The 144179-nt window shown below is 34.3% G+C and overlaps 11 protein-coding genes, 1 long non-coding RNA gene and 3 pseudogenes across 15 annotated transcripts; 8 read left to right on the top strand and 7 right to left on the bottom strand.

Moving 5' to 3' along the window:
* Nucleotides 1-5874: 5874 nt before the first annotated feature.
* LOC106388144 (fasciclin-like arabinogalactan protein 16) lies at nt 5875-8266 on the top strand. Its single transcript, XM_048752500.1, has 2 exons — nt 5875-7296; nt 7919-8266. Exons 1-2 carry the CDS (start codon nt 6015-6017, stop codon nt 7975-7977), a joined length of 1341 nt encoding a protein of 446 aa, XP_048608457.1. The 5' UTR covers nt 5875-6014; the 3' UTR covers nt 7978-8266.
* A 3404-nt stretch (nt 8267-11670) lies between these two features.
* LOC106388142 (protein WVD2-like 4) lies at nt 11671-14587 on the bottom strand. 4 transcript variants are annotated; one of them, XM_013828144.3, is made up of 10 exons: nt 14464-14587; nt 13749-14004; nt 13395-13682; nt 13237-13283; nt 13065-13148; nt 12888-12956; nt 12698-12788; nt 12531-12602; nt 12327-12434; nt 11671-12236 (listed from the first exon to the last, which is right to left on the bottom strand). In XM_013828144.3, exons 2-10 carry the CDS (start codon nt 13896-13898, stop codon nt 11904-11906), a joined length of 1242 nt encoding a protein of 413 aa, XP_013683598.1. In that variant the 5' UTR covers nt 13899-14004; nt 14464-14587; the 3' UTR covers nt 11671-11903. The 4 variants fall into 4 exon arrangements, with proteins under 4 accessions (XP_013683598.1, XP_013683596.1, XP_013683597.1 ...); XM_013828142.3 differs by having other exon boundaries at nt 14349-14508; XM_013828143.3 differs by having other exon boundaries at nt 14381-14472.
* A 12200-nt stretch (nt 14588-26787) lies between these two features.
* On the top strand, nt 26788-30223 carry LOC106398867 (annotated as a pseudogene).
* Nucleotides 30224-30672: 449 nt separating this feature from the next.
* LOC106398866 lies at nt 30673-32197 on the top strand. The gene is made up of 3 exons (XM_013839370.1): nt 30673-30820; nt 30890-32101; nt 32184-32197. Exons 1-3 carry the CDS (start codon nt 30673-30675, stop codon nt 32195-32197), a joined length of 1374 nt encoding a protein of 457 aa, XP_013694824.1.
* Nucleotides 32198-36451: 4254 nt separating this feature from the next.
* Nucleotides 36452-39171, top strand: LOC106398865 (F-box protein At2g14710-like). Its single transcript, XM_022700729.2, has one exon. It carries the CDS (start codon nt 36476-36478, stop codon nt 37580-37582), a length of 1107 nt encoding a protein of 368 aa, XP_022556450.1. The 5' UTR covers nt 36452-36475; the 3' UTR covers nt 37583-39171.
* A 3772-nt stretch (nt 39172-42943) lies between these two features.
* On the bottom strand, nt 42944-44160 carry LOC106383926 (annotated as a pseudogene).
* A 4567-nt stretch (nt 44161-48727) lies between these two features.
* On the top strand, nt 48728-50212 carry LOC106387816 (annotated as a pseudogene).
* Nucleotides 50213-50361: 149 nt separating this feature from the next.
* LOC106385416 (fra a 1-associated protein) lies at nt 50362-51250 on the bottom strand. The gene is made up of 2 exons (XM_013825336.3): nt 50973-51250; nt 50362-50825 (listed from the first exon to the last, which is right to left on the bottom strand). Exons 1-2 carry the CDS (start codon nt 51179-51181, stop codon nt 50468-50470), a joined length of 567 nt encoding a protein of 188 aa, XP_013680790.1. The 5' UTR covers nt 51182-51250; the 3' UTR covers nt 50362-50467.
* A 1625-nt stretch (nt 51251-52875) lies between these two features.
* Nucleotides 52876-54064, bottom strand: LOC106385564 (RING-H2 finger protein ATL70-like). The gene has a single exon (XM_013825474.3). The coding sequence runs from the start codon at nt 53668-53670 to the stop codon at nt 53146-53148; it is 525 nt and encodes a 174-aa protein (XP_013680928.2). The 5' UTR covers nt 53671-54064; the 3' UTR covers nt 52876-53145.
* A 6297-nt stretch (nt 54065-60361) lies between these two features.
* Nucleotides 60362-62887, bottom strand: LOC106386624 (RING-H2 finger protein ATL70). Its single transcript, XM_048752502.1, has one exon. The coding sequence runs from the start codon at nt 61601-61603 to the stop codon at nt 61106-61108; it is 498 nt and encodes a 165-aa protein (XP_048608459.1). The 5' UTR covers nt 61604-62887; the 3' UTR covers nt 60362-61105.
* Nucleotides 62888-64769: 1882 nt separating this feature from the next.
* LOC106388140 (DExH-box ATP-dependent RNA helicase DExH1) lies at nt 64770-69452 on the top strand. The gene is made up of 15 exons (XM_013828139.3): nt 64770-65108; nt 65432-65577; nt 65670-65769; nt 65835-66053; nt 66137-66232; nt 66318-66593; nt 66679-66882; nt 66964-67122; nt 67189-67281; nt 67367-67581; nt 67653-67812; nt 67888-68354; nt 68434-68620; nt 68682-69050; nt 69133-69452. Exons 1-15 carry the CDS (start codon nt 64824-64826, stop codon nt 69262-69264), a joined length of 3108 nt encoding a protein of 1035 aa, XP_013683593.3. The 5' UTR covers nt 64770-64823; the 3' UTR covers nt 69265-69452.
* Nucleotides 69453-82605: 13153 nt separating this feature from the next.
* On the bottom strand, nt 82606-84189 carry LOC106388139 (E3 ubiquitin-protein ligase PUB23). The gene has a single exon (XM_013828138.3). The coding sequence runs from the start codon at nt 84016-84018 to the stop codon at nt 82792-82794; it is 1227 nt and encodes a 408-aa protein (XP_013683592.1). The 5' UTR covers nt 84019-84189; the 3' UTR covers nt 82606-82791.
* Nucleotides 84190-101863: 17674 nt separating this feature from the next.
* LOC106388137 (BEL1-like homeodomain protein 1) lies at nt 101864-105870 on the bottom strand. The gene is made up of 6 exons (XM_013828137.3): nt 105604-105870; nt 105468-105516; nt 104307-105177; nt 103343-103731; nt 103200-103260; nt 101864-102929 (listed from the first exon to the last, which is right to left on the bottom strand). The coding sequence occupies exons 3-6, from the start codon at nt 105108-105110 to the stop codon at nt 102162-102164; spliced, it is 2022 nt and encodes a 673-aa protein (XP_013683591.1). The 5' UTR covers nt 105111-105177; nt 105468-105516; nt 105604-105870; the 3' UTR covers nt 101864-102161.
* Nucleotides 105871-129551: 23681 nt separating this feature from the next.
* Nucleotides 129552-131509, top strand: LOC106385638. The gene is made up of 3 exons (XR_001277235.3): nt 129552-130859; nt 130960-131043; nt 131127-131509. It is a non-coding gene; the product is annotated as an uncharacterized LOC106385638 (long non-coding RNA).
* A 4522-nt stretch (nt 131510-136031) lies between these two features.
* LOC106385412 (NDR1/HIN1-like protein 10) lies at nt 136032-136811 on the top strand. Its single transcript, XM_013825335.3, has one exon. It carries the CDS (start codon nt 136069-136071, stop codon nt 136750-136752), a length of 684 nt encoding a protein of 227 aa, XP_013680789.1. The 5' UTR covers nt 136032-136068; the 3' UTR covers nt 136753-136811.
* Nucleotides 136812-144179: the final 7368 nt, after the last annotated feature.

A 144179-nucleotide genomic window follows, 5' to 3' on the forward strand; every position in this document is an offset into this window, starting at 1 on the left:
AAATCGTTACTCTTCAACTTTAAACCATAGTCTTACGTATCCGGTATCCATCCCCTTATTTTATATCTATCTCACAAAATTTCTGCATATTCATTTCTTTTCAAGTAGATCTGTCTGAAAATGTTATTTCATAATCACGACATATTTTTGCAGTAAATCTTAAGCATGTAATTATAATAATACTGATGTTGTATGCCCTGCATTGGTTTGAAGTCTTGCAAACAAAGGTTCTTATTATAAAAATGACACAATGTTAGATCGAAAGCTTAAATCGATCCATTTCCACGAGAGACATCTTATCTTCCTTCACTGGTTTAAGTAATAAAAACATTTTCACGCTATTTGTGGCTAATGATACTAGAAAGTCGTTTAGATAGTTTTTTTTTTAAAAGTCCATCTTCAAACATTTAGCCGGTAGCGCTCAAAGTGAATTATGACATTTACAATCCAACTTCATAAAACCCATTCAGAGAGTAATGCTAATTCATTTGGTCATTATATATTTATATCATACTAATTTATTCCAACAATTAAAAGAAAAGTATATCAGCATATATTTTTGAGATGTCGGTCCGCGGAAAAACAATTAAATAATTTACCCATATATCACTACAGCAGCAAATGAGCTTTTTCATAATAAATTGAGAAAATCTGATCTATAAAATTTTTAAACGAATCCTTACTAATAAAAGGGACCTTTTGAGGCTCCACAAAACGTCCACATCAGTGAAAAAAAATTCTCCCGAAAGATGACACGTGGCATTATTATTTAAAAAATAGAAAATAAATAATAAGTAAATTTTCAATATAAGGAAAAATAAATAATAAGTAAATAAACAATATAAGAATAGAAACATTGCATTAAAGGCTCCACAGAACGTCCACATCAGCGAAAAAAAATTCTCCCGAAAGATGACACGTGACATTATTATTTAAAAAATAGAAAATAAATAATAAGTAAATTTGCAATATAAAGAAAAATAAATAATAAGTAAATAAAAATATAAGAAATAGAAACATTGCATTAAACAATAATAAGTAAATATACAATATAAGGAAAATAAATAATAAGTAAATATATAATTAAGAAATAAAAAAACTAAATTAAACATATATCTGAAAAATGTATAGTATAATAAATAATAACTAAATACACAATATAAGAAATAAAAATATTATATTAAATATTACTAATAAAATGGACCTTTTGAGGCTCCACAGAACGTCCACATCAACAAAAAAAACTTCTCCCGAAAGATGACACGTGGCATTATTATTTAAAAAATAGAAAATAAATAATAAATAAATTTGCAGTATAAGGAAAAATAAATAATAAGTAAATAAACAATATAAGAAATAGAAACATTGCATTAAACAATAATAAGTAAATATACAATATAAGGAAAATAAATAATAAGTAAATATATAATTAAGAAATAAAAAAACTAAATTAAACATATATCTTAAAAATGTATACTATAATAAATAATAACTAAATACACAATATAAAAATAATACATTAGATATAGTATATCAGAAATAAACATAAAATAAAATAAAAAATGATAAGCAAATATAGTATATAAGAAATAAAAATAATACATTAGATATATATCGTAATATTATCATTAATATAAAAGCAAGAAATTTAGAATAAATAAATATACAAAATAATAAAAGATAAACAATAAGTAAATATACAATATAAAAAATGGAAAAACATAAATTAAACATATATCTGAAAAATGTATAGTCAAATAAATAATAAGTAAATATACAATATAAAAATAGTACATTAAACATTAATTATAATATTACAATAAGTAAATATAAAAATAAGAAAAATAAAGAATAAGTAAATATACAATATAAGAAATACAAAAAAAACACTAAACATCTATCTCAAAAGTATACAATAAAATAAATAATAAGTATATGTATAATATAAGTAATAGAAATATTACATTAAACATCTATCGTAATATTACAATTTGATATAAAAGCAAAATAGTTAGATAAGTAAATATATAATAAAAAAGTAAATATACAATATAAGAAATGGAAAAACTACATTAAACTTCTATCTAAAAAATGTATAGTTTTACATTTTTATTATTTCCAGATATTTTATAAGTAAATATACAATATAAGTCAAACAAAGATACAATATAAGAAATATAAATATTACTTCAAACCTCTATCATAATATTATCATTTGATATAAAAGCAAAAAAATTAAAATAAGTAAATATACGATATAACAAAAAATAAACAATAGGTAAAATACAATTAAGAAATTAAAAACTAAATAAAATATCTCTGTGAAAAAATGTTTAGAAAAATAAATAATAAGTAAATATACAATTTAAAAAAATAGAAATATTATATTAAACATCTATCATAATATTAGAATAAGTAAATATACAATATAATGAAAAATACACAATAAGTAAATATACAATAGTAGAAATAGATACTAATAAAAGAGACATTTTGTGTGTGTGGATAGAGTGTTCACATCAGCGGAAAAAACTTATCCCATGAGACGTGGCATTATTATTTTAAAAAAATAAAATAAATAATAAGTAAATAAACAATATAAGAAATGGAAACAATACATTAAACAATAATAACTAAATATACAATATAAGGAAAAATAAATAATAAGTAAATATACAATATAATAAATAGAAATATTACATTAAACATATATCATAATATTATCATTTGATATAAAAGTAAGAAAATTAGAATAAGTAAATATACAATATATAAAATGGAATAAGTAAATTAAACATATATTTGAAAATGTATAGTTTAATAAATAATAAGTGAATATACAATATAAAAATATTACACTAAACATTTATTATAATATTACAATAAGTAAATATAAAACATAAAAAATAATAAGTAAATATACAATATAAAAAATACATTAAACATCTATCTGAAAAATATATTATAAAAAAATAATAAGTAAATATAAAATATAAGAAATAGAAATATTATACTAAACATCTATCGTAATATTACAATTTTATATAAAAGAAAAACAATTAGATAAGTAAATATACCGTAGAAGAAATAGAAACACTACATTAAACATCTATCAGAAAAATGTATAGTTTTACATTTTTATTATTTCTAAATATTTTATAAATAAATATACAATATAAGTAAAATAAGCATACAATATATGTAAAAGAAACATACAATATAAAAAATATAAATATCACATTAAACCTCTATCATAATACTATTATTTGGTATAAAAGGAAGAAAATTAAAATAAATAAATATACAATATAAAAAAATAAACAATTGGTAAAATACTATTAAGAAATTAAAAACTAAATTAAACATCTCTCTGAAAAAATGATTAGTAAAATGAATAATAAGTAAATATACAATTTATTGTTAATATTCATACTAACTCTTTCTTGATCAAACCATTACACTTAATAACCATTCAAGCGTTTATCCCGAAACACTTCTTTCCTCGCCGAATCAGGTATTGGTTCATGTTGGTTTAGTATTGTTTTTGGTTTATTAACCGGTTTAGGATGGTCCTATTGTAAATATAATTTAAGTTGGTTTAGCATATATTATGCTAAAAATAACTTAAATTAAATAATAGTAATATTATGCTTAAAATATAATTTTAGAGAGTTTTCAAATATTGTTTACAGAATATTATAGGTGATGAATTTAATTTATTAAATTTGTTTATTACTTAAAATTAAGTTTTTTAAAATTTGTTTATTACTTAAAACTAAGTTTTTTAAAAAACATACAGAGTTATAAATATCAATGTTGGATTGGTGAGTATAACATGAAGACAAAAATATAAATATTTCATTTTTAAGATAAGAAATTCAGCTTTTATTCAGTTACTCAATATATAGAATATCTTAAATTATTTTTTTAAAAATATACATAATTTATATATATATATATAGATTATTCTTCCAAACTTAAACTATTATATTATATATGAATAATGTTTTTAAATAAAAATAATTTCTGATTTAAAAAAAAATAAAAACAACAAATGGTTATTTTCAAATAATGGATGTAATTTACATTATACTATCATTTAACAAGTATTAGATACGTTTTGATATATCATATGTTCTATTTCCAGAAAAAAATAAATTGTTAAACATCAATATCATCTAGGTTAAGTATACTAACAGCACAAATTCAAACATCACAAAAATATTTACATAAACATTATAATATAATAATTTAATCAAAAAATACAATTCAAAAAAACAATATTCAAAAGAATAGTTATATACTTAATATTTGAAAATCAGATATTTTTGCTAAAATTGTACTTACCTGGCCAAGGAGATCGACCATCTTTTTACGGATCGATCGATTGTTGAGCATGTGGTAGATCCGAAAATACTCTGCAGTTTAATTAAATATCTAAAACATTTATTCCATCACTCAACAGATAGTTTTGCTAAATATGATAACTAGATAGCCAACAAAATTACAAAAAATATTTAAATAGTAAAAAATATGTTAATTTAACGTGTTAAAATTTAAAAATAAATTTTAATTATGACATGCATCTTAACATTTATATAAATATATATCATGACCTAAATATAAATAATTTAACAACTTAAATTAGAAAAAAATAAAAATCCCGGACGTAGCCCGGATTAATCCCTAGTAATCTACACAGAAATGATTTGTAATATCTAACCACAGGAAACAAGTTTTTACAGTTATGCAGCAGTTGTCAATAGCAAATCGACCGTATGTTAAATATGAAACCCACAAACCAAAAATGCACAGAGAACCCGTATATGAAATCACCAATGGTATAAAAATCTTATACAGAATACAATTAATGCAGATTAGTATTGATTTTTTTACTAAAAAATAATATTCCATCTGTTCATAAATATAAGATGTTTAGGAAAAAACACACATATTAAGAAAATTATTTTTTTGTCTAGAAATTATCATTGAAACTATAAAATAATTATATTCAACCAATTACAAAATAGATTATTAAATATGATTGATTACATAGTTTTTAATAAAGTAAAAGTTGCCTAGAAAGTTGAAAACATCTATATTGGAACATCAAATTTTTTTGGAACATCCTACGTTTAGGAATAGAGTTATTATTGAATTACAACATTGAAGGTAATTAACATGACCAGACATACATTACGACTAAGGGTCTTCCGGCAAATTTTTTTTTTTAAAAAATAATTATTTTAAAATTTATGATAATAATATTTCTAACTAACTCAAATCTTATCATGACAATGCTCTCAGCTAATATTTTTAAAAATCGCCAATGAAAGCTAATGTGTTAGCTCAAGACATCTTTTTACGTTCTATGAGTTAAAAATATTTGAACATAAAAGAGGTGGTACAGATTTTTAGTTTTTACATCTAACGTGTTTTGTGTGTCTCAATACATTCTCAAGAACCTTCGAAAAAGTGCTTGCTACGAAACATGTAATATTTGTACCAATGAAGCTTAATTAGGATCATACTATAAAATTCGAGGTTAACACATCGGGTTATCAGTTTAATTTTGCAAATCATTAGTGACTGACAACTAATTATTGGATTTACAATTGTTTGAGTCGTACGTCTTGAATTGCAAACAAAATAACCGATTTTTTTAAAAGAAGAATACAAAGAGGGAAAGTTTTTACTTTAAAGTGTAGTTCAGATAGTTGACAAAAAAACAGTAAAGTTCAGATACTGTATCGATTCATAAACAGACACGAAAGCTCGAAGACAGAGAGAGACAGTGCTGAGTTGTTGAACAGAACCAAGTAGAAGACTCTGACCAAAGAAGAGGCTTCAAGTTTGTTATAAATCTGAACAAATAGACCCCACTATTTACATTCACCAATATTAAAAAGAAAGAAGAAATTTCACATCAGCATCAGAATCTCTCAATCCCCTTCTTCACAAGCTTCCTTCTTTCTTCACATTGCCGACACTTCATTCCTCTCTTTCCATCGCCGATGGCTTCTTGCTACGGCGTCTCAAAGCTCCTTCTCATTCTCTTAACCACCTCCATTGCCACCGCATTACCCGTCACCAAAGCCGTGTCGGGTCAAATAAACTCCAACTCCGTCCTCGTAGCTCTCCTCGACTCTCACTACACAGAGCTAGCCGAGCTAGTAGAGAAAGCCCTCCTCCTCCAAACCCTCGAAGAAGCAGTTGGTCGACACAACATCACAATCTTTGCACCGCGCAACGACGCCTTGGAACGTAACCTCGACCCTCTCTTCAAATCTTTCTTGCTCGAACCAAGAAACCTCAAATCGTTACAAACACTCTTGATGTTCCACATTCTCCCTCGCCGTGTCTCTTCTCCTCAATGGCCTTCCCTCTCTCATCACCACCGTACTCTCTCCAACGACCATGTTCACCTAACCGTCGACGCTCCCACCCTCCGGTTAAAAGTAGACTCCGCAGATATTATCCGTCCCGATGACGTCATTAGACCCGACGGCATCATCCATGGGATCGAACGTCTCCTCATCCCTCGCTCAGTTCAAGAAGACTTCAACAGCCGCCGTAGCCTCCGGTCAATCTCCGCTGTTTTACCTGAAGGAGCTCCGGAGGTCGACCCAAGAACCAACCGTCTCAAGAAGCCACCGCCTCCCGTCCCCGCCGGAGCCCCACCCGTTCTCCCGATCTACTCCGCCATGTCACCGGGCCCATCTCTAGCTCCGGCTCCAGCTCCCGGACCCGGAGGTCCACGTCACCACTTCAACGGCGAGGCTCAAGTCAAAGACTTCATCCACACTCTCTTGCATTACGGTGGCTACAATGAGATGGCTGACATTCTCGTCAACCTAACCTCCCTAGCCACCGAGATGGGTCGTCTCGTCTCTGAAGGCTACGTTTTAACCGTCTTGGCTCCTAACGACGAAGCCATGGCTAAGCTCACGACGGATCAGTTGAGCGAGCCAGGTGCTCCTGAGCAGATTGTGTATTACCATATCATACCGGAGTATCAGACGGAGGAGAGTATGTACAACGCCGTTAGGAGATTCGGGAAAGTGAAGTATGATTCGTTGAGATTCCCACACAAAGTGTTGGCTCAAGAAGCTGATGGCTCTGTTAAGTTCGGACACGGTGAAGGCTCTGCTTATTTGTTTGATCCTGATATATACACCGACGGTCGGATCTCAGTTCAGGGTATTGATGGAGTTTTGTTTCCGGTGGAGGAGACGCCGGCGACGGAGATAAAACCGGCTGCTCCGGTCTTTAAAAAAGTTGCGAAATCAAGAAGAGGTAAATAAAATTTTCAGTCTTTGACTTTGTTACTTTTCTCTTATAGCAAGTTTTAGATTATGATTTTTTTTTGGTTCATAAATATTTAATTTTGACAGCTAGGCTAGCATTTCATCATTGTTTGTGTCATAGATTGTCAAAAATCTTGTTCTACCACTTGGTGTAGTATGAAACATTAGTTAAATAGATCAGCGGCCATGAGTTTGGTCGTTCGATGAGAGAGTACAAGTAAGTAAACACGTGGGATTTGGAATAAAGCAGAGACGTGTAAGAGTGTGGAGACAGAACTATCTTAACAAATTTTGTTTTTTTTATTCAAAATATTGGCTTCTTTTTATTTATAACTATAACCCACCGACGCACAATCACATTATAATCATTAAATTAAGGAAAAAATGTTTTTTTTTTGTTCTTTCTAAAAGACAAGCTGCGAGACACAATTGGTCGTTAGCGACAGCTTGTGTTTATTTTTACTAAACCTCAAACCAAACTCTTCTGTCTTTCTGTATTTTAGATTTGTTTTTATTTAAAATACTAAACAATTTTTAGTTTGTTTCTAATCAGGTATTCGTTGTACTCAATCATTTACAAAAGTTAATTATGATCTGATATTCTATTGCAGGTAAATTGATGGAGGTAGCTTGTAAAATGATGGGATCACGGTTTACCTCGTGCCAATGATTTTACACGTTATGAACAAAACAAAATAAGCCAGAGCTTTCAAATTCTTGAATCTGTAAACATCTGAAGAACATAATTGAATATGTAAATGATGTGATTTTTGGTTCGTTGCAGTTTTCATGTCCTTTTTGTAATTTTTATATTAAAATATATAAATACATGAACGGTAGATTTTGATAAAGTTTGTTATATGGGGTGCGTGAAAAAGTAGTAGGAGTTAGAGACATCAATGTAATACACGCTATACAAGTATATGGAATAATAAAGGAAGGATCCATTTGTGTGCCTATTTATTCCATTCTGAACTATCAACTATTGATATCATTTTGTATAATACTATAAGATATAAAATGCCTGTCGAATATTTTATTGTGTGACTGGACATGGTAGTTACAATGTACATAATGTAATACTGTTTTTTTCATTCACCTGGTATTAAAGTCAGCCACTTTGTTTATTGTTTATGCAATACCAAACAAAAATATTTTGTCGTCGCCAAAAATAATTATAGAAAAGAAGAATCATTTGATTATAAATGTACCACTTTACTAATAAGGGTTATCACTCACTCTTTGGCATATCGACTATTTATAAGTACCATTAGATTAGTACTACTTGCTTATACAAAGCTATAATAAGAAAAGGAACGTGTCCTTGTGTATAGCAAGATTTCTATCTTTCACAGCTTAGGACACGAATCTTGAATGTTACTATTAAGACGGTGAAGATATTAGGAAGAACTGAAGAAGTGGGGACTGGCCACGAGGGCAGGTGAGCTGTGGGCGTCATGTAATAAAAGTCAGATTCTCTTGTCATTAGCAAATTAATATTACTTCCTAATAAGCTTCTAGAGTCAAAGTCAAACGTTATCATTATTTATCATCTGTTTTAATGTGACTGCATTGTTATGCAATAAGTCTTTTTTTGTGTAAAGGAACAATGCAATAAGTCTGCCTATTAAACATTGCAAGGATTAAAAGACTAAGAGGGCACTTACCATTGTTTAAACATATAATCTTGAATGGTGGTTACTTGTAGTATTTGAAGAATTAAAATCTTAGGAGTGAGTAGTGAGTAGGTCTTATCCGTTTTGAACGTGCCATGTTCGGACTTAACAAACTCCTATTAGTCAAACCAACACTATTAACAACTCCAACGTTAGATATTATATATCAACTTCACAACCTTTACCCATTATCATGCAGAAGCCACTATAGCAACTTATACCCAACGTGATCATCAAAACTAGCTTGGCCAAAAAACCGGAACCGAAGACCCAAACCAGAACCGAACCAAAATATCCAAATCCGGAACCGGACCGAAACCCTCAAATACTCGAGTGATTTCTATATTTCTATATACGAAATAACCAAACCGAACCGAAACCGAATCGAAACCGAATCGAAACCGAATATATATAAAATATTAATTGTATATACAAATAACATAATTATATATATTTATAATTTAAATTTTATATTAAAAGTAACCAAAAATATTTGAAGAAAATTAAATTGTTATAAAATACCCAAACTACGCGAAGATTCTTATAGTATGTGGATATTTTTATTCAAAATATCTAAACTAATCTGAAATATCCGAGATTTTTATCCGAATCATCCTAGTAATTTGATATTTTACCCAAAATACCCCATATTTAATCCGAATTATCCGAAATAACCAAACCAGAACCAAATAAGAACAAAATTTTCGGCTTATTTCCGATTTCTACTTTTATTATCAGAATCGATTCCGAAACAACCTAAACCGAACCCAAACCGAAAACATGTCATGCAGTAAATGGATCTTCTAATCCCTTATCTGAACTACCTGATACTCGAAATACCTAAACCGACACCCAAAATGCCCATGCCTAATCAAAACGATAAGACATTTGTCCGCATCGTTGTGGTCATGTGATAGATGAGACATGAAAATGTGTTACAATACTTTTTATGGGGTTCAAGTTTTCCTCGAAAAAAATCACAGCTATATGAAATATTTGGGATTGAGTTTCAAAACATAGGGTATGAATGGGGACCACGGAACGGCGAGAAATAATGCATTCCCTAACGTTCCTAAAAAATATCACCATTCACAAGGAATAATTTTTTCTTCTCATTTCCTACCATTCTTTTTTTTGTAAAGAAATAAAGAACAAAAATATTTCTTGTTAAATTTGAGAAGGAACAACCATTTCTTTTCATTCCTGCAATTTTATTCTTTTACGTTCCTTTTCTATTTGTTCTTCTTGTTTATAGATTTTATTTTAGTCGAAAAGCATTCTTGGATAGAAAATGTGAAAATCAGTTCACTTTTTATCACTAAAAACTATTTTTCCAGACTAATCGGATTAGCTAATATCTATATTATTAAAAGAGAAGTACCCATTTGAAAATGTTCTTACTTCATTAATTAAACTCCCTTTTTTTTTGCTTCTCTTTTTCAATTGCATTTATGAAATATCCTAAATCGAATAAAACTGCCTAATTTATTACTTGTCTTTTCAGTTACATTAATGAAATATGCTTAAATGAATTTAAACTTCCTATTTTATTGTTTGTCTTTTTCAGTTACCTTAATGAAATATTCTTAAATAAATTTGGACATAATGTCATTTAATCAACCAAAAAAACTCATGAGTTATCCTTACGTGCATAATTTTAATAATGGAGATTTTTAAAAACGTGCATCATTAAAATGTTACCTAAAACATGCAGCACTAATAAATAACATGCATCAATAAAACTAGAATTTGACTCAGACAATTGTACGGATATTATTTTCAGTTGATTAAATTTAAAAAAAAATTATTTATTCAAAAAATATTTAAGAATGACTATGTTTTTAAAAATTATATGGTACTATTTGCTCATAACTCATTTGTCATTTGATAAATTGTTAGAAAGAAAATTTTAGCATAATATAACTCATTTGTCATTTGCTAAATTTATGGTTTTTATTTATATTTTTTATTATTTAATTATAATATTTTCATTTTATATTTGAAAGATAAATGAATTTTATTTCAAACAATATTTTTGTAAATGTATTTTTTAAAAAATAATCAATTAAAATTGTTATTATCATTGAATATCATTATTTTTGACATAATTCGAGTTTTCGTTTACATCAAAACTTATCATATTTTAGGATAATTTTAATTTAAAATGTAATTTTCATATTTTTCAAACAAATTCTAAAAATATTTTTTAAATATTTTGTTATAATTGTTAAAAAAATATTGAGTTGCATTTCAAATAAAAAGGTAAAGATATTAAAAATATTCTAATTAAAATATGTAAAATTTAATATAGTTTTAAGGAAATGGTCAAAATAAAAAAAATTATACATAAAATAATCATGATTTTTGTTAATTGGGCGGATCATTATTTATATGATATCGCATACGAAAGAAAAATTTCTGTTTTTAAAATTATCTAATTAACCCGGCCGCGGATCAGGGTCTAGTGATATATTAAAAAGAAAACATAACACAACCCAAGCCCAAACTAGCTTTTAAGCACAATCTCGCATCTAACCACAAACAAGTTGCAAACGGAGAATACCCGTGAGGAGAAGTGTAGCTCCTGCAGATAAAGATCCCAAAAGCCTCACTTTGATATGTAACATTTGCACAACTCACTACTGTTGTCACTCTTCAAAAATTCACACATTTGCACACTCACTACATTTCCACTCTTCAAAAATCCACGCATATCCCATCCTCAAAATATATTACACTTTGAATCTTTATCTGCAGCAATCTGAGGCTTAGTTTTTCAAAACAGAACTAAAGAAATGGAGTAACTCACAATGTAGACGCAATGCAACAACAACTCTATTCACATTAATGCTTTTGAAAAAGAAGCAGAAGCAGAGGTTAAGAGATCAATGCCAAGTCCCAAATGCTCTCTTTTCTTTCATCAGCCTCCCACTGCAACTTCACTTGCCATAATCTCAGCCTTCACATGTAAGCTGTTGGAGTTTGGTTCCATATCTTCGGGCTTAGCAGCCACGGGAGAAGCCTTCTCTTCCTCTCTTCTTTTCTCCACTTCTTCTTTCTTCCCTTCATTTTTCCTTTCTTTAGCCTTCCATGTCTTTTCCTGAGACTTTGTTATGGGTTTCTTCAAGGTAGATGATGATGATGATGCTAAGTCTTTTGGTTTTGTCACACGAGGACCGGTTTCACCTCCTGTTGCATCACTGCTACTCTTCCTGCGTCCTAGCTTTGGAGATTTAGGACGAGTAGTTGGTATCTGCAACATTTTTTATGCACCACACGTCGATACAAACAACAATTTAGGACAAGTAATGATGATTCACATAGGAAGAGCAAAGAAGCAAACCTTCTTCAATTCAACCTTAGGTGGAGGCTCTTTGTAGAAACTAGGCATAGGACCAGCCTTAAACGTCAAGCTCTTCCTCAACCTTTTGATCTCTTCTTCCTGACTCTCCTACACAACGTACCAATAAGAGTTTCTATCCATTATAGAAGATGTCAGAATCAATAAGAGTTTTACTCTATTATAGAATAGTCTTTTAAGTAAAACCTTTGATTTAGCCTGCAAAGTAGTCTTCTCCACTTCCTTAGCATGGATCTTCTCTTCTAGTTTCATATAGAACTTAAAAAAAAAAGAGACACAAATTAGAGAGGAAACTAAAAGACATGCTGTTGAAAAGGTTGCAAGTATAGAGAAAGTGCATTAGGAGCAGTAACCTCCTTCCGTTTCTCAGCTCGTTCCTCCAACCTGAATGAAAATCCAGAGGCAGACCCAACGCTGCTTCTCCGCCCACGAGGTGTAGCCGTTCTGTTGGACATCAAAACATTATATATATATATATATAGAGAGAGAGAGACATATGTAACTAATGAACATAAGTGAAGAAGATGAAAGAAATTGGCATACGAAGTGGTGGTTGAACGTGTGTCATCATCTTCCTTGCTTGTTATAGGTTTAGATACTTTATCTGCCACCCTGTAGATTCAAAGATGCATACACTTTCACAAACTTCTTTTAATGTAATCCAACATTTTCACATTCCAACGTATATGTGCCAAAATATTATAAACAAAGAGGGCTTACACAGCAGTGGTTAATGGGACCTCCTCATTGTTCTTGTCTGCAACTTCATCTTTAATGGATTTAGAAGCTTCTTCTACCACTAATCTGCATATACATTCAGATGTTCACTTTCGCATAATTTGTTTAGTTGGCTTATATTTATTGGGAAATATGAAAACATTTTTTGACTCACTTGGAAGTAGGGACTGAAGCTGCATCATTAGAAATGGGTTTCACAGGCTAACACATCACATGAAGAAGAAAAAACTCAATAAGTTGAGGACATGAAAGCTTCAAAACAACTAACAAAGATATGTTGCGTTAATTCCTATAAAATGATTCAGTAGTTACCATAGTTTGCTTTTTGATGGGAGCAGATACTAAACTGTTGCGCTTGGCAGAAACACCGTTGTTTGAAGAGAGAGTGGCCTTTGGTTTGGATCCATTTGCAAAGACAGGTTTATGACTAGCCTTTGTTGGTGTTGCATCAATGCTCTTAGCATGAACTCCGAATGAAGAGCTCTGAGAAAGGAACCTCGGGCTACGAGAGAAGGTCCCTGTCTTTTTCTTGACAGCTTTATTATTATTAGCTGTTTTACTCTTCACTGAAGTACCCCCAGCCTCAGCGAGGTCTGCTTCCTGCAGAGAAAAGATTGATGTTAGTACACTAACAAAAAACACGGAGTCTTGTAAGAAAGCTAATACCTTTACAGGAACTTTATCATTGACGTTGTCAGTTGTCTCGGTAGATAAGTCAAGAGTCTCAGGTATGTTCTTGTCCTTGGAACTGTCAACATCAACATTCTCTTCCTCTTTCTTCGAATCCGCAACAACACTCACATCCTCTGACGCCATTCAACCAACAAAGATGATGAATGAGAACTCAGCTCAGATCCATGTCCAAACTAAAGAGGGATTTTTTTATTTTTTTTTTATCTCAAGAAGCCACCCATTGTTCCACCTGGTTAACATAGCAATACTTAGTGTCAACTGTCAACTATCATATTAAAAAAAGAACACTCAAATTACTCATTTCCTTCAATTTGTTTATATGCACTTTTGATAATTTGCTAAATCAAAAAGTACCAAACCCAAGTATAAAACTTGTCTAAGCAGTAAAATCATAACATCACTTCCAGTATTTAAACCAAACTCGCTTAACTATGATCACAAACTATCCTTGTCTTCAGAAAAAGACAAAACCTTTGTTTAAAAAGAAAGCATGTTCCTAGATTAGGACAAACTAAAAAACAAACCCACAAGTCGAAAATCGAAAATTGAAATCAGGGACGAGAACATAAGTACTTCAAAACAAAACCATGAAGCATCAATCATACAAGTTCCTTTAAGACAAAAGTGAAAAGGTCCATATATTATTAGCCTCTTTGGATGATTAAGAAAGGTGTTTATGCTTTTCTACCAAAAGCTTCGTATGGTTGAAAGAGGAAGAAGCGAGTCTTTGTATCTTGTGTGGAATGAACGTCAAAAAGAGAGAAGATTTTAGCCAAAACGATGACCAAATGACCGAAACGCCCCTCATCTTTTGATAGGTCTTTGACCTTTATTAGACTCTTCCCCGAATATTAATTATTCTTTTAAAAAATTGTCATAAGACAGCTAATTTGTATTTTTATAGTATGATGTATGAGACAGGAGTTCGTGGAATGATTAGATTCAAAGGGTGTACTGTATAAGATTTGGAATTGGAATCCGAAAAATAATTTATCCATTATCAATGAAAATGACGTTAATACAATGTCTGTAAATAGTTACTTTTTATGAAATGGTTGAATTTGATGTGTATTAAATAATCAAACGTAAATCTTCAAAAGAATAGTAAATTGTTATCTTGTACAATAATCGGTATAATAATTTTTTTATAATTTATTCAAACAATAAATCAGTTTTTTAAAAAATTCATAATAGTTGTGTGCTCAGTATACGTTGCAATCATAACAAGGTCAAAAATAGTCAACGAGTGAGGAAAGGGTAGAACTGTCAATAGAGAAGAAAAGATGCAAATGATTGAGATTACGCAAAGCACACTGTTGAAGAACGTCGGGGGGGTGTGGGTGTGGGGGGGGGGGAGGAAGAGGGAAAAAAATGGTCTTCGTTAACAGCGAACCACTGCAAACACTAACCCCTCAAGGCCTCGAGACATACCTGTCGCATGCGGTCCCCACTCTTCTGTCCGTTATTGCTGACGTGTCAATACCGTCTCACATGATTGGTTTTCACCATCGGGACCCATCCAACCCCGCCTGAGCTGTCTTGACGAGTTCTCGTTTACCAAAACTACTGTACCACGTAGGTGGTGAGCTGTGATTTCCACGGTCAGATCTTGTGAGACCCATCTTCGAAGATTTTGTTCTCAAAAAGTCTGTTTTTATCATATTTAATATAAAGCATATTTTATTATTGAGAAAACAACTACTAAAACCTTGGACTTTCAAATTATAGCAAAAAAAAAACTTATAATTCATGTTTGAACCATCAACTTTTAAATATTAGTCGTTTTAATTCTCATTTTTGTTGATTCGGCCAATTAGGAAATTTGAATAATCAAATGTTAAAATCGAGTAACATCCATTATATCCAATACAACAAACACTGCTTAAAAATTATTTTGTTTAAGAAAAATCCAAATCGATTTCATTTTCTTCACTCGAAAATTTAATCACCATTTCCCCATATCAATTTCAGAGACAATCTCCGATGAACACATGCAATGGTGGTTTATCAAAATGATGAGAATCATTACATATCGCCGAAGAAACCACAATTGCTTGACTTCATCGAAGATTGTCGCTGAAATCAATTTGAGAAATATGAAATCGAATTGCGGATTAGATTTTTGAGTGAGGAAAATGAAATTGATTTAGGAACTTTCTTAAACAAAATGATTTTTGAAACAACGCTATATTGTGTATAATGGCCATTATTCAAAGTTAACAGTTGACTATTCAAATTTCTAAAATGGATGTGTAAACATAAAATGAGAGTTAAAACAACTTGAAAGTTGAGGAATATTTTGGCTAAAACACGAGTTATAGGTTTTTTTTTCTTTAATTTGAAAGTTCAAGGTTTTAATAATTATTTTCTCTTTATTTACAAATTTATTCAGTTTTTTTATTTGATAATTTTACATATAAAAAATAAAATTTTTTTTAATATCAATAAACATCGTTTATAATCAAATTTTAGCTTTTCAACAGTAAAATACTAGGCCTGGGACGGTTCGGATATCCGGGCAATTTTAAGATATCCGGATCCGGATCCTTATCCGGCGGATCCATAATTTTACTATCTTTATCCGGATCCGGGGTTCTCCGGATATCCTTCTAAAAATTGTAATATCCAGCGGATATTCGGATCCGAATTTGGATCCTTAAAATAAATAAAAAATAATATTAATATATATAAAATATTAAAAATAATTAAAAAATAAAATTTATATAATGTTTTTAATTATTTCTATGTATAATATTAATAAATTTACATAAAATTTATATATACTATATAAAAATGAAAATATATTAAATAAAATTAATTTTTATATATTGATATTAATATTTTTGAAATAGTTATTAATAAAACTTACGGATCCGGATATCCGGACTAAAAAATTAAGATATCCGGATCCGGCTTTGACGGATCCAACATTTTACTATCAGGATCCGGATTCGGCCCCTCTGGATATCCGGATTTTTGGATCGGATCCGGATGAATCAAAGATCGAATCCGGATCTCGGATAAAAGTCCCATGCCTATAAAATACCCAAGTCTAGCTTTAATACTACTGTTCAATTTTTTCTATAGTTTATGATTCACCCAATCAATAAATTATAGTATATCTGTATAAACATTACTTTAAAAAAAAATCTAAACACTATTTGCAGAGTAAAATCATTTACATTGGTATGATATATCTTAAACTAAATATAGAGAAATGAACAATAATATTTTAAATATAAAGTAAAATTGTGTATTTATACTGTTTTAAAAATATATGTTTTATAAAATAAAAAGTGGTAAAATTTTAATATTTTCACTACAAGAAAACATCACTTTAACGAGGGCGGTTTTCCTCGTTATTTCGTCGTAAAAGAGGCTTTACGACGAAATAGCGAGGAAGCGCGTTTGCTCGTTACTCGTCCGTCGTAACACATATTTCCTCGCTAATTCGTCGTAACTTAGCGAGGAATATATTTCGTCGTAAAGACGAAGTAGGGCGATTCGTCGTAAAGACCACGTCAATATTCCACGCAAAGACGTCGCTACAATTCCTCGTAAATACCTCGAAATGAGTTCCTCGTAACCTACACGTAAATACCTTGAAAGAGTTTCCTCGTAAAATACACGTAACAACCACGAAACGATTTCCTCGTAAAATACTCGTAAACTTTTCCTCGTTATTTCCTCGCAAATGTTTCCTCGTAAAATAGTCGTTAATTTTTTCTCGTCATTTCCTCGTAAGGTTTCCACGTAAAGAGGTCGTACATTAGCTACGAATTTACTTCGTTTTTATTATTTTTACAGAATTTAAAAATATAATTAAAAAATAATTAAAATTATTTAATTTAATAATAAATTAAAATTTAAAATAAAAATAAATCAAAATGAAAATATTTTATATATAAATAAGTTTTGAATTTATATAATACAACAACCAAAAAAAAAACTAAGGGTCGTTCATCGCCCGGTAGAATTCATCACTCCTTCTCGTAACATCCGCCTCGTTATGTACGTCGGATGACTCGCCTTGAATGGGATGTTGTTGTCGCATGTTCTTCAACATGGACTCCCATTCCGGATTTGTGGCCGCAATAACGTCCAAGAAACCCTCGACTCCACCCATACGAGATTTTGTCGCGGTCAACTCGTTACGCAGCTGAGCGGACTCTCTACGCAGCTCAGTGACTTCATCATCCCGTCGCTGACCATAAGACGATGTCGCTCTCGGAACATCGTTGACGGAACCAATACCCAACGTCCGTCCCTTTTTTTTAGGGACAACCTTAAAAACAAAAAATAAATATTGTAAGTAAAAATTTAAAGTTAAATTAAATGAATAATAAAAAATTAATTTTTTTGAAAATTTACCTCCTCGTAAATCTTATCCACGTCAAGTGTGGATAAGGTGACGGGTAATCCGTCGGTAGACTGCTGGGTCAGCTGAGTCTGGCGGTCTTCAACCCGAGCAACTACGTCGTTGTAGATTTGCTCGGACTTGCCATCTACAAATACGCCCGCCTTGTTCTTGTGGGTCCTCTCGGAAAGTTCCATAAGAGAAGGGAGATGTCCCGTCTCTTTGGCCTAAAAACAGTTAAAAAAGTTAGAATAAATTAATATATATATTAAAAAAATTATTTAATAAAATATTTAATTACCATTTCCAAACGGACACCGGCGTGGAGTTTTTGGCCCGTAGTGTGAAGCATCGGCCCGTTCCCGTGCTCATCGACCGTGTTACGGGAGTTAGAGCAAGCCTGGGCGATTCTAATGGAATCAGGAAGGCGCCAATAACGGATGAGGCCATCCCACACATCCGTGGTGAGCTCAGCGGGTTTGCCACGCTCATACCCCTTCACGATCCAGTCACCCTTCCAGTTGGAGACCGTGTCCAACAAGCGAACTTTCGCCTTCGCGTTAAACTTCTTCCTCACCCTCTCAGTGATCCCCAAGGCCCAAGTATATTTTTGCTGTTGGAAAAATAAATTAACAATTAGTTTTTTAGAAAGTATATATATAAATCATGAAAAAATTAAAGTATATATAATTAATTAATAGAAACTTACAGCGTAAATTTTGAACCACGTCTTTCTGACGTAGTGAGGCGTCTTACTCCAGTTTGGATGTGGCATGGAGAAGTAACCCTTGATCGTGTCGGTTACGTCCGATGCAAGACATCCGTCAACCCCCCACCTGAAAAATACAAATTTAAAATATAAATTATTTTTTTAATGTTATAAAAGAAATTTAAACGAATTAAAAAAAATTAATGCAACATACCACAAAGTTCCGTCCGGTCGGTCTGGGTCGATGACTGGTAAACCTTCTCTGCCTGGCAGACTGAGAATGTCCTCTACAGTGTACTGCGAGTAAGGAGCACTCGGAGGCACCATCAAATCAGGATGAATATCGGCGGCCATCGGAGGAGGCACATGAGGAGCCGATGGTGCAGTAGAAGAAGTAGACCCAGAGACTCTCTGAGTGTACTGAGTCTCGGGGACAGTCTCCTGGCCCGAAGAACTGGGAGCGGAAGAAGAGGCCGGGTCTAAACGACTACCCGGCTCACCGAAGATCTCTCTGTAATGGGCAGTAAGCCTTCCTTTTCGAACCTGGAAAAAAAATGAAATTTTTAAAATTAACATCAACAATATATTTCCCAACATTATCCACATAATCAACACTAAACAACATAAAATCCGCAAACCTATCTAAATTCCTATACTAACCACCTAATCTATCATAAACTAACCAAATTAGAGAGGAATCAGAGAGGCTAACCATTGCTACGAAATGGAGAGGAAGTAGAGAGGAAGTAGAGAGGAAAGAAAGAGTGAGCGCTCGGGTGTATATATAAGATTACATATCGTCGCAAATTCCTCGTAAGTTTACGACGAAATAGCGAGCAGTTACAAAGGCCCGTCTTTTTTTTACGAGGAAATTGCGAGGAATCACAAAGGCCCGTGTTTTTTTATACGAGGTATTAACGACGATTTACCTTACGAGGAATTAACGAGGCTTGCTTTCCTATAAATATACCCACAACTCTCACTCTCAAACCACACACAAACTCCCAAATCACACCTTATCTCAAATCACAATCCTCAAAAAAATCCTATTCAAATTATAAATATTTGAAAAAAATAGGAAAAGGAGAAGATATTAGAATTCATGTGGGCGAGACTTACGTATTATAATTGCTGGAAGTCTTGCCACATGTTAATCTGGTATTTCTCTCATTTTCCTTTTTTTTCAAGTTTGTACACTACGAGATATTTACGACGATTTGTACTTACGTGGAATTAACGGGTTTATGTATAAATCCGTTTACGTGGTCTTTACGACGATTTCTGCTTACGTGGAATTAACGAGTGTTTTGTTTAAATCATTTTACGTGGTAGTTACGACGATTTCATCCTACGAGGACTTTACGACGATTTGTGCTTACGTGGAATTAACGAGTGTTATGTTTAAATCCCTAGAATCCGAAACCCGAAACCCGAAACCCGAAACCCAAACCCGAAACCCGAAACCCCATACCCGAAACCCCAAACCCCAACCCCCAAACCCGAAACCCGAAACCCAAACCCCCATCTTTAATTTTCTACTTCATATATTCCAAACCCCATATTTAATTTTAAGTTTCGTCGTTATTTTTAACGAGTGTTATGGTTAAATCCCTAGAACCCGAAACCCGAAACCCGAAATCCAAAACCCGAAACCCCAAACCCCGAACACCTAAACCCGAAACCCCAAACCCGAAACCAAAAACCCGAAACCCGAAACCCGAAATCCAAAACCCGGAACCCCAAAACCCGAAACCCCAAACCCCAAACCCGAAACCCGAAACCCGAAACCCGAAACCCGAAACCCCAAACCCCATATTCCTTATTTTCTACTTCATATATTCCAAACCCCATATTTATTTTTAGGTTTCGTCGTTATTTCCTCGTTGTATTACGTTATATTTACGACGATTTCATCCTACGTGGTTTTTACGACGAATTCATCCTACGTGGTATTTACGACGATTTAGTCCTACGTGGAATTAACGAGTCCTTCGTCGTTATTTACTCGTTGGAATACGAGGACTTTACGACGATTTAAGCTTACGTGGAATTAACGAGTGTTATGTTTAAATCCCTAGAATCCAAAACCCGAAACCCGAAACCCCAAACCCCATATTCCTTATTTTCTACTTCATATATTTCAAACCCCATCTTTATTTCCATTCCAAACCACAATTCCCACATTTGCTTATTCATAAAACAAACTCCCACATTACCTTATTCATAAAACAAACCCCACATTATCTTATTCATAAAACAAACTCCCTCATCTTATTCATAAAACAAATACATCAATCGGATACATCGACATTCTCGTCATCACTAGAAACATCATCATTTTCATTAAACTCGTCTTCAACAGCTTCGTCTGTGGCATCATCGGTAAGATCTTCGTACTCGTGATTATGCGGATCAATGAGAAGGATATCATCAATTTCTTGTTCAGGTTCCTCAACTTCATTTATCTGTTCTTCTTGCAATGGTGGTTCTTCTCCACTGATGATTCGTCCTCGAGGTGTAACTTTGATTACTGCTAACCAATTTATACCTGAATCTCTCATCCGAGGGTATGGAAGGAAGCTAACTTGGTCTGCTTGTGAAGCTAAGATGAAAGGCTCGAATTTGTTGTACCTTCGTCCACCGTTGACATCAACTACACCGAATTTGTTAGACCGAACACCTCTGTTGACGACGGGGTCGAACCATTCACATTTGAAGAGGACGCATTTCAGCTTCAGTATCCCTGGAAATTCGACTTCAATAATCTCCGTCAAGATCCCGTAGAAATCTGTTTCCCCTTTCACACATATTCCATAGTTACTGGTCGCCCGTTGTCTACCATAGTCATATGTATGAAAAGTATAGCCTCGTGTGAAATACATCTGTGATGTGGTGACCTTTACAAGTGGAGATTGAATTACTTCGTGTAACCACTTAGGATAATCTGCATCGTCGTCGTCATAATCAACCTGCAAAAATAAAGAGAATGTTAATGAAATACAGATAATGTATGAAAATTTTTTTAGTTAATACCTGATTCCGCAACCACTTAATGAAGTGTTGATCTTTCCTTTTGTCTACGTCACTTGTGGATATACCAGGAAATGTTTCTTCGACTTGAGAAACAAATAGGCTGTAAAATCACATTTTATAGGAATGAATCTCTCGCAATTATACAATTAATTATACTTATATGTGTTTCGAAGTGTCAATATATGTTACCTTTCAAAATAACGAATCAATGGATCTTCGCAATTGAGTAGAATATAGGTGTGTGCACTATGAGCGTCTTGTTCACTCGACCACCAAACCTCTTTAGACTTCCCACCGAGTCGCCCAATCTGGCTAAAGATGTCTGGAACACCAGCAACTGCATATGTTGGCGCAACACCACCATCATCATATCTTCTTGGAGCTCTTCTCCGTGTACGTACTTTTGACGCAAAGTAGTACGATGTGAAGTGAGAAACTTCTTCCGTCAAACTTCCAGCAATTATAGAACCTTCAACTTTGGCGAGGTTCTTTGCTTTTCCCTTCAAATATTTCATGGCTCGCTCATACTGATACATCCATCCGTAATGTACAGGTCCACGAAGCAATGCCTCATATGGGAGGTGGACAGCTAGATGCTCCATGACGTCAAAAAATCCGGGAGGAAATATCTTCTCCAAGTTGCACAATAAGATGGGAATGTTCTCCTGAAGCTGTTCCACAACTTCTTCTTTAAGAGTGCGTGTGCTCAGATCCCTGAAAAATGCTCCAATGCCTTTTATATTCAAAAAAAAATTAAACACATTGTTAGTCATATATTATTTTGTAAATTATTGTGATATAATACACTACGTACCTGCAAGTGCTTCATGTACGTTTGTTGGAAGTAGCTCCGCAAATGCAAAGGGCAGTAGTCGTTGCATAAATACATGACAATCATGACTCTTCATCCCGGAGAACTTTTGACCCTTTTCAACACATCTAGAGAGATTCGAAACATACCCATCGGGGAACTTCACTTCTGATGCCACCCAGTTGAACAACACCGACTTTTTTTCTGAAGATAATCTGAATATCGGAACGGGAACTTGTCCATTGCTTTTAATATGTAACTCGCTTCTTGAGCAAATATCCGGCAAGTCCAACCTCGATTTTATGTTGTCTTTTGTCTTCCCTGGGACATTCAATATTGTATTCATGATGTTCTCAAAGAAATTCTTCTCTATATGCATCACATCGAGGTTGTGGCGCAGAAGAAGATCCTTCCAATATGGCAACTCCCAAAATATACTCTTCTTGTGCCAGTTGTGATGAACACCGTAAGAATCTGGCATATTACGAGGGACATGCCAATTACCACCCCAACGAACTGTTTCGTTAGCTCCGTAGTAGTCGATTTGCGCTTCAATTTGTTCTCCAGTTAGATATGGAGGAGGAGTGTCTCTCACAACCCTTTTGTGCCTAAACAAATTCTTGTTTCTTCGGTAAGGATGGCCAATGGGAAGAAATCGACGGTGACAATCAAACCAACTTGTCTTCCTACCATTCTTCAGTTGAAACGCATCTGTCGTTCCATTACAATATGGACAAGCTAATCTCCCATGTGTAGTCCATCCAGACAACATCCCATAGGCAGGAAAATCACTTATGGTCCACAAAAGCATCGCTCGCATCGTAAAATTCGTCTTCGTTGAACAGTCATACGTCCTCACCCCTGTTGACCACAAATCCTTCAACTCTTTTATCAGTGGTTGTAGGAAAACATCCAGGGACCTTTTTGGATGGTTCGGACCAGGTATTAATATGGTCAAGAATAGTAACTCCCGTTGCATGCACATCTCCGGTGGCAGGTTGTATGGAGTAAGAAAGACTGGCCACAATGAATATTGTCTCCCTGACATTCCGAACGGACTAAATCCATCTGTGCATAATCCGAGATACACATTCCGGATATTGCTAGCGAAATCTGGATGTACTTTGTTGAAATGTTTCCAGGCTCTTGCATCTGATGGATGAGTCATCTCACCATCCGTCTGAGTATGCTCGGCATGCCATCTCATCTTTCCAGCAGTCTGCTCTGATTGATACAATCTTTTCAATCTATCTGTAATTGGTAGGTACCACATCCTTTGGTACGGTACCCTATTACGTCCCCGTCCTTGCGGCTTGAATCGTGGCTTCTTGCAGAATCGACATTCTTCTAGCTTCTCATCATCTCCCCAATAGATCATGCAGTTGTCGATGCAAACATCTATCATCTCCGAAGGCAACCCAAGACTATAAACCAGTTTCTGAATCTCATAATAAGAATCAGCAGACACATTGTCTTCCGGCAAGTACTCTTTAAACAAGTCCGCCCATTCGTTCATGCAACTTTCAGGTAGATTGTGATCAGTTTTAATATTCATCATTCTAGCAGCTAACGACAATTTAGAGAGACCTTCTCTACAACCACTGTAAAGTGGTTGATTCGCCGCGTTTAACATTTCGTAAAACTTTTTTGCATCTATATTAGGTTCTTCATCTTCATCATGAGCTACGAATGCATCAGCTACCATATCATGAACCCTATCATAATCTACCATCTCCTCCTGATGGTAACTATGTTCATTATGCAAATGATGATCAACCGGTTCTTTTTCCTGAAAATTGCTATTACTACTACTTGCTTCATTCTGATCATAATTAAAACCTTCTCCATGTTGAAACCAGATATAGTAATTTGCCGTGAAACCTCTATTTATTAAATGCTTCCAAACATTTTCACGATTTGCCAGTTTCGAATTGTTGCATTTCCGACAAGGACAGAACATCTTACCACTTTCTTGGGCGAGCGGTGTTGAATCTGCTTGATGCATAAATGTCTCCAGACCCGCAAGGTATTCTTTCGTCACTCTCCCGTTAGCATCTCTATGCATATACATCCACTTCCGCAACTCGTAAATAGTCCCGGAGCCAGCCATTTTTTTTCTTTCACGTTTTTTGTTGTTGGTGTGTTTAAAATGATGTTCAAACATCCATATTTATAGGAAAATTCGAATCTGGTAGTTGTAATTTTGCTATGAATTTACGACGAAAATTAATTAGGTGGGCAAAAAAAACGTGTAACACCTATAAAGTTGGTGGATTCAAAAATTTCCTCGCTAAATACACGTAAACTATTACCTCGTAAATACCACGCAAAGTTTACGTCGTATTTACGAGGAAATGGTTTTTCCTCGTAAAATACTCGTAAAATTACATCCACTTTACGACGAAACAGTTTTGTCGTTACGTTACGATGAAATAACGCTGACTTTAGTTTTTCACGTAAATTCGTCGTAAACTCGACGCAAATTTACGAGGATTGTTTTTCCTCGTTAATTTTCGTCGTTAAGCATGTGTTTTCTTGTAGTGTTTGAAAATTACTGATGTACATAAATTAATTTACTAATAGAAATATACTTAGAATATTTTTTAGTATAATAAAAATTAAGGTAATTATTGGATCAAAATCTTTATATATTTTTAGAATATTTTATTTGATAGTAAAACAGAGATAGCCAAAGAAGGTTGTCTTAAATTTACATGGTAGTCATGTATTTTAAAATTAACAACTTTACTTTTTCTTATTAACATATAAATAAAAGAGGAAAACTGATCACGTGTAACAATTGATTGTTTTGTAAAATCTCAATACAATAGAAATATTTATATTTTAGGGTTTTTAGTAATTAAACCCTTCAACTAAAGATTAATCGTAAAAAAAACTTCAACTAAAAATTCTGTGAAATAAACCCTCAACTTTAATTTCGTTAACATATGTTACCATCCGTCTAAAAAACCGTGATGGAGGGTGATATACATTAACGGTTTATAAGTTGAGGGTTTATAATGTTGAAAACTTAGTTGGAGATTTTTTTTACGATTCAAGAATAGTTGAGGGGTTTTATCACTAAAGTCATTAAATGATTTAAAAACTTTATTATCATTTATACATTGTTTTATATTGATATAAGCCTTTAAAACTAATTTATAAATTTTTAATACATTACTTTATAACCGATTTATAAAGCTTCATAAATATTTTAATACTTTTACATATGATTTATGCGGTTTCACAATGAATTTATAAGTTTTTACAATTTCTGCTATTTGTTAGGATAAAATAATCTAACATTCTCCGTGATTCTACTGAAACATAAAGTAATACAATAAATCAAGAATAATATATTAAATATATTATTTTGTTGATAAAAAAAAATATAACGTATTTGTTCATAAATCAATGAGAATATAAATAATCATGCATTATTTTTTTTGGGGGGGGGGGGGATAGGAGGAAAGTATGAGCCGGAGGACGAAAATCATGAAAAAAAAATGCGTCATACTCTAAATAGAAAGATTGACTTTATAAATGAATTATCCTCGACACTACTTAAAACTCAATAGTCAATATAACTTAGACACTTTAAATTATTTGATATTTGACAATGACGATATAAACACACAAATTTTCTTATATCACTATTGTCCCATATCAAACTATTTAATATTTTGAAGTTATATTAAGTTGTAAGTATTACTAAAAATTATTAATTTTGGATGTATAAATTAATTTTATAATAAATTAATGTATTAAAATTTATAAATTAGTTTTAAAGATTTATATCAATATAAAACAATGTATAAATGATAATAAATTTTTAAACTATTTAATGACTTTTAGTGATAAAACCCCTCAACTAAGTTTTTAACATTATAAACCCTCAACTTATAAACCGTTAACGTATGTCACCCTCCGTCACGGTTTTTTAGACGGAGGGTAATATATGTTAATGGAATTAAAGTTGAGAGTTTATTTCATAAGATTTTTAATTGAGAGTTTATTTTACGGTTAATTTTTAGTTGAGGGGTTTAATTACTAAATACTCCTTTTACGAACATTCGGTTGAAACCCTATTTAGGAAAACAGAATGGATCCAACCAAAAAATTAAAGAAGGAGATAGTGGCACATGAGCAGCTTCCATGGGAGTTGATTGAAGAGATACTCTCTCGTCTCTGTCCTGAATCTCTTGTCCGCTTCAGAGTTGTTTGCAAACGATGGAACGCTATCTTGGACGACAAGACGTTCATTTACAACCACAAGGAGACGTTTCGATTCATCGTAACAAATACAACGAGGCCCAAGATTTATTCGGTAAGCGTGGATCCCAAGATAGTTGTGCGTGAGTTAACATTGGATATTCCCGGTTTAATCTCAAAAACCTAAAAAGTTGGTTAACTATTGATATGTGGCATGGATAAAGGAGCAGCAGTTTGTAACCCCTGGTTGAAACGAAGTACATGGATTAGCGAACCTCGCTTTCAATTCCATGGCATATGTCATCTTGATAGTAATGGTAGAAGTGAGGAATGTGTTTACAAGACCATTTGGGGTAAAAATGTCGAGTGGAAGAGCCATGATCTTGCTTCAGGTACGTGGAAAGACATCGAGTCGATGTCCGGTGATACTAGCCAGGAAGAAAAACAATTTAAAACGTTACATTCTCCAAGTGGTGTCTTGTTGAATGGAATTTTGTTTTGGATTGTTTTTTTTCTGACGAGACGGTTCCCTTGTATCACCTAGATACCTTCGATTTTTCAGAGGGAAAGATTCTACAGATTTTTTTATCTACCATGTGTGAGGAGCCATCCTCACGATGCTCTAGTCCTTAGTGTCTTTAAGGGAGATCTTTTCGGTGTTAAAGCAATGCAATGTAACGAAGAAGATTGAGATTTGGGTGACCGAGAACAAAGTTGAGAATGGTGCTGGTGTGCTTTGGATGAGTTTAATGACTTTTTCAATTCCTAACATTCCCTGTTTAGCGCAGACCTTCTTCATTCATCAGCCGAGTTACTTCATTGACAACAATAAAAGACTTGTAGTGTGTTTTTGCGACGAAACTGGCAAGGCTTGGATCTATGTTATGGAGGATAATAAGTCGATCAGCAAAGTCAAAATAGATTCTGTGGTTGATTCTTGGCCTTTGCATTGCACTTATTTTCCCAGCTTGATCCCGGTTCCTCAAGGCCACTAACATGGAACAGAAGTAAAAGTTTAATTGTATTACGTGTGTTTCTTGTTTTTTTTTAAATGTTGAAACTAGTGATTTTGCTCAGTATCCTTTTGGTTTTGATTTATTTTGGAGAAATAACTCCTGTTAGTTTTGTTAGAGCAAAGCTAGTTTAAGAGTTTAACGGGCTCAGTTTTGCACTAGTAGTTTGACTTCGATCCGGAAGTATTGGCTTTCACTTTGTGATCTTATATATTTCAAAACTAATAATATTGCACTTGATAATGAGGCCCCTTTGATAAAATTGCCACACTTGACAACCAAAGTAACACAATCTATATTTCATATAACTAATAACTACATAATATTGAGTAAGTTTTGAAATTGATTACGGTTTCAAAAGGTGAACAAGAAAATAGAGCAACAAGAATGTGAGTTTAGTTTTTAGTACGTTTGACTTTTTGACCCGAAATGTATCATTTTTACAATCTATGAGTTCCTCGCAGTCATCAATCTTGAAAGTGCATCCCATGTAAAAGTGATCACAAGACGAGCCATCTATGTGTAAGAAAAACTATGAAGACAATATTTATTAGATCACCCCATATATACATACTGAGATATTAGAGCATAAGACCATCCGCAACGGTGGTTTTAACACAATCCTTAGTAGCTAATCCTTAACTATTAGGATTATAATAGTAATATTTAGCCGAGAAAAGCTAAGGATAAGTCCTAAGCTAAGGATTAAAATGTGTTGGTCTTTGTTGACGTGGCAGAAGTAATTGGTTCCGACTCGTGTAGGGTTTCGCGAATTCGTTTCATTTGGACGCAACACGAAAAAAAAAAAATCAGAGACGGCGATTAAGGCGATCTTTCTCTCGACCGCTAAGAAGATAAATCGAATGGTTCTCGTCACTAAAGAGGATACTCGACGGTGGTTTTAAATTTATCATGTTTTTAGTTTTTTTTTTCTTACTGATAGTTACTCATCCAAAAATATATATCTAAATTTAACATGTTTTCATTTTTTTTATGAAAGTTAATCATGCAAAAAATAAATTTTTAGTTTTCTTATGTTTTGTTTTTTAATGATAGTTACTAATAGAAAAATAATAATTATCTTTTTTTTTAACTTTTTAAAAATTTATTAATTTTTTATTCTTAAAGATTCCAATGGTGGTAACAGCATTGGAGATGCTCTGAGCATCGATGATACCTTATCAAGTCTCTTATCATTAAAGAATATTAAAAACGCAACAAACGATGTAAGAGAAAGTAGGATAAATAAAATAAAATATACTTAAGGACTCCAATGGACTAAAATTTCATTAGAATCCTTAACTCTTAAAAAAAATAAAATAAATAAAATATACTTAAAGACTCCAATGGTACTAATACCATTGGAGATGCTCTGAGCATAGATGATACCTTATCAAGTCTCTTATCATTAAAGAATATTGAAAACGCAATAAACGATGTAAGAGAAAGTAGGATAGAAGAGAAAAGAGGAGCAAACGTCTCTCTTACCAGAGACTTTCAACAAAACAAAAGCAATTAATTCTAGATGTGTCATATTTTTAGTGGTATAATATTTTTAAGAAATAAAAATTCATTTTGTGAAAATATCAATATAAAAGAGAGAGAGGGACGAAGGTTGAGAATCACGACCGGTGCTGATGCTCTTAGTGTCAACTTACTGGCCTTTACATATAACCATTGATGTCAAAGTTGTCAAGATTTGTGTTGAATCTTTCAAGAACGCTTTTGAGTACTTTTTATGTTACTCTCCCGCTCTTGTCAGTTGTCACTGTCTACAACTGCCAAGCGGTGTATCTGGTGCATTACCTACACCCCTCAATCCCTCATCCATGGATGGCCTCGGAAAAAAACAAGATTAGGTTACATATCTGCTTTACTTTGGAGTTTCATGATTCTGGACTTACATAAGAATTGTTGATCAGTCAGTCTTTGTTTAGGGTTTTCTTTCAAGGATCTTTCTGCTCAAATATTTTGCGCTTACACTTGAGGCCAAGGATCTGATGACAAATCAACTTCACTCTCCAGAACCTCAATGAAGATTTCTGCTTCCGTTGCTTAAATTTATAACACAATAGCATGAAAACACCTCCAAAAATTTAACATATAAAAGTTATGTTATCAAAGTAACAATCTTATCGCCTCTAAAGAACCTGAACCAGAGAGTAGTACTGTAGTAGTAGCCCCAGCACGTAAAAAAAAAATCTGGTGACGTTTTTGTTTTTAAAAAAATGGTAACCTACGCACTCAATAATTTAATTATTTTGAATGACTAAAACTGTAAAATAAAAAGCACATTTTTTTTTTGACAACGAATAAAAAGCACATATATACGTCGTATATTTCAATAATATATCAATATTTTAGCTTAAGAGAAAAAGAAAACTGATCTAACAATCATATATATATATATATATATACAAGCATTATGTTGAACCCTAACTAATTAAAAAAAAAAAAAAAAAAAAGATAAAAAAAAGATAGATTAGGTTAGGAGAAGAAAAAGGAGCGAAATATGAAAGCGAAAAGGTTCCCCTTGCGCCGCTCACCCAAACCCCAGATCTGAAACCCTAGAGACCTCAATAAGCAAATCAAACCCGATTAATGCTTCTCAATAGAGTACAAGTTTTATCTACTGCAACCTTATCTCAACCCGCATAGAAAGAAACTGACTCTTCTGACAACGAGTGAAGATACATTCGTCGTTGTCGATCATTAGGCCGGTGTGGCTTCTGTTTTAGTGGTAGCTGAAAAAAGATTAAAAGATGTTCCGCCCAAGGAAGAAGAAGGAAATCTCTCTGGTGGAGGAACTAAGAGATCTGGAGCTCCTCGAGGAAGGAGACATAGTCGACATCCCAGATGTGGAAAATGACGACTTGATTGAAGAAAACTCACTTAGTGTGGTAGTGAGATGTCTAAACCCGACGGTCCACAAAGTTTGAGGTTTGGTTAAAGCGCTTCCCCCAATCTGGGGTCTGGAAGATAGAACACATGGAAGAGGAGTGGGAGAGAACCGGGCTCAGTTTATCTTCCAATCCGACCGAGATCTCCACCACGTCCTAACAAGAGGACCCTGGTTCGTCAACGGGTGGATAGTAGCTCTAGAACAGTGGACCCCGAGCCCTGGCCCCGAGTATCTCACTAGGATCTTGTTCTGGATCAGAATTAGAGGCTTGCCAGTTCACCTGCTGAAGAAACAAACTGTGGACTACTTGCTTGGTCCCTTGGGGAAAGTCGAGAAGGTGGAGCTTCATGCTAAGAACTCTACTTCAGTGGAATATATCAGAGCGCAGGTTTGGATAAGTACAGAGGAACCGCTTCAATTCCGTCGTACAGCAAGATTCAAATCTGGTGAAGTGGTTCCTACAGAGCTGGAGTATGAGAAGCTATTAAAAGTCTGCTTCCTCTGCAAACGGCTGACTCATGATCAGACGCATTGCCAGTTTGCTGAGCCTGTAGAGAATGTACCCCAGTTGGAGAGCTCACGGAGATTCAATGAAAACAGACGACTACAGAACAGAGGGCCCCAGGGAGACCTGCCAATGAAGAATGCTAAGGGCAAAATGAGCAAGGGAAAGCAGGTAGAGAACAGATCCAGATCGATCTCGAATCACTCTGAGAGCAGATTTGGCAAAGGCAAGGAAAGTAGAGAACAGTACGAGATGGACCTTCCAGAGGCCACATGTAAAGTGTGGAGACCTAAATCAACCAGGGCCAATACATCCTCAGGCACAGGAGGGTCCAAACAAACAAGGAGCACAGAAGAGTCCAACTTTAAGCAAAATAGAGGAGAGAGTCCTGGTGGAGGGAGGAAGAGTGGTGGATCTTCAGGCGCAAGTCATATGACTCCTACGGTTTTTGAAAGACTTGGTGGACACCGTTTGGAGGAGGATAAGGAAACCAAAAAATCTGGAGGATCAGGAGGCTCTAGAACCCCTCTACTCAAAGGAGGCGACCAAGGCGACAAAGGATCGAAAGGAGAGTCTAGCAATGGAAGCCGAGGCTCTGGCTCAGTGTTCGAAAGGCTGGGTATCACAACAGTGAGCCCTCAAGAGATAGATAAGAAGAAAGAAGAAACTCAGCCTTCGAAAAGAAGAAGACTTAGCAGGAGTGATGAGAGAAGCTCGAAAAAGGTAAAGCTCGCTTCGCGCATTGAAGAAAAGTCTCCTTCATCAGTCTTCCAGAGATTGGGAGGTCAGTCGTGTGAGAAGAATCATTCTGCTGCAGTAGCAGCTATAGTTCCAAGTCACTCTATCCGAGGGATAGTACTGACAAGTGGAAGCAATTTGAAAGAAGGGTTGATGTTTGATTCCAACCCTTCGAACACCCCATGAGGATATTGAGTTGGAACTGTCAGGGGGTGGGGAATACCCCGACAGTTCGACATCTACAGGAGATACAAGGTCAGTATCTTCCTGAGATAATATTCCTCAGCGAGACCAAAAACAAAAGGAGATACATGGAGAGTGTGGCGGAAAAGTTAGGGTTCCACGATCTGTACACAGTGGAACCAATAGGTAGAAGTGGGGGACTAGCAGTATTGTGGAGAGACTCTTGCAAAATTGCCATCCAACAAGCGAATAGAAGATTGATTGACATGAAGGTGGAGTGGCAAGATAAGAGTTTCTTTCTGACAGGAGTTTATGGGGATCCAGTAAAGAGCAAAAGAGGTTTGGTCTGGGAACGTTTAATGCGAATTGGTATCAAAAGAGCTGAACCTTGGCTGCTCACTGGAGATTTTAACGAGATGGTGGATCAAGATGAAAAATCAGGAGGCGTAGAAAGAACAGCCGAAGAAGGGAAGGAGTTCAGAGACATGATTCACGCTTGTGGCCTAAGGGAGCTAAAACACTTGGGCTACAAATTGTCTTGGTATGGAGTCAGAAACGAAGAGCTAGTCCAATGCAGATTAGATAGATCCTTGGCGAATTCTGTCTGGTTGGATTGGTTCCCACATGCTTCGGCTCAATATCTGAGGAAGATCTGTTCTGATCATAGTCCAGTTCTAACAAACCTGGAGGGTATCAACTGGAAGAGGAAGACTAGGTTCAGATATGATCAAAGGTGGTGCAAAAGACAAGGCTTCTGTGAGATGGTGAGCAGAGGATGGCAAGAACAGGAGGGAGGAAACCTTAGTTTCATGAGTAGAATCGCCAGATGCCGTAAACAAATCTCTCAGTGGAAACGCTCAGCCAAGCCAAATTCGGCACTCAGAATCAGAGAGATTCAGTATAAGTTGTATATGGCCACAAGACAGACTGGGGATGATCCGGGAGAGATTAGTAGACTGAGAAGTGAGCTCAATGAGGAGTACTTAAACGAGGAAGTATTTTGGTGGCAACAATGTCGACTGAACTGGATCAGAGCAGGAGACAGAAACACCAAATACTTTCATGCGGTCACGAAGAACAGACGAGCGCAGAACAAGATTCACAGTCTGGTGGACGACTTTGAGAAGGAATGGTTTAAAGAAGAGGATATGGGGAGAGTTGCTGAAACATATTTTAAATTGCTATTCGCATCCGAAGATATTGGAGTGGAGCTAGAAGAATGGCAACACATCTCCCCCAAAGTGACAGAGCCTCAGAATGTAGAACTACTGAAAGAGATCACTAAGGAGGAGGTGAGAAAAGCAGTCTTCGACATCAGTCCACATAAGTGCCCTGGACCAGATGGGATGACGGGTCAGTTCTACCAACAGTTCTGGGAGACTGTAGGAGATGATGTTACTGAGACAGTCCAGAATTTCTTCAGGCATGAGTATATTGAGGAAGGACTCAATAACACCAATATCTGTCTTATACCCAAGAAGATAAACTCGAAGAAGCTCATGGAGTTCAGACCGATCAGTCTGTGCAACGTCAGCTTCAAGATTATTTCGAAGATCCTAGCCAAGCGGTTGAAGAAGACTCTAAGCTCGGTAATTTCAGACACCCAAGCGGCGTTCATTGAAGGGAGGTTAATCTCAGATAATATTCTGGTGGCACATGAGCTTCTTCATGCTTTGAGCTCCAGGAACAAATGTGCAAAAGAATTCATTGCTGTAAAGACAGATATCTCCAAGGCATACGACCGGGTGGAATGGTCATTCTTACGCAAGACGATGAGGGCGCTGGGGTATTCAGATAAATGGTGCAATCTCATAATGAAATGTGTAACATCAGTCAGGTACCAGGTCTTAATTAACGGTGCACCATACGGAGAGGTGGTTCCTTCAAGAGGACTGAGGCAGGGAGACCCCCTGTCTCCTTACTTATTTGTGATCTGCACTGAGATCTTGGTACAAATGATGAAAAAGGCTGAAACGGAAAGGAAGTTGACGGGACTCAAAGTTGCACGGGGGCCCCTGCAGTGACTCATCTACTCTATGCTGATGACAGTATGTTCTACTGTAAAGGAACAGACGAGGAGCTTCAGGTGTTGAATGACATTATACAAAGATATAGTCTGGTCTCAGGGCAGAGAGTGAATCTCCAGAAGTCAAGTGTTTCCTTCGGAAAATTAATCCCATCGCAGAGACGAGAAGCAATTAAAGGATTGCTGGGAATTGAGCAGACAGGAGGAGAGGGGATATATCTAGGGCTACCAGAGTTGTTTGGCGGCTCTAAGGTATCAATCCTCAGCTATCTTAAGGAGAGGATGAGTCAAAGAGTTCAAGGATGGCAAACCAGATTTCTATCACCCAGCGGGAAAGAAGTACTTCTCAAAGTAGTCGCAATGGCTCTACCTACTTATACTATGTCCTGCTTCCTGCTCCCCAAGACGGTATGCAGAAAGATCGCATCAATCATGTCAGATTTCTGGTGGAAAAACAAGGAGGATTCTCGAGGTATGCATTGGAAGAGTTGGGATCAGCTAACTAAATCAAAGGATTTGGGAGGGCTTGGTTTTAAGGATATAGAGGCTTTCAATCTTGCCTTATTAGGGAAGCAACTTTGTAGACTGATCACAAACAAATCGAGTCTGCTGGCCCGGATCTACAAAAGCCGGTATTATTCAAAGACATACCCGTTAAATGCTGAGTTGGGATCGAGGCCTTCGTACGCATGGAGAAGCATACACTCGGCTCAGAAATTGATCAAACAGGGAGCGAGATCGATCATTGGCAATGGCAGAAACACAGGGATCTGGACAGAGCAATGGTTGGGAGCCAAACCAGCAAGGGCAGTGAGAGCTATAAACGTCCTAACGGAGCAACAACAACAGACTCTGCCTGTAATCAGTAAGGTGAGCGAGCTACTACAAAATCAAGGGAAAGAGTGGAATTTACAGCTCCTTGATAGTCTCTTCCCCGAGGAGGAACAACAGTGGATCAGACGCATCAGACCTTGCGGAGAGAAGAGTGACGATAAGTATAGATGGGAGTATACAAAAACTGGCCATTACACTGTAAAATCAGGGTACTGGGTGCTGCAAAATATACTGAAAGGAGATGAAGATCGAGCTCAAGTGCTACAACCGAGCCTGGAACCCTTGTTCCAGATGATATGGAAGTTAGAAACAAGCCCAAAGATCAAACGTTTTCTATGGCGTTGCCTCAGTGACTCTCTACCGGTGGCTAAGAGTCTGGCGTATAGACACATATCCAAAGATGCAACCTGTCTTCGATGTGCAGCAGGGTCTGAATCAGTGAATCATGTTCTATTCCAATGTCCCTATGCAAGATTAATTTGGGCTCTGTCTCCAATCCCTGCTCCTCCAGAAGGTATTGCCACTGACTCATTCTACTCTAATATCCATCATGTACTCAGCGCCCAAATGAAGTATCCAAAGGAAGAAATTCCAATGGAGTTAGTGCCTTGGATTTTGTGGAGACTATGGAAGAACAGGAATGAGTTTCAGTTTAAAGGGAGGGATTATGATGCAGTTAGTACTCTAAATAAGGCTAGAGAAGATGCAGAGGATTGGAAGAGAGGTAATGAGGTGGAATTGTAAGAGATTAAGAAAAGTACCCCCACGGGACATTGTCATAAATGGAAACCTCCACCAGCCACATGGGTGAAATGTAACTCCGATGGGTCTTGGAAAAAAGACAGAGACCAAAATGGAGTTGGCTGGGTGAGTAGGGATCAAAATGGCAGGCTGATGTGGGCTGGAGCTAAGGCAATTCAGCATGTGGGATCAGCTATAGAGTGTGAAGCAGAAGCGATTAGATGGGCAGTAGCAACCTTATCTGGCTTTGGGTATAGGAGGGTGATATTTGAATCGGATTCATTGACACTTTGCAGGGTGATCCGAGAAGAAGAAGAAGTTTGGCCTCTCCTATCACCAATTCTGCAGAGTATTACACACATGCTGAAGTCTAATCCAGAATTTAGAGTGGAGTATGGTCCAAGAGAGGGTAATAAGGTGGCTGACAGAATAGCAAAGGAGTCTTCTTCTTCTATGAATCATGTTCCCAAGTTATATTCTGTAATACCTATGTGGTTGAAAGATGTAGTAGAGGCTGATATGCCTATGGAGTTTGTAAACAGTTGGTAAATGTTAAGTTTGAAGTTGAGTTTAAAAAAAAAAAAAAACTAATAAAAAAAGATATTGAAATCAAACATAGAAAAACACACGTCGGAGATGGCGGCGCATGAGGACCAGCTGCCATGGGAGTTAATTGAAGAGATACTCTCCCGTGTCTCTCCAAAATATCTTGTCCCCTTTAGAGTTGTTTGCAAACGATGGAAGGCTATCTTGGACGACAAGACGTTCATCAACAACCACAAGGAGACGTTTCGATTCATCCTAGCAACGAAATCAAAGATTTATTCGGTAAGCATGGATCCCAAGATACTGGTGCGTGAGTTATCGTTGGATATTCCTGGTTTAGAAGCTCAGAAACCTAAAAAGTTGGTTAGTTGCGACGAGTTCTTGATATGTAGCATGGATAAAGGAGCAGCAGTTTGTAACCCGTGGTTGAAACAAACTACATGGATTAGTGAACCTAGCTTTCGCTTCTATGGCATAGGTCATCGTGATAGTAATAATAGAAGTGAGGAAAGTGTTTACAAAACTATTTGGAATTCAACTACCGGGTGGAAAATCCATGACCTTGCCTCAGGTACGTGGATAGACATGGGGTCAGAATCCAGTGATAGTAATCAGGGTAAGAAAGGACCTAAAATGCATTCTACAAGTGGTGTATTTTTGAATGGAACTTTGTTTTGGATTGTTACTTCTGACGAGACAGCTTTCTTGTATTGTATACTCCTCGATTTTCCGACTGAAGGATTCTACCTATATTGTGAGCTACCATTTGGTATGAGCCATGCTCTTGATGCTCTAGTCCTTAGGTTATTTAATGGAGATCGATTTTCGGTGTTAAAGCAGTGCTATGTAACAAAAAAGATTGAGATTTGGGTGACCAAGAACAAGGTTAACGTTGAGGATGGTAGAGATGTGGTTTGGATGAATTTCATGACTTTTTCAATTCCTAACTTTCCCGGTTTAGTGCCGTTCGCCTACCCTCAGCAGCCAAGTTACTTCATCCACAAGAATGAAAGGCTTGTCGTGTGTTTTTGCGATGAATCAGGCAAGGCTTGGATTTATGTTATGGCAGAAAATAAGTTGATCGACAAAGTCAAAATAGAGTCCGTGGTTGATCCTTGGCCTTTGCATTGCACTTATTTTCCCAACTTGGTCTCGGTTCCTCAAGGTCTAAGAGATGAAGTAAAATCAGAAGTTTAATATTATTACGTGTATTTTCTTCTTTGTGTTGTCCTTTGTTTCACCAAGAGATTTGCTCAGTATCCTTTGGTTTTGCTTTTATTTTGGAGAATAACTTATCTAGTTTTTTTCAGAGCAAGTTAGTTAAAGACTTAAGCGTTCGACAGGCTCAAATTAACTTGTGGTCTAGTCATATATTTCAAAATTAATTAACTTCTGGTACTATTGATTATTTCCCCCTTCATAAAATGCAATTCTTTATGATCAAATTAACAAAGAAGTCGGATTATGCTAGCAGCAGTGACATTATCAACATACAGGGTTTTTGAAATAACATCTTTATAGTTATAAAACCTAGTATTTCAAAATTTAACTTTTGTTTTGGAGCAGCTTCATTATTCTTATTCCTAGCTTGAGTCTCAAGGCACAAAGGCAAGATAGCCTAAATGGCTAAATGTATTGAAAGCATCAACACCCTATCCCTTCTACTACAACTTTTATATATATAAAAACGCAGCTTTCATTTTTGGCTCTATAACCTTTTTAACATATAATAAATACAAAAAAGAACCTACACAATTATTTGTCTTTCCACCCATCACAACTTGTGTTCCTCGTCTCCTTGTTCTGTTCTCCCATTCAACTTGTAGCAGCTCTTTGGTAGCTTCCTACAGTCTTACAGTAAAACAAATGTTATATATTATAACTTTGAAATATGGAAAACACTAGAGATCTTATCATTAGTGGATACATTTACAAAGAGGCTACAAGTTAAGAATATGTAAAAATAAGTGAATGCATCACATTTACTTACATTCTTCACCATCAGTTTTGAATACCCTTCATACTTCTTCAGCAGCAACAATGTATTTCACTCCAACTTTATTACACTTTTGCTGATGAATCTAAACGATCACTTGCTTCATCATCTATAGATGTTCTAGTCTTACAATCTCCTATACGAATTCATCATAGTCTAATGTGCCTTCCAAGTGATCAGTCTAAAGTGACCACATGATGATCGATCAGTTTGTAAGAAAAACTATGAAGCTATAATCACTTAATCTACATGTTGAGACATTATTGTCTGCTTACTGGTGTTTGCATAGAGTTGTCAAGATTTGTGTTGAATCTTTCAAGAATGCTTTTGAGTTATTTGTAAGTTACTCGTCCGCTCTTCTTACCGTCTATAATCTTGAAGGTTCTCTAAGCCCGTGAATCTCTTCGTCTAAAAGTCTTTCTACAATCACCTGCGAGGAAAAGCACCAATCGGATATTCTCTCATCAGAACCATAAGTACCCTTAAAGCCATATTCTTGAGCTTGTCTGTTTGTGAAAACTTCTTCAAGCGACTCAACACAGTTGTATCTAGCAGTGTATCTTGTGGACTTCGGACTTCCTTCATCCCTAATCCATGGATGGCCTGTAAGAAATAAAAACCAAGATTAAGAAGGTTCCATGTCTGCTTAGACAATATATTAAAGCTTCATGATTCTAGAGACCTACACAAAGCTTGTCGAGCAGTCAGTCTTTGGTTGGGGGTTTCTTTCAAGCATCTTTCTGATTAATTCCTTTACGCTGTCAGAAACTTGTGGCCAGGGATCTGATGACAAATCAAGCTTATCCTTCAGATACTCATTGAAGATTTCTTTTTCCATCTATACTATTAAAGCAGGATCCTATTGTCCTTTTTACCTTAACATGTCTCTTTCTTTACTAACATTGCATGTTTCATTAAGGGCAATCAAGTAATATTAATAACACATCTATATTGGGTCAATTTTTTTGGATCCAGCCCACATCAGATCTCTCTTGGGTCATTTGGGCCAATTAAGAAATCAGATCCAATTCTCACATTTTTTTTTCCTTCGGACCATTGAGTCCAAGTTCAAATAATTTTTTTTTCAACTATTCTTAATTATTATTTTTTTCTTTTCTTAATATAATTTAAGCATTCATAAAAAAAATTGAATTTTTTCATTGAAAAGTATAAATCTTTTTTAAAAGTATATAATTTTTTTTAAATATTAACCACATAATAAAATTAATTTATCAAAGTTATACCAACTTAATTTATTAAAGAAATAAAGTTTAATTTTTTAAACATAAATAGTCATTTAAAATGAAATACGATAAATAAAGATAAAAAGTTTAAGTCTTTTATAAAATAAAACACAAATATATGAAAATATGACATTTACTAAATATTTGTCAATTGAAAAAATAATAATAATAAACCCGCGCTTTGAAAGCGCGGGTCAAAATCTAGTTTCTGCTTAAATTAGTAACACACATGAGAACACCTTCCAAAAACATATAAAAGTTTTGATAAAGGTACACCTTTATATAACAAATTAGTAATATTACGATCGATGTTTGGATATTGGACTAAAGTTGGCCTTTGGAAATAGGTAGATATTTGGGCAACGTCGAGAAATTAGTGTTAGACATGAATGAATTTGGCTTCTCTACTTTATATAAAAGGAAAATTTAGAATGGGTATTTGACAATGAACTGGGGCAAATGAAGACAATTTTATTTTGGGCTGTAATATTTAAAACGTAATTTTTAATTATTGAAAATAAAATAGATATTTAATTGGCACAATCTGATTAGTTGATTATCCACGCTAATGTAAAACAAAATGTTATGTATATACATACGACAATTTCAAATAATCGACTCAGAATCTTGATACATCAGATATACTTCAAATATAAACGAAACTAATATAAATGGGAAGTCCACATGATAGTAGAAAATTGGTTCAGAAACGAAAAGAGATTATATTTCAAATTCAAAATCACATATAACAGTGAAGCAAAGGAATAAAACACATAAACGAAAGAAAATAAATATTTCAAATTAAAAAAATCAAATAACATTGATAAGCAAAGGAGTAAAGACAAAAGGCTGGTTGGTTCATTCAAAAGCCCATATGTTCTCCTTGCGAACCCTTTCTTCTTCCTCGGGTGTTAGATCATTCTTGACGTTGAAGGTTTCACGAAGTTTATCTATAATTTTACCTTCAATAAGGCCAGCGACTTTTTGAAAAGCAAGATCAATCAAGCTTGGGATGCCAAAGTAATCCGCAGCATTAATGAGATCGAAGAATGTCAACTGATTGACTTTCATTAACTTAGCGTCCAAAGTCCTCACATTCTCTTTGATAGTCTCGTCCAATGAATATTTAGCTTCAACATGTTTCTCGCAATACTCGATCACTTTCCCGATGATTTTTCATGTAACATTTATTTACATAGTGCAATCAATTGGAAAAATTGCAATTTTTTTTTTGGAAACTCTCCTCGATTTGAATGCAACATGTTTGTTAACCACGATTGGTGTACTACGGTTAGAGATAAACAACTAACTTTCGTTGTCATCATTATTTGTTGTTGTGGCCAGAGAGATTTTGTTTGAGTTAATCACCTTGTTGGGTTGTCAGTGATCAGCTATTGGAGTTCCTTCTCTAGATCAGGAAAAATGGTCTTGGATGCTTCAGATATAGTTTCCAAACTGACAGATACAAATGACCGTTTGTACACTAGTGCGTACCAGATCAGTGCATTTTTCTTATCTAAACATCCAATGTGTCAACGTGATGACGAAGATGAATGTCCAGAAGCAATTTTGGTTTGAGACTTTCTAGATACGCCATACATGGTTGAAAGCGGTTGCAGCAAGCAAAGGCTAAGAATTAGATTCATTGTTGTAAATAATAAGGATTTGGAAGAAAACATTGTAAACCTTCATTACACGATACATGATAGAGTTTAATGTAACTAGCACACATTTTAGATGACAAGAATAAACAGTGGAACAAAGTTTAGTTGATTAACATATGGACCTAGACTAGGTGAAAGAACTTCATAAAATTATTTTACCAAACGCTAGCATCTTGAAAAAAAAATGTAGATAAGTTTCCTAATTTCATAAACTAGATCCAAAAACTTATGGAGATTGGCATTGTCGATGACATTTTCCTGTCATCACATTAGAATACATCGTCATAGGCTAAAAAACAAACAACAAAAGAGGCTAAGAAAGATTAAACACAAAAACAAAGAAATAAAAATGATAAATGCTTTTAATTCCAATTGATTAAACTTGAAAGGGCGCATAGTTCTCCATAATTGGCAACATCTTTAGGAGCAATCACCTCATTATAAGAACTTCCAAGTTCTGGATCAACTTAATTAAACTGCACAAGACAAATATGCAAGCTCAAAGGGTCAGATTCTAGATACAATAGGATAAGAAATAGATCTGTAAACACATATATGTACTTTTAGAGCAGCGAGTTTGTAATGTTTGAGCTTCAAATGAGCAAATCCCAATGCACATATTGGAACCGTTGGCAACGCGAATAAAGTCAGAGGTATCTAAAATCTTAACAGTCTTTTCCACAAAGCTAATAACAAGATCATACTGTCTCATCTCCATGCTAACAAAAACCTCGCTCATACATGCACAAAGATTTCACTCTGAGAGGTCTTGAATTTAATTATCATGTTATAGCAATTCAGAGCATCGCTCATGGAACCAAACTCATAAAAGTGATGTCCAAGTTCCTGCCAACGAGCTGCAGGTGGAATCAATAAATATTCAAGCTAATCAACAATAAGACAATCTAGACACACACAAAGAAAATACAACTTATAAAATCTAAGCACCTAATCGAGAAATATCAAAATCCGAACTCAATAAACAACAAATGAAATTAGGTCAAAACTCAATTGCCTAAAGCCAACGGAGATCGCTCTGTAGGGATAGTATCTTCTTTTTAAAATTAATCACTATCAACGGCTTCAATCCAGGCCAAATCTAACATGTAGTCGCTCCCAAGCTTATATTTACATCGTTCGCCCACATCTCTGAACAACAGTACATTATTACCCTTTTTTATCTCATAATAAGGCATCTTAAGGGCTTGAATCTGACAGCTCTCTTGGTCCAAGTGCTTAGCGATGAAGAGAAGTCGAATTATCTTCGTCCGACCTTTATACCTCGCTGCGTAAGCCTCAATGCTAAGCGGTTCACCAGATGTCTTGTCGCTGCACACACCCATCCTGATATCTTTCTTTCTTTTTCTTCTTAATTAGGTTTCATTATTAGTATCACTAAGTTATATATTTCAAAATTAATAATTTTTGGAACTCTTGATTATTATCCCCTTTCATAAAATGTAATATTTTATGACCAAATTAACAAATAAGTCGGATTATGCTTCATCAAATTGTTTTATAGCAGCAGTAACATTATCAACATATAGGGTTTATGAAATAACATCTTTAAAGTAAAGTCTAGTTTTCAAAATTTACTTTTCATTTTGGAGCAGATTCGTTATTCTTATTCCTAGCTTGACTCTCAAGGTACAAAGGCATGAATAGGCTAAACTTATTGAAAGCATTAACATCACCTGAGATTTATAGGTGTCTCCTTATCCCTTCTACTACAACTTTTTTACTATTGGAACTCTTGATTATTATCATCAAAACCACCTAAATAAAAATCAAAACCTTGTTGTATTATGGTACCCTTAAAGCCATCTGGCCAATAATCTGATGGCAAATCAAGCTCACCCTCCAGAGCCTAATTGAAGATTTCTTCTTCCATTACTGCTTAAAGTAGTAACACACATGAGTACACCTTCCAAATATAGAAGCTGTGATCAAAGTAACAATCATACCTCCCCAAAAAGGAGCTGAACCAGACAGTAGCATGTAAACCATCACACTTGCGCTACAAATATCTGCTTCAGTACTGTAATCCTTGTTCAGAACTTCAGGTGCAATGTACTGTGGACTTCCAACCACATCAGTAAAGTTCTCACCTTTGAGACAACAATCTGCATTAAAGAAAACAAAGCAGAGCAGAGAAAAACAAATATGTTTGTGTAAGAAACATACTAGGCTTGACGAACATAGATCATTTACGAATAAAAAGTTTTCAGGTTTAAGATCTCTATGAATCACACCTAGAGAGTGGCAATTAAGTCTGGACCACACCAAGTATGGCCTTAGCCAAATAAGCAGCTTTTCTCTCAGAGTAATATTCTCTCTCCACTATCCTAGCGAAAAGCTCACCTCCTCTGCACAGATCCATCACCATGTGATCAGCTACCGAGTCCTCATAAGCTCCTTTGATGGAGATCACGTTTGGTGATGTTTCATTATCTCAGTCTATCTTCTCACATCTCCCAGTCTTCTTCAGTCTCTAGCTTCCTCTTCGGGATTGACTTACACGCATACTCGATCCATGTTCCTCTCTCTGTACACATAAACGTCAATCCCAAACTGCATGTGACCTAACTTCCTCCCCAAGTTATTCTGCCTGCAATCATGGCTGCTCGCTCGCTTTTTCTTCTCTTCTTCTTCTTCTTCTTCACTCTTGTTTTTTTTTCTTGTTCCAGATGAGCATGGTGATCTGAGTTTGTAACACTTGTATTCGCGAGCAATAGGGATAGTGGTCTCCGTTACAGCGAACCAAGTAGCCCCCAAGACATACCTGTCGTGTGCGGACCCCACTCTTCCGTCTATTATTGCTGACGTGTCATGAAGGTTTTCACATGATTGGTTTTCGTTATCAGGCCCCATCCTCGGCGAGTTCTTGTTTTACCATAAAGACTGTTCCACGTAACTAGTGAGCTATGATTTCCAGTTCCACCGTCAGATCTTGTGGGACCCTTCTTTCGAAGATTTTGATCCCAGATAAGGATCTCTAGTGTTTTCACTTTTAACCCTCTTCTAAAACTTGGAACTCAGATCACCATGCTCACCTTGTACTAATAATTTGATAAAAAATTTAACCTAATTGATATAAAATTGAAGTATAATAAATTCATCATAGTTTCTCCTAAAACATATCAACAACTCAAATTTAAAAGTATCTCAATTTTTAATCCAACCTTTAAAGGCGCCTAATTGCTTTAAATTTGGATGCAAAATTACATACTAAAATTTTCATTTCATTTCATTTTATTATATTTTATATTTTTATATTTTTGATTCATGTTTTTAAGCCACATGTAATATTTTATTTAAATTTGAAGAGAGATGCCAAATTATGTATCAAAAGTTTCATTTTATTTTTTATTATATTCATAAATGTTTTAATTTAATTTTATTTTAAATTTGTGAATAAAATTTAGAAATTTATACTTAAATATCAAATATATTCAGCATATTTTATTATATAAAGCTTGGTTCTTCAAAGTTGCTAATTAACATGATTGCGACATGTGTCAATTAATTTATTAAGATTGTGGCATGTGTCAAAAATATGTTACAATTCTCTTTTATTAGGATTTAAAAAGATTTAGAAAAATAAAATTATTATATTTTTTTTGGTTCTTCAAAGTTGCTAATTAACATGATTGCGACATGTGTTAATTAATTTATTAAGATTGTGGCATGTGTCAAAAATATGTTACAATTCTCATTTATTAGGATTTAAAAAGATTTAGAAAAAAAATTATTATATTTTTTTTGGTTCTTCAAAGTTGTTAATTAACATGATTGCGACATGTGTCAATTAATTTATTAAGATTGTGGCATGTGTCAAAAATATGTTACAATTCTCTTTTATTAGGATTTAAAAAGATTTAGAAAAAGAAAATTATTATTACATTTTTTTGGACACTAGAGAAGGAAAATTATTACAAAAATATAGTTTATTATATAAAGCTTGGTTCTTCAAAGTTGCTAATTAACACGATTGCGACATGTGTCAATAATTTATTAAAATTGTGACATGTGTCAAAAATATGTTACAATTCTCTTTTATTAGGATTTAAAAAGATTTAGAAAAAGAAAATTATTATTACATTTTTTTGGACACTAGAAAAGAAAAATTATTACAAAAATATAGTTTATTATTCTTTTTAGAAGTTAAGAAAATGAAAATTACTATTACATAGCCTTTTACAATTATATTTGTATGGCTCTTTTTATAATATTTTAAAAATATTTGATAGTAAATTAAATTTTTGAAAATTCTATAAACAAAGAATAATTGTAAAAAGCTATTTGAAAGTATTTTTTTTCTTTTTAAAATATTTTGTATATTTTCATCTTTAAAGATACTAAAGAAAGATATTATAAGATAAAATACTAAGTTTTTTTAAAAAAAAATTAAATAAAAACGAATTATAAAAACCTACAAGTACAAGAAATTATTTAATAAAAATCAAATAGAAAAACTAACTATAAAATAAGTGATATTCTTTTTTAAAAAACCTAAGTAAAAAAAATGTGAAAGTACTCTTATTATTTTCATATAAATAACTAACTTTCCTTTTTAACTGATAAATGTATGCTACAAAAATATATACCAAAATAAATATTATTTTCACATCTATATTTAGGTTTAAAGTTCTTCATATTATTTTTTAACAAAATAGTATTGACAATAAAAATATTATCTGAGTATTTTCTTTTAATTTCTCTAAACAACTCAATTTTTTTATCATCCTTTTTACATCTTATTACACTAACACAAGTTTTTTATTATTATTATTATGTTTTTATCGTACATAAGTATGTGTAAATATGAGAAATATATGTTTGTATGTATAAGACATAATATAATTAACTAAAAATAATTTTTTTTATTGAGAAAACGAATTTTGAAAATAGCAACTTTTAAAAATAGTTAATATTTGCTGGAAATAATTCTTTGATAGTATTTTTATTTTCTAAATCCTAGAAAAAATAATTATAAAAGATTATGTAGTTTTAATTTTATTTTCTAACACACTAAAACTGTAAAAAAAATATTTGATAGTTCTTTTTCTTTTAAAAGAAAATTCTAAACAAAAGAGATTTGTATCATATTTTTTAATTTCTAACCATAAGAGAATTGTAAGAAGTTATTTGATAGTATAGAAAATTGATGATGAACATGATACTAAAAATTATTTAATTAAAAATGAAGTGTAAAAATAGTATTAATATAAACCGTAAAAATAATAATTTAAAATTATTTAATAATAACTAGAAATAATTATTTGATAGCAATAAGATTTTTCTGAAATTCAAAACATAAGATAATTGTAAAAGTTTATATGATAATAATTTTCCTTTTCTATAATCCTAAACAAAAATATAAAAAAGTATTTGATAGTTTTTCTTTTTTTAATTTTAAATAAAAACAAGATTTAGAAATTATTTTTTTCCTTTTTAAAAAAGCCTAAAAAAAGTAAACATACATACTTAATAGTATATAAAAAAAAAGATTTTGATAACGAGTATGATGTTAAAGCTATTAAATTAAAAAAAAAAAATCAAAACTTAGGATGTTGTCGTGATTGGTATTTATGTGTTTGGTTATACGAAAATCAAACACATGTTTGATATGCATTAGTTTATAATTCATTTAAATTAAAATGTTATTATGAAAATATATCATTAATAAATAATGAATCAAGAAAATTATTTAACATCAGGTAAGTTTAATAAAACATTAAATTAGTACATAAGAAAGTGTATAATGTTGTCATTGCTTCTTGGCCTTATTTAACTTCTAAATTCCTTTTTATTTCATTATAATTATTATTTTGGGTTGGATCCGGTTTAAATTTTTACGTTTGGATGTTTTTTCTAGCTCTAACAAATATTAACTGAAACTTATGTGTGTAAACGAGTTCTTAACTATAAAATAAATTTCACATAACATATGAAAAAACAATTTTAAAAAAAAAATTAATTTTTTTTATTAAATTAAAATATCAAATAAAGCCTGTTGCAACGCACGGGTCCCAATCTAGTAAATAAATAAACTTGAGTTTATTAGATTTTGAGGCGTACGGTAATGCAATACTATAATTTTAAATAATTTATACTATCTATTTTTATTAAAAAATAATCATTATAAACAATTATGTGATCTAATATAATCATATATGAAATTTATTTATGTTTAAATACTTTATAACAAAATTTGAAAATTTATATAAATAGAGTTATATGAAAGTCAATATAGGAAATTCAAATATTAAATATATTGATCTGATTTTTTGTCAAAATAAATAAATATTTAAATATTGTTTTAATAGTTTTATACATTAAAATTTATATAATAATAATTTGAATATAAATTTCATTTCATTTTTTTAGAAGGTAAAATTTTATAAAAACTTAAAACTGAGTAGTTTTATGTATGTATTTACTTACATTTAATTGTATAGTTATAAAATTACTGTGCATTAATTGATACAATTTTAATTATGATTTAATTTAAGAATATAGTATAATTATTTTAATATAATATATTTATTTAAATATATAAATAATATTATTATTTAAATATATAAATACTATGAAAAATATTTATTACAATTATTTAAACTATTAATTATTCCTAAATTGTGGAGAAACGGACAAACAAAAAATATTTATAAAAAATATATTTTAAAATAATAATAATAATAAATAAGACAAATATTAAATATTTATGTGGATTGTACATGTAATTATCATAATCTCTTCATAACTTTTTATTATTAAATTATATAAGTATTACAAAATTATTTTTAAAAATTATTAGGACTACTGATTAATCCGGAAAATCATGGTTAAGCTGAAAAGTAAGCAAATCCACATCTCAAATAATAATATAGATTAAAATTATTTTTAATTAATTATTTCAAAACATTTGACTAAATGATAATATCTTAAGCATATATTTTTAATTTAAGTATAAACATATTTTCTATATTTACTGTACAAAATCTAATAAAAGTCTTTTTACTCTATATTTTATACAAATAATAAAATTAATTCATAAAGAATAAAATCATATACAAAGAAGACAATAAAATATATACCATGATTTTGAAGTGTGGATCTGAACCTAGTCTATCTTTTTCTAAAACATCCTTCTAGTTTTTTTTTGACGTCCTTCTAGTCTATCTTATTAAAACATAAACAGCATATGAAATTAATTTTTATTTGAGATTTTATTTACAATTTGTGCCATTAAATCTTTATAATTTTAGATATTCATTAATGATATAAAAAAATATCAAATCAACTTCTATTTAATTGATTAAAGTCTTTTTATTAATTCATAATATATTTCTATATGTTTCTCTTTTTTTGTCAACATATTTTTCTCATTTATTCATCAAACTGATTGTTTTGTAAAATCTCAGGAATATAAAGATGTATGTGTATATATATAGTACTATCATTTTGTGAAAACCATAGTGAGGAAAACAGAATGGATTCAATTAAAAATTTAAAGGAGATAGCCGCATACGAGAATCTTCTATGGGAGCTGACTGAAGAGATACTCTCTCGTGTCTCTCCAAAATCTCTTGTGCGCTTCAGAGTTGTTTGCAAACGATGGAAAGCTACTTTGGACGACAAGACTTTCATATACAAGCACAAGGAGACGTTTCGATTCATCCTAACAACAAAATCAAAGATTTATTCTGTAAGCGTGGATCCCAAGATAGTTGTGCGTGAGTTAACATTGGATATTCCCGGTTTAGAATCTCAAAACCCTAAAAAGGTGGTTAACTACGACGAGTTCTTGATATGTAGCATGGATAAAGGAGCAGCAGTTTGTAACCCGTGGTTAAAACAAAGTACATGGATTAGCGAACCTAGCTTTACCTTCTATGGCATAGGTCGTCTTGATAGCAATGGTGGAAGTGAGGAAAGTGTTTACAAAACTATTTGGGGTTCAGATACCGGGTGGAAAATCCATGACCTTGCCTCCAAATGGCGTCTTGTTGAATGGAACTTTGTTTTGGATTATTTTTGCTGATCCCTTGTACATCCTATGTACCTTTCAATTTTCGAGCGAAGAATTCTATGGATATTGTAAGCTACCGAGTGGAATCCATCCTAGCGATGTTCTTGTTATTAACGTCTTTAAAGGAGATCGGTTTTCGGTGTTAAAGCAGTGTCACATAACAAAGAAGATTGAGATTTGGGTGACCAAAAACAAGGTTAACGTTGAGAATGGTAAAGATGTGGTTTGGATGAATTTCATGACTTTTTCAATACCTAACTTTCCCGTTTTGGTACAGACCTCCTACTGGCAGAAGCCGAGTTACTTCATCGACAGCAATGAAAGGGTTGTAGTGTGTTCTTGCGATGGAACTGGCAAGGCTTGGATCTATGTTATGGGGGGAGACAAGTTGATCAGCAAAGTCCACTTAGATTCTGTGGTTGATCCTTGGCCTTTGCATTGCACTTATTTTCCCAGCTTGGTCCCGGTTCCTCGAGGCCAAAGAGATGGAGCAGAATCAGAAGTTTAATTTTATCAAGTGTTTTCTAATTGTGTGTTTCTTCTTTGTTGCAATTAGAGATTTTGCTAAGTTTCATTTATGTTTTGCTTTTCTTTTGGAGAAATAACTTCTTTTAGTTCTTTTTTTAGAGCAAGTTAGTTTAAGGCTTAAGCATTTGACAGGCTTTTCGTTAATAAAATTTATCTCTAATGATTCTCTCCATACAAACCCAAAACCTAACAGTACAACTCTGTGAGGCTGTGTAAAAATATCAATTGTCCAGTGTCTGTATGCATACATATCCAAAAACAGTTCGGTCCTTTGAAAACCGTAACCAAGCTTTTCATACAAAATAAGGTTAGATTTCGGGTCTTTAATTCTACTCCATAACTCATACAATCATACGTTGACCATTTAAAAAAAAAATCAAATTACCACTTGATGAAAACTAGAATGTAGATAAATTTTTCAGACTAAGGGGAAGGTAATAAATATGTTTTTGGTTGGTATGATAAAAAAGAAAACAAAAGTAATGATAAGAGAATTAGAGAATAACCACTATGCAAAAACATGGACGCGTCTAACATTAATAGCAGTGTCATATTACATACTTGAAAGTTATATTATGCCAAAGAAAAGAACAAGAAGAAGAAGAAGACCATGACTCAAACGTCCTTGGCCAAGCCCGAGAGATCAATTTCTCCAGAGGAGAAAGGCTGTCTAGTGGCGGCATTTTCGTCGTCTATCTTCGGATGGTCTTGAATGGGTATCTCTCTCACGGTGGCTGAGTCATAATCCCCCATGATGTCAAACAAGCTGCTCTTCATCTCTTCAGCTGCTTCAAAGAAACTCTTCATCCCGCTAAAGAAATGGCGCTCGATGTCGTCTAAGTCGCTTCGGAGTCCCGGGAAGTTTAAGGGGTTTTCCTCAAACTGATTTGGGGGAGAAGATCCACCACGCACCATCTGGTCTGTGACATCCTCTTCCGTGTGCTCTGTGGTGGATTGAACGACTTCAGAGGGCCTTAAAACGAGATACAGAACATAGAGAGTGAGAATCAAAATCAGTTTAGTGATCACAAAAGGAGAAATGAAAGGTAACAAACTGATAGTATTTGATTACTCACTCCAATAGTCAAATTTTCACATAGGAAGATGAGAAACCACTTACTTGCCAAAACAGTGGCGGAGGATCTCCTCGGTTTTGTCGCACTTCCTGACGAACTTCCCAGGCTCCACCTCCTCCGTCTTGCACTTCGATCTCACCACCGTCGTGGTGGAGCAATTGCCGTCGGCGGCGGAACCTCGTGGCGGTTGATCGGTGATATCATTACCGGCGGCGTCCGAAACGGATGAATCGTCTCTCCAGACCCAACCCATACCTAACTATCGATGATTTCTTTGTTTCTGGATTCTTCCTCAAGCAAAAATAAAAATCGAAGTCTCTGCTTTGTTTGTTTGTTTTTTATACTCACGCTTTTTTTTTCTTTTCTTAAAAGTTAAAACCGACTAGTACTAGACCAGACAGTCAGACACGTATGAGTTATTTGTCTAACATGTAATAATTTTATAAATGAATGCTCAATAAATTAATAAATCAATAAATTTGTTTCAAGTTTAAATTAGATTAGTTTACGGCAAAAAATATTAAATTAATTTTAATTTTAAAACAATTCAACCAAACAATAAAGATAATAAATTGAGAAACAAATACAAAGGACTTTGAAAAATACCATTATATGTAGAAAGAATTCAATGGTTATGAAAACCGAAAGTGGAGTAATTTAACAATTATAAAATCCATAAGGTGGAGTAATTCAATAGATTATGAAATCCGAAAGTGGAACAATTCAATGTGTACCCGGCCTTGTCACTTGAGTCTTGATCGAAGTTACATCCTTTTGAAAGTTCTCTTTTGTTTTAAAATATCTATAATAGAATGCAGGAAGGTCTTCAACATTTACTGTTTGCTACCGATTATTTTGATTTGGTGCAAATGGTATCCACACATTCAGAGTGTCATGTTTTCTCGACACACTAAGACGAAGATCGTGTACATCATGAGCTTAATGCTAAAAAAAACATTTACATCTGCCTCGTGTAGTTAGTTATTGTTTAGTTTACCTATTGGTAAATTTGGGAAGTTAAAATCAAAGGGTCCATTCTATAACAGTATATGTATTCTCCCGAGACTAACTGGATAGGATATATCAAGAAAAAAGATACTCCTTCTGTTTCATATTAAGTGTCGTTTTAGAGAATTTTTTTCGTTACAAAATAAGTGTCGTTTTCGATTTTCAATGCAAAATTTATTTTTTTATTGGTTGAAATATGGTTAGGTGTATAGGTAATAGTGTTTTTATAGAAAATGTATAAAATTAATTGTTTTTTTAATTCGTGAATCGAAACCTAAAACTGTTTATAATAAAACAGAGGGGAGTATACAAGTAAACGGCAGCGGCTGACAAAAAAAAAAAAAAAAAGTAAATGGCAGCTGCATGTGCATCTTTTCCAAATGCTAAGGCGTATATGATTAGGTGTGAAAAATCTTATTATATTAGCTTACAAAATGCTTTTGAAGTCTATTTCTCTTCTTAATTAATAGCTACACAATTCAAATTTAAAAACTATGGATATATATATGTGTAAAATGAATATGGTGTGATATTTTTTTTATCTTTCGAATAGTAAAATATAATAAAGGGCAGTTTGGTAGTCAACTCATTTTATCATCTGCTTTTTCAAAAAAAAAAAAAAAAAAAACTCATTTTATCATCTTTAACCTACTTAGTTTAAGCCAGTTGGGATTCGATAGAAAATTCGTTTTCGAGTGTTTTGTTTATTTCTCTTGGTCAATGTTTTATATCTGTTTACTTACACCCTCTTAAAAGTTTTCTCAGATCATATATTATTCTGGCTGATGTTCACCAAACAAGACAAAGACCCTGCTAAAATATCTACTTTTATTTGATTCTATGTTCTCGTAATTTTCTATTGTATTGACGTCTCAAATATTTCTATTCAAATGATCGATCTTTCAGAGCCCAAAAGTTCAATACAAGCGAAGAATGAAGAAACATATTTCAAAACGACTTTCATTATTCTTTCATGGCATAGAATTCAACTTGTTTACCAAATAAAACAAAAACCAAAGCAGCCTATCCAACAAAATTGTAAAATTACCCTTAGTTTTCTTCCTTTTACAAATCTTTGGTTTCAAAGAATATATACGATGATCAAATTAGTGAACAAAAATGAAAACTTTACAAGGAAATAAAGAAAAATTCAAGAAGATATATATATATCATGAACACTACTTTTGGCTTCGGAGTATAATAAAATAATCATGACATCCTGGTGGTGGCGACGGAGGAGGCTAAGGGAACAATCTCGGCGAGGGGAGTGGGGAGAGGAGTAGGAAGCGGCGAAGTCCTGCAGACAGGACACGTAGGATTGAGTCTAAGCCACGTGTCGATACATTTGAGGTGGAAGAGGTGTTTGCAATCTGGTAGTTGCCGCAGCAGATGATTCCCCTTGTAGTCTCCTAAGCAAATGGGACAACACGACGACGTGGAGCTTCTCTTCGCTTCCGAGTAGAGGATCTTCGGGTAGCTTTGAATGGTGTCCTCGTCCAGACCTGGGACAACGTCAATGATGACATGGTGGTGGTGATGGACATGTGTTGAATCTTGATCTGTTTCTGAAGAGTGCTGGTTACGTGCGCAGAAGTAAGAGGCGAGGGTGATGGTTGTGATGAGGAGAAGCACTCCGATGGAGACTCCAATCCCGTATCTGAATCCTCCTGTATCGTCAGGACCGAGCAGGCCGTTGTAATCCGGCGTCGGCGGCGGCGGTTGGAAGGCGTTCATGGCGGCTGCGGTTTGATGGGTTTTAGAGGAGGAAGAAGAGAATTTATAGAGAGGTTTTGGTCAGCTATTTAATTATAAGACATGGAAACCGAAGCATATTGGGGTTATTAAAAGTCAACACTAAGAGAAAGAGGTAGGAGATGCATGTGAATGAAGATAAGAAAGCTTGTCAAAGCAAAAAGCATGGTGTGACTTTTGGTTTTATAGTAATTAATCTATATATGAAAATTGCTAATATTGTAATTGTATAAGCATAGACTCATTGATTCGATCGTTGTTTTGGTCATTATAAGATTTTGACCTAAATGAGATGAAGTTTCTAGGTTTCTTACTCGTTTTATAAATACCTTTACGAAGAAAAGTTAGATGGATTTTTTTTTTGATTTTTAAGTAGACAATCAAAATAACAACATATTAAAACAAACAACTAAAGTTGATCATTATATTTAGAGAAATATATACACTTTAAGTGATCGAAAAACCAATTAACACACATATATATATATATATATATATACTAACTAACTTCTTAATATAGAATCATATTTCAATCTAACAATTTCAAATGATGAGTGGTTTTTCTAAGAGATTATGGAATTAAGAGTAATCTCATTGAATTTTCTTTTATGTGTGCTTCTCTCAATTTAAATATATCAAAACATTTAATTTGAAATATTTTAATTTTGACTGAGATTTTCAACATTTGAGATGCCTATTTAGTTTTATAGATATATTTTTTCGTGAGAAATTTCTCCCAATCTGAAATTTCGAAAACATTTGTATTATATAAACAAAAGACATTTAACTCCCGGCTATGATAATCATCGTTGACCAAAAAAACTATGATAACCATCTTCTATCTTGCACTTCACGGCCAGGTTAGTTACTACACCAGTCGCACCCAATGCTCTGGAGAGTTGTAATATTAAATATAGTTAATGCGTCATTGCCTGCATGATGTTTATTTAATATACACTTAGGACTGCATCCGTACTAAAACACAAGTCACTTAACCACTAAAAATTTTACACATGTCAAAGTTTTATAATTTTTTTTGAAAAATCTAACTATTGAAAATTTATGTTTTCATCTCTTATTTTTCTGCGACTCCAAATCTCCAACCACATAATAACTTCCTATTTTTTCGAATAAGTTTCATCCCACGTTTCAGTTAACTTCTTCTTTATTAAACTGTTTTTTCTCTGGTGTTAAAAAAAAAACCGTTGTATTCTCTATATAATTTGCACTCATTCTGTTTTACTTTTATCTATCACCATAAAAATCTTATCACTGTTCATTCTAAAAAACTAAACACTGATCAATGGTTTTCGGAGATACTCCGATGTACATTACTTGAGGTGCAGATACTTTTTTTTTGTAACAGAAAGAGAGAGAATTGATATAATAGTTATTTAGCAAAAGAGTAAGTGATAAAGTTCTGTATCAGCATTTAATTATCTTTTGTTGTGCAGTTTTGAATTTCTTTAGGTTTTTTTTTTACAGAGGACCAAAGCTGCTCGATCTGAAACATAGATCGACAAGTGAGATTAAAGTTGGTAAGTGTAGAAGAGTGAGATGATGAGAAGAAGAGACTTCAAACTTTAAACTTACAAAGAGATCAAATCCATGAGTGAGATTAAAGTTGACGCAGTTGAAGAAGAATGAAAGAGAATGGAGACTCTAACTTACCAGGAGATTCTCAGCCCACATTGCTGCTCATATTTTGATTAATAGGTCAGATGCAAAACTTTTAACCACTCAAATGAGTATATAACAAAAAATTGACCAATATTTTTTTGCTCATTAAACAATAACTAATGGTAAAAACATTTTATGCTTGACAAAGTTTTAAATATCTAATATAGCAAGCATACTATTTTGTCAGATAATCTATCATAATTTCATTGTTTTTGTATTTTGATACAAATTTATATTTATGGAAGATTTATTACAAGTCAAATACAAAGAAAACTGAATGAATAAAATATATAAATTGACTAAATATCATGTGTTGGTTCATTATTATGTGTTGGTACATATCTTAAGTTTTAAAACATAAAATGCTTATGACTATATATCCATATATATATATATCTATTTAAAATAATATCAGAAATATTATTTTACCATTTCTAACAACTTTGTTTGTGAGAGTTATAAAGTTAGAGTTTTGTTATCAAATAATTTAAAATATAGTTGTTTTGACCGGGAGTAATACCAATTATTTATCTTCATTATAGTTAATTCTCAAAACTCCACGATCCCTAATTCCTTAAAAGTGAGACAACTTAATCCCTAAAAAAGTTAAAAAGCTCTGATCCCTGCTAATGTCTATGTGGTGTTAGAACATAATAGGATATGTAGGAGTCAATTTATGAGGTGTTCATATATTTTAACCCAAAAATTTAGTTTTAATAGGTGTTAAACTTATATATATATATATATATATAAACTAACTATTTTCCCATACGTAGTACGGGCCGAACACTAGTACACTTATAAACAGATATGTTTGAAGTGTAATAAAGACAAAACGTATAAATTTAAACGACTGTATAATACATAATAAGGAGCTTGTTATAAGCTAGTTGCTCAGCAACCGGCCATCACGAATGTAGATACTTTACGCATAACACCAACAAAAATTATTGGAATATCATAACATTATGTTCAAAGACTTTAGAACATCTCTACTCATAGTATCTTAATAGATTTTTGAAAATATAATAAAAACAAAAATCTCTACTATATAAAAGCAACTAATTTGAAGCTTTTTTAGGCATGCCACGTAGGACAAAATATTTAGAACCAATCATTTTGCCATATCATCGTGGATGTTGAGCTGCTGGACCTCAGACGAATACGATATACAGCCCATTTGCAAAGATTGTCGGCTTTAGTGGCCCAAAATATCTACCTAACTTATCACCACCTAGATCATGACTTCTTCACTTCGTTTTCTTTATTTTGACCGGAGAATATCAATCGTCATCATCTCCTACGATTCTCAACTTCAACGGTTGTGTCTCATAAATACGGCTCTTAATACTCAATTCATTATTTCAACAACCCGAGAAGCATGCAACTTTTGCGATTCCCTCAGCTTCACAGCTTATATATCAGCTACGAAGATGCCGAAATCCACCGGCAAGGCCCTTATCGATCAGTTCTTCGACCACGTTGCCCATGGCTTGGGAGAGGCAGAGCTGTGACTTCGTTAATTCATATCTAAGAAGCACGAAAGGGGCAATCTAATTGGCCTTGAGATGAACAGGGATAAAACGAATAGTTTCTTCTTTAAGATTTAGTTCCAGTTACTCATATCATGTGAAATCAACTCTGTAAACCAATAATTTTTTTTCTGTAAGATTCAAGTCTCCAGAAGGAAGAAGGCGAGAAGTGGTTGTTTACTCTCATCAGTTCGCCTGCTCCGAGGATATCTCCCCTAACGTTGCTGCACTGAAAGGTTTGTTTTCTCCAGGCTGGACAGAGAAGCACACGCAAAAGGAGCGAATATCATTCAAGTAATTCTTGCTCTTAAATGTTTTCTTCTCAGATTTAGTTCAGATTGTGACCACTTGACTCAAGTCTTGATATGATACTCTATATGGAAACAAATAGAGTGATGTTTTGTATTGATATATGTTGTCCTCTCCTGACTATTTGAAGTAGTACATAATAATTAGCGTGGTGGAGCCACGAGCCACATGAACTCACGTATATCTCCATTTACTTTCCATGAGTTAACAATGCATTATTTTTTTGAGTGATATTACTTCTCTCAAGCACAATGAGAGGACTGCTTTCAACGACCCATGCTTTACAAGGGTCATCCTACCATTGAAAAGTGACATTTTTTTTGTCAATGGTGCCCCTTTGATATTTAAGTTGTGGGGTTTTTACTTTCATCAAAATGTATCTGTTATATAGTGCTTTAATGGTTGGATAAGGGTTACTAACACAGGATGCAAAAGCTAGCAAAGGAGCTCAGTGTAGTGGTACCGGTTAGTTTCTTTGAGGAGGCAAATAATGCACATTACAACTCAAATGCCATTAACAACATCCTTCCCTCTCAAGTTTGCTAACTCTGGTACTGTCTTAAATATTATATGTTCTCTTCCCCTTTTAGAGAGTAAGAAAAAAAGAGTTTGTTTTTTTGGTATGTGCAGGTTACGATTGAGAAGATTCAAGGAGGCAATGATTTAAGATAAAATAGCTTCTATATCAATCACCTGTAGTGGATGTTGTTGTACGGCTTCAATCCTCTTAACAGATTCTTTACCAGAATATTCAGAGGCAAATAAAGATCAAACAGTTTCCAAGGAGGAGCTTCAGAAGCATACCGAGCAATGATGATTTAGAAAGATGATCAAGATGTAAGGTTCTTGGTCTCAAAGTCTATAAAAAAAGTTGTATTGATCTTTTGTGTTTGAGTTGTTCTTTACAGGAAATGAGCTTAAATGTTAACACTGCTAATAATATTGGTCTAGGAGGTTCATTTTACTCCATCAGCGAATCAGATTGGATCGTAATGCGCACTCGCCTCGATGACGCAACTCAGTTCCTGCAACAAAGTAGGGGCATTGAGACGGGGTGAAACATGGACTCCACTTCTGAATACGTTCTGCAGCAGCAAGCTAGAGCTAGAGCAGATGTACAAAGTTCAAATGCAATTCTATGAAGTTTCAAAGCTTATGAAAGTTTTCTCCGAAGTAGTGAGATCTCCCTATATACTTCTAGTTGCACTAATAGACTAGAAAAAGTGCATACAGATTTTTGTCTATTGGTCCTCAGGTCAAATAACTTTGAAATGTTTCTCTATGTTGTTTCATCAGATTAAAAGGTTACTGTTAAGACAATAATATATATTCGCTGAGGCTACAAAAAATGACTACACTCAGTGAATTAATTGTATTCGACTGGCTCTTTAACCATTATCCATAGAATTGTTTTATTGTTACAAATTTAAGATTTGAGTTTCTCCTGTAAACAGGAATAACCACCTTGTGAGATATTTTTATATGTTGGAGAGAATCTTAATCCTTGAAAAGTCAAGTTAGAAGCTCGAAGCTGTCATTATAACAATGGTTTTGCACAATTTGTTACAAAAGATCATACAACACTGTAAATAACACTTCTAAAAATTGAAATATAATTAATTTAAAATATACAAGCTTCACGTAGTGCGGAAGAAAATTTCATTTGTTTGATGCTTATATATATCTTAGAAATACAATAACTCAAACGCAGTATAAAAACCTAAAATTAAAGTAAAGAGGGACGGACATATTACATAACATGAATGATCTGACGAATCATTTTAGACAAATTACATAACATGACTGATCAGAAATGTTAGATCGCCTTGATAATAAGAATTAATCCAAAAAGATAAAGGTAAAAACAAAAATCTAATCATCTTCTTTATATAATTTCACACAAATTATTGTTCGATTCAACAACCAACAATACCATTTTATTCCAACACCATAACTAGCATTATCAACAGCTTGCGAAGGAAGAATAAACTAAACCAAGTTAGTATGAGTTTGTTTTAAATTGATGACAAAAAAAATGAAGACAATGCTGAACATTTCAGTTTTATTCAATAGAAATATAATTAATCAACTAAACTAAACGAAGAAGATAACTAATTACTATACTAAGCCTATTTTCTTTGTCAAACATTTTATGGTTATTTTTTGTTGCAAAATTATTTTACTTTAAACATAATTTAGAGAAAAATAATATATCACACAACATATATTAAACATAATCCGCGCGTAACGCGGACAAGGACCTAGTAATAAAGTAATATGAGGATATTTAAAAAAACTTGAGATGCTCATAGTATTTCAAATGAAATACTTTTGCATATCTCAAATTTTGGGATACTTAGACCATCATTAACCTCAGTCTCTTAACTGAGGTTCTTAGTTTTGGTTAAGAGACGATTCTTAGTTTTTCTTAGATTTTAACTAAAAAAAGTTAAGAACCGTCTCTTAAATAAGAGATATAAGAGTCGTCTTTTAGCCGAAAAGTGTAAAAAAAAAACAAAAAAATATCAAATCACTTAACTCCGACTAAAAGACCAGGGTTAAACAAAAAAATATCAAATCATAGATTACTTTATTTTTTAATCTATTCCTTATTAGTGTTATTTTAATATTTTTTGAGAATCTCCTCTAGACATATGGAAATACTCTTAAGAGTTGGTTAACATGTCATTTTCTTCTATCTCTCGTGATCACAATGTGGAATTGGGCTAACTTCGGCCTGAGGCCTTTTCTTTTTTAATGGATTATTCCGTTACAAAAAAAAGAGTTAGTTAACATGCAACTATGAAGATGAGATGCATTATAAAAGAGCAGAAGCTTTTCTATTTCCAAATCTTTATCATGGGCTTAGACAATCTTTATCCGGCCGGAAACTATACCATTTTATATTCAACTTATTTTCCGTCATTGATATTGAATTCTCGATCCTGCAAACTATTTTCTTTCTTATACTTTTATCATTAGGTTCACAATCTTAGTATCTCACAAACCCAACACAAAATAGGGCTCCATTGAAATATTCTTTTATCCGATTACTACCTGTATTCACTTATCCAAAGCCCGATTTAGGAGCAAGTATTGTTATATAAAAAAAGTAAATTGAATCCTGCATGCGCATGTTTCGAATGCTACGGTGTGAAATGTAAATATGCTATCTTACAAAATGTTTTTAGATTTCAGTTCTTAATAGTTTCACTATTCAGATTAATAAATGAAAGATATATGTGTAAAATGAATTTGGTGTGATATTTTATTTTTTCTGAGTATTTGAAAACAAAAATAAAGGGTTTGGTAGTTAATACATTCTATCATCTATAACCTACTTAATTCTGAGCCAGTTGGAATTTGATACAGAAATCGTTTTCGAGCGTTTTTTTTATTTCTCTTGGTCAATGGCACTGCTGAAAAACCCACTTACGTACGCAATCCGTCTGAAACGCCCAACTGTGTAACGGATTTGATCCCACTAGATTAAGTTTCTATAACTTGTTCTCGTTTTTTCTATTGGATTGACGCCTCAAGTTGTTTTATTTAAATAATGTGTCAGAGCCCAAAAGTTCAATACAAGCCAAGAATCAAGAAAATATATTTCAATTCCCTCTCGACATTTCAAAACGACTTAATATTCTTTTTCGTGGTACCTGCAGGTACGTAATAGTATATTATAACTTTTTACAAAAGCAAAAGTCATAGAACTTATTGTGAAATTTACCCTTAACTTTCTTCCTTTACAGATTCCAAATTATATATACAATCATCAGTTAGTGACCGAAATTGAAAGCTTTAAAAGGAACTAAAGAAGTAACTGAAGAAGATAAATATCATGAACACTATTATTGATTTTGGTTCAGGATTCTTGAGGCTATACAAACAATTAGTCAGGACATCCTGATGGTGGCGACAGAAGAGGCTAAGGAGACAACCTCGGCGAGGGGAGTAGGAAGCGGCGAAGTCCGGCAGACAGGACACGTAGGATTTTGTCTAAGCCACGTGTCGACACATTTGAGGTGGAAGAGGTGGTTACAATCGGGTAGTTGCCGCAGCATATGATTCCCTTTGAAGTCTCCTAAGCATATGTGACAACACGACGACGTGGAGTTTCCTTTCACTTCCGAGTATAGGATCTTTGGGTAGCTCTGAATGGTATCCTCGTCCAGACCTGGGACAACGTCGATGATGACATGGTGGTGGTGATGTACACGAGTCAAATCTTGATTGTTTTGGGAAGGTGATGAAGAGTGCTGGTTACGTGTGCAGAAGTAAGAGGTGAGGGTGATGGTTGTGATGAGGAGAAGCACTCCGATGGAGACTCCGACTCCGTAACTGAATCCTCCGGAGAAAACCGGCGTCTGCGGTGGCGGTTGGAAGGCATTCATGGTGGCTGCGGTTTAATGGTTTTTGGTTAATGAGGTTTAGAAGAGGAAGATGATAAATAATAGAGGTTTGGTCAGCTATATGATTATTAAGGTATGGATAGAGAAGCATGTTTGGATTATCAAAAGTCAATGCTAAGAAAAGGGATGAGGTGCATGGAAAGCTTGTCAAAGCAAGCATGGTGTTTTTGGTTAGTAATTAATCCATGCATGTATGAAATTGCTAATATTCTAAGTGTATATTGAATAAGCATATTCTCATTTGTTCGTTATTTTAGGTCATGAAAATATTCCAAATGGGATTTCATTCGTATTATAAATAGATTGATTTAAAAGTGTTTAAGTAGACGACAATATAACAACATATTAGATAGGAACACTATATTTGTCATCTCTAAATCTGTTTCCTCTCTAAATATCCCAATATAACTTTGCCTTTGTTGGTTTAACAATATATAATTATTTCTATGATAAAAATTAAACATTTTCGTAGTGTAGAATAATATTATATGGTGACAAAATACATTTTTACTTAGATATATAATCAAACTACAATATAACCTCTTTAAATTAATACTCTATAAATTAATATACACTAAAAATCTCTATAAAATAATATAATTTTATAGTCCCAAATCGAATTTTTGGTTCAATTAGTATATCGATAAATTAATATCTCTGTAAATTAATAAAAAATTATAGTTTTGGTCTAGTCTCAACATTATTAATTTATAGAGGTTTTATTGTAGTTGAAATCATAAATAACGTCATCTTCTTTTTTTCTTGCACTTCACGGCCAAGTTAGTTACTACACCAATCATCAGGGTCGGATTTGAGAATTTAGGAATTATAAACATTTCTTAAGAGCTTTTATAAAAAAAAATTCTTCATAATTTGGGGTTTGTACTGATGTAAGAAAACTCTATTAATTTAGGGCCAAAGGCCGATACGTTGAGCAGTTGTTATAATAAACAAAGTTAATGCGTCATTGCATGCCTGCATGACGTTTATTTCAATATACACTTATATAAACAGATAAATTCGAATGCATAACAAGAATAAGACAGAACCATATATTATAAACGAGGATACTATACTTTATAAGGTGCTTGGAAGCCACTTGACAAGCGAGAGGTCATCACGAATATATATATGCATAACACCAGCAAAATGATTGAAACATCATAACAACTAGGAAATAATCCGCGCTGTGCGCAGAATGTGATTATTAGTTTCGTTATTTTTAATAAAAATACATTAAATCTGTTTAATCTGGATATTGGTTCGGTTTTAAGTTTTTTTTTGGTTTTGTAATCTTCTAAAATATAACTATTATTTTAAATTAATATTAATTTTAGTTTATTCGGTAAAAATGTTTAATTTTTTGGTTTTTTCGGTAAAAATCAAAAATTAATATTTTTTTTTTTTATTTTCATGTTATGAATTTTAGAAAGTCGTCATGTCGAACCAATAGTTTCATAAAATAATTTCTAAACAGATAATAGTTTAAGAAAAAGAAAAGAAAATTATTAAGACAAATCATTTCACTACAATTTGGTCGGTAGTTAAAGAAGCATTAAGAAAAAATATTTCAACTTTAAAAAAAAATAGATACTTCAGTTGTGGTGAATACTTAGTTACAAGGTGTTCACATCAAGGTGCACATGTATGTGTATGTAAAAAGTATATAAAAATAGTTGACAGATATATTGTTAATTAATATTAGATGACATTTTTGTTCAAAATAATACATGAAAGATAAAATTAAAATTAATTTAAAATAAAAAATGTCTTGACATTAGTCATTTTTTCATATAAAGAAAATAAAATTGTATCCGTAAATAGGGGTAGACACAGATCGGATATCTGGGTATTTGGAAGCATTCATGTCGATTCGATCTGTAGCCACCTAGAATTCGGTGACTCGGATATCCAAAATGATTTAGAATTTTAAAGAATATCCGATTTGATCCGTATATAAAATAAAATATTAAAAATAATTGAAAAATTTAATAATAACATTTTATTACAAAATAAAACATTATTTAACTTTTTAAATTCTAGTACCTAATATAATAAATTTAATTCATAAAAATATTGTAAAACTGATATAAAGTATAATATATATAACGTATATATATAATTCTTTACATATATGTATATATATGCATATAACCGATCGGATTAGATATTTGTTCCTAAAAATATTGGTATTTGTGATTTGCTTCTTTTTTTGGATATTGTATTTTAATATTTGATTTGTTTCGTAGAGTTACGGATATCCAGATTTTTATGGTTCAAATCAAAACGGATAACGAATCGAAACAAAATTTATGAATATTTTGCTCAACTTTATCCGTAAACAATAATAATAATAATAAAAAAATATATATATAGTTTGGCTTTTGATTCGTTATCTATTTTTATTCGAACCGAAAATCTAGAGTTTTATTGGAACCATGTATGTGAGTTTTATATTAAAAAAACGCAAAATACATAGTGTGAACACATTTATGAATATAGTGTGAACGCGTAAACATACTTATAATCAAATCATTGTGAGGCTGTCACGTGTCTATTATAATGTGAATGTATTTATTATGATGCTTTCTCTTTTAATATATAACAGATATTTGATTCCAACAACCTTTAGTTAACATGGAATGAGACCATCAAGATGAGAGTGGCACATGTTTTTCTGTTTCCAAAAACACATTTACTAATTTCTTTGGTCTTGGTTATCCAAAAAATCATGGGCTTTAAAACACTCTTTTTTATTCGGGCCCGAAACTATACCATATGATATTTCACTTTTATTTTTTTGCGGTCAATGATATTGAATACTTGATCTTGAAAACTAATTTTCTTTGGATTATCAGCTAGTGGGTATAAAACGAATACTAAGCATGAAAAGTTTGAAGAGGTAACAAAGAAATAAGAAATGGTTATTGAACCAGGGAACCTGAAGGTCCTTTGTAACGTTGTTGGATTTTTAACATGCTTAGAAAGAGTTCTACAACTATATAGCCGAGAACTTTGAGGTGGCTCAATTTGGTGACGTCACAGTGGTTGAAAAAGTAATTAGGTTTAGCACCATTGGGTGCATCTTTGTTCAGTCTCCGACAGACGCACACATTACAAAAAAAAAAAAACGTTCAGTGCGATTGCAACTTAAAAAAAAAAAACCACTTCCAGAAACTTAATAAAATAAAACATTACACGAATGCACCTGGCATCTCTCTCGCCTCTTTCCACACTTCGCTTCCTCCTTCCATTATCTCCCAAACTCTTTCCTCTTCCTTCTCTCTTCCGAATCTCTGCCATGGGTCCTAACTCTCAGGGTGGTCGCCGAGGCGGAGGTTTCTCCTCCGGTCGCGGTGGAGGTCGCCGTGGTGGTGGACGCGGCGGCGGCGGCGGGGGTGGACGCGGCGGCGGAGGTGGCCGTGGAGAACAGAGATGGTGGGATCCGGTGTGGAGAGCCGAGCGTTTGCGCCAGCAACAGGCTGAGGTAATGAATATGACGTCCTTTCAAATTTTAGGAATCTGGGAACTGAACAACCTGAGTTCGGTTAATGAGAGCTTCTTGTCGGAACGGTACTTAGATTTACTACATAGGGTTTGGTCGTGTTGGTCAAATTTTTTTGTCCCCCGACATAAGGCTTAGGTTTAGAGTACCCACTGCATTGTCTGTGTGGCAGTCCCGACATGAGATGAATCTAATTAGGTTTAGTTTGAGATGAATCTAATTAAGGTTTTGGTTTGGGATGCTATAGTCAGTATTGAATGTGTGGATAATCATAAGAAAGCTAAATGTGAATCAGTTTATTTCAGATGGAAGTTTTTGATGAGAATGAATGGTGGAACAAGATTGAGCTGATGAAAACTGGAGGTGAGCAAGAGATGGTGATAAAGCGTAATTTTAGCCGAGGTGATCAGCAAACACTCGGTGATATGGCTTATCAGATGGGTCTTTACTTGTAAGTCTTTTATCTTCTTCACAACTTCCTTAGCTTTCATGGTGTGAGAGTGTGTCATGGAGTTTTTTTTTTTCTCTCTTTCTTTTTGGAAGCCATGCGTACAATAAAGGGAAGGCTCTTGTAGTTAGCAAAGTTCCTTTGCCAGATTATAGGGCAGATCTTGATGACCGACATGGATCCACTCAGAAAGAGGTAATATAAGTGACACTTAGTATGCAAATTGGCACCCAGAGTTAACTCAAACTCTTTTTTTGTAGATTCAAATGTCTTCAGAGACAGAGAGAAAACTCGGAAGTCTTTTGAAAACAACACAACAAGTAGGCTCTTCAAACGCCTCTAGTTCAGGATCTAATGTCCAGCGGGATAGTACATCAGCTCTTGGATTGAAAAAATCTGATTCTGCTTCCAAATTTTCGGATTCTCATGAGAAAGAAAAGTTCAGTGTTGCACTCAAGGACAGGCAGGACAAACTAAAGGTAACATGTGGCTAAAGAAAACTTCATGCATCAAAAAGTATATGTAGATTAACATCAATTTTCTTGTAACTGTCTCAACACAGGCAACTGAAAGTGTAAAAGCACTTCAAGCTTTCAGAGAGAAGCTACCTGCTTTCAAAATGAAACAAGGCTTCCTTAGCTCTGTTTCAGAAAATCAGGTAATAACTTATTATGTTTCTCTCAAGATATATAAGTAGTTTTGATCTTGGACTAATAGTTGTGTCATGTGTTTATTTTTGTCAGGTACTGGTAGTTTCAGGAGAGACAGGGTGTGGTAAAACGACACAACTTCCTCAATTCATATTGGAAGAAGAGATATCATCTCTGAGAGGCGCTGACTGCAACATAATATGCACACAACCTAGACGTATATCTGCCATATCCGTGGCATCTCGTATATCCGCTGAAAGAGGTGAACCCATTGGTGAATCCGTGGGTTACCAGATCCGTCTTGAATCAAAGCGTTCTGACCAAACACGGTTGCTGTTTTGCACAACTGGTGTTTTACTAAGACGGCTAGTAAGTTTTAACAGTTATTTCCACTACTCATCAACACTCTCTTTGAACTATGATGTTTTAGACTTAAAGTAAATTTGAAATGCAGATTGAGGATCCTAATCTAAGTGGCGTAAGCCATTTGCTAGTGGATGAAATTCACGAGAGAGGCATGAACGAGGACTTCTTACTGATCATACTAAGGGATCTTCTTCCTCGGCGTCCAGATTTGCGTCTTGTTCTGATGAGTGCTACCATTAACGCTGACATGTTCTCAACGTATTTTGGCAACGCTCCAACTATGCATATCCCTGTAATGACTTAGTCATTTTATCTAATGTCTTGTTTATGATATGAATATTTGCGTCTCATCTTTACAACTTTTTTTTGCTAGGGGTTCACATTCCCTGTGACAGAGTTATTCCTAGAAGATGTATTAGAGAAAAGTCGCTATACTATTAAGCCGTCAGACTCAGGGAATTATCAAGGTGGCTCTAGAGGTAGAAGAAGGGACTCAGAATCCAAGAAAGACGACTTGACTACACTCTTTGAGGTATGACATATGTTTTACCTTGAAAGCTTGAGATTTGCTTTACCAATTGTTATTTCAATTGTTTAGGATATTGACATCAATGTACACTACAAAAGTTATAGCTCAGCCACAAGAGTTTCGCTCGAATCATGGTCTGGTGCACAGATTGATTTGGAGCTGGTATGAGCTTTGTACTATCCTCTCAGTAGCTTCCAGCTGAAAGCCAGCTAATAACTACTCACTAGTTTATATAATCTGTTATCAGGTTGAGGCAACAATAGAACATATTTGCCGTGGTGAAGGTGACGGAGCCATTCTTGTTTTCCTCACCGGCTGGGATGAGATTTCGAAGCTTCTTGAAAATATCAAAGGGAACAGGTTGCTTGGAGACTCTAGCAAGTTCTTAGTCCTTCCTCTACATGGTTCAATGCCTACTGTTAACCAACGCGAAATCTTTGACCGTCCACCTCCTAACAAGCGGTTAGCCTTTATAACCTATTGCTTCTCCTTTCAACTCATTTCTAAGCAAATCATCTTGTTTTTCTTTGTAGGAAGATAGTTTTGGCTACAAACATTGCTGAGAGCAGTATCACAATCGATGATGTTGTATACGTTGTGGACTGCGGTAAAGCAAAGGAAACTAGCTACGATGCTTTGAACAAAGTGGCTTGTCTCTTACCATCATGGATCTCAAAGGCTTCAGCTCATCAGGTATAAATGTATAATAATGTTTCAATCAACAATCATAAGTTGTAAGATCTTATTCACTCTGGTACAAAAATGTAGAGACGAGGTCGTGCAGGACGTGTCCAAGCCGGAGTTTGCTATAGGCTGTACCCAAAAGTTATTTACGATGCTTTCCCACAGTATCAGTTACCAGAGATCATACGGACTCCACTGCAAGAGCTGTGCCTGCACATCAAAAGCTTGCAGGTTGGATCCATAGGATCATTCTTGGCAAAGGCGCTTCAGCCGCCTGATGCTCTTGCTGTTGAGAATGCCATTGAGCTTCTCAAAACAATTGGGGCTTTAGATGACACAGAAGAGCTTACACCCCTTGGTCGTCATCTTTGCACTCTACCTGTTGACCCAAACATAGGAAAGATGCTTCTCATTGGAGCTATCTTCCAGTGTGTCAACCCTGCTCTGACAATAGCGTCTGCTCTGGCGTACCGTAGTCCCTTTGTCTTACCGTTAAATAGGAAAGAGGAAGCTGATGAAGCCAAAAGATACTTTGCTGGTGACTCCTGCAGGTATATATGACCTAGAGACAAATCAGTTTGTTTTTTCAGTTTCTTAAAGAACAGGTTTGGGTGTTTACGTGTTGTGCAGTGACCACATTGCTTTAGTTAAGGCCTTTGAGGGGTATAGAGGCGCAAAGCGTGGTGGACACGAAAGAGATTTTTGCTGGGAGAATTTTCTTTCCCCTCTAACCCTAAAGATGATGGAGGACATGAGGAACCAGTTTCTTGATCTTCTTTCGGATATAGGGTTTGTAGACAAATCAAGAGGACCAAACGTGAGCGCCAAGAAACCTTTCCTTAATAATCTAAAAGCTGCTGACCTTTTTTTTCCCTCAGGTATACAATCAGTACAGCCAAGATATGGAAATGGTAAGCGCGGTTCTGTGTGCGGGGCTGTACCCAAACGTTGTGCAGTGCAAAAGAAGAGGGAAGCGCACTGCCTTCTACACTAAAGAGCTGGGTAAAGTAGATATCCACCCTGGATCGGTTAATGCTAGAGTGAATCTCTTCTCGTTGCCATACTTGGTTTACAGCGAGAAGGTGAAGACGACAAGTGTTTATATCCGGGACTCGACGAACATATCTGATTACGCACTGCTTATGTTTGGTGGTAGTCTTATGCCAAGCCAGACCGGGGAAGGTATAGAGATGCTGGGAGGGTATCTCCATTTCTCTGCCTCGAAGAACGTCTTGGAACTGATACAGGTAAAAAAAGATTGGATTGTCTTTCTCAGATATTTTTCTTGTGTGTGTTTTGTGATGTGAAGAGGGGAATGTGATTGTGCAGAGGTTGAGGGGAGAGGTGGATAAGCTGCTGAATAGGAAGATAGAGGATCCGAGTTTGGACATAACGGTGGAGGGTAAAGGAGTGGTTTCGGCTGTGGTGGAGTTGCTGCGTAGCCGAAACATCAGGTATTAGGAACAGCGTTATTTAAATCGAATACTAGCTTCATAAGTGGGACTCTAAGCTCAGGTTTAGGAATGCTTTGTTAGGCGGACGATAATTATTCTATCAATCATATCTCCGGACAATAATTATGTTTTGTTTGTTTGGTGCAAGTCTTTGCATTGCTTGTTATTCTATTGAAATCTTGAATGTAATGCTAAGAAAATATGAATCATAAAGTAACATGTAATGTAAAACATAAATTATGAAAATAATTGTTTTCGACAACAACCGAAAAAACGAAGGAAAAGATAGGGTTATGATTCTCTTCTGTTGTCTAATCTTGCTGGATGTGAACCAAGCTTGGAACATAACTAAAGATGAATGGCGGGAAATCTAGATGCATTGATTGAACATAAGGCGTTTCTGTGTAAGAGTCAAAGTCCTCTCCGAAAGTGTACACCATGCTACGAATCCAAGGACATGAATCACAGCACAAGACCACCTTCTTCTCTTCGTCCACCATAAAACTTTGAAAACGACGGTCAATTGCCTGGAAATCCACTTTAAAGGATTTGCTCCACGATAGCACTACTGCATCATTATCAATTTTATCGCTCACCCATACTTGCATCTTGTTTGAAACAAAGCAATGCATACTTAACACTGAGAGTTGTTCTTCTCTAACAACTGATAGAGACGTGATAGAAGGAGGATTTTTTGGCAGGGAGAAACGTTTAAATCTCTCTGTCGTAAAATCAAAACTGAGTACAATTCTTTTGTTCCTGAAAATTCTATCCTCAGCAAGCCAGAAAGTATTTCCCTGTGAAGACACCTGATTTGGCAGTGTGAGCTTGCAGTCGAGTGCAATGTCATCACGAACCCTCCATGAATCAGAGCCAAACTCATAGATTTCAGACGTATTGTTTAGTTGGAAATCGTGCCGGCACCTCAAGATTTTGTAGCTATGGTAAGATTTGTTCTTCTGGTATCCTAGAGCAAAGTTAGAGGAATAACCAGTAGTTTTGGGATGGATCCACCTGGTTTCTCCCAAACATGGATTCCACACAACGAGTCTATTGTTATTGGTGAAGCACAACAACAAACCGCCGCAATGTAACACTTGGGTTATATCCACTTGTTCTAAATTAGAATGGAGGCCAACTGCACCCTTAACCTCTATAAAGAGTTCCATCGTCTGCAAGTAGATCGCAACCGACATAGAGTTGTTGCCGGAACCCTACAGAGTATTTCTTCTAACAAATCCGGTGTAAGATCAGATATCATCATTATTTCTCTCCCAAGCAAGAAAAGAACGAGTAGCAAAACAAGAAACTAGGGTTTTGATTTTCTCTGCATTTATGGCCCTTGAGCCAATCTTGTTATTATGATGTATATAAAAATGTAAACACATCCGCTAAAAAGCTACTAATTCCTTTTCCTATGTGGATTCTGTACGACAAGTTCTAATTTACTTGAGTTTTTATTTACACTGGGTTATATAATTTACAAATTTCATTGTTTTTTATTTAAACTAAGACCCAAACTAACCCCACAATTCTAAAACTACAAAACATATTAAATAGAGAGAATGGTTCAATTACAGAATCTATATGATCCCACTCCAACACCTGGTTTACGGATAGTCAGACCTTTGTACCTGAGGAAGCTAAGCTACAAGCCCACTCACACAGTTAGGCATTGGAATAAAATCCTTGATCGAAATCCAGACCGAATCCAAACTAAAAATGAATTTTAATTTTTTTTGTTTGATTATAAGAGGTTGGTTGTAATTTCACAAAGTTTTTGAGTTACTTTTGCATGTGACTGAAGTTTGTGTATACTTTTGTGTTTAAAATCAAGTTTAAGTCATTTTTGATAAATTTTCTAAATATATAAGTCATAGATATCCGGATATCCGAAATATTTTGGATCAGATCGGGTTTGGTCTTTGATTCTTTAGATACCAATTTTTTTAACCCATTTGGATATTTAACTAGTTTATATTCGGTCGGATTCTATTCGGCTCTTTGGATTCAAGTTTTTTTTACCCAATCCTATTTTATCATATAAAAAAAATGAAAGCATATTTCACAGAGATTATTTGATGAAAAAAAAAAAATATATATATATATATATATATATATATATATATATACTGCCATATATTTTAGCTATTAAATCTCCATAAAAAAGATTGACATATTAATTTAAATTTTATAATATTGACTTATATAATTTGGTCACATATAAAAATTTCTTGAATGCTAAATTTTGAAGAAGAAAAATCCGTGTAAATGTTTGTATTAGTTCATATAAAAATAAGGTTATATTATTTAATTGTTTAATATTCCATTGAATTTGTAAATTTAACGTATGAATAGTACAATTTCATCACATATTTTTTTTAACCCAAATATAAAAATTTGAAACTAAATTTACTTACAAATACATAAAGTCAGTCCACTAGGGCCTTGGACGCGAATCAATTGGCTTGTTGCGAACTCGTAGCTAGGCCTGAGACTTTTATCCGAGATTCGATCCGGATCCGATCCGAAAATTCGGATATCCGGAGGGACCGAATCCGGATACCCGTAGGGACCGAATCCGGATCCGGATAGTAAAATGTTGGATCCGGATATCTTGATTTTTTAGTCCGGATATCTGGATCCGTAAGTTTTATTAATAACTATTTCATAAACAGTAATATATAGAAACAGTAATATATAAAAACTAACTTTATTTAATATATTTTCATTTTATAATAGTATATGTAAATTTTATGTAAATTTTGTAATATTATACATAGAAATAATTAAAATCATTATATAAATTATTTTTAATATTTTATATATATTAATATCATTTATTTATTTATTTTAAGGATCCAAATCCGGATCCGGATATCCGCCAGATATTACAATTTTTAGAAGGATATCCGACACCCGGATATCCGAGAACCCCGGATTCGGATAATGATAGTAAAATTATGGATCCGCCGGATAAGGATCCAGATCCGGATACCTTAAAATTGTCTGAATACCCGATCCGTCTCATGCGTACTCGTAACCATACTTGTGGACTATTGTGGGTAATAATGCACCCATTACCCATAATAATGTAATTTATCAAAATGTTCATGATTAAAAATGCTTGCGAATGATTTTATATTTTTTTTTATTTTATAACTTCCACTATTCCACTAACGTTCATTCTATTTTTTAAAAAAAATGTATTCATAACATTTCCTGCGAGTTGCACCCATTACCCATACTTGTTACAACCATAAGTGTCAGTTTACCTATTAAAATAAATATTTTGGTCATTTTGATCTTTGTGGACTATTTATGAAAAAAGAAATTAGGATCATCCTAGAGAAATTCTCTTTAATTTATTAAGACAAAAATTGTATTTTTCCTATTTGAAACTAAAAATAAATGTGCCTAAAGTAAATATAAAAGTGGTATTAAGAATATTGTACTCTAAAACATTTCTCTATATATAGTGATAGTATAATTATTTAGGGTATTATAACTGCCTAAAATATTTCAAAAATCTTGGTTTCTGGTTTGTTTCGAATCTTTATGGATTCTATTCAGGTTCATATAAACCATTTATTTTTAATAAAAAATTAAATTCATATATATTTTAAAATTTCTAAAAATTTAAAAATAATTTATAACATATAAATTTAAATAATGTATGTCCAAAATACACAAAGTTAACATAAAAAAAATTTTAGCTTGAATATTTGGATGGAAAATCAATAGATATTTTAGATATTTACTTTAAAATATTTATATATTTTCAAGTATTTTGGACAATTTCAAAATGTCTTATATATTTTGGATATTAAATCTAAAGTAACTAATATATTATGTAAAAATATAGGACTCTTTGAAAAACTGACACAAAACTCAAATTCAAACACAAAACTAACTCATGACTTTTTGGAACTTTTATTTGTCATATTCACTCTAAAAGTTTGGATTATTCACGAAAATGTCATTACTTTCTTTTAAATTTTTCTTTTTTCTGAAAATGGTTGTTTTACTCAATCATCATCATCTTTCTATTTTATTTACAACACTAGGTAGTAATCCGCGTCTTGCGCGTGATGAGATTATTCATTTCGTAACTTTTAAGATAAGAAGACATTAATTCTATTTAATCTGGATATCAGCTCAGTTTTAGGTTGATTTTTTCGGATTTTAATTTCCTATTATATAATTACCATTCTAAATATATATTTATTTTCGTTTATTCGGTTAAAATGTTTGAGGTTTATGGTTGTTTGGTGAAAAACCAAAGACTATTATTATTTGTTTGGTTTCATGTATTTTAGACAATCATGATATCAACCAATCGTTTAGAATGAGAGACATTACATTTTTGTTGCAGCCATTTGAGAGGAAGAGAATGAATATGTAAAAAAAATTATATAGGGAGATAAATATTCTAATAAGATTAAATATTTTTGTTTCAAAAGACTTTCAAATAAATTTTCTAATATAAGACTTCCTAGAAGACTTGAAAATTGTCCAGACCATAAATTTACTATTCGTCTAGAAGACTTCCGTAGAAATCATCTAGTGCATTATTTGTTAGAAGACTTAGTCACCTACACCATAAACTCAAAATAACTAATTAGAAATAAACACTTCATAAAACTTAAAATCAACTTTAAAAGTTTTTAATATACATAAAACTAGACACATATAAATCAAAATTTAATTTTTTTCAAAAAAAAAAAGTTAAGCTTCCAAAATGTAACCCAAGAATACAAACAATACTACAATACCAAACCTTAAACCAAAGAATACCTTGACATATTACATTCACTCATCTATGTTGAAAACAATTCAATTATACAATATCTTAATTTATATCATTTAAAAATGTTTATAAACATGATTTCAATTTTCCTTCCATCAAAATATTTCTTATAATATTTAAAAATTATTTTAAAATCTACTAATTTTTTTGCCCAACCCTATTTTATCATATAAAAAATGAAAGCATATTTCACAAAAATTATTTGATGAAAATAATAAAAAATATATATATATATATACCGCCATATATTTTAGCAATTGAATCTCCATAAAAAATATTGGCATATCAATTTAAAGTTATAATATTGACTTTTATAATTTGGTCAGATACAAACATTTCTAGAATGCTAAATTTTGAAGAAAAAAAAATCAGTGTAAATGTTTTTATTATTTCATTTAAAATTAAGGTTGATTCTTTAATATTCCAATAAATTTGTAAATACATATAATATTTTTTCGGGAATCGGTTGAGAATTTCCGACAGAAACCAATTTGTTTTGGAAATTTATTTTATTTAACAATATTATAGTTTTATTTAATTTAAAAATTAAAAGCAAATAAATTATTTTTTGGTTAATTTTCAAAAATTCACGACGAAAATTCACATGTACTATTGTACTATTCATATGTATTTACAAATGTATTGGAATATTAAAGAATCAACCTTAATTTTATACGAACTAATAAAAACATTTACACGGATTTTTTTTCTTCAAAATTTAGCATTCTAGAAATGTTTGTATCTGACCAAATTATAAAATTCAATATTATAACTTTAAATTGATATGCTAATATTTTTTATGGAGATTTAATTGCTAAAATATATGGCGGTATATATATTTATATATTGTTTATTATCTTCATCAAATAATTTTTGTGAAATATGATTTCATTTTTATATGATAAAATAGGGTTGGGCGAAAAAGATTAGTAGATTTTAAAATAATTTTTAAATATTATAAGAAATATTTGATGGAAGGAAAATTGCAATCATGTTTATAAACATTTGTAAATGATATAAATTAAGATCTAGTACAATTGAATTGTTTTCAACATAGATGAGTGAATGTAATGTGTCAATGTATTCTTTGGTTTAAGGTTTGGTATTCTAATATTGTTTGTATTCTTGGGTTACATTTTGGAAGCTTAACTTTTTTTTTTTGAAAAAATTAAATTTTGACTTTTATATGTCTAGTTTTATGTATATTAAAAACTTTTAAAGTTGATTTTAAGTTTTATGAAGTGTTTGTTTTTAGTTAGTTAGTTATTTTGAGTTTATGGTTTAGGTGACTAAGTTTTCCAGCAAATAATGCACTAGATGACTTCCGCGAAAGTCTTTTGGACGAATAGTAAATTCATGGTCTAGACGACTTTCAAGTAAGTCTTGTAGGAAGTTTTATATTAGAAGACTTACTTGAAACTTTTCCGAATCAATAATATTTAACCTTATTAGAATTTTTATCTCAATATATAAAGAAAATTTATATGGATTACGAGAACAGGTCTGGGAGAGACTAACTCGGTATGGATTATCGCGCTCTGAACCATGGTTTATTATTGGAGATCTAAACGAGATAACTGGAAATCATGAAAAGGATGGGGGATCCCTGAGAAGTGCCACCTCATTCATACCCTTTAACAATATGATAAAGAATAGTGGTCTACTAGAATTCCCGGCTCGAGGTAATAAATGGTCATGGCAAGCGAAGAGAGGTAAAGGAAAAGGAGCAATGACGATCAGGTGTAGATTGGATAGGGCCTTGGCAAATGAGGAGTGGCATACACTGTTCCCATGTTCTTACATAGAATATTTGAGGATGGTGGGCTCTGATCATCGCCCTATGATAGCTTTTTTGGAGGATAAGGTATTAAGGAAAAAAAGGGGTCAGTTCAGGTTTGATAAGAGATGGATTGGCCAAGAGGGCCTTATGGAATCAATTGCGGCAGGATGGACAGAAAATCATGAAGGACAACTAGAGGATGTTGTTACAAAAATTAGTAATTGTCGTCATGAAATTTCATCATGGCGAAAGGATAATCAACCATACGGAAAGGATAAAATTAAAGATCTTCAACAAGCACTTGATCCAGTCAGATAATAGTAGATCACAAGAGGGCATCCTTGAGGTATCCAGAAAGTTACAAGAGGCGTATAAAGATGAAGAGGAATATTGGCATCAGAAAAGCCGAAATATGTGGCATTCATCTGGAGATCTCAATACCAAATTTTACCATGCTCTGACAAAGCAGCGTAGGGTCCGTAATAAAATAGTGGGACTCCATGATGATCAAGGTAATTGGATTACGGAGGAAAATGGGATTGAGAAGGTGGCGGTGGATTATTTTGATGATCTTTTTAGTACTACAAATCCAACGGACTTTGATAATTTTCTGGATGAGATAATGCCGTCTATTTCCCCCCCCCCCAAATGAATCAGATACTATTGAGAACAGCAACAGAGGAAGAGGTTCGCCAGGCTTTATTCATGATGCATCCAGAGAAAGCGCCAGGCCCGGATGGAATGACAGCCCTGTTTTTTCAGCACTCCTGGCATATTGTTAAGAAGGACTTGGTTGAGATGGTGAATAATTTCTTGGTTACAGGCAACTTGGACCCACGGTTAAATATTACTAATATTTGCATGATTCCAAAAGTAGAGAGACCTACAAGGATGATGGAACTACGGCCGATAAGTCTATGCAATGTAGGTTACAAGATTATATCAAAAGTTCTGTGTCAACGACTGAAAATTTGCCTCCCCCGATTAATTTCGGAGACGCAATCGGCTTTTGTGGCAGGAAGGTTAATATCGGATAATATTCTTATAGCGCAGGAAATGTTTCATGGTCTGAGAACAAATAAGTCATGTCAAAATAAATTTATGGCCATTAAAACGGATATGAGCAAGGCGTATGATAGGATAGAGTGGCATTTTATTGAGGCCCTTCTTAACAAAATGGGGTTTGATCCTCGCTGGATCACTCTAATGGTGGAATGTATCTCTTCGGTTCAATATAGGGTCCTCCTCAACGGCCAGCCGCGAGGCCTTATAATTCCCCAGCGAGGTCTAAGTCAAGGGGATCCTTTGTCTCCGTATTTATTTATTATGTGTACTGAGGCTTTAATCGTGAATATCAAGAAGGCGGAGAGGGTAAAACAATTAACCGGTATGAAGGTAGCGAGAGCTTGTCCGGCAATATCTCATTTGTTATTTGCCGACGATAGCCTTTTCTTTTGTAAGACAAACAGAGAAGAATGTCAAACTATTCTCAGGATTTTAAAAGAGTACGAGGCTGTTTCCGGGCAACAAATTAATTTTCAGAAATCCTCAATTCAATTTGGACACAAGATTGAAGAGTCCAGTCGACAAGAGTTGAGAGATATTCTGGGTATTCAGAATTTAGGAGGAATGAGATCTTATCTAGGGTTACCCGAAAGCTTTGGGGGATCTAAAGTCCAAGTGTTCGGATTTGTTCAAGAACGTTTGAATAATAGGGTAAATGGATGGACTTTTAGATATTTTACTAAAGGTGGGAAAGAGGTGATTATTAAGTCGGTGGTTACGGCTCTGCCAAATCATGTCATGTCTGTTTATCGTTTACCAAAAGCTACAGTTAAAAAATTAAAGAGTGCAGTAGCTCAATTCTGGTGGAGTCCAGGAGGGAGCACAAAAGGCATGCATTGGAAATCATGGGATAAGTTATGCCTCCCTAAAGACAATGGTGGATTAGGTTTTAAGGATCTTATGGATTTTAACACGGCGATGCTTGGAAAACAACTGTGGAGGCTGCTTGAGAAACCAAACACTCTTTTCTCTAGAGTCTTTAAAGGACGGTACTATAGGAATGCTTCACCCCTTGAACCGATCCGATCTTACTCCCCGTCATATGGCTGGAGAAGTATGATCTCTGCTTGATCTCTGCTTTGTAAAGGACTAATTAAAAGGGTGGGAACAGGTTCATCTATTTCAGTATGGAATGATCTTTGGATCCCAGCTACTCGCCCGAGACCAGCAAACAAAAATCTTCACAACAGTTACCCGGATCTCACAGTGGATTCCCTCATTAATTTGGAATCCCAAACTTGGAATCTTGAGGCAATCAGGGCTTTGGTGGATCATCATGATGCACAAATTATTGAAAGTATTCCATTAAGTAGACATCAGATGGATGATAGGAATGGATGACATTTCACTAATAATGGGAAATATTCGGTCAAATCAGGGTATCAGGTGGAACGAGTCTATCCTGATAAGGAAAAACCACCAGATTTTTATGGACCCACAGTGGATCCGTTAAAAGCTTTATGCTGGGAAGTGCGGTGCCCGCCGAAGTTAAAGCACTTTTTATGGCAACTCGTTTCAGGTTGTATAGCGGTATTGAAGAATCTGCGTGGGAGAGGAATACAAGGGGATATTTGTTGCACTCGATGCGGAGACCCGGAGGAATCAATTAATCATGTGTTTTTTGAATGTCCTCCAGCACGTCAGGTGTGGGCACTATCTAAAATACCATCGAATCCGAATTTTTTCCCTACTTGTTCCTTTTTTGGTAACATGGATCATCTCTTTTGGCGAGTTACTCCACAGATGGATAATCACCAATTTGCATGGATATTATGGTATATATGGAAAGGTCGGAACAATAAAGTGTTTAGTAATCTGGATATTGATCCAAGGGAAACACTTAGATTAGCGGAACTGGAATCGACACTTTGGGATGAAGCACAGGTTATCACTGATCAAAGAAGGGAGATGCAAGTACAGACCCAACCTACATTAGAAACTACAGGACGATGGTGTTTTATAGATGGTTCGTGGAAAGAAAATGAACTATTTCGGGACAAGGATGGTATACTACCTTACCAGGTTTTGATGGTTTATTAGGAGCAAGGAATGTAAGGGCATGTCTATCACCTCTTCACTCGGAGGTGGAGGCGTTGATTTGGGCAATGGAATGTATGAAGAATTTAAGACAGTTTCAGGTTACGTTTGCAACGGACTGTTCTCAATTGGTGAAGATGGTTTCGGAACCAGAAGAATTGCTAGCATTTGAAACTTACCTGGAAGACATCAAGCTTTTACGAAGAAGCTTCCTCAACTCAGACATCATCCATGTTCCCCGAACGGAGAACCAAAGAGCGGATAGCTTGGCACGTAGTGCTAGGAAACAACCGTCTTTCGTCGTTCATATGGATGCGGAGTTGCCGATTTGGTTTACAGAGTCAATATGAGTCTGTGAATATCTCGCTGTCAAAAAATAATAATAATAATAAAGAAAAATTATATATTTTATCTCTTCCTCACAAATGCTTTCAACAAAAATGTAATGTTTCTCATTCTTAAACTCTTCAACCTCTCTCTAATTTTTTTGAACTTACAAACACCAAATTTTATATTAATTTATCATTTTTATCTCATGTCTTTCTCACCGATTTATTTTGTTTTGTAGATTTTTCATTACATGGTTCTCATCTTCCACTCCTTTAAAGGTAGATCTATATAAAAAAATTTTCATTTGGTAACCTTTTGTTGTTTAAAGCTCTTACCTTTCGAAAACTATTTTTGTTGTTTTAAGCACTTACCTTATTTTCGAAGCTTTTCAATTTTTCGAAGCCACTGAATGCTTTTGGTTATGCATGTTTTTCAGATCTGAGACAAATTTGGAAATTTTCCTGGGAAGTTTTCTCAGAAGTCTTTCTAACATTTAATGCACTAGAAGACTCTCTCGAAGTCTTATGGCGGAGTCTTCTCCCATGTTTCCTCTTTCATAACATATTTTTGCAATTTTGTAAGTCTGAATTTTCTTCATTTGGTAACTTTGTGTTGCTTAAAACTCTTCCCTTTTGAAAACTTTTTTGTTGCTTAAAGCTCTTACCTTATTTTAAAGTTTTTTTATGTTTTAAAGTCATTTAAATGCTTTTGAATATGCAGTTTTTTTTTTCCAGAGTTGAGCCAAGCTTTGGAAGACTTAAGCTTTGGAAGACTTCCCTGGAAGTCTTCTCGGAAATCTTCTAACATATAATGTACTAAAAGACTTCCTGGAAGTCTTCCGACGGAGTCTTCTCCCATGTCTTCTCTTTCATTATAGATCTGAGTGTTTTGGTAAGTTTCTATGTCTGATTTTTCTTCATTTGATAACCTCTGGTTGCTCTTACCTTTTTCTCAAACTAAAACTCTCCAACCTCTCTAAATCTCTTAGAACTTGAAAACACCAAACTTTATATCAAATTTATCATTTTCTGTCTCATGTCTTTCGAACTAATTCATCTTGTTTTGCAGGTTTTTTATCACATGGTTCTCATCTTCTACTCCTTTAAAGGTATATCTAAAATTTTTGGATATATATTTTGGTGTGTTCTTTAAAGGTAGATTTACCTTATCTTTCACTCATTTTCTCAGTTTTGAAGTCATTTGAACTTTTTTAGAAAACTTTTGGGAAGTTTTTTGGGAAGTCTTCTAAAACATAATGCGCTAGATCCAATAATCTTTGGATATATATATATATATATATATATATATATATTGTTTATATTTTCCTCATACTGCCAAATCAGATGTCTTCACAGGGAAACACTTTCTGGCTTGCTAGGGATAGAGTTTTCAAGAACAAGTTTGTACTGAGTTTTGATTTTACGATAGAGAGATTTAAACGTTTCTGTCTGCCGAAAAAAATCCTGCTTATATCAAGGGTTGGGCATCATTACTCGATACTCGCCTTATACTCGTGACTTGACCCGTATTCGCCTTGAAAAGCCGAGTACTTGCCGTTAGCAAGGCAAGTAACAAGTCAAAAAATTTTACTACTTGCAAGGACAAATCAAGTATCAAGTATCGTTTTATTTTTTGGTACTTGCCTCGTTACTCGTTCTATAAAATACTTGTTACTTGCAAAAAAATTTTGGAACATCGAAATACAATGGAGGAATATTGAGTTTCATATGGTCTTTCAATATTCTGAACGCTTATTTTTGTCTATTTCTTCCAAAATTCATGTAACTTTTGGATGTTAAAAATTTAGAATATGTGTCTTTTTTTGTATGTAATCAATAGACAATTACTTGGTTTAGCAAGTAACAAGGCAAGACAAATTACTTGCAAGTATTAATTTTTTTTTTCAAGTACTTGATAAAAGAAGTACTTGTTTCAAGCAAGTCAAATATCGAGTCGTAAAAAAAATTACTCGGACAAAGCAAGTCAAGTAGCAAGTAACCAAGGATCGGCAAGTACTTGCCTCGTGCCCACCCCTTATATCATGTCTCTACCAGTTGTTAGAGAAGAACAACTCTCAGTGTTAAGTAAGCAGTGCCTTGTTTCAAACAAGATGCAAGTATGGGTCAGCAATAAAATTGATAATGAAGCAGTAGTATTATCGTGGAGTAAATCCTTTAAAGTGGTTTTCCAGGCTATTTACTGTCATTTTCAAAGTTTTATGATGGACGAAGAGAAGAAGGTGGTCTTGTGTTGTGATTCCGTTCCTTGGATTAACATGGTGTACACTTTTGGAGAAGACTTTGACTATTACACTGAAACCCCTTATGTTCAGTCTACAATCAACCTGCAGCCAGATATCCCACCATTCATCTTTAGTTATGTTCCAAGCTTGGTTCATATCCAGCAAGATAGAGACAAAAGATCAGAATCATAACTCTCTCTTTTCCTTCGTTTTTTTTGTCAAAAACAATATCGTTTGATTAATTTTCATATTATTTTATGTTTTACATCACATGTTACTTTGTTATTCAAATTAATTTTCTTTGCATTACATTAACAAGTAGTTTGCGGACATGCAAAGACTTGCACCAAACAAACAAACATATTTATTGTCCGGGCTGATTAGAAGTATGAATTCAACCAGATGCGATCTGAAATTTTTTACACTGGTATTAGTTTTGTCCTTTTTATTTTAGCACAACACCATGTGCCCTGATTGCTTTAAACCACAGATTGTAGCCATTTCAAACGAGGTAACATGCGTTCGATTGATTGATAAGTTTAACATTACAACGATTTGATCTAAATTTGAATGTTATAATTTTTACCAAAAAAAATTGAATGTTATAAAACTAATATATGTATCTCACTGGTCAATAGTCATTATAAAATAATATGATTGTAGTAAAGGATATATTAAAAACACCCGTACGACGAACAAAAGCTTTTCACAATATTGAACAAGTGAGAATAGCCATCTAATATGTGATTTCATTGATCTCTTTGCAATTTTGTTTGTTTCTCTAAGAACAAAAAATTCTGATGAACAATTTCCCATATTATCTACACTTGAACACTTGAATGAGCAAAGATCATAGGAGATTTGTTGTGTACCTGAACAAAAATCATGTTTTTTATTCTCCAGATGTGTCTAGTTCACGCCGGATCCCTCGAAATCATACGAAGAATCAATTTTAGGGATTTATAGTTTTCAAAATACAAAAACCAATTTTTTTAACGAGAGCTAACTTTTCTGTTAAAAGGTTAACGGTTGACTTTTTTTTAGTATGATTCAGCGTGGTCAACATTTAGTCGAGGAATAAATATGCACAAGTAGTAGTTGGATATATAAAAGTGTTGATTACAAATACTTGAGGAATTAAAAATCCATTTTGCCGAATCAACCACTAGTCTTTTCAACAAAAATACGAAGAATAACGCTCATATAAGCGTCTGCACTCATTGAGTATCAGACTCGCTTGCATAACCTTACGTTGTTCTCTTGGTTTTCATCACGAGGGATATGCAAGAATCATGTTTCTTGGGAGACAAGGCGAGTCTTTCCAAACTCTAGCGTGTAACTTAAGCAACTCCTTTGCCTTCTCTTTAGTCTTGCTTCCACAGCTAACCTGGAGCACCAAAAACATCTTTTCTACAACCCCCAACTGTAACATCTCTTGCAGCAAAGCCGGTGTAGCGCAGAACCTTCCCACCGATAACAAAACCCTAACAGCTCTATCGCTAGCCGTCTGAGAAACCCTAAGTATCTTCTTGCACACCACTGCTATGGCTGCTCCATGATTTAAGAACTCGGCTCGTCCCTCCGCACACTGACACAACATATCAAGAACCACCATCGCCATCTCTGGACCTCTCCTATCTGATGAGAAGCTCTCGTCCAGCAGAAGCTCGATTATCACCGAGATCACTCCAGCTTCCACGGCCTTGTGTCTGTTTCTTCCCCAGGGACACGTGGTCACCAATATATGCATCGCGGCTTTTGTCGCCTTGTGTGAGATTCTGTCGTCCAAGATCTGGACAACCTCGGTGAAAACCGATGGCTTCAAGGTCATAATCTGCATTGGATCCGCTACTTCAAGAATGTTCTTTAGAAGCAAAGTCGCATAGGCTCTTGACTCGTAGATCCCTCTCTGCATGATCTTGGTCAATGACTTTACGATATTGCCACCTTTCTTGTTGTTCAAAAGATTCTTGAGGACCGTCTCTGAAGACTCAAGATGGTAGAGTAAGCTGAGGGCTTCGTCGCTCAAGCTCATCGAAGAGTCAAACCCGTTGTTGCTTATGATGGTGGCCAAGAACTCTGGAACTCCTGCCACCTCCAAACACCGTTTGTTGGTGGCGTTCTCCGACACGATTTGACGAAGTCGTTTGAGACACATGACCTGGTTTTTATGCGAAGAGGCTGAATCTTTGATGAGTTTTTCGATCTCAGATTTACATATAGGAGATCTCGGGGTAGGGATCCTCTCTACACCGTAAGAGGCGTTTAAAGTGCACCAAGATTGGATGAGACGGCGAAGAGTGTGGTTCGGCGTGAGATCTGCGTCGGTTATGTCTTGTTTTGTGACTGGACACGAGTTCTTCTTTCCTGAAAAGAGCCATTTCTCGATGCTGTCTCTGTCGTAGGTTATTCCCGTAGAGACTATTACTGGATCTTTCATGATCTCTAGAGAGATGGGGCAAAGAAAGAACGGTGGGATCTCGATCTCTTCATCCATTAATCCTCCGGAAAAAGTAATGAAGAGGTTGTGAAGTTTGATGAGAACCCAGATGAATATATGATCAAAGAAGCTGAGGAAACAAAACAAGAATTATATATTTTTCTTGCCACGAGATGTAGTAGTTGGGTTTTGGGAAGATGTATTGGTTTGAATAAGTTAGGAAGAAGAGAGAGTGGAGTTTGGGTGGTTTAAATATAAAGGAGATGGCTGAAATCCACAATTATTAAAAAGTCAAAACACGGAAAATACAAATACTATATTGCAAATTCTTTGTAAAGCTGTCCCTGTATATGCCAAAAATATTAAAAAAAACTGCCCCTATGTAAGTTTATTAGTATTGTTTTCTTATGGAACTAACGAGGAACAAATAATTGACTTTGTTTTTTCTTTTGAGTTGGGTGGAGTACGAAAATAAAGTTTTAAGAACACGTGAGAAGTATTAAGAGGTTTGACTTTTCAAAGTGAAATTTGTAACCAAACAGATAAGAAAATTAATGCTGATAAATCGGTGATAACGAGAGTTATTGGGTTGTGGCGGTGGTGATTGGTGAAAGAAAAAGTGTTTGCTTTCGTGTCTAGTTGTTTTATTCATATGCCATTGATTGTTTCTTCTTTTGTTACCGACAAACCCTAAGTGCATTAACGGTCCGTTGGACCCATACAAAATTATAACTTATATTGTTCTATGCAAAATACTTTTTATAATTCATGATATCTGGCCGAACTCCAACCGACTATTCTCCTGGAAACTTGTTTATCGGCACCGAACATATCTGGTTGTTTGCAATAAGAATTAAAATTTATATCATCAGGTTACACAAACGGGTAAATCTGAGTTTCGTAGGTATCGAGTCCGTATACAAAATTTCTAGGCTCTTCTACGAATCTTGAATATTGACATCTCATTTAACCGTTTTGTGACATTTCATAATTTGACAATTCTGGACGTGGATCATGATATAATTGTAAACGGCTGTCTGTTTAGATGTCCAAGTCTAAGAAAATGGACAATATTGGACTTTTATGAGATGAAACCACTATATTAGATACGGCTTAGAAATATAACATGAGCATCAAGTCGATCATGTTAAATCGTGTCGTATTTGAGTTTATGATAGGAATTTACACATGCTTTAGTAAAAATTATATTTTTAAACGCTAAAATCATATAAACAATTAGTCGACTCTCACCGACATAAATTCAGCTAAGTGGAAGATCACATGTACGTGGCCCAAACGTATCATATTACGGCTGGATCAGATTCAAATCAGTAGTGTGGACCATCAACAACTTATGCCACACCCACGCAAGAAATAACACGGTTTAAAAGATATTACCACTATACATTATAGATGCATGAATGTGGCGTGTGTGAAATTTTCTTAGAATTATAACAATATATATAATATTATATCTTCCTGCAAACTAGTTCGCTAGTTTATTTGACCACACTCTTTTAGCAATTTCAGTAATATAATATTACTTTACGCTAACAATTGCAACTGCTAGGTACAATCAGTGTTCTAAAACGCGGCCGCCTAACCGCTTAGGCGGCCGCCTAGCCGTTAGACGGAGGTCAACCGCCGCGATTTTGACCGAATCGGTGCAATTAATCGGAATTCCGATTAATCGTTTTATTAACCGATTACTCGCCAATTAAACCGATTTTATCAGTAAAATATTGGACTTCGTTGACAAATACTCGAGCCCATATAATAAGCCCATTCGTCTTGAAAGGGGTTACTCCTGGTCTATGTTTATTTATAGCAAACTTCAAGACTCCCTTTAGTCAGAGCTAACCGATGTGGGACAAATACAAGTGATTTTTTAATTTTTTTTGAACTCGTGCTCTAATAAAAACAAAATAAAACTTGCAACAGGGAGACATCGAACCGTGTACCTCTAAAAGCTCTACAAGCGACCTACGCCACTAGACTACTGATGTTTCTACGTCAAACTCTCACATGTAATAATATATATACATATATTTATAATTAAAAATAGAAAAAACTAATCCCCGCGTATACCCCGATTAATCCCCGATTTTTTGGTAACTCGCTAGGCCCGGGGTTGCCGCCCGACTAGCGCCTAGCGTAGTTCCGAACAGGGGGTACAATGCATCTGAAGATCTTCTAACAATTTTATATTATTTTTGTTTCCTAAAAAACAATTTTATATATTTTTAAGATTCCTTTTGTTCTTCTTTTACTTCCTTTTCATTAGCAAAGTTATTCGAGATTTCCAGGAAACGTCACCAAGTATTTGATTTCATGCCGTATATATAAATATATGAAATCTGTTGGAATTTGTTGAGTCCATTATTATATATTCGATATAGAACTTAAATTGACTTCTCTCATTCTCTTTTCCAAACTAAGGACTGCATTTCTTTCTTTCAACAAGTTTTTCTTGTCATCTATCTTGACACATCTTCGACATCCGATACCATTAATCACAAGGTTGCTTCTGATATCTTGCATATTTGCATTTTTTTAACCATCCATTTTGTACACATTGATCATATAGATTAGGAATTAAACATCTAGTTAGGATCCATATTGCATTTATATGTCTTTATCAGGTATTGGAATGTACTATGGAGTGATTGGAGATGTTTAGAAGCATTGTGGGTCAAAAAGAGATGAAGAATGGAGATTGGTCGGTTTGGCGAGTGCAACACGGGTTGAACCACGCGGGTTCACTTACCCGCGTCGACTCATCAAGAAGAAGCAACGAAGAGCTCCGACGCGGCTTGGATCACGCGGGTCCGCCTACCCGCGTGTACTGGGAGAGTGAGCTTCGTCGACGTTCCAACGCAGGGTCGAAGACGCGGGGTGTTGTATCCATGCGCACTGAGATAGAGCTTCGTCGACGGGGTCATGCGGGGAAAAGGACGCGGGGTGAGCTACCCGCGCGCATGAAGTGGAGCCGCTCGACGCTCCAACGCGGGTTAGGGTCGCGCGGGTTGTGGCTGATGACTTCTACCCGGGTCGCGCCTTTGCCTTAGTCGAATTTAGACATTTTTAAGGACATTTTAGACTTTTTAAAGGAAGCCATTAGGTTTTCCAAAAAGTTATAAATACTCTTGTAATCCTAAAGTTGGATCTTATCTTGTTTTCTATCTAATAAAAAAAAGCACTTTTAGGTGAAAGATCTAATCTTGATCATTATCTTTTGTGATTGCTTAATTATCTTGACCACTAATCATGATTAACACCAAATCATCATTGATTCTTGGGTTTATCATGACAGTTAGTGAGTAGTCATCTTTGGATTCATGGGTTAGGATGATTAGGATGATTAAGTGATGATCTAGAATGTCTAAAATAGATTAATATGTTTCCTTGTTTGATTGAGTGATCTTAATGCTAATCTAGAGTTGGTCATCTCAGATTAGAAATCTAGACATTTCATCGCCTGAAAGGTGTTCGATGAAATGTCTGAGTCAACCCAACATGCTCTTAACTTACCCTACCAAAGACATTTGATGTTGGGGGAGTTTTGATAGTTGAATGATCTGTTCTTAATGATTGCTAGCTAGACACAAACCAAAGAAATGTTTGATCTATGAGAGTAAATGAGCTTTTGTCTTGATAAAGAACTAGCTTAGAAATGTTATCTAGACTTAGGGAAATATGTTAATTGAAGCTTGCCATTTTAGATTAAATCATAGTCATCTGAAATCAAATTCCTATACTCATGGCTCATCATTTATCCAATTGCTTTAAAGTTGCTAGTTAGTTGTGTTAGAACCTTGTTAGCTTGATTGAATCACCCTATCACTTTGATTGCATTTAGCTTAAGTTTGAACATGAATTCTCTCTGCATTAAAACTCCTAGAAATGGATTGACATCTTAAATACTACATTATTTGAATTAGGACCCTTGAAAAGTCCATTTCAAATTTGGCGCCGTTGCCTTGAAAAGTGGAGAAGACAACTTCATAGAGCTTCCACAAGAAGTTCATCATGCTGCCTCAGATGATCAACAAGAGAACCTCCAAGAAGATGATTGGAGTGAACTCAAAGCACCAAAAGTGGAGCTTAAACCTCTTCCCCTTGGTGTAAGGTATGCCTTTCTTGGACCTAATCAGACATATCCTGTCATTGTGAGTAGTGAATTGAATGAAACTGAATTTTCTAAACTTTTGAATGAACTTAAAAAGTATAGAAAGGCAATAGGCTACTCACTAGATGATATTAAAGGGATATCACCTTCTTTATGCATGCATAGGATACATCTAGAGGATGAATCAATGACTTCTATAGAACATCAAAGAAGGTTGAACCCCAACTTGAAAGATGTTGTTAAGAAAGAGATTCTAAAGCTCCTAGATGCAGGTGTAATCTATCATATTTCAGATAGCAAATGGGTGTCTCCTGTGCATGTTGTCCCAAAGAAGGGTGGAATTACTGTGGTTAAAAATGATAAGGATGAACTAATACCAACAAGAACAATAACAAGACATAGGATGTGCATAGATTATAGAAAACTTAACTTAGCATCTAGAAATGATCATTTTCCATTGCCATTCATTGATCAAATGCTAGAGAGACTTGCAAATTATCTCTATTATTGTTTTCTTGATGGATATTCAGGATTCTTCCAAATCCCCATACATCCAAAGGATCAAGAGAAAACAACATTCACATGCCCTTATGGTACATTTGCTTATTGAAGGATGCCATTTGGGCTATGTAATGCTCCAGCCACTTTCCAAAGATGCATGATGTCTATTTTCTCTGATCTTATAGAAGATGTTGTGGAGGTGTTCATGGATGACTTCTCTGTCTACGGATCTTTGTTTTCTGTTTGTTTGTCTAATCTTTGCAGGGTCCTAAAGAGATGTGAGGACACCAACCTTGTGTTGAACTGGGAGAAGTGTCACTTCATGGTTAAGGAATGGATTGTGCTTGGACACAAGATTTCAGAGAAGGGGATTGAGGTGGACAAGGCCAAGATTGATGTGATGGTTGGGTTAGCTCCGCCAAAGACAGTGAAAGACACTAAAAGCTTCCTTGGTCATGCCGGATTCTAAAGAAGATTCATCAAAGACTTCTCCTTGATAGCTAGACCATTGACTAAGCTTCTATGCAAGGAGGCTGCTTTCAACTTTGATGTGGAATGTCTTGGAGTATTCAAGACATTGAAGGATAAGCTGGTTAGTGCCCCCATTGTGCAGCCACTAGATTGGGATCTTCCCATTGAGATCATGTGTGATGCTAGTGACTATGCTGTGGGAGCTGTCCTTGGTCAGAAGAAAGACAAGAAGACTCATGTGATCTACTATGCAAGTAGAACTCTTGATGAAACCCAAATCAAGTATGCTACAACTGAGAAGGAGCTGTTAGCCATTATCTATGCCTTTGAGAAGTTCAGAAGCTATTTGGTTGGGTCAAAAGTCATAGTCTACACTGATCATGCTGCATTGAGACACTTTTTGGTCAAGAAGGATGCTAAGCCAAGACTGTTAAGGTGGATCCTGCTGCTACAAGAGTTTGATCTTGAGATCAAAGACAAGCCAAAAGTTGAGAATGGTGTAGCTGATCATTTGTCTAGACTGAGTGTGGGATCCCCATTGATAAAGGACTTCCAGAAAAACAGATCATGGCTATTAGAGCAGTAGTAGCAGTTTGTGAAACTGGAAAGAAGCTTGAAGAGGTGAAGGCAACTTAAGAGAAAGGTCCTTGATATGTTGATTTGGTGAACTACTTAGCTTGTGGAAGAGAGACATTGGGTCTTGAGGGATATGGCAAGAAGAAGTTCTACAAAGATGTGAAGAGATACTATTGGGATGAGCCTTACCTCTACATACTTTGTAGAGATCAACTCTATAGAAGAGTAGTAGCTAAAGAAGAAGTTGATGGGATTCTTACACACTGCCATGGATCATCCTATGGAGGTCATTTTGCTACTTTCAAGACTGTTTCAAAGGTGTTACAAGCTGGGTTTTGGTGGCCTCATATGTTCAAGGACACTCAAGACTTTGTCTCTAAGTGCGATTCATGCCAAAGGAGAGGGAACATCACCAAAAGGAATGAGATGCCTCAAAACCTAATTCTAGACGTGGAGGTGTTTGATGTGCGGGGCATTGATTTCATGGGACCATTCCCATCATCTTTTGGCAAGAAGTACATCCTTGTAACTGTGGACTATGTCTCCAAGTGGGTGGAAGCTGTAGCAAGTCCCACCAATGATTCTAAAGTTGTGATCAAGATGTTCAAAAGCACCATTTTCCAAGGTTTGGAGTCCCAAGAGTTGTGATCAGTGATGGAGGCTCTCACTTCATCAACAAGCTGTTTGAAGGTCTTCTCAAGAAGAATGGTGTGAAGCATAAGGTGGCAACACCTTACCATCCTCAGACAAGTGGGCAAGTTGAGATCTCCAACAGGGAAATCAAATCTATCCTAGAGAAGATTGTGGGGACTAAAAGGAAAGATTGGTCTGACAAGCTTGATGATGCGCTTACAAGACTCCTTTGGGAACCACACCTTTCAACCTTGTGTATGGAAAGACTTGTCATCTACCAGTTGAGCTTGAGTACAAGGCATTGTGGGCTGTTAAGTTGCTGAATTTTGACATCAAGAGTGCCAAGGAGAAGAGACTTCTCCAACTCAATGAACTTGATGAGATTAGACTGGATGATTTTGAGAACTCAAGGATCTACAAGGAGAAAACCAAAGCTTTTCATGACAAGAAGATCTTGAAGAGAGAGTTCAGTGCTGGAGATCAAGTGCTTCTCTACAACTCTAGATTGAAGTTGTTCTCTGGGAAGCTCAAGTCAAGATGGTATGGTCCTTTCAAGATCAAGGAAGTTAGGCCATATGGAGAAATTGTGTTATGGAACAAGAATGGTGGAGACTTTACAATCAATGGACAAAGAGTTAAGCTCTACATGGGAACCATAATGGAGGAGAAAGGAATCTCGGTTTCACTCTCTGACACCGTCTCCGCCTTGCCAAAGGAAAACAAAGTCAAGCTAGAGACTTAAAACAAGCTCACTTGGGAGGAAGTCCCATGTCTATCCTTGTACATACTTCACTAGGATTTAAAAAAAAAAGTTTGTAGTGGACCTCACGCGGGTTGGATGACGTGGGATCGCTTACCCGCGCACACGGAGCTGGAGAGGCGACGACGTTTCGACGCGGGATCGACGACGTGGGTTCCCTGCGGTTCCTCCTACCCGCGTTAAAGGGTTCAAACCCGCTCAGGTATGGTTTCTGACCTTAAACCCACGGACCCGACCCAGAAACCCGTTGACCCGACCCAATTCGCCCTTAAACTACCCCCTACCCCGCGACTCTCTCTCTCTTCTCCTTTCTCTTTTTCACAAACACTCAAACTCTTTTAACCCTCCCCACACCAAATCACCCCATATCTCACTCAATTCTCCACCAAATCACTTCATTCTTCTTCATAAATCAAAGCTTTCGCCCCTGTAGTCTATTTCCTTGATTCAATTCATCATTTCCATTCATCCAGAGCAAGGTATTGTATCACAAAGATCAATTTCGTAGGCTTCATGAACCCTAGAAATTTGAACTTTAAATTTGATCTTTCTCTTGCTAGATTCTTGTGAAATAGACTAGGGAAAGCTTATATATCATGTTGGGTTGTTGATTCTATGGTGAATTTGAGTTAAATTTGAACTTTGAAAATTAGGGTTCATGAGATTTGAGGATTTTTCAAAATTGCAATAATTGAGTATGAATTTGGTTTGGCTTGGTTAGTTACGATGTTTGAGAGCTTGATTAGAAAACTTTCTCATTGAAGAATTGTTTTAATGCTTAAATTTTGCTTAAGAGCTTTAGTCTTTGCTCATGGCTCTCTCTTGTGGTTTTATATAAAAAAACTTGTGTGCAATGTGATAGTTTTTGCTTAAGCTAGGTGATCATGAGTTGAATTCACATTTGCACTATCAAGTCTCTTTCTTCCATGTGCTTATTCTTTCCCAAGGTTTGATATTCGCAGGTACCAATGGGGAGAAAAAACCAAAACATGATGGAAGCTGAGAAGAAAGAGGTTGCAAAACAAGAGACTGCTAGGACTGGAAAGCCTTTAACCTCCACGACTGCAACAGGAGGGACTTCTAGGCAACAAGCCTTGGCAGCAAAGAAATCAAAAGATCAAGAAAAGAGAGATGGAAAGCAAGTTGCCACTGTTGAGGGAGAGGTTGTTGGTGGTAGAAAGTTAGCTCCTCCCAAAAGATCTAAGGAGCCAAAGGACAAGGGGATAGTTCTTCCTCAAGTGGAAGACAGTGAAGACATCACTAAAGAAGACCAAACCCCCTCAAGAAAGTCAAGATGTCTAAGGGCAAAAAGGTTGATGTCGAGAGGGATATGACCAAGAAGCCAACAGAATCTGAGCTGTTTGCACATTTGAAGAAATGTGTGTTGTGTCCTCCAACTAGATTTGCGGATATCAAGATTATGGAGGATTTGGAGATAGATGAAGACATCAAATCAATGCTGGAGCACATGAACATGCAAAGCTTCTTCTCCATGACTCACCCTACATATGAAGAGGTCTCATGTCAGTTCTTGGCATCATTGGAGGCCACCTTTCACACCTCTAAGCGTGTGAGGCAAGGATGGGGGAAGATCAAATTCAAGGTCCATGAGAAGGTTCACTACATGACCTTCAAGGAGATTGGACAAGCACTTGGTCTTAAAGATTTGGAGGAATCATCCATCCCCATACTTTATGATGCCCCCAAGGAAGAGAGCATTGCCAAACTGGTTTGGAAAGTGTTGGCGGGCAAGGATCGCAGGCCCAGCCGTGACAAGAATGCTTACATTCGCCATCCTTCAGTGCGCTATCTCCACAGGTTGATTGTCCACACCATCTTCCCAAGGAAAGAACTAGAAACTGTTAATGATGAAGAGCTACAACTTCTTCACCAAACTGTCCAACATTATGCTTCACCCCCTTAGTTGCCTCTTGTCAACACTGATTTCTACAAGAACTTTGGAATGGTGGGATTCTTTGTGAAGCGCCTCATCCACTACAAAGAATGGGCTTGGACAACAAGTGACTCTGAACCTCAGATTGGAATTGGTGGCTTGATAACTCCATTGCTTTAGTACAAGGATATCCCCTTGGGAGATGATGCAACTGGTCCGTTCTTCTTGGATGGAAGCTACTTGAAGAAAGCTCAGTACTTCAGTGGAAGATTCAATAGAGTTTGTGTCTACTCTTACCTACAGTCTACAAAGGAGGTTGAAGTGCTTCTCCCAAACTAGAACCTAACAAGCTTGAAGCAGCCATGAGCGTTAGCTTTGATATTGGAGAAGAACACTTCCTTGCACCCCATGGTCCTCTAGGCCCCATGAGCTCTCCAAAGAAGAAGAAGACTGCGGATAAATGTGATATGTACCAGGAAGATACTTTTGGTTTAAACTCTGAGCTTCTCGGTGGTCCTCCTCGTTACCACTTTGATCAGCGTCCTGGAGCTTTGGCCAGTGGTCCCCTTCGCCAAGCTCATGAGCATATTGGCAATCTCCAAAGATGGAACAAAGCTCAGGACATAACTATCTTCAAGCTCAAGAACAAGTGCAAGGAGTTGAGTAAGACTATAAAGAGGCAAGCTGAAGCTTCAGCTCAGTTCATGAAGAAGGTGGCTGATATACTGACTAGAGGAGCTGTAGCAGGATGCTCAACAACAGACTTTGACTTCCTTACCCCCCAGCCCCAGCCCTCAATTGGCCCTTTGGCACTCAGTTTTCCTGCCACTAAGAAACAGCTGCTCCGCCGGAAGAGAAACCCACCAGCTCTACCCTCCGCTTTGGGAAACAAATCTCCATCCTTTGCCTCAACTGATGAGGACGCTGACACCAAGGATGAGGCAACAGCCTCTTCCCAAGCTCCATAGTGAGGTACTCCTCTACCTTTCCATTGTATATACCAGTTTTTCTTTGCATTTATCACTCTTTTAGGTATCTCCTTCAACTTCCTAACACAGAGACTGTGTGAACTAAGCTTGGGGGATGTACCAAGTATTTGATCATGTTTTCTTTGATGATTTGAGTCTCATGGATTGCATTGTACATACATATATACATAGAAAAAAATTTTGAAAAATTTGAAAAAACACAAAAAGAAGCATGTAGTTGCATCACTTGCACTTTTAGGATTGAGTCTATAGCATATAGGTTGCATTCACTTGCATAGGGAGCAATGATTTAAAATGCCTTGTAAAGAACCCTTGTCTAGAACTCAAAGTGGCACCCTAGTTAAACATATCAAGTAGCTTAAGCATCTCTTGAAAGCTTTGCATGCTTCGAGCCTTGAAAACTCTTCTTGAAACTTGTTTGCTTGCTTGATATTGGCATTGTTCTTAAAATCAGCTCCAAACTGAACTTGGCTTGAATGAACTTAATCTCTCTTGCATATGGGCACTTGCATACTTGATCATGGATCTCATACACATTTGGGTTATCTTATTCCATTATACCACTTTTTGTTAACCCAAATGACACTCCATACCCTACAACCCTAGCCATTCCTTGAGACCGAACATTGATTTGCATGAGTGAGGCCTCTTTTGATAGCTTGTCATGTGCAAAATCTTGAGAGTATTGGAGGCGACATTGATTTGTTCTCATCTCTTGCTAGGATAATGAGCTAGCATTTGGGGATGGTGAGTGGGTTTGTGTATTCTAAATGTTAATATTTTGGGTTTGGGGAGTGAGAAAGATGAGCAAAGTGTCATGGAAAAAAAGGAAAAATCCTAGGGCCAAAAGGAAAGAATGAAGCTCTAGATTGTGTACAAAGGAACCTTCCCCCTTATAAAAAAAAAAAAAGAATCAATGAGAAGGTGGGAAGGGAAATGAGAAAGAGTTAGAGCTAAGTGTTGTAAAAAGTAAATAAAAATCCCTAGTTGGTTGAGTCAAAAGAAAAAGATAGTTATTCATTGGGTGAGTGATGTGAGTGGGTGATATTTTGGTTTTGGGATGGGGATAAAAAAGGTAGAGCTTGTAATCACTTAGGAAAATGGTAGAATGATGAAAATGGATCTATGTATGCATAAATTTCTTCTAGTCTTAGATAAATTTTGCATAATGATCAAACTCCTTGTTTTTGAGTGATAACCACCTTGAAATGATACATTTGAACCCTCCTCTTCATTCACATTGGACCATTTCTTACCTAGCCAAATGATTGAGATCATGTGCCCATTTGTGAGAATTCACCTTGTGTGTGTGTGTGAATCAATGTGAGAGCTGGTTGAAGGAACTTGTTAGTTGATGAGTTTTGCAACTTGCGTAGAGGCATAAGAGTATTGATAGACCTAGAGAAACTAGAGTATAATAAGAGAGTTGCTCATGCTATTTGCTATGTTTCTTTAGGATGTTAAGTTGAGTGCTAGGAAGTGTTTCTTTTGGCTATGAGCTCCCACCTTCAAATCTCTCTCCCTTATGAGTTCTTGCAAGTTCACTTGAGGATAAGTAAAGAACAAGTTTGGGGGAGTTGATATCTTGCATATTTGCATTGTTTTAACCATCCATTTTGTACACATTAATCATATAGATTAGGAATTAAGCATCTTTAAGATCTATATTGCATTCATATATCTTTATCAGGTATTGGAATGTCCTATGGAGTGATCACAGATGTTTAGAAGCATTGTGGTTCAAAAAGAGATGAAGAATGAAGATTGGTCGGTTTGGCGAGTGCAACGCGGGTTGAACCTCGAAGCGATTGATGTGAATGATCTACATCAACTGATTGATGTGAATGGTCTTTTTGTAGATTTTCGTCTATCTCGCTCTGATATTCTTTAAATTAATACTTTATAAATTAATATACACTAAAAATTTCTATAAAATAATATAATTTTATAGTCTCAAATTGAGTTTTTGGTTCAATTAGTATATCGATAAATTAATTCTCTATAAATTAATAAAAGTTATAGTTTTAGTGTATTCCAAACATTATTAATTTATAGAGGTTTCACTGTATTTATGATATCTTGGTATAAGTCCTCTAAATAGAGAGTTCATTATTTGACATTTTAAAAGAACATATTGGTACAAGTCCTCTATATTATACCATCGCTCTAGGATATCGTTCGATGTTGGTCTAAATTTTCGTTTTCAAATGAAATTAGGATTTAAATGCTTAGGGTTTAAATTAACCATTAACTATATTTAAACACCTACGAAAAAACTCTAAAAATTATAAAACTCTAGAGTTTTAACTTTCTTTTTATATTTTAACAATTTATAAAACAAAAAAATCTATAACAAGACAAAGACATAAATTAGGAACTCTTTGGATTTTAACAACAGTTCACAGATACTTATTTTCAGAGGTTTTGGAGATAGTTATATTTTTCTAGCGAGTGATTGGTGATTGATGTGAATGATCTACACATCCTCAGTTCTATCTAAATCAATAATATCAATACAATCAAAATTTGATTAAGTTTATAAATTTCACAGCCAATCTAATTAATTTTATTTTATGACTTCCTTTTTCCTATAAAACGTATCATTTTCTCAATAATAATACTTTTTTGAAATATACACAATATATATTTACTTAATCTGAATATAATAATATATTTTGTTACATATATATCCATTAAATATTGCAAAGTCTATATAATATGTGTAAATCTCTCCATATTACATAAATATGGCATTTAATAAAAATTGCATATGTTAACTGTTTATCATAATTATTTTGTAATTTAAACACTAATTAATTAGTTTATAAGTTTTGATTAATATTTATTAATATAATTTCAATATAAAATAATGAGAACATATTTTTTTCTAAAATATACCATTAATATTTAATTATTTATCAATGTTTTATTTTAAAAATTCATAGCTAAAATTTTACAGGTATAATACAAAACTAGATTTTGATCCACGCGTCCGTGCGGATGTATTTTTTAAAAAATATGATACTATTTTTTTTTATGTTACTATTTAGGGTTGAAAAAAAATTGAATTCGAAGAACCGAACCGATCCCAATCCAAATAAGTAGTGCCAAATCCGAACCGAAATTGATTAAATATTTGAATTATTCAAAATTTTGGTATTTGAAGAATTGAAACCTATTCCGATCCGAACCGAAGTATTTTGGATATCCAAAATAGATTTATATACTTATATATATTAATTATTATAGATTTAATATATATAAAAACATCCAGAATATATATATATGATACTTTTAAGTTCGTTTAAATACTTGAAAATATATACAAATAATCAAACGTAAATATCTAAAATAGTTAAAATATATACTCAAAACTCCAAAACTCCAAAAATACTTAAATAATTATTTATTCTCTATCCAAATATTTAAACCAAACCAATTTATATGTTAAGTTAGGCACTCTGACATATGTTATTCAAATTTGTATGTAATATATTTTATTTTTTATAGATTTTTAAAAAATTAAAGCATATAATAAATTTTAAATTTTTTAAAATAATTTAAATTGGTTATCCAAATCCGAACCGAATCCTCAAAGATCTGAACAGTACATAAAATCCCAAAGTGACCTGAAAACGAACCCGAACGCCCACCCCTAATCACTATTATATATCCTATATGTTTCATCATAGGTTACAAAAATATGTGTTATCATATAATTAATCGTATTTTATACGTACCATCAAATAAGTAATCTTATAATTAATAATATTTTGTACGTACAATCATATAAATAATTACATATATTATATTTTTAAATTTCAATGTAAAATATAAAAAACATAATTTAAGTTGGTATTTGAAATTGGGCTTTGTATTGTATTTTTCTTATATATATTGAAAACGTTTTTATAATGGTTATTGGAAAATATGTTAGTAAAAATCAATTTTTGAATATATGTATATTTTTGAATGAATTTTTGATATAAATCAATTTTAAATTACTATTTTGATTTGAATATGTATATCAAGTAACATAAACTCATTACTTTTTAATATTATGTAATGAACTTCCAATTTTTTTAATAGCGTAAGCTCATTACTTTTTCTTTTCTAACTTACTGCTATCCACGTTTTCAAACAACATTATATTTATTTTTTTACTAATATCCATGTTTCCAAACAAATAGTATAAGTACTTCTATTTTAATAAGATAGATGTATATCAACTAATATAAGTCCATTACTTTTTAATATTATATAATGAACTTCCAATTTTTTAATAGCATAAGCCCATTACTTTTTATTTTCTAATTTATTGCTATCCATATTTACAAATAATATTATATTTAATTTTTTAATATTAAGGATATGTTTCCAAACAAATGGTAAATGTACTTCTAATTTAATAAGATAGATAGCTAAAATTTTACAGGTATAATACAAAACTAGATTTTGATCCGCGCGTCCGCGCGGATATATTTTTAAAAAAATATGATGCTATTTGTTTTTTATGTCACTATTTAGAGTTGAAAAAAAATCGAATTCGAAGAAACAAACCGATCCCAACCCAAATAAGTAGTGCCAAATCCGAACCGAAATTGATTAAATATCTGAATTATTCCGATCCGAACCGAAGTATTTTGGATATCCAAAATAGATTTATATACTTGTATATATTAATTATTTTTTATTTAATATATATATAAAAAATCCAAAATATATATATTATACTTTTAAGTTCATTTAAATACTTGAAAATATATACAAATAATCAAACGTATATATCTAAAATAGTTAAAATATATACTCAAAACTCCAAAAATACTTAAATAATTATTCATTCTCTATCCAAATATTTAAACCAAACCAATTTATATGTTAAGTTAGGCACTCTGACGTATGTTATTCAAATTTGTATGTAATATATTTTATTGTTCATAGATTTTTTAAAAATTAAAGCATATAATAAATTTTAAATTTTTTAAAATAATTTAAATTGGGTATCCAAATCCGAACTGAATCCTCAAAGATCTGAACCAAACACAAAATCCTAAAGTGACTTGAAAACGAACCCGAACGCTCACCCTTAATAACTATTATATATCCTATATGTGTCATCATAGGTTACAAAAATATGTGTTATCATATAATTAATCGTATTTTATACGTACCATCAAATAAGTAATCTTATAATTAATAATATTTTGTACGTACAATCATATAAATAATTACATATATTATATTTTTAAATTTCAATGTAAAATTTAAAAAACATAATTTAAGTTGGTGTTCGAAATTGGGCTTTGTATTGTATTTTTATTATATATATTGAAAACATTTTTATAATGGTTATTGGAAAATATGTTAGTAAAAATCAATTTTTGAATATATGTATAATTTTGAATGAATTTTTGATATAAATCAATTTTAAATTACTATTTTGATTTGAATATGTATATCAAATAACATAAGCCCATTACTTTTTAATATTATGTAATGAACTTCCAGATTTTTTAATAGCGTAAGCTCATTATTATTTTTTTCTAACTTACTGCTATCTACGTTTTCAAACAACATTATATTTATTTTTTTACTACTATCCATGTTTCCAAATAAATAGTAAAAGTACTTCTACTTTAATAAGATAGATGTACATCAACTAACATAAACCCATTACTTTTTTATATTATGTAATGAACTTCCAATTTTTTAATAGCATAAGCCCATTACTTTTTTTTTTCTAAATTATTGCTATCCATGTTTCCGAACAGCATTATATTTAATTTTTTAATATTATCCATGTTTCCAAACAAATGGTAAATGTACTTCTACTTTAATAAGATAGATAGCTAAAATTTTACAGGTATAATACAAAACTAGATTTTGATCCGCGCGGGTATATTTTTTTAAAAAATATGATGCTATTTGTTTTTTATGTCACTATTTAGGGTTGAAAAAAAAATCGAATTCGAAGAACCAAACCGATCCCAACCCAAATAAGTAGTGCCAAATCCGAACGGAAATTGATTAAATATCTGAATTATTCCGATCCGAACCGAAGTATTTTGGATATCCAAAATAGATTTATATACTTGTATATATTAATTATTTTAGATTTATTATATATAAAAACATTCAGAATATATATATGATACTTTTAAGTTTGTTTAAATACTTGAAAATATATACAAATAATCAAACGTAAATATCTAAAATAGTTAAAATATATACTCAAAACTCCAAAACTCCAAAAATACTTAAATAATTATTTATTCTCTATCCAAATATTTAAACCAAACCAATTTATATGTTAAGTTAGGCACTCTAACATATGTTATTCAAATTTGTATGTAATATATTTTATTGTTTATAGATTTTTTAAAAATTAAGGCATATAATAAATTTAAATTTTTTTAAAATAATTTAAATGGGTTATCCAAATCCGAACTGAATCGTCAAAGATCAGAACCGAACACAAAATCCCAAAGTGACCTGAAAACGAACCCGAACGCCCACCCCTAATCACTATTATATATCTTATATGTGTCATCATAGGTTACAAAAATATGTGTTATCATATAATTAATCGTATTTTATACGTACCATCAAATAAGTAATCTTATAATTAATAATATTTTGTACGTACAATCATATAAATAATTACATATATTATATTTTTAAATTTCAATGTAAAATATAAAAATAATAATTTAAGTTGGTGTTTGAAATTGGGCTTTGTATTGTATTTTTCTTATATATATTGAAAACATTTTTATAATGGTTATTGGAAAATATGTTAGTAAAAATCAATTTTTGAATATATGTATATTTTTGAATGAATTTTTGATATAAATCAATTTTAAATTATTATTTTGATTTGAATATGTATATCAAATAACATAAGTCCATTACTTTTTAATATTATGTAATGAACTTCCAATTTTTTTAATAGCATAAGTTCATTACTTTTTCTTTTCTAGCTGACTGCTATCCACGTTTTCAAACAACATTATATTTATTTTTTAACTACTATCCATGTTTCCAAACAAATAGTAAAAGTATTTCTACTTTAATAAGATAGATGTATATCAACTAACATAAGTCCATTACTTTTTAATATTATGTAATGAACTTCCAGTTTTTTTAATAGCATAAGCCCATTACTTTTTCTTTTCTAATTTATTGCTATTAATGTTTCCGAACAGCATTATATTTAATTTTTTAATATTATCCATGTTTCCAAACAAATGGTAAATGTAATTCTACTTTAATAAGATAGATATGATAGATATGACAGCATATATTGTTCAACAAAAAAGTCACAACTAAAATTCTGCAGCAACATCACAAAACCCGACAACAGAAGTTCGACAGCAAAAAAAGATGTAAAACCACAATTGTAAGCAATCGTGCTCTTAGATTGGAAAAATGAAAATGACAGCGATCCAAATAGCAACTCTTTGGATTTTAGCATAGTTGTATTTATTATTAGTTGAATTATTTACAGGTTGAAATTTCGAATCTGATTGTTTAGAAAACTATACTTCATTTGATGTGTGAATGTTTATAACTTCATTTGAAGTCCAACACATATCCACTTCTAAAAAGATCAAGTTTCGAACCGCTTTCTTTCTGCATACAATATTCTTAGTTTATATATCTTAGATTTTTTTCTTGTCAAACATACAGCTTAGATTCTTTCCGTGACCTCTGACAGAATAAAGAATAATAAAAAGTAGAAGACATTTTTTGAACTAAAACGTAGAAGATATACCTCGGTGGCTCGGTTGCTAGAGGCAAAATCCGAACATCGGATGCCAAAACAGAAAACACAGGCATAGAGATGCCGGCTAAACAAGGAAGAAAACCCTTTCTCTCTCCAAAATTAAGGAGATAGAAGAAAGAGAGGTGTTGTATACTATTACTATATAGTTATGTATATTGGATAACTCAGATCACTATCTTATTATTACAGTGAAAGAAAAGGATAAAAATGTATCTTTGGTATACACCCAAAAGCAAGCTATTACACGTAACTAATCCCATATACATACAATCCTATTCATCCCCCAATAGAAACCAAAACAAAAACAAAAATAGAAATCGATATACAACCGTCGACCATATGTAATCAAAGACTAAAATTAAAATTTGTTCTTTGTTATGGTTCAATGGTATAAGAAAATAATATACTAATTTAAATACTAAAAACGTATAATAACCTTGTTTGGTTGCTCCTGCCTTTTAAGCAACGAAGTCAGGCAATAACTGAGCCACATATCTCTTCTGGTTTTGTATGTTCATCCCATTGTAAGCCGCTGCTGCTGCGGCTGATGAATGTGCGGTTGCCGCCGAGCCGCTGCCACCATTTATGGCTGAGTTTCCATATTCCTCTGTTTCTCCTATTTTCACGCTCCTCCCTATCTGAATTCCATGGTGGGTCTGCATGAAACCCTGATGGTGCGTGGATGACAAGCTATCACAATGAGGTAACCCTAACGTGAGAGACACGCCATTGATGTTTCCTGAGAACCTCTGTGTTAAAAGCTCCTGGTCCGAGACAGCCACATTAAATCTTGACATCTCATCCATTTGGTATTGTACGAAGCTCCCCATGAAAGGGTATCCACCGTCTGATCTAATCCCTTGCCGTTCTTCTAGAATTTTCATCGTGATCTTCTCGTTCGAGCTGAAACCCTCATTTATAGGCTGCATCATTGTGTCGTCGCTTGTTCTTAGCCTCTTGGGACTTCCTTGCATTCCAGTGACGCCTTCTAGGTCACCGTTGTGACTGGGATTCAGATGGTAATCGTCGAGGCCTCCTCCTCCCATGGGGATCTTCTCTTGGTTACTAGTTGACTTAGAAGCAGAATCATCGATGTTCTCATCCAAATTTGGTGTCTTCTCCATGGATCCCATGTTCTTTCCTTGCTCCTTCATTTCCTCCGCGTACATCTCTTCCACCATCGGTTTCCATAGCCGAACCCTCGCGTTTATGAACCAGTTCGACACCTAATAAGAAAGAAAATAAATCCAAGCCGGTTATGGGCACATCCATGTAAAATATATATATATATATATATATATATTGAAAAAAACCATGTAAATTATTGGTGAAAAAAACCATGTAAATTATTGGTCTTGAGTTCCCAAAATTTTGGAACTAATAAATATATAAATACATGCTCCTATTTATATTTTTTTAATTAATTTTCTTACTAAATTGTCTATACGTATCCTTAATTCATACAATACCACAAGAATCATTTGAAGCTTACGTACCTGGCTCCGAGTGAGTCCTGTTTGCTTGGCTAGCATGTGCTTGTCCGAATCCTTAGGGTATCTAATGTAAACAAAGACAAGACTTAATGTGTGTTCAAGTGAAAGTAATGGATATGTGTATAGATGTAATGCGGGTTACTTACGGGTGAAGAAAGTGTTCGAAAAGCCATGCACGGAGGACTGAGACGGCTCGTTCGGGGAGACCACGTTGAGGTCTCCATGCATTATTAGAAGGATGCTGAATCATTCCAAGTTGCTGAAGAGCTCTCTGCTGTCTCAAGTGATTGTCTACGAACTTGAGCCTCGACCCTTCAAACCTCCCGACACCGGACACAGAATCTTCCTCCCCAAGACTCTTGTTGGCCGCTTTTATCTGACCAGCGATCGCCTCTTTCAAGCACCGGAACTGTCTTGATATTGTCTTCAGTGCGAGGGAGGTGTATGACTTGGCAGAACCTATCCCTGCCGCTTGTTCGAACGATGAGATTACCATCTGCATCTGTTGGTGATACTGTCTGTATCGCTGCTCCACCTTTTCATTTCCCAAGCAATAACGTCAAATAAGGCTTATGAATTACAGTAACTGATAACTGTCTATATATATCATCAATAAAAGTTCTTAATCTTTCCAAAAATAACAAAGAGAGGAAGCGAACTATAATTAATACTCTCTACATTTCGAAATAAAAATGTTTCAAACTATAACATGTTTTCACATTTTGAGGTGAATGTTAGCTTTATTGAAAACTGTATAGTTACAAATTACATATTGTTTTATAATTGGCTGACTTGTTTTAACTTTATATTCAATGATGTTTCTTACATAAAAGTAATTTAATGTGTTTTTGGCTAAAACATCTTGTAATTTGAAGCAGATGGAGTATTCATCAATCTGTCTGACAAATTAATGAGAAGAGAGATGAGCTTTATATGATTGGTTATTTGAGAAAACTCAAAAATATAGTATAAATATAATATGAAGTGAAAATGACTGAAAATCTTAACCATAAATTTTTCTAAGTCCACTTCATGTGTGATATAAGAGAGCAGTAGCTGGTATATAATACGTATATCGGTATATGTAGTGTTGTTGTTGTTGTTTGTTACCTCGTGAAGCATACTACTCAACTTTGCTTTCTTCATTTGTATTTCTTGCCTCTCCGCCGTTCCTAGCTCCACCGTACGTTTACCCGAAGCTTCTCCGCCGCCATCAGAACCTTCTCTGGCGCCGGTGGAGGATTCTCCGACAGCTTTAGTATCAGTTACACTTGTCCCTTTCTTCGATGAGAATAGTTGGGACTTAGTGTTGATGTCATTCGAATCAGCCTTGACTACTTCGTCTAGAAGCTCTTGCGCTGCCTTCAAGTACTTGGAGCTTACAAGATTCGCTATACCGTTTGTTACTCCCGATGCTGTAGAGCCTGATCCGACCCGGATATCTTCTCCGGGTCCTGACCCGAACCCTACGTGATGGAGAGTCTGGCGATGTTGCTGCTTCTGCTGTTGAGACGAGAGGGTCAAAGAAAGGCCTCGTTGGGCGCGTGGAGTCTCACACGCAGCTTGATGATGAGTGGGATCCACTTGGTGGCTGCCATATAAACTGTACTGCACGCGCGGAGGGTATCCGTGAAGTACAGAGATGTTGTCGGCGGCTGTAATGGAAGCAGCTTCATGGCCAGAGAGTGGTATGCCGACGAACTGCTGGTTCGCGTTTCGCGGAGGCGCGTGTGAGTCTAGGAAGACGAAACTGTTGTTGTTTGTGTTGTTGTTGTTGTTGCTGCTATTGTTTGAGTCGTCGTCTTGTTGAGTGTATGGTACGTAAGTTGTTGGATTCATGAGGATCAACGTCTGTAAACCACCGTCGGTTCCGGCTGAGATCTCCGGTGGATTGCCGTGGAAGTAAGCAGCCATCGAATTATATACTGTTACGTTATTCACAAATGAAACTGTATAGTTTTCTTGATTTTTGTTCACCAAGCTGATTGATCATAGAAACAAACAAAGAAGACAACAAAAAACACTATAAGTTCATATAGATCCCTATATCATAAAGTTAAAGAAAGAAAAAATTGTTGATCACATCAATAACAAGAAGAAAAAAAAAACGAATTGTGGAGTACGAGAGAAAGAGAGAAAGAGAGAAAGATCGAAGGATATGTAAATGAAGACATAATCATGATTGAAAATAAAATAATAAAATAATAGAGTAAAAGGCAAAATTGATAGAAAAATGAATTATTATTATAAGAGAAAAGAAAGATGAAGAACCTGGATTGATAGAGATCTGATGATGCACGTGTTTCATGATCATCTCAAGCTGCAAAAGGAAATATACATTAGACAATTCCTATCTAAGAGAAAGAGGGAGAGAGACAGACTCACTCACACACACGAATTTACATACCTATGTTTGTCGAGATGTGTGTATGATTGCTATGTGAGTTTGGTCTCTGTGTCAGACTCAAAGATCTCTGCAACTCTTTTCTAGCTCAAAGGGGAAATATAAAATACATTTAAAAAGCTGAGAAATATATTTATATATATAGTCTCTTATTGTATATAACAAAAAGATGAATATTTATTATATTTAGAGAGAGAGGATAAAAGATACCCATCTTTTCCTTCCTTCGCTCATTAATCTTCCCACAGTACGCCACCATTTTCCTTTCACTGTCTATCTTTTTCTTCTTCTGTTTTATGGTCGGTATAAATATATCCTATTACCAAAGCGTATTTTTTTTGTAACATTATTACCAAAGCATATTTTGTTTCTTTCATTTAATGACGATATTATTTTTATTTTTTAATACATGAACTCACTGTGTAATTCATACTGTAGTATAGTCGGAACTTGAATTTCAAGTCATATTGATACTGATACTTGTAACCACGATTAAACTTTTGTTGTGTTTACGGTTCTTACGTTCACCACCTGCTAATTTTTTTTTTTTTGTCGTGTACCCATCTAATCTAAATCAAGTGGAGAACAAACGAGTCAATCCTCCGAAGAGCATTTTCATCTGTCCGGGTCTGATCTATATGGAAGAAAATATAACCTCTGGTTCTTGCATCTTTTGCTAATACGTCTGTCCGGCCATTCCGACTTCGAGGAATATGAGACAGTCGCACATCCTCGAAATCTTCTTGTAACCTCTGGAACACCTCGATCTCTGTCGCAAAAGCTGGCCAGTCCATCGGGTTTGTAGTCATATCCACTAAGTCCGAGCAGTCCGTCTCAAACCATACCGAAGTGATCCTTTTGTCTCTCATACATGAGGCTGCCCAAAATAACCCTTCCATCTCAGCATGCAAAGCTGAGAGGCTCCTGTTACACGCCCGTAATCCGAAGTATTCTAAGCCCATTTGATCCTTAAGACTCCACCCTAAGCCACTGACACTGTCATTATTGATCCATGATGCATCAATTTGACAAGTAGGGATTCGAGGTATCCAAAGGGGCACTGTCTCAATCTCTGTAGTAGGGAGATCGTCATGATCCTCCTTTGCTTCCTCTTTTTCGTTAGCCTTCCTCCAACATTCCGCCTCAAGAGACGCATGTTGGAGGGTGTCAATGGGGGATACGTCTTTCCCATTGAAGAGTTTGTCGTTCTTCGCCTTCCAAATGTACCAACAGATCCATGGGAAGGTATCGAATTGTGGTCTCAGAGGAGCCACCTCTTTTCTCTTCCAAAAAAGGAAGTTCATGTTTTGATATATGGATGTACTCGGGAAGTAACCCGGAGGGGACGGATAGTCCGATAAAGCCCAAACCTGAAGAGCTGGTGGGCATTCATAAAGAAGATGATTAATCGACTCCACTGGGCCAGCACATCTAGGACAACTCCTATCGGTGCCCAGGTGTCTATACATGAGCCTCTCTGCTCTCGCCACGCAGCCCGAGATAGCCTACCACAAGAAATGTTTCATCTTGCTCGGGGCTTTTAGCTTCCACACATGGCTCTGAAGTCTCGTGATACTCGGTTCTGTAACGCCTTCTTGTGTAAAACTCAACTTGGTTGATCGGAGTAGGTCGTAACCGGTTTTAACTGAATACACTCCTGATTAGGTGTGATTCCAAACATATCCATCCGGGGCAAGAGAGCGAGATGGTTTTAGCCCAAGTATCAAAGGAATATCATCCGGGTGAAAGAATTCTCGTAAAAGCTGGATATCCCACTCTTTGGTATCATTCCTAATAAAGGACTGAAGAAGAAGTTGGGGTAGTCTGTAAACAATGTGGTTAGCAGGTCTAGGTGGCCGAGCCACTGAGTCTGGAACCCATGCCTCACTCCAAATCCTCGTATCTCGACCCGTTCCAATCGTTTTCCGTAAACCTGAAATGAGTAGAGGTCTTGCTGCGGTGATACTGCGCCATCCATATGATGGTGAGTATGTTCGTCGGTCTTTCAAAGGAGAGGTATGATTGTAGTACCTTCCTTTTAAAACACGTGCCAATAAAGAGTTTGGGTAATGAATTAATCTCCACAATTGTTTTGCAAGAAGTGCTATATTGAAGTTATGGAGATTTCGAAAACCTAGTCCCCCGAATTCTTGGGGGTACAGATCTCGTCCCATGCTATCCAATGTAAACCTCTGCTGGTTTGTTTTGAGGTACCACCGGCTAATATTATATGATTTGAAAGATTAAAAAATGGACATTTCAACCATATTGGAATTTATTTTAGATATCAGAATTTAATTAATAAGTAATGTGTAAGTTTCCTTACACTTGCCGAATAGATCGGCGAGTATAAAATTTTCCTAGTTTACAAGTTAAAATATATAACAGAATACAAATAATTTATTTAATAAATTGCCTTCTTTCCTGTATCTATTTTTTACGCCTTTACTTAATGTTTTTCAAAAAAACTCTACAGTACTATATGTTGTAATAACAGTCACATGATTCAGAATGATTACACTATGTCTAGCAGGTTGATAAATAAAATCCATTATAATTACTATGCATATATACCATACTAAAACAAAAGTGATAAAACTGTATCAATATATTTATTTGTAAATACTTCTATTAATGCTGATATTCGATTTGACATCCAGACCAACAGATAATAATTTTTAAATTCAAATATTTCAGCTTCATATATATCTTATAAGGATTTAAGAAATTCGTCCACTTGCGAATGGATAAAACACAGAGGAACTTGTATGATATGACTTTAGCCATTTTATGTATTGACTAGGTAATGAACCCACATATCCTTACAACCAAACACTCTGATTTAGCTATTTATACTCCATACAATTTTATAGTGATATATATGTCGTGTCCAATTTAGAATCATATAATTTCCTTATTTTAACATTATATTTATGTTTTTAAATAAAAAGATATCCCACACTAGCCTATCCCACACGCATCTCAATCCAAATATTTCTTTATTGATATAACTACAATCATGAACATAAAGTATTCTTGAGATTTATATACTTCAGTCTTTTATCATCTATTAATTTCAGACTCACTCTAGATGGCAAATAAATTTGAACCGATTGGGATTTTACTAAGAATAAGACCCAAAAATTTTAAAAGTTATGTTGCCAAGTTCTTATAAAAAAAAACGTATGATCAACTGCACAGAAAACATGTGTTTCTTTAAGGAAAAAAGAAAAACTATGTGTTTCATTGATCATGCTTTTTAAAAACGCGTAAACACTTTGATACTTTTCTAAGAACACCTTTCTGCGCATTCTATATAACACCAAAAATTCCAATTTATATGTTTTGAAAAAATAAATAGATCAAGGGTATGACCTAATAGGGAGAAAAAATCAACGAGCAAAACTTTATTATAATGTTTTATTTTTATGTCCTTGACTGTTTTGGGTAAGTAAAAATTAACAATTTTTACTTATAATCGGCTCCATCTCTTTATTTTCTAACTATTTTAACTAAATTGAGAGTTATACGCCAAACGCTAATAATATATAAATCGGTAGTATACTGATATTTTAAAACATTAGAGAAATTGGAAAACTTATACGAAAAAGTGCAGTGTGTCAGAAGATCCAAACAGCACAAAAACGAGGAAACGTCTCCTTCTGCAGAAAACCTACAATATTTAATTACACAAAATATAAATAACTGAGGAAGAAAGGAGGAAAGAAGATGATAACGATAATGATAATGAAAGAACGGGTCCCATACTCTCATTATATGTACAGGTGTAATTTGATGATTTAGCCGATAAATTTTAATTACTTTTTGAGTTTATGAGAAATTTGAATATCCTTTTATTTTGACTAAGTTCTATCATCTTATTACAATTTTTTACATTATTGTATTACAATTTGAACTAACTATTTCGTAGAGATGTCAGATGTTTATTCATTCTATATGTAACTTTTTCTGCAAGATGTTTAATTGGTTACAAGACAAGATAATCAAATCCATTGTCCATGTTCACAATAAAACCCACTACATTATTGTTGTGCATACGTACTTTCATTCTCGGCATATCAACAATTTACTGTAAGTGATATCATCTGTGAAAGGAAATGCTTATCTCCTCTCTCGCAAAAGTTCGATAAAGTAAAGCTCACTTTCCTCCGGCGTACGGTGGCGCGTCCGTGCTTGTACCGGCGCCGGAGGCTCCGTCCTCGCGTCTCTGTTCTTCTCTGTTGCTGCTGCTTCGACTGTCCTGCTTCCCCTTCGATATGCACAAGTTTCTGGGTTAGGGTTTGGCTCCGGAGATTGCTCCGATGCAGAGGGTTTGCGTCTCTGGCGGTTTCTCTGCTTCCTCTGCTTCCTTGGCGAGAAGGTGGAGCTATGGTTGGGTGCTGCAGTCGGCTCTTTGGGTTTGGATCTAGATCGTTTTCACCTAAGATCTGGTCCGTTTCTTCTGCTCGTGAGGAGGAGGTTTGGTTTGACTCTCCTAGGTCGTCGATGGGTCTCTCCTTCCGGACTAGAGTGTCATTTGGCTCGGGCTGGAGTTTCTTAGTTCTCGTCGTTCTCGTCGGGCGCTGGTTCTCCTTTTCTAGCCAGAGTGTGTGTCGGTGGGTCTCTCTACCATGACAACGTGCCTTGTGCTTTGAGTTCGCATGTAAGTTGGTTCTCGAGTACAATCAAGGCTCGTGTAGGTCTAGCTCGTGGTTCAAAGGGTGGTTGTCTATGCCTCCTCAGTGGCCTCCAGCTCTGCCTCTTCACTTCGAATCCTCTCTTCCTGATTCCCTGGCTTGTCCATTCTCTGGAGGCGTATGTTCTTCGGTTAGGTATGTGCTCTGGTCTTCATAAAGTCCTTGCTGTTGCTAGCGGCAAATTGTTTCAGCACTGGAGTTAGCTCGTTGGTTCTCAACGGCTTCAAGCGTGCAAGTGGTTCTCGTGTCTTTGACTGCTTGCTTTGAGCGCTTGGTTTTCGCTCACATCCCAGCATCACTGAGGTTCGCTTGAGCATTGGTGGTGGTGTGCGGTTTCATTTTAGTGCAGGTTTGGGGCTACTGGTCAGGGAGTGCGGAGGTTGCGGCCTGTTTTTGCTTGGTCTGGCATTGTGTACAGGCTGGTTTCGAGTCAAATAATTGCTTGTTCTAGCTGGTGTTGGTGTTCTTGGCCTCTACCTTTACAGTTTGTTCATGTGGGTGTGTGCTAAGAGGTACTCCGCGAGCTGTTCTCGGCTGAGCCAATATCTTTAAGAGCAGTTGCATCGGGGAGGCCAAAATTACTGGGCTCTGACTCTCAGTTTAACTTGGTTCAGTCTTTTGCGGCAAACGGTAGGTACCAAACTGGTCGTGCTTCTGGATTGTTGTTCTAGTGTGTTGTGTCATGCTCCAATTTAGGCTAGATTGAGTTTTGTTTAGATTTTGTTTTCTTTTCTGCTTCTTGTTAATCTATGTATGTCTGTCAAAAATTGAAAAACCTGGTAATAATGTTTTTACATTTTTACCAAAAAAAAAGAAGGAAATGCTTATTTCCCAAACTAAAACTGTACAACCTTTAGAATGAAATGGATGTTTTATTCTAATTACTAAACTCTCACGCTTCATATATGCACTCGACTCTACCAACGCACTATCATATTCAGTCCTATACACACCTTAGCAAGTTAACTATAAAATCATAGATATATATGTGTATATATATAACAAGTTTATTATTGGATTCAATCTTTATTTTATATATATATATATATATATATTATCATTCTTCAAATATATTTTTTTTCTGAGAGATGTCAAACATAAAGGATCCACCTGAGTCATATAGGATGTAGTCGAGTGGTTAGGGGTGGACTGACACGTTTCAAATTCGATTTATCTGCTATTGAAAACTAAGTCAACATTGTTTTTAGATATCTACACGGATTTGGGCCCGACCTATTTACAAACCCAAAGAAAGAATTTATCTATGGATTAGTTTGAGCTCATTCATAATCTGAAGTAGGCATGGGTGTAAATAACTGTAACCGAGATCCAGACTCTAACCCGAACCAAAATAGCGGGTTAGTTCGGATAGGTAACGGGACCATGAAGAAACACCTAATGGATCCTTAGCTTCTGGCTTTCGGATAACCGGTCGGTTCGGTTGTAAACCGAGATCCGAACCAAGCACCCGATTAAACCGTATATAATGAATGTACATATTCTCTCCTCCGTCACCTGTTCTGATAATTTCCTTGTGCGACCAAACCCTAATTCCCAAAAAGCGTTTTTGATTCACTCTTTTAATCACCAACTGAAAACCATAAATCTCTTTGTCTCTCCGTCTTGCTCCATCTGAGAATTTGAAGAATCAGTCACATGTTTTTTTTTTCCCTCTGCGCTTCTTCTTCTTCAGGTTTTCTAAAAAAATTGGCTATAGATATCAACATTGAACTTCTTCTATTTGCGTGTCTTAAGATTCGTTTTTTTTTCATTAACTCATATTATATTTGTATTCCTCTGTTTCGTTTTTTATTGTTCTATTTTTCACTTAAATTGTTACTCCCTCTGTTCCTGAAAGTAAGATTTTCTAGAGTATGCACGCTTATTAAGAATTTAATAAATGTTTATAATTTAATTTATTTTTTACTTTTTTATACACTTTCCAATAACTTTCCACCAATAAAATTTAATCAATTCAAATATTCTCAATTAATGTTCCTCAAAAGTATAAAAAAGTACCTTAACAATATAGAAAATCTATCTTTGTGGAACAAGAAAAAAATCTAAAACATCTTACTTTCGGGAACGGAGGTAGTATATGTTTACAGATGGAATACGAAAAAATGCTCTGTTATGAATAGATCTTTACAAAAAAAAATCTTATTAATGTTTGTGTTCGGACTTGATCGGATTGTTAAGTTATTTTCGGTTTAGTTTAGTTACATTCGAGTTTTTTGGTTACAAAACCCGGATCTGAACCGAACCCATTTTATCTTCGGGTTTATGCGGATTTTGATTTCTTCACCCGTACCAAACCGAACCCGGTTAGTTCCGAGCTGATACCATACCAGAAATCTACAATAACCGAATGGAATTTCTAGGCTTAGATCCAAAAATCCAAAAATAACCTGAGGAGGGAGGGACTGAACGCGGAGACCGAACTCCCATGCCTAGTCTGAAGATACCCAAGTTAATAAAACAAAATATTTCTAAAACATACCACCAATATATATTATCGACTTCGAGATTTCAATGACTCTGCATGTCAGTCTTGTTTTGCTGTGTTTGATGATGATTTACTATTTTAATCTAATTTGAGATCGAAACTAGTCATTGGTTTAATCATTGATCTTCTCCAACAAATTCTCAGTTAATGTACTTGTTACCATATTTTATTGCGTGTCTCTGAAAGGACTGCAAAACTGTAGTCACATCCAGATGTGTACATACGATGTTAAAAATATTAAAAGTAACTTAAAAAAAATATATGTTTTTTTGAACTTAGCTTTCATATTAAAAATGCAAAAGAAAAAAAAAGATACAAGCCATTAGCTAGTGTTTTTAGCCCATTGGCCTTTAGTTTAGGATGACACATATTTAGGATCCCGAGCATAGAAGCCCAATTACAAAATAAAATTGAAAAGATGATCGCAAAGCGAAGAGGTCGAAGTTATGGAAGAAGAGAACGGTGACTTTGATCTTTACGCCAGCCATTGCTGCATAAGCCGAGAAGTAGCCCCTGGATTTGAGTCCCTGAGTGAAGAGATTCTGTCTTTCACCTGCCTTTCCAGAAGGCGAGAGATTGCGTCTGTGGATCGAAACAATTGGCGGTGCAATCGACCGTTCCTCTCAGTCCAAGCCCAGTAAATGCAAGCCTGCCAGCAGATACGAAGAAGAATACCTGTTGTTGATCGTCTGTTTGTTGATTGAAGCTGAGCCATGACTCGATCCCAAGTTCTCTCTGGCTGAATACCACACCGCCTTGCAGCCGATCTCCACAGGTTCCACGAGAAGTTACAGTCAAAGAAGAGATGTTTGCGACTCTCAGCCACTTGGTTACAAAGGAGACATGTAGGAGAAGTTTGAAGGCCCCATCCGAGTATCCTGTCCTTTGTTGGGCATCTGTTCAACACAAATAGCCAAGCTAAAAAACTGTGCCTAGGAATCCCTCCTTTATTCCACACAGAGTAGAACCAAGGTACTGAGATTCCCTCATCACAAAGCTTCCCGTAGACTACTCCTGTACTATATTTTCTGCTTTTCCTCCCGTCTACTTCCCACTCATAGAAGTCTTCTGAATCGTTGAGAGTAGTTGTTATTAGTAAAGCATGGATGTTTACTAATGCCTCTGTTCTTGCAGGTGGTAGCCTCCAATAATTATCTCTGTATAGTGATGCAAGAGTCGCCTCTGAGGAGATCCCCAGTGCCGAGTCACCGCTTATATTCAAGTATGAGCGCATAGAACCATATGGCGACCAATTGTCACTCCAGAAACGAGTAGAGTGGCCATTTTGAACACGCAATTTGATCCATTCATATATAGAGTGGCTAAGTTTTAATATCTTGTTTACCTGCCAAGAGAACCGTCTGCTTGGAGCCGTGATCCAAAGGTTACTCAAGCATCCTTCTAACACCTCCTCCTTGAACCAAGCAACCCATACCGAACCCGCTTGGAAGAACAACAGCCATACCAACTTCAGACAGCAAGCCTTGTTCCAGATTCTGAGATTCTTGATCCCAAGCCCTCCCTCTCTCTTTGGCTTTGTCACCACCTCCCAAGAAACTCTTGCAGCGTGGTGTTCCTCTATATCTCCTTTCCAAAGGAAAACACCACAAAGGGAGTTGATCCGCTTCACACAGGCTTGGGGAAGTATGAATGTTGAGCACCAGAAGGTTGTTATTCCCGTAATGACAGTCTTGATGAGTAGGAGCCGACCAGCAAATGAGAGAGACTTTGCACTCCAAGAAGACAGCCTGCTCTTAACTTGCTGGAGTAAACCCTCACAGTGGAGTAAGGAGAGCTTTTTAGTACAGAGAGGAACACCTAGGTAACGGACTGGAAGAGCCCCTAAGGGCATGCCTGTTGATACCATTATCAGGTCTGTTTCCTGCGTGGAGAGAGCAGATGCAAAGAAAGAGGATTTCTGTACACTTACTGCCAGACCCGACCGAAGCTCAAACTCACGCAGTACTTGGAGGACAGCTTGAACCGAGCTGAGAGAACCATCTATAAAGATAAGTAAGTCATCAGCAAAGCATAAGTGAGTTAGTTTGGATCCTTCACATTTTTATGGTAGTTGAACTTCATATCTCTTGCAGCTTGGTTCAGCATAAGGGAGAGAGTATTCATGGCAATTACAAAAAGGTATGGCGAGAGGGGGTCACCTTGCCTGAGCCCCTGTGTACCTTTGAAGTATCCATTCACGAAGCCATTATAACCCACCGTAAAATTTGAATGACAGATACACGCCCTTAGCCAAGCTAGGAATAAGGGAGGAATATTGATGGCTTGTAGACAGGAGAACAAAAATGACCAGGATAAGGTATCAAAGGCCTTCGCTATATCCACTTTGATAGTAATTCTCTTTGATTGATTGCTCTTGTGATATCCTTGAACCAGCTCAGCAGCTAGGGAAGTGTTCTCCACCAGCAACCTTCCTTTTACAAAGGCCGTTTGATTTGGGACGATCAGGTCAGGAAGAATTGGCTTCAATCTCTTCACTAGAAGTCTGGAGATCACCTTGTAGATAGTGTTGAGGCAGGCATAAAAAAAATATATGTTCAGTAAAAAACTTTTAAAAATATGAAAAACGATCAAAATATCTAATTAAATCATTTGAAGATCCATGGAGTAAATAAGTAGAAGATCCTACTATACTATTGTGTAATGCTTTATGCTCTAACTCCGATTTAATTTGATAGTTTCAATTTTTCTTAATAAATAAACAAAAAAGTAGATTTGATTTTGAGTTTTAATTTTTTAAACACTGAATCATTCATTTTGATATATGTTTATGACTACATAAACATAGTCGTAGAAACTGAAAAACAAATACTGCAGAAACAATAGTACAAAAGAGAAAAAAAAACATTGACTAAATAGATACCATTAGGTACCACTCAAATAGGAAAAAGTAATAAACCTCAATCTTTCCTGCATGGTGTCTTCATTGAGGTGAAAGATAACTTGTAACATCGTAAATATGAACGAGAACTCCAAATGTTGGCTGGAGCTGGAAAAATTCATCCGAGAACCCGGAGATTAGCGACGATCAACACTATGACCAAGTTGACTGAACCGTTGCACCAATACCAAGAGAAAGCACTCCTCTTAAACACAGTTTCTTCATCACATGAAGTAACTACAAACAAAGCACATTAAATCGTTTACAACTCCCATTGTCTCTAATTGACACTTTAAATCTTGGTTCAATGGGAGTTGTAAACGATTTTGGTGGTAACCTAAACAAGTTATTAACTTTCTATTAAACCAAGATTTAAAGTGTCAATAACTTCGAGTTTATTAAGTGGCCACTAAAAGTTTATTTACTTGATTTATAACTTAATAAACAATAACTGCAACCTTGGTTTTCTATTTATTTCTTAATGCAAATTTGATTTTACTATTTAAGAAAAAATACATTTATTTTTTTTTTTGTTAAAGTTAAAAATATCATTAACTGAATAATAAAAGTTTGATTACAATCGAAATTGAAATCCTAGATTGCTCGAGAGCTGATCTGATCCTAAAGGCCGCAAAAAAAGTTAAAAGAACCTATAGCATCAAGGAAAGATCTAAGGATATTGAAACAACAAATTTAGAACTAAAGCTTAGCAACAAGTATCAACTAATTTCCTAACACAAGCGCTTCCTAAACCCTTTGGTGATCGAAACCGGCTGAGAAGAGGAGTTGGCTAAGCAGGAACGGTTTGCCGAAGACTAACCCGAAGGTCTCTCAAGCTGCGACGACGGAGAGCATGGCCTACACTCCGGTGCTAGCTGAGGAGAGACTTCGTTGAAACCAAACCCAAAGCCAATCAGAAAGTAACATTCTGACTGTGCCTAGATATCTTCACTTGCAATAGAGCACATGAAAGGATGGTCAAGCGTAGTCGGTATAATGCTCCCCAATCCGACCACGCGACCCAAAATATAAGCTAACACATCCAGACTGTCAGAAAATAACAAACCGGAGCTTGTAGACGGAGATGAAGAACATGAGAGTTCCGAAAACCCTCAATACAGGCTAGTCCCACCATTGGCAAGTCTCAATCGCCAGGTATCAAGAGATAGAAACATCGGGCCTGTCCTCAAGGAACCCTAAGCATCCAATCACCTTAAACGCAACAGAAAGAGAACTAAACCAAATTGACAGGAGAAAGCCATGGGGATGATACTTGAAACTAGATACAGAGGCCCTCAACGGAGACCACAACTCCGTCGCTCTCTGAGGACGAATCCCCTGAGGAGATGCTCTACACCCTTTGAAACTTCTCAAACGAATAACACGTCGGGAGGCTGGTCGGAGAAAGGAGGAGAGGTAGCTACTCTCTCAATCTCAACTCGGTGACTAGAGGCTCAGATCTGACCCAGATCTGACGCCGACGCACAAAGGAGACAGAAGATCAAGGCCACCGATGGTCTCAAACGCTCACCACCTCGCCTGCGCTCCAGGGAAGAGAAGCACGAACCTCTACTTCCGATTAGGTCTGATGAATCAGAGATCCAGAGTCGCAGGGACAAGAAGGAAGCAACGCCGTAAAATACATTTAATTAATAATACATTTGAGCAACCAATATGTAAGATGGTGTCACACGACCATTGTAGTAGCCAAGAATGGTTCATCAAATTGTTACATTGAGTTTGAACTTTACTTTTGATTTATAACTTAAGGTTCAAAAACATTCTTTTATTAAAATAAAGAAAAACATACCACTAAACTAAAATATTCATTTGGCCATCCCGTTTTGAATAGTGCATCTAGTTATCCCTATTAAAATAGGTTTGGATATACATTCTTGATTCAGTTAAAACCATTGAGGCGCCCCTACTAATATTTGTTTAAAGCGAAATGCTATTTCGAAGAAGTATATATAAGTAAACAAGACTCTATCAGTTCACTAAATTTTCTTCGACGATTATTCAAATTTTGACTACACAATGCAGCCAACCAAATGCATCTAATACAAATCTAACAAGTTTACAAACTTACCAAAATGTTGTAGTCTAGTGATTAATAGTATAAAAATAGTATTTTCGTATTCTGAATTTAAATCACTTTTGGTACGGAAGATTATTCTTAAATAGCGATATTTAAAACCTGATTTTCGGGTTCAACTCTAAGATTTGAAATTTCCACTATTATAGAAAAGCAAGTTTACAACATTGAAATCTCGATCACACATTCTCATATCTAAACGATTTCAAATAAGAAGAGTTTTTTGTCATAATAAAAAGAGATTAAAACGAATGTTTCTTTACTACTCCGAACCCATACGTGTTTGTTCCCACGTGCCAAACGCTTGAAAACCTTTCTCTTTCAGGGTCTGAGTACTTTTTCCGCTACCACTCATAAACGTAGTTTTTACGGGTTTATTGGCGTTTAAAACAAAACATTATAAGCTATTTCAAACCGCTCTAAACCTCTAAAAATCAAATTTTGTTTTCCGCTAGGGTTTACGGTTACAGACAATTACAAGTGCATGAATATAAAAATATTTTGTAATTTGCATATATATATACATTTTATATTTCAATTTAAATTCACTATCAATATTATAACTTATATTATACAGTTACATACATAGATAAATATTTTAAAAAAAAATCTAATCTAAAAATTCAAAACAAAATTTATTAAAATTATAACTTTCATCTAAAACAGATAAATAGATAAATAAATAAATATACATAGTATTTTTATTAATTATATTATATTAATAATTATTATAGTTTATCATAAAGGTATGTTTTGATATTTTTATAATATTATATCGTATTAATGTTTATTACCAAACCGTTGTCCATCTCATAATTAATTAGCTATAAATATCTCGCACAATTCTAATCGATATATCAATCATACAAACCGTTTAATAACTTTTGAAACCACAGTCATTCAAATATTTAAACTCCAGCAACTAGATCCGCAACTGATGCGTTTCAACCCTTAATGCAAGAATAAAAATGGAAGCTGTAGAGTTGACGCTTGTGCAGTATTGTATGGAGCCCATACGTGTTGGCTCTTTCTCCTCCCTAATATTTCTAATTAACTTTTTAACTTTTCAATTTAAAAATATTTTAAGCGAAGAAGATTCGTCCTCCATAGTGGGTCCCACTGCCCAATTAAAAACTGGACCGTGTGGTTGGACAAATAGCAGGGTCCCGCGTGTCCATTAAGTCTAGAAAACAGCCAATCATACTCTTGTTAGTTGCTACAATGTTCCACGTCTCTATCTCTCGTTCCCCACCTTTAGTCCTTTATACATTTCTTTTTCTCCATTTACTCTAGCAACTCCATTTATTTATATAAATTTCGGTGATCAGCGTTTTTCTCCATCTACATAAATGTTTTTGATGTTAATAATCTTTCCATTCATTTTCATATGATATTTCAGAAGTTTAATTTTATACATCTATATGATCGGAATGGATTTTGAATAAAACCCGCACTAATCTTTGGAGTATATGGAATAATTTTACAAAGGAAAAAAACCACATCAATATTGTTGATTTTGGATTCGTCTTTTATAAAAAAAACACATCAATATTCCAAAACCTGCTGCTCTATCTCCCAGTTTCTATTTGTTTATATGATTTTCGCAGACTAATTAAGATTTGATCTATAACTTTGTTCTACAAAAGGAGTTCATCAAAGAAACTAAAGTTATAATAGCACACAGTTAATTTCTACTAGCAATGGCAACAAAGGAGTTGATGTGGCTTTCTCATATTCTACATGATCTTTGTGTGTATCATATAGTGCTCATGCTAGTGTGATAATATGGCTGCTCTCCATATTGTGAGTAACGTACTAGATGAATTAATCTGATTACCACAAAGTTAGAGATGATTGAATCAAGGTTTCTTATAACTATGTACGTTCAGACTCATCATCAAATCGAGAATATATTATCGAAAACACTCCATCCAACTATTTTTTAGAATACACTATGCAAGATGGATATTCACAATTAGTTCATTTCTTTATTTGAGAAAAAATATCAAATGTATATATCGTTTAATACTAGTTTACTTGCACATATCATTGGATCCAATTTGGTAGAATGGTCAAGTTTTTTTAGCTTAATCATATATATACAGTTAACATTTGTATTATTCGATGCAGAGATTAATAAAATAATTTTTATATTTCATAAACTTTGTTTTCTCTAATAAAATCTATTCAAAAACATTATTACTTCACATATTTCACTTTATAAGTTCCTGTTGATTTATTTTGTCTTATTTGACTTTTGAAAATTGGTGTACTGGTTTGTTTAAATGTCCTTAACTAGTTATTTTATTTTTAAAAGTGTTTCTTTAACGTAAAAGATAAAAAAATATTACTTAAAGGTAAAACAGATAAAACATAGTACAATATTTATTTCAAAATTTCATAAAATAGACAATTTGATTAGTCACAATTATTTACACATCATCCATTTGTTTTAAAACTACTCAAGCAGTTACAAAATAATTTATAAAATATATATTTTTGATAAAAATATAATTATAAAAACATTTTTTATATTGGAACATCGACATTTTATATTTTAGAACGGGTTTGGTCGTTTAATGAACAATGACAGAGATCTGGGTGTATCTCCGACTTTTGTCATTGTCGGTTTGGTTTTTATGGACACGTGTCAATTCTTAGTACCACTCGACGTTGTCCCGCTTTTTCTAAACCAATGGTCCAATTTCACCTGGACCTATTCTATTAAATGACGCATCGACCCTCTTACATAGGCCGTTGATTGATTTAGATCGGAAGGCAGAGATTCGTCCCGACAAGCGCGCGTGGGTTCTATTTATGCAATTGCGTGTTAAGAGAGGGGAGTGGCGCGTGACGTAAGGCCTACGCAGTTTCAAAGAGGGCTGAAAACATAAAGAGTACAGGACGAAAAACTCAATATGTTGGATTTCGCACGCTCTCTCCGGCCGCGCGTGTACATCACGACGATAAGTTACCTGCGTTAATTATGGTGAAGATAAGTTTTATACGAAAGTGTGCCCTACCACCATAATACGTGTGTGTACCATAAACATGCAAAACTAGAACAGCCCATAACCCGACCAAAGAGCCGGTGGACTATTAAAACATTACAGGAACAATCCAAATTAGGTGCCTAGATCCCAATGAGAGCACGACACGTCATGGTCACATGAACCATGACGAGATAATGTTGTAAAACCCCAATCATAGAGATGGTGGAGCTATGAAGATGTACGGGCAAGTGGCAACCTTTTTTTTTTTTTTTTTCGTCTGATATTTATATAACCAAAAAAAAAATATAATGTACAAGCAGGATATTAAAGCCCAAACGATAAACTTAAAAACAAGCCCACACACGAGCAACAAAAAAACACAGTCGAGGCCCAAAGACCCATCCAAATCTATTCAGGACGAAAACACGTGGACAAGCACGTGTAAACAGTGAATGGAAGAAGAAGACACGCGTCGAATCCCAAGACACCGCTTCCATGCTTCCACCGATCAGAGTTTTTCACCGGAGATTCACCTCGTCGGAGCCGCAACAGACACCGGAAACCTACCGGGACCAGAATCACCATCAACATAAACACCAGTTTCAGATCATACCCCTTCATCTCTGTGTTCCAAGCGTTGGAGAGCATCAATCGCCTATCGAGATCTCATCCCCCACCTTGTGCGACAAACCCAGAACGAAGGAGATTTACCCACAACACCGAAATCAACCGGGACCTTAACCAGAGCCACCGAATCTACCTCCAACGACTGTATTGGAAGATTGTTGGAATCAGCTTCTTCAATCGAACGCGATGGAGAGCTCAATCGAAAGACGAAATCGAGAGCTCATCCAAGCTCAGGCCCTCACACACCAAGAACCCGTCACACACCTCAGTCGCACCAACCCAAACATTTGATACTATAACAGACGACCGAACTGGCTCAAGATAGAGCACATAAACGCCGTCAGAGCTTCATCGCCGTGAAACAGAAGCCAGATAGTTCCGCTAGAGGGAGCGCGAACCACTAGAAGCAAGAGCCGGCTACACGCCGTCGAGAGGACCACCGTGTACCAGAATCGAAATTTTTTCACCGTCGAAGGGACCACCGCGACTCTTAATCTCTCGGAATCTCGGAGAGAGAAGAGAGAGAAAAGTCAACCTCTCTAGATATATTACATTTAGCATTGAAGATTAAATACACTGGTCGTAGGTCTATCCGCGAACCCTATATTATAATATATAATATTATCTTTTTTTTTTATCAAACCTACTTTCACTGAAACTTAGAAACTAAAACACAGACCAATATACTAGACAATCAAATGGTAAAACTTAAAAAACAAGTACTCAAACAAAGAGTTGATAAAAGTGATATCACACGTTTAACCACCGTTGTCTCCGAGAAAAACAAGTCAAACAAGAAGACTTCTTCAAATTGACATTCTTGATCGAAACAATAAAGGAAAGAGATAAAAGCCTCCATGGTCAATGAAGTCAGACAGTTAACACCATCAAACGAGAGACAATAGACATCTTCGCTTCTGCTACAAACATAACCATCTTTAACACAATGCTCCCTATAACAATTTCACTTATAACAAGTGATAGATGTGGGAGGAAAAAACACTCCTTAAAGGAGAAGGGAGGGCAAAGAGAGCCCAAACAAACCAGCTTTGCTGAAAGGATACATAACTACAGAACTTCCACTCCAAATTGCCACACGAGGAGAGAACGCCATGTCATTTCAAAAGCCATTAGAGCAAAGGTGGAAGTAAACCTGCATACTGCAGTAAAGGGACAACATCTGCATACTGCAGTAAAGGTACCAACAAAGACCACAATAGCATAACCAAATGCAACCGAAACAGTCGGAACTAGAACGGAAAATCCCAGATCCAATAAGCCCAGCTCTACCAACACATCGATAATCCAACCACACTCGGAAACATAGGGTTTAGAGTCTGAGCTTACTTGGTATAAGGGAGTAAGTACAAAGACTATTCCATCAGAGAAGAACAAGTCTTTATCTGAGGCTAACCCACCATCTGAAATCGTCAAACATAACTTTGGATCTGAAAATTAATGGGGAAAGCCAACGGTGGCCTAGAGATCGTACAACTGAAGAAAGCCCATGAGTGATAGAATATCAGGCGGAGGGTCAGGAGGAACCGGAGGATCTGGAGGATTTGACCAGAGAGCAAACTTAAAACTCGAATCTGACGGATCTGAGGGAGGGCGTGGAAAGGAATCTAGATCTGCTACGAGCGACGCCATGGACGGAGAGGAGGAGAGTGAAGACGAAGAAGCTTCTCGTTGATACGCGTGAGGCGAAACCAATGGCGGCGAAAGGGTGGTGAAACCCTAATCACTTTTGCTATCGTTCTTTCCCAGAGAGCGTTTTTTTTTATTACCTTTAAACCTTTTTTAGTATATAATATTATCTAATATTGTTATTAATTAAGTATAAACCCAACAAGAGTGGTTGGATAATTTGCTCGTAAAATCTTCCCATTTGTTATTGCTAGAGTTTAAACTTTAAGATAGTAATTGATCGTAAACGATTAACTGCAAAAAAAAACCACAGATATCAATCTTGTTACGATTAATTGCAAAAACCCAACAAGACTGGTTGGATTCTAAATTTGCATGCTTACAAAACGCAAAAGAATTGTAATTCTCTGTGATAATTATAACATTAAAAAGTAACACCACCTGTATATAACAATTTACAAATAACACTCTTTCTCTCTCTACCTTACCCTTTCCCTAGACAATCTAACGCGCTGAAGCTCATCCTCTGGTCCGGCGCCGGACGCGCGCGCGGGTCCTCCTTTCCCTCTTCCTTGTTTTTTCTGTTGCTGCTCGTCCTGTCCATGTCGGTCTCTCCGTCTTGCTCGAGCTTATGGGTTTGTCTGTGCTCTCCGGCGGTCGTCCTGTGCGCAAGATACGGTTCTCTGGCTAGTCCATACTCTCTCTGGCTGTTCGGCACGATTGTAGCAGCGGTGGCTCGTGAGTGGTCGGCTTTTAGGGTTGGGAGTAGATCAATTTTCTCGTTTGATTTGCTCTGTTTTCCATCGTCGTAGTTGAGGTTCTCCGGTTAGGTTTCCGGTCTAGCTGCACTGGTCTTGGCCGTGTCTAGGTTTTGGAAAACCGATCTTCATCAGAAATTGGCAGTGGGATTATTTTCGGTGTCGGAGAGGACCGCTCCTCTTCTCTGCTGTTAGGTGAGCTCTGGTGCTTTCAATTCGGAGGTAAGGCTAGAGCTAGGTGTGCAGGCGGAGTTGGCACCTGGTCTATGTCCAGTCTTGCGTCGTGGCTTTAAGGGAGTTGTATCCGCTTGCTTCACGGTGGATTCTGTTGGTCGTCTATGGTCTCCGGAGACTGTATTCTTCCCGGCATCACCTTGGACCTCCTTGATTCGGCCGACTTTCCTTTCTCTCTCGGAGTATTAGCGGCCGCTAATCTTCTCTCCGGGTTATGGTCTCGCTGTGCTTCATTGTTTAACCCTATCTGTTGGCACTGGCCGAGGGTTTTTGCAGCGTGGTTATGGTCTTCGGTTCTCGATGACCACAAGTGTGGAGGTGGTTCTCGGGGAGTCATTGACCGCCTCCGTGTAACCGCTTGATCTCAGTTCACATCCCGGCGCCGCTTCAGCTTCTTTGCTCTCTCGCGGTGGTGATCTTGATATACTATGTAGGTTTCTCGAGGCTTTCAGGTTTGTTGGTCGCAGTGATTACAACCCGCTCTTGTTCGGTTGTGGCGCCTTGGAGGTGTGTATAGCTTCGGCTCTCAAGTATCTTCTCGGTAAGGTTCTTGATTCCACCACTTCTTAAGTTCGTCAAGTGCTTCATAGTCAATGACAGTTACGAGTCTCGAGCATCGGGAACTAGCTACTCCGGAGGCAACTTGGGAAGTCCCGACATCCGAGGAAACGAGGAGAACCTCACCTTCCCGCGATCATTGCCAATGGTTGAGAACGGCGACCGATTCTTAAGGATTTTGAAAATCAGACTAGTGGAACGTGCCGGGTTTAGTGGGTGGGCAAAACTAGAATGTAATAGATTGACTTGGGAGCTTTTGTTCAATTCGAACTTGTAACCGAAACTCGAATTCCCGTTTTTTGGGTGGATTTATAATATATATATATATATATATATATATATATTAAAAAAATACCACCTGTATATCAATCTGTGAACTCTTTTTAGCAAAAAATAAATAAATAACATATACTCCCTCCGTTCTGTTATATGTGACGTTTTGGAACTTATATTTTGTGTCAAAATATGTGACGTTTTCCAAAATACTACGCATAATTTAATGACTTTAGATTTCGTGTACCCTTGCTTTGATTAATTAATGATCTATGATCAAGAGTAAAGTGTACACTAAAACAGTTAAGGAAGGATAAAACAGACATTTCAATAGCTTTCTTAAATCGTGTGAAATCTTCCAAAACGTCAGTTAAAAAAATACAGAGGGAGTATGTTGTCACAAAGTGCCAAAAGAAATGAAGAATCAGTCATTGTTTCGGCGGCTGTATATAGCCTTGTTCGTTTGGTTGCCGCAGGTTTCGGCGTCAGTGGCAGCGTCAGCGTCAGCGGCGGCGGCAGCGTCAATGAGGACAGTTGTTGTTCGTTTCGCAGACGCTGACGCTGCCGCTGACGCTGCCGCATACTATATCGCGACCGCAGGTTTTATCGGCGTCAGCCGCAGGACGCGGCGTTCGGACGCGGCGTCAGACGCAGCTTCCTGCGTCAACGAAACGAACAAGAGTTGACGCAGAATGTTGACGCTGCCGCTGCCGCCGGTACCTGCGGCAACCAAACGAACAGCCCTTATGGCAACGAAACTTGGATTAAAAGAAAAATAGATATGATCACATTTTGTATAATTGTGCGGTCAAAGGGTAGGCAAAGCCTGACTTTTGATTATTGGCTTCCATTCAAACGCAATCCAATCCCTTTTACGAGGCCTACCCGCATCGATCGGGGTAATGTAAAATACCTAAAGAAAAAGAACCTGCACGTTACTCATTATTTGAAAGTGACTGTGAATAATGATTCTCTGTAACAGTGTTAGGAGAAAAAAACAAAATTGGGTGCTCGGATATGTATCTAACCATATTGTGAAAATCCGTTATGCAAAAAAGAATAGCAATGCTATACAAAAGTCAATTAGTTAAAAGTTTTTGAGAAATTGGCGTGGATACACCCAAAGGTTCACTTAACTTGCCATATACCCTTGTTTTTTTAAAATATTTTTCATGACCATAATACTGTTGTGTCTCTAGATCTCCCTTTTGTCTCTTCTCTCTTCTATATGTTCTAATATTTTTATCTCTCGTATCTCTTCTTTATCCAAGCTTAAATTAAATCACAAATCTCTATTTTTTTACTCTGATTCCATTGACACCCATAATGCTAATCTTATTATCTCACCACCAATTCTACTGTTTCCAATTTCGAATTACAATCAACTTTTATAAGCTTCCAATCCCAATAATAATTATGTGTCGTGGCATTTTCCTGAGGTAGTTGAGTGACTTGCTGACCTTGACGAGTTCGTCATCTCATCGAAAAATCTGTTATCTCTGTTGCGGATTCATGGAGAAAAGGATCAGAAGATCTCGGGAAGAAGAAAGCTTGAAATCTACGTTCTTTTCTTTGGATAACATATATGTTAGTAGGTATTTCATTACTTACCTGCTCTTATTTATTTTTTAATGGATTCTTAATCGATATATGAAGTGTTTGTTTTTTGGGGCTATTTGATAGATAACTGATGATTAGTTGTTACTAGTTTCATTAACCAATATATGATTTGTTAGTCGATACATTTTGTTTGATACATAGATTGTTAGATGATACGGGAATTATTAGCTGATATGTTAGTTGGTATGTAGATTGTTACCTGATATGTAAATATTTAGCTGATACATTATTTGATATCAAATAATAAATATTCATAATTAAGTAATTGATTCTTTTAATATTGATAAATATTTTTTTAGTGGTCACTGGTCGTCCAATTGTTATATATTTCTTAAAGAATGATAATTTATCCAACTGATATGATCCTTAACAGATAACAATTAAGTAATTTATTTATTATATTAACAAACCGATAAATGTGATATTAAGAACTGAGAAGAGTTCGTCGGAGGATTAGATGAAAAAATAGAATTGGTGGTAATAGAGAAATTCAGAAATTGTGTGAAAATTGATAAATATCTCTTAGTGTTCAGTTAACATAAAGTTTACCCGCTAAATCTAGAGTTACATGTTTTTGATAAAGCAAGAGGACATTTCCGTCTGTACAGTGTCAAAAAGTTACTACTTTTTGGGTTATCCATAGCTAAGAATATTCTCTCGGTTTGGATCTTCGCTGGGTATATTATACCAATTGTCTCAATGTTTTTTTCGGTTAAAAAGGTTTTGTTTTCATAAAGGTTGCATACATGTTGTAAAATCTGAATGATTATAAACTTATGTATAATGCGAATTGAGTTGTCCGTCCTCATTAAATGAAAGGCATGTTTAACTCTTGAGAAATTAGGGAAAAGGGTTGTATAGCGTATCACTTTATCATGGATTCAAGTCTTTAGCAAGAACGCTTCTGGTCTCATCAGAGTCATGACCACAAAAAAAATCTTAGGAAAAATGAGGTCTACCATAAGCAGCATATATACTTCAACCAAAACATTAAGAAAAATCTTTGAATCTTTTTATCTCCACATGCCAACAAAATCTTATCTATTTCCTTATTACTATACAACTTAGTCTTTATCTATATGCCTGCATTATTAGACAACATTTATAGGCTGTAACTAGTGACTTATAAAATGAATAAATAAAATAATAGAAATAATAATCTATAGAATTTATTTAATGGAATTAGCATTCCACTTATTTTATAATTTTTTTGACTTGGAATGATTTTTCAAATAAATTTTTTTCTAGAATGATATGTATGCACTGTTATGAATTTTTTTATGATATGCACTGTTAAGATGTCTTTTAAATAATTTTATGCACCGTGGAATGATTTTTCAAATAAATGTATTATTGATAGAATCATTTGTCTTTAGTTGAGAACTTGAGGTGCACAAAAAAAAAAAATTGAGGTGCACTGTGATGAAAATTTATATGATATATATACGGGAAATTTGATCCAATAACCCAAAAAAAACTATATTTCACCAACTAACCATATCACTCTTTTACTACAAATCTAATATTTTTCCCAATATAGTTATTCATCAAATTAACCCTATATATGTTAGCAGAGAAAAGATGCAATTTTGAACTATATTGATATATTTTTTGTATATGATGACATGATCAAAAGATTCCGAAGATAGATACATACAAAATATATGTTATCTTCTGTTTTTCTGGGTATGTGTATGTGATATAACTGCATGTGCGTGCATATATAAAATATGAAATATTCATTACTTCACCATCAGAATCATTGTTATACATACCTCTCATGTCAATCTTTTGTTGTGTTTCATTTTATCAAGCACATCACTTAAAATAATACTTAAATTCATAAAGATATGAAACATGAAAATGAACTTTTTCATATCATTAGAAGGATAGAACTCAATAAAGAGTATCTAATGAGCAAAATACAAACTTATCTGATATTTCTATACAAAATACATAAAACATTCCTCTTCTATTTCATAATAAGTGTCATTTTAATTCTTTTTTTATTACAAAAAGTGTCACTTTACAATTTTAATGTAAATTACATTTATTTTCACCTGAAAATTTATTGAAAACTGTATTAATTTTATAGATACTATTGGTCATAGAGATATAATTAATAACAACTTATATATATTTCCGTCACTTTCTTACTTTGTGTAAAAAACATCAGAGTGACATTTATATAGAAACTGATGGAGTATTTCGTAAAATAGATAATGTATAGTCACGCTGTATTTCACGCGTATACATTGATAGCGGATTATAATATATATATAATTTGGACATTTTATAGTGGGACTATATATTAAAGCAGTGATATTACTTAACGCGGTGCCAAGTTTCACAGCTTGTATCTCCTAAAAAAAATCTTCTTAAAAAATAAAATAAATCTTCTTTTAACAAAATATATAACATAAACCAACTTTTCTAAATAACCTACTATATATGTGATCGTGGGTGCAAGATTATTATTCTCCTTAGACTTTGGATCGGCTCTACTACATTTTCAAATAAAATAAATATAACTACGATAAAGAAGAATCCATTTAGGAAGTTAAGGGTTCAATCCCATGAGGAGGAATATGGGGTTTTACCGAATTTTTGAAGAGTAAAGTGTCTTGCTAGGCGTGATATTGCCATCATGTCATAACCCGACAAATGCTAATATATGAGTAGTTCCAAAGTTATGTATGAAAAGAAATACGTAAAAATGTTCTTTCGTAAAGAGAATAATTAAAATAGACTTAAAGTAAGAAAACTCGAAAATGAAAACATGAATGGGGAATAGTAAGGATATGGGGCCTTTGCAAGTTTGCAATTACTTTTTTGAAGAGCAAGTTGTAAGCTTTTTATATATTTATTTTCTTAATCAATTATAAGATTCCAACTTTCACATTACTACAACGTGTGGTATCCTACATGTCTCTTTTTTTTTTATCAGTAGTATGAAATTAACAAAAAGATTTGAATAACGTCACATTATATTAGAATGCAATGTTTGCAATAAACATATCCTCCTCTTTCCCCTATCTTTTCAGTTGATCGAGATTAAGGCTCACATAAAACAACACATGTCATGAAAGTGAGTAGCATGTACTAAGTAAACTAAAACAGAAATATATATGTATGATGACAACGAAAGTTGTATTCCCCATTGATGTAACTTGTGCTTCCAATGTTTATACACTGTAAAGGGCAAACTTCTTGGGGTCAGCTCTTGAGAGAAAAGTTTATAGTGTCGTACGAATCACAAATTCTAACTATGACAGAAAAGATTATTGCTCTTTAGTCTTTACCTAAAACTTCTTGGGATCTCTAGTCGTATCTTTTAGGTAAAATAATCAGTATATATAAAAAAATCTTTTACAAATGAGTACACATGTTTGTGTCCAACCCCATGATATATATACGATTTGGATATGATCTAACTCACAGTTGATGAAAAAAGAAATCATAATAGATATGGATTAAACACTTAAGACCTACCTTATCCTCCTAAAGGTTTGGTGGACGATTCAAAGATCAATTATGCTGATGTATTGGTCTTTATGGGGCTATTCTAGAACTGTGCTTTTGATCCGTCGCCTCTTTTGCTTGGCATATTTTTTAACACAAAACAATGCCAAAGGTTTTATGTTTGGTCTAAAACGTTACTTCAAGAAAGATGTATTGGGCCTTATTTCCACAGTACTTCAAGAAAGAAGATCTTTGAGTGAATCTCAATATATAAAAGGGATTGAGCTAGAACTCTCAACCATCCAACTCAGCAGATTAAATCAACTAATTAGAGAGCATTACGATGCCACATCACTCCAGCTTTGTCGAAACCCTAGCATGTCTCATCGTCTTCAGACTCTTCACCTTCTATGTGTTTCTAACTTCTCCGATTCTCATCTGTAACGTCGGTCTCCAACTCATAAAACTTTTTATTTACTGCGACAATCGAAACCAAGAAACTGTTGAGAATCTCTCCACTTTTCATTTATTTATACCCATTTTCACATTTTCTTCCCCACGCCAAAATATTGAAAACCGTATAACTTCAGAAAATGGCTTTCAGATCTGCAAAATCCATCGGGAAGGCTACAAGGAGGTTTTCTTTCTCCAAAATTTGTTTTAGGGTTCTTGGAAATTTGGCTTTTCTAGAAAAAGCTTCCATTGATTTTGCAGATTTCCTTACAGAAGCAGACTAATTGTCTTCATTCCTCTCAAGTTTTCCATATCTGGTGTTGTCATTGAATGTAATCTCTCTTCTCTTTTTGTTTTAAAGTATTAGTAAGAAGAAATAGTTCTTTATTGTTGTGTGCGGTTACAATTGAGAAGATCCAAGGAGGCATTGATTTAAGGTAAAATAGTTTCTATATAAGTTATGTGTACCTGCTGTTATTGTATTACTTTCAATCATGTTATGAGATTCTTGATTTCAAGTTATTGCGGATTTTTTAGATGAAAATAAGGTCAATACTTTCCAAGGAGGATAGCTTCAGACGCCTACTGAGCAATGGTTATTTAGATGAATATAATGAAGATGTAAGGCTCTTGATTTAGAGAGTTAAAACTATCTCAAACGTCCTCTGAGAAAATTGTATTGATCGTTTGTGTTTTTTCTGCAGGAAATGAGCTTAGATGTTAACATGGATTAGAGTATTGGTCTAGGAGGTTCAACTGATTCCATTGGTGAATCAGGTGGATGGATGGTTCAGAAGAGAATGCACACTCGCCAGTTCCTGCAACAAAGAAGGTGAATTGATGATCAAACAGAGAGAGGTGAAACATTGACACCACTTCTGAAATGTACAAAGCTTATGAAAGTTTTCTTAGAAGTAGTGAGATCGCTCTATGAAATTTTAGTTGCATTGATAGATGAGAAAAAGTGGATACATATTGTTGTGTATTGGTCCTTGCCTAAAAGAACTTTGAGATGTTTGCTATGTTTTTTTCATCAGATTAAAGGGTCAATTATACCGTTAATACAATAATATATTTTCTGAGGTTATAGACAGTGACTACACTCAGGGAGTTCGTTCTATTCGCCAGGTCAACTGAAGCTCTTAAACATTATCTATAAGATTGTTTTACAAACGTAGGAATGAGTTTCTTCTGTTCTCAGGGGTAACCTTGCGAGATCTTATGATCTGTTGGAGAGAATGTTATCCTGACTTTCCTTTGTGAAAAGGCCGAGGAACTCCAAGAAGCAAGTTAGAGGCTTTTCTATGTCTTGTATGCTTGATCAGGTGTGTTCCTTGGCTTATCTTCCAACGCACGTTAACCAAATCATCAACGGCCTTGAACATGTCGTGGAAGGTTCAACCGAAGCCAAACGCATTCATGTGGTTGCGATTGCGTTTACGGTTGGTGTCTGGTTTTCTAATAATGTATATGGAGGTATGGAGTTTGTGGATTGGGCTTAATTATCCGGCGTCCAATCTTTAAACCGACTCGGTTTTATTACAAACCGGTTTGCAAACCAGCATTAGGAGTTTCCGTCTGAGATCTTTATATCTGATGGTACAACACTTTCCAATATCCTTAATAGTATAATAATAACAAATTTTATCATATATCATTTAATAGGAAAATAAAATGTTATCATCTTCAAACTTTAGTTTTGAAAAGAAAATTCCCGTTTATCTCATTTATTTACAATGTTATACCAAATAAGTTTGTGTAAAGATCAATTTAGATTAGAGCATCACCAATGGATGCAATTATAGATGGTTTTATAAATTTTAGAAAATTTCTAATTTGCTTTCCATTATTCCAACTTCATCTTAAACTGTTTAATAATTAGCTTAAGAGCCTAATATAATAATGGAAGTATGTTTCTACTCTAACATACATACAATATTGCAAGGTTGTATATTTTCTACACAATACCAATGACTAATACATCTCCATATGTAATATGCAGATAATCTATCAAAAGTATTTTTATGCAATATCTAAACATGAAATTGTTCATATTGAAATCTCTTACCGTTTTCAATTCTTTAATATAAAAATACTAATTTAATAATAAAAAAATAAAAAATAACAAATAAATTTTAATATTAAAATAAACTACAGTTTCAAAATTTAAAGATTTATTCAATCATTTTTATTGGTCATCAAACTTTACAGATTTGATATATATATATATATATAAAATATGTGTATGTATGTGTTTATATATATGAAATGAAGGTTATTTACCTATTCTACAAAACAGTTTAAAAATTAAATCATATGATGTATAAAAATATATATGATACATAAAAATAATAGAAAATATTAAAGATTTATTAAATATAGAATGTTTGATATTTTATTGATGAGTTAAACATGTTACTAAAAGATTAATAGAAATTTTAATTATTTTTAAATCTAAATATATATTAAAATATAAAAGTCATGATATTTCAAACAAAAAAGTTATAATTATTCAAAACATTTCATTCTAATATGTCAAATATTATATCAAAACAAATAAATGATATAGCTAAATCTTAATATTTAAGTTTAACATTAAAATTACATGAATTTTATAGACAAATAATTGCGCGGTAAAACCTCTAGTAACCATAATTAGTACTCAGTTTGTTTTTTTAAAGAGTGTCGCTTTACTATTTTTTCCTTGTTCCATTAAAAGTGTCGTATCATAATTTAAATATATTTTATACTTATTTTCTACAAAATATTAATTGTAAAATAAATTAATTTAATAAATAAATTTAATTTTATCGCAAATACAATTAATTAAACAGAAAATTAATAAAATATAAATTCATTTTTTTATAGAAAGAATATAAATTCATTTCAATCAATGTGTGAAAAATGTCGAAGTGACACTTACCGTAAAACTGGAGGGAGTAATTTTTTGAACAACCATAAAGAATAATTAAGTGGTACATAAATCAAGAAATAAATTAAGAAGATGACTGACAGTTTGACTCAGTGCATACAACACCAAATTTAATATGGCTTCGACATAAATTTGTTATTTAGTTTTACTCAATTTTATGAAACTCTTACAAAATAAATGAATTCCGCTACTGAAAGTTATTCTATACGATCTATATTATTAAAACTGAATCATCATAATAATTACATTTTGTACCACCAACTTAATAATTATTACTTAATTAACAATAAATCATTTTTTGGATTATTCTCTAACCAAATTTACCATTTTATTATATTACCATTATTCTATAATCGAAATATTCTCTAATTAATTTTTATAAATTTTTTTACTTTATAAATATTATTTTAATTAACTTAAATCATTTAACTTTTTAGATATTATCTAACCAAACTTACTATTATTCGGTTATGTCTATAGTAAAATAGGTTAAAAGATGAGGTTCTCTCTCTTCATCTTTTTCTCTCTAAAAAAGCCCTGGTTCGCGTCATCTCCTTCGGCTTCGGGGTCTCCACCGTCGCCGGAAGGGCTCTTCTCCCCTTTCTTTTTCTTCTTTGTCTCCTCCCTTCCTTCAATTCCTCTCCAACATGTCAAAGTTCTAGGGTAGCTTCCTTGTTTTCTTGATCTTGTTCTCCAGGGCCGGTGACGGATCTTCAAGGCAGTTGCTTTCTCCAGCGTGGTGACGAGTCTAGGACGACAAGGAATCGGTGGGTCGGCTTTTAGGATGGCAGAAAGTAGTTCGAGGTAGTTTTTCTCTGTTGGTTTGCTGCCAGAGGTGTTAGCGTGTGAGTCCATGTCCGGCTCTCTCATTTCAGATCTGCATGTTCGGGTCTGCCTCAGTGTGGAGTAGAGTGGTCGGAGTTCCCTCCTTCGCTGGGGTGTCTTGATAAGGAGGTTCCTTTGTTTCTCTACTCAAGCTTGCACCTCGGTGGTTGTTTGTCACGAGGGCGCGTTTTGGCTTGTCTATCCCGGCGGTGTCAGGAGATGTCAGTCGACGGTGCATGTAGGTTCTTGACCTAGCTATATTATTATTTCATTTCGTTTCGTATACAAAATATAAACTATAAATGTTTTATTAAAACATATAAAGTTATTTTCAAATATATGTTAAATAATTATATTATAAAGTTATAACATTAATGCAAAAGTTATTTTATAATAGAGTTGTTCTATTTAGAGGAAAATTCAGAAGAAAAAATAGGTTTGTGTTGTAAATGTTCTCAGAAGTCTAGAACTAAGATAATACATGTACCAATCATCTGTATTGTCATTCTATATGTCAGAGTAGTCTCCAAGTGAGCATAAAAGGGCCCATTCTCTTTTTTTTCACCAAAAGAAAGCCCATTTTGACCCAAGTTATAAAACACACATGACACCGACGGCATTAATTTCAGTGTTGTTTTAATCATTTTCAGAAATCATGACAATTTCTGAATTGGAAAGTGTATCTACATATAGGACTCAGATGAATGTAAAATTTCAGTAGAAAAATCAATCATTATTCCTCACTTGAACTATGAGTATTTTAAGGCTCTCCTCGAGTTGTTCTATAGCAGGACCCCAGTCCAACAAACAAACATACTGGAGCGCTCTTTCTACTTGCTGGAAAACACACATGACACTGACGGCATTAATTTTAGTGTTGTTTTAATCATTTTCAGAAATCATGACAATTTATGTATTCGAAAGTGTATCTACATATAGGACAGATAAATGTAAAATTTCAGTAGAAAAATCAATCATTATTCCTGACTTGAACTATGAGTATTTTAAGGCTCTCCTCTTCTATAGCAGGACCCCAGTCCAACAAACAAACATACTGGAGCGCTCTTTCTACTTGATGGAAAGTATGACACAAAAATGATCTATAAGAGATTTGCAGAGACTAATTCATGTCGTCTTTGAGTTTGTTCAACGTTCTTGACATTCTTGGGATGTCCACCATCCCTTCAGACAAAATCTTGATGGAATTCTGCGACATGCTTTATAGTTTATAGTATTACATATGGAAGAATGAAAAAAATATATCATTTGTTGCATAATCCTGATATAAGTTTGCACAATACAAAGATCAAATTTAATTATCCTGCAAAGTTTTAGTTCTCCAATACAAAAAAGATAAATTCAATAAAGTTTTGAGATATGTGTGAGAATAATTACTTTTTTCAAATGAAAATCATGTCAATTTTTTACAAATTATGTTATTTAAAAGACATTTTCAAAAATCATCACAATTTCAAGTAATTTAATTTCATGTTTTTATCTTAAAATATCGCAAGCAAAGGGAACAATCTAATTAAATACAATTTGACACAAGCGGCACTAGGTTCTAGAACGCTTTGATCATGTATGAATAGTTGAATACTGTACACATGAGAACCAACGTACGACGACGAGAAACACAAAAAGTAATAGTAACATATATGTACGTTTCTTACAAAAAGTACTTTTTATTGGAAGTTATGGGGAAACATCACAAGCCTACAATTGCATAATATTCTGTGGTCAAATATTCAATCAAATCACCGCGTAATGTAACAATACCTTAATCTAAGCTGACCAACGCATAATCGAAAACGTGTATATAAAGAGGACTTGCATTAACATCTTAGCATTATATTCCATCTATATTCAAAACTTCCACAAAATTCAACATGGCTGAACAACCTCTCAACGGTGCCTTCTACGGTCCATCAGTCCCGCCACCGGCCCCTAAAGGCTACTTTCGCCGACGTGGGCACAGCCGCGGTTGTTGTTGCTGCCTCCTCAGCTTCTTTGTAAAAGTCATCATAGCTCTTATTGTCATACTTGGCATAGCCGCTCTTATCTTCTGGCTCATCGTCCGTCCTCGGTCCATCAAGTTTCATGTGACCCAAGCAACCCTTTCCCGGTTTGAACACACTTCCCCCGACAACCTTTTAAGGTATAACCTATCCCTTACGGTCCCTGTCCGTAACCCTAACAAGAGGATAGGAGTTTACTACGACAGGATCGAAGCTCATGCATACTACGATGGAAAGCGGTTTAGTTCCACCAGGTTAACTCCGTTCTATCAAGGACACAAGAACACTACGGTTCTCAGACCAATGTTCCAAGGCCAAAACTTTGTTATCTTTAACGCCGGAGAGTCACGGACTTACAACGAGCAGACGATCGCTGGAGTTTACGATATAGAGATCAAGTTTAGGCTTAGGGTTAGGTTCAAGCTTGGGGACTTGAAGACTCGGAGGATTAAGCCTAAGGTTAACTGCGACGATCTAAGGCTTCCTTTAAGTACCTTAAACGGAACTACAACCTTCTCTACCATTCTCCCTCTCAAGTGCGACTTCGATTTTTAAGTCTTTGCGTTCATCATGTTCCATTAATCCATCATATATATTCGTTCTTTTATTCATTATTGTTAGTTTTTCTATGCAACATTACGACATATCGTCTATATATAGAGTCTACTTTATACATTTATTCATCTTCCCTTGTTCAATGTTATATACATATAAAACATTATTTTCATAGTTAAAACTTAACTTGATCAAACATAGTATCGATTACCGGTTATGTTTATATAACTACCGAGTCTATGATAGTTTTTTTTTAATTAACAAGTCTATGATAGTTTAAGTGATAGGTTTATGCGTTTTAAGAATTTCCACATTTTAAACATAAGATTACGTGACATTTTATGTTCAGTTTAAAAAAGGTATAGTAGAATATGCGGTGCTGTTTTAACTTATCTAACATTAATTGATTAATAATTTTGTAAATATTATTAATAAATGATTCATTTATTTAGTCGTTTACCTTCGCTAGGAGAGACCTTCCTTTCATTCCCCAATCATATTTCCAGCTTTTAGTTGCTTTTTAACTGTAAGTCTATACCACTCATCAATCAACAAAAATCTCTCACACTCACTGCCTCTGGTTTATACTACAAAAACTAAAGGGTCATCATTCAAATTTTAGAGAAATAAGAAGAAAACAACAAAATAAGAGGGGAATGACAATCATTATTGAGGAAAAGCAAAGATATAAAATCTAAGTTATTCTCCAGAAGAAACAAAATATCAACAGAAAAGGTTGAATTTCCATACTTACAATGTTACTCCAAGCTCAGTAGAAATAGTATCCAGCGCAAATTCGTGCTTTGTTACGGAGGACAGTTTCGAGGATAAAGAGTAAATTACCAAGTGTGGTATATGGGATAGACCAAAAAGCCTTACAAAGAGAGACAGAAGAAAACATGAAGGCAAAGGCGTTTTGCACATGAACAGAAAAGAATTGAGGTGGTTACTTCAGGCACACCCAACCACAAACGCTTTTCTCTATAAATCCAACTGATTAAATTTGTTTCCCTATCAAAATTCTGCTTCCTCTAACACAAAAGAAAACCACTTGCATATATCAAACGCGGATACATATAACATGACCAGGTGGCAGATGTGATATAGATCATATTCGCAAGATAAAAAAAAATAAACTCGACCCTTTTCACCAACCACCAACCAACTTGCTAAGGTTTTGTTTACGCATATTTCATTTTTTTTTTTTTTTGAAAATTAGAGCGTTATGCATGGAACCCGTCACAATAACAAGGCAATAACCTAAAAAAATATTTTGGTAGACTATACAACAACTTACAAAGTGTTTGCTTGTCTCAAGTTACGCTGAAACTGGTTCCAAATCTTCAATGAGTTTCAAGTACGTTTGTGTGTGTTTGTGCAAGTCTTTTCCGAGTGGTTGCGTTCAAAACAAATCCCTTTTCCGTAAATTTCATGGGAGCTCAAAAAGTTGTTTTAAGAAAAGCCACGACCGTTTCTATTTATCAAAGTAAATCACATATATTACAAAAGTAACCACCACAGAGAGAACAAATAGAATAGCTGATGAATAATACTCCACTGACGGCCTAACTTTTAAGAAGCAAAGATATACAAAGATTAAAGTTATCCTAATTTTGACATGACATCCTTCTTAATCTAAAAGCAAAGGTAGTAGAATCACGTAAAACACGATACTCAACGAACTCACACAACCTTTTTTTTTTTGGAACGTTTTTTTTTTGGAACGAACTAACTCACACAACCTATAAAGCTGGATTCCGCTTAACTTAAAATAATAATGGGGTTTTTAATCTAAAAGTATACCCGTTACCTATCTGAATAGCAAAGGGTGCTATATCAAATGTCTGCTATATAATCTAAACAAATTGTTAAGAGCTCACAATAAGCTAAAGTTAAATGTGCCAGCTATGTTATTAGAGACTATTGAGATAATCATAATATCTAGAGTATGAGATCTGACCAAATCTTTTGATTATACTAATTTGAATAGAAGTCTTCGATCTTAATTGTGTATAGCATAAAACACTGATTTGTCAAAGCTGGAGCACGATCATGAAGTGTTGATATTCGGATATCGAGATTTATTCTATTACAAATAAATTTTACTTCTTTTTTGTGGACAAATAAATTTTACTTTTAGTATATCCATTGTGTGTATGTGTGTGATCAACTTGTTATACTTATTAATGAAAAGTGATAAAGTGTCGTTTCGGCACACGGATTAAAGAAACAATTAATTTTGTACATTTCCTATAAAAAAAACACTATTACCTATACACCTAACCATATTTCAACCAATAGAAAAATAAATTTTGCATAAAATTAATAAATTTTGCGTTGAAAATCGAAAACAACACTTATTTTGTAACGAAAAAAATTCTCTAAAACGATACTTAATATGAAACGGAGGGAGTATTGTTTTAGATTAATATTCAAATACCATAGTTTCTAAAAATGAAAATTTATATATATATGATTAGATATAACAAAAAAAATTACATATTCGGTTCAGTTTGATCTTGGATCGATCCGGTTTGAGTTTATTATATAAAATACACTCAATTTAGAGTTGAGATAAAGACACAAAAAATTCTAAAGACATTTTCATTGGAGAGTTCTTAGAAAGTCTTTTAAAGTAATTTTTTCAAAAGAAAGTCTTTTAAACTAATATAAAACAATAATAAAGTAAGACAGACAATGCAAATATGGAAGAAAGAGCTAAGATCATCCATTTTTCACATTTTGAGTAGTGCACCCATTTTCTAAAAAACAAATTCAATTACATAATTTAATTACTTTTAAATATTAATAAAATAATTATAATAAACTTATTTTGAAAAATTTATTGATGCTAAGAGCATTTTCAACGGGGGATTCTACCCATTGGAATCCTAAACTATGTACGTATATGTATATATAATATATACATAGATATATATGCGTGTTTAGGATTCCAATGGGTAGAACCCCCATTAGAGATGCTCTAATACTTTGAGAACATTCGCCGGTAACATCTCTCTAAAGAGTATCTACCATATGTAATATTAATTAATTTTAGATTTGTTAATAAATTTTAAAATAAAAAGTTGAGCTAATAGAAAAAAGGCAAATGAGTGAAAAGTTTATCAGTTTTTTTGTTGATTCTTTGAAACAGGAGACGTTCCTTACGCTTTTTGATTTTCTCTCTCCATTTTTTTTAATATTTAAATCTTAAAAGAGATGGTAAAAACAATTAACATAATCTTGGAGACTGCTTTAACATGTGTTCTTTATTCAATTAGCTGTTTTAAAATAATTTACAATTAATTTACATTTTTCCTTTGACAAACTTTTAACAGTTTCTCACTAAATGAAAATGCTCTAAATTGGCCTCTTCTTTTATATATTTATTTTTGTCACGATCCAATTGTGAATAATTAAGAGCATCATTATCGTACAAATCCTTAATGGATTTTTTATTTTATTTTATTTTTTAGTTTTTTTTTGTTTTTGTCTGATTAAAAAAAAATTAAAAAGAATCAATCGCGGATCGCCACGTGTCAGTAGGGTCCGCGAACAGTTGAAAAAATCCATCGAAAACGTCTTTTATTTGACGACTTAGGCATACGGTTTTTGTTATTTTGTGGATTTTTTTTGTATTTTTTGGTTAAGAGATCTTCTTTTGGGATAAAGATGCTCTCATAGTGACAGTACTATCTCCATTACAAAGTTGCTACAGGTAAGAAAGCAATATTAAATATATGAGATTTGGTGACTAATAAGAAGTAACATATCTGATACGCAGAGTGACCAGTTCTCCGAAATCGAATCCTGGATTTTTGTAAGGTGGACACTTGTCTGATTACCGTGTGAGTCGAGTCAAACTGCGATCTTTGCGTCACAATTTTATTAGTATAATAATTACTTTAGCATTTTAAATAGATAGATTTAAAGGTTATGAAAATGATTACTGGTTTTTTGGAATCTCGAACTTGCTTATGGACATGGTGAACCGAAGATACATAGAAAACACGTACATTTACGATAGCTTGGAGCTGCACACCAGAACCTCTATTAATTAATAATGTTATAACTTTAAAATTTTATTAATTTATAGATATTAATTTATAAAAATTTTCTTATTTAGATATCCTATTTTAAGATATATTTATTATAAGGTAAGAAAAGTATTTGATTTTAGTGTATAGATATTAATTGTTATTTTATGAAATTTGACATTTATATTAATTTTATTATATTATTTGGTGTATATAATATATATTGCATAGAACTTAAATTTGGTTTTAGATATAATATTACTAAATCTCATCAAAAATATAGTAAGTGTTAAGAAAATATAAAAATAATTCCATTGAGAATATAAAACAAACAATATAGTAATAGGTTATTACTTATATAAAATATGTATGTATATAAATTATTAATTTACAATTTTAATGGGACAATATATTTACATAGAATTTTAAAAAAGTTTATTATCTTATTATTTTATTGATTTGCGTCAAATTTTGAACCAGTCCAAATTGAGACCTGTAAAATTTAGTAATTTATACAGATTATTAATTTATCGAGTATTAATTTATATAGGTTCTACTGTATATGATTTTTGATATTAAAGTTATTAGTGCTCGCAAAAAAACAAAAATAGGGGATGTTAATAAAAGGAAAAACTATAAACTTTAGTTAAAACATGTAAAAGATAAGAAAAATGTGGGTTAGTGAACTTCTCTCATTCTAAGTTCCACTGATGTTTTGATAAAACATGAATGATCAATTGTTTCGACCTTCAAAGAATAAACTCTTCTGTTTTTTCAAAAAAAAAAAGAATAAACTCTTCTGTTCAAAAAAAAATAAAATAATGATATTACGATAACAGATTTCTGTTTTTGCTATATATATTTCGTTGAATGCTAAGTCTGTTGTCTATTTCTGCAATTGCCAAACAAAAATTCTAGTATTAATTGTCAAGTAGTCGTGAATAATTTGTATGGGAAAATAAGTATAGTATCATTATGTAGTTTTATCACCGTGTTTAGGTTGAAGTTCACTTCCATGGCTAGCAAAACTCCACCATGCTTGGTGTTTTGTTGAAAAGATAGTATACCACTTTGCATTAATAAAGTCATTTAGACTTTTAGAGTCTGAGTGACAGTATGCAGAACAACTGTGGTGCGGTTCAAATAGCAATAAAAACATATAAATGCATAAGTATATGTCAAAAAAATTTGTTACTACTAATTACGATGAGGTGAAGTGCAGTTTGTAAACATTTGAAGCCTTAAAATTTATTTGATAGAAGTATACCTATTTTAGTCGTTAATAAGTAATAACAGATAAATGTAAACGTAAATGTGATAGGTGGAGAGAAACATCGATTTGGTGTATGGAGGAGGAAGCGTGGGGCTAATGGGTCTCATATCTCAGGCTGTTCATGATGGTGGTCGACATGTTCTTGGGTATCTATCTATCTCTGTCTCTTTCTAAATTTTAATTATTATATAAAAAAAACTAGAGGTTTTGGTTTATCTATGCATTCAAAGTGACACTACATCATTCTATTTTTTTCTTCCCATGTTCTTGTCCTGCCTATCAAAAGGGTAACATTATCATAAATAGCAACTCGACTGCTTCAAGACAAATTCTTAAAATTGATATGATAATAATTTTATTGGAACATATTTGCAAACAGTACTCTGGATTCGCGTTTATATTTGCCTATCTTTAGGCGAAATCTAAGGGCAAAGGGGAACATGTAGATGTCTTTAGTTCTACTTAAACATATTGACTATAATTTAACTTTAATGTTTCAAAGAAGTGTAAACCTTAAACCGAAAGAACGTTAAAAGAAAAAAAAGGATAGGAATCTTTAACCAAGTTAGGTGACTAACCGAAATTAGTGATTTGATATTTGTGATAAATATTGACATCTTATGTTGCATTATGCAGAATCATTCCAAAGTCTCTAGCACCAAGAGAGGTATTTACTAATTAATCTACTACATAAAGTTTATGGTCACTGTAAAAAAATTATATGTTTTTTTCTTTTTTCTGTCATCCAAACGAGTTTTTAATATAAAAAAATATGTGAAGCACAATATAATTATAATGGCTGTGGTGAAATTATATGTTATAGATAACCGGTGATTCAATTGGAGAAGTTATAACGGTATCGACTATGCATCAAAGGAAGACTGAAATGGGTCGCCAAGCGGATGCCTTCATCGCACTTCCTGGTTTGGCTTTCTTCTTTTTTTTTAAAAAAAATTTATATATTGATAAATGATGTGTATATTATCAACAATCATTGAAGGTTAAAAATGTGTGGTGTTATTTGACAAACAAAATATAGGGGGATATGGAACATTTGAAGAGTTGTTGGAAGTCATCACCTGGTCTCAACTTGGGATCCACACTAAACCAGTAAGTAAATGCGTTTATATATAAAGTATAAGTATATCCAATGAATTTTGGCCCGGACTCTGTTATCTGACAAAACATATACTGTATAAAACTAAAAAAAGTAGAGATGTTTGTTATGTACAAATTATAAGTACATCCAATGTGTCATGTGTGGAAATAGAATCTAAGCATATGGGTTCAAGTCACAGTCACATGGAATAATGTTTCAACTAAGGTTATAATTAAAGAGTACCCACCCCCAATCATATCCTACGTGCTAAATACTAATGTATATAAATTAATTGACAAAATGTAAACATATCATACATCCACGAAGAGGCATTTATACAATGTAAAAGAATGGGAAAACTTCGACTAATATACATTAAATTAATATAATTATATAAATAATATGAAGTTGCAAAAATGCAGGTGGGACTACTGAATGTGGATGGATTCTACGATTCACTATTGACGTTTATAGATAAGGCAGTGGATGAAGGCTTTGTCTCCTCCACCGCCCGCCGTATCATCGTCTCGGCCCGGACTGCTCCTCAGTTGCTCCAACTTCTTGAGGTTTACTTTTGTTTCTTTCATTAACAATTTAAAAGTGTGGATCCAAAAAGAGGATTACTAAATTAGTTGAATTTATGTTTGTGATTGTATGAGTATGTTCCCAAGCACGACGACTTTGTGTCCAAAATGGTGTGGGACGATATTTCGGACGCTGCCACATCTGAAGGCGACTCGTGTTAGATTTGTGCTTACGTATTTTAGTTTATTATCGTTTCTTGAATCTCGTTTTTTCACTGGCCGCTATTTAAAATATTGATTCGTAAGAAAAAAAAATATATATATATATAGATTCGTGTATTAATGTATTTATATCATTGTCGTGTTGCAATATTTTTTTTAACACTAGTTAATTATATTATCATCATTAGTCAGTGTTCGAACTTAGAACATGCAACTCAAATCATAACTACTTACACCATTTCTACTATCTAATCTTTAAAAAAATTGGTTTT

This window comes from Brassica napus, chromosome C3, assembly GCF_020379485.1.
Source record: "Brassica napus cultivar Da-Ae chromosome C3, Da-Ae, whole genome shotgun sequence".
In the NCBI taxonomy this organism is placed as follows: Eukaryota; Viridiplantae; Streptophyta; class Magnoliopsida; order Brassicales; family Brassicaceae; genus Brassica; species Brassica napus.

Bases quoted from the DNA above. Each gene is read 5' to 3' on its own strand.
- LOC106388144 (XM_048752500.1), top strand. From the start codon at position 6,015: ATGGCTTCTTGCTACGGCGTCTCAAAGCTCCTTCTCATTCTCTTAACC. The intron at 7,297-7,918 runs GTAAATAAAATT...ATTCTATTGCAG, and splicing joins AGTTGCGAAATCAAGAAGAG to GTAAATTGATGGAGGTAGCT.
- LOC106388142 (XM_013828144.3), bottom strand. From the start codon at position 13,898: ATGGCGTCAGAGGATGTGAGTGTTGTTGCGGATTCGAAGAAAGAGGAA. The intron at 13,683-13,748 runs GTATTAGCTTTC...TTTTCTCTGCAG, and splicing joins ATGATAAAGTTCCTGTAAAG to GAAGCAGACCTCGCTGAGGC. The intron at 12,789-12,887 runs GTATGCCAATTT...GATGTCCAACAG, and splicing joins ACACGTTCAACCACCACTTC to AACGGCTACACCTCGTGGGC.
- LOC106398866 (XM_013839370.1), top strand. From the start codon at position 30,673: ATGTTCCGCCCAAGGAAGAAGAAGGAAATCTCTCTGGTGGAGGAACTA. The intron at 30,821-30,889 runs GTCTAAACCCGA...GGGGTCTGGAAG, and splicing joins ACTTAGTGTGGTAGTGAGAT to ATAGAACACATGGAAGAGGA.
- LOC106398865 (XM_022700729.2), top strand. From the start codon at position 36,476: ATGGCGGCGCATGAGGACCAGCTGCCATGGGAGTTAATTGAAGAGATA.
- LOC106385416 (XM_013825336.3), bottom strand. From the start codon at position 51,181: ATGGGTTGGGTCTGGAGAGACGATTCATCCGTTTCGGACGCCGCCGGT. The intron at 50,826-50,972 runs GTAAGTGGTTTC...TCTCGTTTTAAG, and splicing joins CTCCGCCACTGTTTTGGCAA to GCCCTCTGAAGTCGTTCAAT.
- LOC106385564 (XM_013825474.3), bottom strand. From the start codon at position 53,670: ATGAACGCCTTCCAACCGCCGCCGCCGACGCCGGATTACAACGGCCTG.
- LOC106386624 (XM_048752502.1), bottom strand. From the start codon at position 61,603: ATGAATGCCTTCCAACCGCCACCGCAGACGCCGGTTTTCTCCGGAGGA.
- LOC106388140 (XM_013828139.3), top strand. From the start codon at position 64,824: ATGCACCTGGCATCTCTCTCGCCTCTTTCCACACTTCGCTTCCTCCTT. The intron at 65,770-65,834 runs GTAATATAAGTG...CTTTTTTTGTAG, and splicing joins ATGGATCCACTCAGAAAGAG to ATTCAAATGTCTTCAGAGAC. The intron at 66,594-66,678 runs GTAAGTTTTAAC...TTTGAAATGCAG, and splicing joins GTGTTTTACTAAGACGGCTA to ATTGAGGATCCTAATCTAAG.
- LOC106388139 (XM_013828138.3), bottom strand. From the start codon at position 84,018: ATGGATGAAGAGATCGAGATCCCACCGTTCTTTCTTTGCCCCATCTCT.
- LOC106388137 (XM_013828137.3), bottom strand. From the start codon at position 105,110: ATGGCTGCTTACTTCCACGGCAATCCACCGGAGATCTCAGCCGGAACC. The intron at 103,732-104,306 runs GTAACAAACAAC...GGAAATGAAAAG, and splicing joins TGAGTAGTATGCTTCACGAG to GTGGAGCAGCGATACAGACA. The intron at 102,930-103,199 runs GTACGTAAGCTT...CTTTCTTATTAG, and splicing joins CAGGACTCACTCGGAGCCAG to GTGTCGAACTGGTTCATAAA.
- LOC106385412 (XM_013825335.3), top strand. From the start codon at position 136,069: ATGGCTGAACAACCTCTCAACGGTGCCTTCTACGGTCCATCAGTCCCG.